Source organism: Lampetra planeri, chromosome 71 (genome assembly GCF_965212315.1).
Source record: "Lampetra planeri chromosome 71, kcLamPlan1.2.h2, whole genome shotgun sequence".
NCBI classification, from domain to species: Eukaryota; Metazoa; Chordata; class Hyperoartia; order Petromyzontiformes; family Petromyzontidae; genus Lampetra; species Lampetra planeri.
In genome coordinates, this window is record NC_136176.1 from 2,268,659 (window position 1) to 2,412,837 (window position 144,179).

Below are 144,179 nucleotides of genomic sequence, written 5' to 3' on the forward strand. Positions count from 1 at the left end.
CGGGCGTGGTGCTGGCCACGCACCCCCTCGTTTGGCGTACCGGCCTTAATAGGTGCTCGCTAACAGCACTTGCCCCAACAGTCTGTTATGTCTATATACGGGTATCTTTGTATTTATGTAATTTTGGAATGCGTTGATGATGTCTGCCGGCCGAAACCCCCTTGAAAAATAACTGTTTAGCTTAACTTTCTGGTTCTTCTGAATAACATTGAGTAGCAGCCATCAGGTTTGGTTTAGCTGCCCAAAGATGCCTGTGCATCGCATGGAGGACACGTAGACAACAGCTGTACATGCGAATATGAAACAACGTGAAGATAAGAAGTGGGTCCGGCTGGGATTGGTTGGCAAGGGGATCGCCATTCTCGGACAAAGTGAGAATGAGAGACGGTGACATCGCCATCAGTAGGTGATGGAGGGAGGTGGAGTTGGTGATAGATTCAAACTGCTGGCAAGAGGCTCAAGATTCCAGGATGGGTCACGGAAGGCTACTGACATTATTTCTCAGATGCCACAATGACATTCAAGCAACTTGTCACGTTGGGTTAATTACACTGAGATGGAATTACATGACATCATGAGATATCTACAACGACACAAACTTTTTTGAATATTACCAGGTAAGGCTCACTGTGCTATGTGGCTTTTGTCAGAAGCAACCAGCCCATTACAAATGAGAGCGCAATAAAATGGCTCGTGTGGAAATTGATTGCAGCCAAATACTCTAAATGCGCGATGTTGATTCTAAATGTGGAGGGTAAACTGGAGGACCCAGATACAAATTCCCACGACCCAAGGGGAGAGAAAGACGCAAACTTTAAATACAAAGTAGCCGTAAGTCGAGCGAGATAACATCTCACAGCCACGGTCGGTGGCACCCAAATCCATTGCTCTGTCTTAACATAGACACCAACTTGTGCGCTGAGCTCTGCAAGGACGAGTTTATCTCTCGATACTCATCTCATGAATGAGCCACCGCAGCTGAGCCTCACCGATTTATATTAACACTCATTTTATTAAATGTATATATTTGTTAAAATATTAGATTACTTTGATGCATTTTGTTCATGTCAGGGTGAGTAGAGTAGCCTAGTTCATACTCTTAGCTTTTTCGGTAAAGTCACGTAGGTAAAAAAATGAAATTAAAATAAAATAATTAAAATCACGACGTTTCGGAGGCAACACAAGTCTCCGTTATTAGGTGGGACCGTCACAGCCTTGCTACGTGACTTTACCGAAAAATCTAAGAGTATGAATCCTTGCAGTCACGAAAGCTTCAAATCTATAATTAGCCTAGTTCACTCTAGATTTGAAGCTTTCGTGACTGCAAGGATTCATATTCTTAGGTTTTTTCGGTAAAGTCACGTAGGTAAAAATATTAAAATTTATAAAAGTAAATTAAAAATAAAATAAAAATCACGACGTTTCGGAGGCAACACAAGCTTCCGTCTTCAGGTGAAACTTTTATAAATTTTATTTTTATATTACTTTATGAATTTTAGTTTTTTTGCCTAGTTCACCTTGAGGCTGATGTTTGTGCACCTTGGGCACGGGTTCATTCCGGGCATTGTGTCTCGTGATGTCAGTGACGACAATGAAAATATTTAAAGTCTTTTACTTCCTTTTTCACCGTCGATATAAGAGAGAGAGGTCATGGTCCAGCGTCTCTCTGAGCCACACAGCGAGCGATCCCAGCAGAGCCCATGAGTCATGGCGAGCGCGACTCCCAGTGAGAGTGTGGACAGTGAGCTGCTTTGCTCCATCTGCCTGGGCACGTTCGTCTGCCCCTCCACGCTGAGCTGCGGACACTCGTTCTGCCTGCGGTGCCTGGAGGCCGCCTGGGAGACGGCGAGCAGCTTCAACTGCCCGCAGTGCCGAGCGACCTTCCCTGTGCGACCCCAGCTGAGGAGGAACGTGGCCCTCGCCAACCTGGCGGAGCAGCTCCGAGTTGGATTTGGGATGGTCGCGGCCGTCGTGTGTGACAACTGCAGTGATGGCCACACTCCTGCAGTGAAGACCTGCCTGAAATGCGAGATGTCCTTCTGTGCAACGCACTTGAGGCCTCACTTGGAGAATCCCAGGTTGAGAGGCCACGCTGTGGTGGAGCCCAGTGCGAGATTGGACAAGAGAAGATGCCCTAATCACAGCAGGGAGCTGGAGTTCTACTGCACAGTAGACAGCGGCCTGGTCTGCTCAGCTTGCACTATCGCAGGTGAACACACAGGGCACAAGGTTCTGACGCTGAAGGACGAGCACGAGACACGGAAGGTGAGGCCCTCAGAGCGAGAAACCGTAACACGATCTCACCAATTCTCTCACTCAGCTGCACATCTGATAACAAAAAAAAACTATCGTGTGTTCATGCTCTCCCTTTTGAATCTCACTCTGCCGTTGCATTTCAGGAAAGTGCCTCAAAATGTATTGAATCCTAGGGTTTCATTAAACACTAGCAGGAAGTACCCGGCGTTGTCCGGGTCATAAAAATATTTCAAAACGACTCTTAAAAATGTAACAGCAGTGCGTACTGACTGTGGTGGTACTTGCTATGATTACAGCAGTACATACTGACTGTGGTGGTACCTGCTATGATTACAGCAGTGCATACCGACTATGGTGGTAGCTGCTATCACTACAGTAGTACATGCTGACTCTATAGCAGTATTTATAGCACAAAGTACTCACCTGACAGAGTGGCGTGGTGAGGCCTAGTCCCCTGCAGAGCCTCCGGCCTCGCCTAGATTGTCCAGCCGGCCGAGGTGGCACCTTGGCAGTCTGGGGCTGGGCTGCTACCCCTGCCCCCCCCAGGCACGATGTCCCCGGCCACTCTGCATCAATATCTACGGCCTATAGTGGTAGCATCTACCGCCTGTATAGTAGTAGTAACTGCATGCATCGTGGTGGGGGGGACATGAGACAGTGAAGAATTTACCTTAGCATTTAGTGTATTTTTATAGGATTTGTAAGGCGACCCTCACTCGCACCGAAGGCGTGTGACTTGGCATGGGCCATCCTCCCCACCAAAGGCGCGAGAGTTGGTATAGTCGTGCATGCGTCATAAATAAATAAAATAAAAGCGAAGCGCACAAAATCGCAGTGAGTCGCTAATTAAAATAATTTTAAGTTGACGGATGTGAAAAAGGAATAGCGCTTGCTGACCGCGGGGCTTACGGTGTGGTGCCTGGCTATTTTTTGTACGTTAACCCCACATTCTGTCTTCAGGTGGAACCGTTACAGCCAAACTTTGGCTGTAACGGTTCCACCTGAAGACGGAAGCTTGTTTTGCCTCCGAAACGTCGTGATTTAATTTAGTTGTTTTCATTTATTTTATTTTTTTACCTACGTGACTTTACCGAAAAAACAGAGTATGTTAACCCCACCGTTGGAGAGCCAAGCGCGTGACCACACACAAACACACAATTTTTGACTTTTATATAGATATAAGATAAGATATAAGATAAGATAAGATAGGAGATAGATAATTGCCATATGAAGTAATTAAGTGGACAGAAATTTGAGACTGATATCACAGCCACCTGAGAAACAATTCTAGTAGATTTATCTTCTAAACGAGACAGCTGTGGTCACACGGATCCCACTGGCTGCTGCTACAACGAGGCATCAGCTTGCCCACTCCCCGTGCCCACCGCCTGAGTCGCCGCACAGAGGCAGCATGGCGATGAGGGCCTTCACTTTGGAGGGGTCCATCTTCTTGGTTCTTTCGGTAAAGTCATCACGTAGAAGGGAAATAATAAAATAATGAAAATAAAGCATAATAAAATACAATTCTCACGACGTTTCGGCCACAACGCAAGCAGCCGTCCTCAGGTGAAGAACAGGTCTGTCGGGGAGACAGCATCTGAATGAGCACCACCAGGCTTGGCAGCGTATATTTAAGCTGGGTTGGAGGGGGAAGAGCGCCTTGACAAAATAATTTACATATCAAGAGGAATTTAGCATATTTATGGGAAATGTGGAGGGGTCGTTGTGGAGGGAAGGGCGGTGTGAGGTGTGGCTCAGGGGGCTGGAGTCTCCCCCTGGTGATGTCTCGTCTCTCACGACAGACGCGCGTAGGGGAGGAGACGCGAGCGGTGGAGGAGAAGAGGAAGATGGCGGAGGAGTCCGTGAAGCGGATGGAGGCCACTCGCAAGGAGGCGCAGGTACCGTGTCCGGGTCTCACTCTTTGGCCCCCGTGACCTCCACCCAGCACGGAAGTCGTGAAGGTCAAAATGTTATTCAAGCGAACTTTTGTGCAGCAGCTTCATAACTTTGATGCCTCTTCTTGGTTCGTTCGGTAAAGTCACGTATAAGGGAAGTAATAAAATAATAAAAATAAAACCTAATAAAATACTTGTCCTGAGGACGGCTGCTTGCGTTGTGGCCGAAACGTCGGGAGAATTGTATTTTATTATGTTTTATTTTTATTATTTTATTACTTCCCTTCTACGTGACTTTACCGAAAGAACCAAGAAGATGAATCCCTGCAGTCACGAAAGCTTTAAATCGAAACTGTGATGCCTCTTAACTATATCATTTACTTTCGAACTCAACATTCACTACAAGGGGGATTGCACATTTACGATAACCGCATTGGCGCGTCTGCCACGAGGTCGGCTTACTCAGCATTACGTCTTCCACTCCTGTAGCAAACAAACACGTTCCTTCGGAGTGGGCAGGTAGGAACTTGGTTGGACAGCGCATTCGTGCACGACAGACAGACAAATAATCCCTGGTGGGCAAGTGTGGAACCTGTTGTTCCTACCTGTATGAAAGATAAATTGACTTTAGGTAGTCAAGCAGCCAGCCAGGTAGCCAGCCCCCTTAACTATCGGCCCCTCCTCCTTGCTTAGGCACCTCCCCTTACCCCCCCTCCCCTAGGCCCCTCCCCCCTTAGGCCCCTCTCCTGACTCTCCCCTTCCTTAGGCCCCTCCCCTCTCCGTACCCGGCAGTAGGTCTCCACCAATCAAAGAGCTGTTTATATTATATATTTATTTATGCACGACAGACAGTCAGACAGACAAATAATCCCTGGTGGGCAGTGTGGAACATTGTTCCTACCTGTAAAACAAATGTAGAGAGTGCCACGGATTGTCGGGGTGGATCTGTGGTGCAGCTGTTGCGATAAATGGGAGGTCGCGCACCGGCACGGACGCAGAGGCACGAACACCACACAGCTGCACCTCACGCCGTCCATAATCGCGTCACCGGAGTTGATTTAAACTACAACTATTTTGAAATCCTTTATATTAAGTTCACTTGCTTGCGCGCTTGCGTGCGTGCTTGCTTGCTTGCTTACGACCGTGCAAATCTTTGAGTCGTTTTTTAACCCACTTCCCGTGATCCAATCGAGCGGACATTTTCCACACAGACTCGTTGTGCGTGACAATGCATTTTCGTGAAAAAAATTTTCCAAAATTTTACACTTGTTAGGACAAAAATATTATATTTAATTACCAATTGCTTAATGGTGGCAGCCATTCATCTGACCCATAGGTGGCAGCCATTTCAAGCCAGAGGACGAGAGGACTCTAGCCGCCACGCATATAAAGGATTTAGAGTGAAAAACTTTGTTTTTACGGGTTAATTTTTAAATCCTTTATATTAAGTTCACTTGCTTGCGTGCTTGCGTGCTTGCTTGCTTACGACCGTGCAAATCTTTTGGTCGTTTTTTAACCCACTTCCCGTGATCCAATCGAGCTGACATTTTCCACACAAACTCGTTGTGCGTGACAATTAATTTTCGTGAAAAATGTTTTCCAAAATTTTACACTTTTTAGGACAAAAATATTATATTTAATTACCAATTGCTTAATGGTGGCATGCAATCATCTGACCCATAGGTGGCAGCCATCTCAAGCCAGAGGACGAGAGGACTCTAGCCGCCACGCATATAAAGGATTTATAGTGAAAACTTTGTTTTTACGGGTTTTATTTTTACACTATGAGACCTCCTTTACCAGTGGCAAAATATAGTAGTAGGTTTTTACCCTTTAAACTGGTACAAAAACGGACACCTTTATACAAGGCATCATGTTTGCAATAACCACAACACACACAGTCAAAATGCAAACAAAAAGAAACAACTCTGATGATAATGATATGCACTGTCCTTCAAGTTGATTGGTCCACACCCGAGACAGCTTTTCTTAGAGCCTAGTCTCCATTGGTGTTGGACCAGATGAAGTCGTGAAGGTCAAAATTGATTCAACGCTTTTTGGCGTCATCTGGTCCAACACCATGTGAGACTAGGCTCTAAGAAAAACTGTCTCGGGTGTGGACCAATCAACTTCAAGGACAGTGCATATCATTATCAGAGTTGTTTCTTTTTGTTTGCATTTTGACTGCTTGTGTTGTGGTTATTGCAAACATGATACCTTGTATAAAGGTGTCAGTTTTTGTACCAGTTGAAAGGGTAAAAACCTACTACTACAACTATTTTTATTTGACCAGGTAAGGCTCCACTGAGCTGTGTAGATTTATTCAGAAGCGACCCTGGCTGTCGCAAACCATAGCAGCTCAACAAAGTGTCTGACATCATCATCACGTGGAAATATATAGCCGCAGGCCCATACAGATACATAGAGACCCATACAGATATATAGAGACCCATAGGGATACATAGAGACCCATAGAGATACATAGAGACCCATACAGATACACAGAGACCCATACAGATACATAGAGACCCATAGAGATACATAGAGACCCATAGAGAACCATAGAGACCCATATAGATACACAGAAACCCATAGAGATACATAGAGATACACAGAAACCCATATAGATACATAGAGACCCATAGAGACCCATAGAGACCTATAGAGACCCATATAGATACACAGAACCCCATAGAGATACATAGAGATACACAGAAACCCATAGAGATACATAGAGACCCATAGAGACCCAAAGACTAAACGAATTATTTTACAAGGCAAGGCCCCTCTGAACCATGTAGCTCTTTTGCAGAAGGAAGCTGAACATCACAAATCATAGCTCAATGAAATGGCTCATCAGGTGGGAATTGATAGCAGCCAAATACTCTAAATAGTGCACTCTAAACTCTGGCTTGAACCAAGAGACGCCCTTGGGCTCTGAGGGTTGTTCACAGCAGATGACGAATGCCTTGGACTCTAAATTCGAGTTGGATGCGTGGAAAAGCCCGACCTGGATTACGGCAATTCTAAATCAGTTTTTCAGTTTTTCAGTTTCATTTATTCGGTATAGCCCTGTGAGCCATTCGGCTCTTGAATCGGGTGCAACCGCAACAAACAAAAACATGAACAAGAAAACATCTTAAAGTGACTATGCGCAAACAGAAAAATCCAGGAAAAAACTGCAAAGTCTTCCAGAAAAAGCACCGTACACCAACGCTGTGTGCAAAAATCCCAGTGGGATGCAAGTCAAACAACAACAACAATCACTAGACAACTTAGATTAAAGCTATCATTCTAACTCCGTACTACTATGGTCCTATGGAAACATCCATTGGCCCATAGGGAGAGAGATGCAGATTTCAAATTTACAGCAGGAATCAGGGTCGTGATCGAACCCACGACCCCCTGTACACCAGGCGAGGTAGTTAACATCTCGCCAAATACATCATTGGACCTCCTTTGCCAGTACCAAAGGAGGTCCAATGATGTAGATGCTCACCCCGAGCTCTCATTACTTTGATAGTGCAGCGTTGTCTTTGAGCTGTACGCCTTTTGGCGTCCTCTGGTCGAGCACCAATTGGGTCGAGGCTCAAAGAAAGCCGTCCCTTAGTGTGGACCAATCAGTTTCAAGGACAATGCATTATATATTATCATAGTGTGATTTTTTTGTTTGCATTTGACTGCAGGTATTGTGGTTAATGCAGATATGAATCCTCGTAAAAAAAGGTTTCAGTTTTGTTGCCAGAAAAAAAAGGGGAAAGACCCTATTATTATCTCGCCAAATCTCGTCGCATCCACGAGAGGGCTCCCATCGGACTCCGCGTGCCCGAGTCTCAACAACCACGACCCCAGCGCCCTCTAGGGGAGAAACTAGAGAAGAGCGACACCGCTCGTGCCCGCTTGGCATGGATCGACTCAGTTGGGTACGGGTACCCGTTTGCGACCCTGGTGCGGCCGGGTACGGGTAGGCCGTGAGTCACTGGTGAGTCACCGTTTGTCATTCATTTCCCAACGTCTTGTCTCTTCTCACAATTCAAGTTCCTAGAATCAACCCACCCGCGCCTGCAACGTGGCTTCATCTCCCAGAGGTCGCAATCAGGTACCCGATACCCGTACCCTACCCGTACCCGGGTAGGGTACGGGTACGGCCGGGTACGGGTACCCGTTTGCGACCCTGGTGCGGCCGGGTAAGGGTAAGGGTAAGGAATCAAAACCCGTTTGCGACCTCTGACTCAGTTCCATGGGCGCCTCGTCACTGGGGCATAATTCACCACTCGGGAATATTGTTTTATTATAATTCACTGGTCAACACACTTTTTCTGGCATAAGGTATTCAGACGGTTACAAGGTAATTTTGGGGTGCTGATTCCAAATCTGGCATCAGTTTTTGTCTATCCCATTTTACAATATATAAGAACGGGAGACAGAGCAAAGCCTCACCATTCTGGCGAATTGCCCGATGATGCTGGATGCAATTACCAGCGAAACGTCGTGCTCAAAAATTGTAAATGTTGTGGTTTCACACTTCAACACACCGGTGGGCTAAAGCAGTGAACTGTTTGTCTTTTGTCAACGTGACACTTTTTTACTGATTGGCCGTGTCGGGTGGTGGAGGGTTACGACACATTTATAAATAACGCGATCTAACACCCAAAACAACGTTGATTATGAAATGTTGAAATCGATAAATATGGAGTGAAAAAACGAGGGAACGCAGAGAAAAATCCACACAACTGTGGAGGCTGCTCGCCTCTGTCTCCATCGTCCCCTCCGTATCATTACCCCCTTGCTGTCTGGTGGGGTCCGGACTTTCGTCCCCCATCTGCTCCCTATCCTGTACCCCCGTGAGTGCTGCGGATCGTGTGTGCATGCTCCCCCTGCGCTGATGTTGGCCGCGGAGCGCAAGTTGCCGCCGCCGTGCGCGCGAGATAAACAGCACAACAATGCGCAGCCGATTACGCGCTCGAGCCGCGGGGTTGGGGGTCAGGGGCCCACCACCGCGCCGCACTTACGCAAGTAACGAGCACACGCACGATCGCACAAAGCTAACAGCTTCAATGCGCACAGCGATTTCGCACACGCGAGCGGGGCACACGCCGACACAACGACTCGTCCCCTCCCGCACTCGCACGTGTACGTCAACACAAGTATCGTACAAGGACAATTCTCCTCTCACACGGCTGCGTAGGCACGCAAACACACAAAAGCGCTCTCCCTCCTCCTCCTCTCGCTCCCCCCAGCCGTGCGATCACATCGCGCTCCGGCGCCGCGGCTCGCGGGTTCACCGTGTGCGGCTTGCGGGTTTTACCGTGCGCGGCTTGCACACACGCGAGCGACGCCCACGCTCGAGCGAGAGCACGTAAAACCCCCCTCTTGCGCGGCCGCGCGTTTATACAAATAAACTGTGCGCTCCCCGGGCGTCAACAGACACACCTCCGTACCCGCACAATCGTACAGAGACCGCGGCCTTTACGCATACAACGACCACACACCCGCGAATGCAGCGCACGCTAATACCACGTGCAAAAATACCCAACAACACGGTTTTATTACTACGCTCGAGAGTTTATTAGCGCTTGTTAACCAACCGAGCCACCCGTGTGTGTGTGCGGGCCAGCAAGGCGCTTCTAACCCACACTCTGGTGGCGTGCAGCCCTATTCTATGCTGCGCTCTCTGTTAAACTGCTTTCCTCTCGTCCTTACCCCGAACTAACCCTTCTCCCACGGATCCTACTCTCCGCTCTGAGGTGTTGTAAGGCGCGTAATACGATACCGTCTGTAGTCCTTGGTGGCCTTGCGGCGCTCAGATCGTCCTGCAGACAATCTAGCGGCTCGCCCGATGACTCCTTCGTCGCTGACTCCGTGTCAAAACTCCAGAAGAAGAGGCCCTCCCCTACTCTGCCCTCCCTCTTTTATACTATTCACATCAAAGGCTAGGCGCCCCCGTCCCGACCGCCTTGGTCTCTCGACCAATCCTGAGCCTAGGATTTCTCGCCCTTTTGCGATCCCGCCGGCTTTTGATCTTTCGACTAATCAGTAGCCCCGGGTCCGTCGCTCTCCTTGTCCTCGGTTACATCAATGGCTCGGCGCCTTCGCCCCCGACCGCATTGTTCTCCCGACCAACCAGGAGCCCCAAACCCGTGGCGCCCTCCGCCAACGCTGCTTTTTTTGGCCCTGATCCCAGCTATCCGCCTTGCTGACCCGTGTTTGTGTTTGTATGCGTTTCTAACGCATACAAACACAAACACCCGAGGGGGCCCTCGGGTGAAAACTCAGGGTAGGTGACCCGACCACGAGGCCCTACGTGGGTGCGGGTGCGTGCTTATGTGGGGGGGGGTGATGGGGGGAAGTGCGGTGGGGGAAGCCGGGCGGCTCCCTGGCTCGGCAGAGCGGCCCCGTCGCTGTGGCACCACACAACCACAGAGCAAACGCAAGAACCCCAAAGATGGAGCACGCGTCGGGGGTCAGGATCGAACCCCGCCCGACCAGCTGTATACCAGGCGAGGGAGTCAACATCTCTTAGCCCCCACACGCACACACGGAGTGGCTCACGGCTCAGGGAGCCAACCGTGGTCCCCGCAGGAATCGTTGGCCGTGATCAGAGGTCGCATCGTGGGCAAGTTCGCCCGCCTAAGGAGGGCTCTGGACGAGGACGAGAGGGAGGCTCTACGTCACGTGGCCCTGAAGGAGCGTGAGCTGCTGCCCCGGATCGACGAGGACATCGCTCGTCACAAGCGCGAGATCGTCGAGCTCCAAGCGGCGGCCGCTCGCCTGAGCGCCCTGCAGCACGAGAGGGACTCGCTCGCCTTCCTGCAGGTGGGGAGAGACCCTGTGGAGACGCCATTTTGTGTGTCAAGATCAACGGAGCGGGCAGGGGGACACGTGGTGCAAGGGTAGAGACGTCATCTTCTTGGTTCTTTCGGTAAAGTCACGTAGAAGGGAAGTAATAAAATAATAAAAATAAAACATAATAAAATAATTCTCACGACGTTTACGTGACTTTACCGAAAGAACCAAGAAGATGAATTCCTGCAGTCACGAAAGCTTTAAATCGAAAGGTAGAGACGTCATTCATGATCTCTCTGTTTCTCTCTCTCTTCCATAGGGGCACCTGGAGGAGACGCGCAGGTACAGAGCCTTAACGTCTCACGGTTGAACACTCAACACGGGGCTGTGTGTGTTAGACACATGAGCTGTGTGTGTGTGTGTTAGACACATGGGGATGTGTGTGTGTTAGACACAGGCTGTGTGTGTGTTAGACACATGGGGATGTGTGTGTGTGTTAGACAGAGGCTGTGTGTGTGTGTTAGACACATGGGGATGTGTGTGTGTGTGTTAGACAGAGGCTGTGTGTGTGTGTGTTAGACACATGGGGATGTGTGTGTGTGTGTGTTAGACACATGGGGATGTGTGTGTGTGTTAGACAGAGGCTGTGTGTGTGTGTTAGACACATGGGGATGTGTGTGTGTGTGTTAGACACATGGGGATGTGTGTGTGTGTGTTAGACACATGGGGATGTGTGTGTGTTAGACACAGGCTGTGTGTGTGTGTATTAGACACATGGAGATGTGTGTGTGTTAGACAGAGGCTGTGTGTGTGTGTTAGACACATGAGCTGTGTGTGTGTGTGTTAGACACACGATTTGTCTGTGAGAGATGTCCTAAATGTGAGACGCAGGCTGTGTATGAGACACGGCATGTGCGATGGATCCCATTTGTTCTGCTGCTGTGGTTGAACGAGGCTGTGTGTGATGCTGTTGCTGGTTGTCCCAGAAGAGACATCCCAAAGGGATCTGCACTCCCACCTCCCACTTCATTGGACGTCACCACGATCCGCTCCCTTGAAAGTGCCATGTGCAGACTCCTGCCTCTCGTCTGTGAGTTGTTCCTCAGTCTTGCACCCGCGCGTTTTGCTGTGTTGCACTGCACTTCTGTGCTCCCCATCTTCATCAACTTTTCAGTTAATTTTACCAGCTAAGGAACTCACTGAACCACCATGTCGCTGTTTTCAACAAGCGACCAGATTATCACAAATGATAGATCAACGACGAGGACTATCACGTGGATATTTATAACAGCAACCAAATCCTGATAAGTGTTTTTTTACCCTTTTATCTGGCAACAAAACTGACACCTTTTTTTACAAGGAGTCATGTTTGCATAGACCACAATACCTGCAGTCATAATGCAAACAAACCTGCAGTCATAATGCAAACAAAAAACACAACTCTGATAATATATGCACTGTCCTTGAAGTTGATTGGTCCACACCCGAGACAGCTTTCCTTAGTGCCTAGTCTCACATGGTGTTGGACCAGATGACGCCAAAAGGCGCACAACTCAAAGACAATGCACCATCAGAGTATGAGAGCTTGGGGTGAAGCATTTACACCATTGGTACCTCATTTGCCAGAATAAAAATATGATAATTGTTTTTTTACCCATTTATCTGGCAACAAAACTGACACATTTTTTACGAGGAGTCATGTTTGCATAGACCACAATACCTGCAGTCATAAGCGCAAACAAAAAAACATAACTCTGATAATGTGTGTGCACTGTCCTTGAAGTTGATTGGTCCACACCCGAGACAGCTTTCCTTAGAGCCTAGTCTCTTAATGCAAATATATTTTTGCGGATGGAAAAACGCGAGGAACCAGAGAAAGACTCTGAAAGAGAGTGACATGGAACAGTGGGCTCGACCTGGTGAAACGAAATTAGTTTAACAGCTTAAATATTTCGATTTAAAGCTTTCGTGACTGCAGGGATTCATCTTCTTGGTTCTTTCGGTAAAGTCACGTAGAATGGAAATAATAAAATAATAAAAATAAAACATAATAAAATAATTCTCACGACGTTTCGGCCACAACGCAAGCAGCCGTCTGCTTGCGTTGTGGCATGCCTACACTAATACTAACGAATATTAGCATGTGTCCAAAGATACTGATTAATATTTGTATGTGTCCAAAGATACTGATGAATATTAGTATGTGCACAATAATACTAACGAAAACCAGTATTGTATGCATTTGTGATACAAGTGCTAATGTATCCCATGACCACAACAACACAACAGACAACACAACTCTCCGTCATCAGGTGGGACCGTCAAAGCCAGATTTGCTGCATCACTTGATGCAGCAAATCTGGCTGTGATGGTCCCACCTGATGGAGACTTGTGTTGCCTCCGAAACGTCGTGATTTTTATTATTTTATTTTTATTAATTTTAATTAAATTGTTTACCTACGTGACTTTACCAAAAGAACTAAGCGTATGAATCCTTGCAGTCACGAACGCTTCAAATCTAGAATTAGACAACACAACACCAGCGTGCGTGTGTGTGTGTACACGCCACGTGCACGTGTCGCCGTGACTGCTATGCGAGCATCATCGCTGTCCTCACCACAGATGGACGCTCACCGACTCTGGACACAAACTCAGCCCACAACCGCCTCCAGATTTCCTCGGATCTCAGGACGGTGACGCTGAGCGGTGTCTCCCAGGGTCGCCCCCATCACCCACACCGCTTTGACGTGTGGGGACAAGCCCTGTGCTCTGAGAGCTTCTCATCGGGTCAGCACTACTGGGAGGTGGACGTGGGGAGCGCGGAATTGTGTCGGGTTGGAGTCGCGTACGGGACGATCACACGGAGAGGGAGTGGTGCTGAGTGCTGCCTGGGAGTGAGTGACGTCTCCTGGTGTCTACAGAAACTTGGCGACAGCTTCTCAGTGCATCATGGCGGGGTAGAGACCTCACTGTCCGTGCCGGAGCCTCAGCGGAGAGTCGGGGTTCATCTGGACTGGGACGCGGGGCTGCTGTCGTTTTACAGCGCCGATTCCATGGCGCCGTTGCACTCGTTTCACCAAAGCTTCGCTCAGCCTCTACATGCTGGGCTTTTGGTTGGGTGGGGTAAAGTTGGTGACTCAGTGACGATTGTGGATGTGAGTGGTGCGTTCTCAGAGCGGTGAACGTGAACAGCGTCGAGGGCAGACACCACGATGCACAGCGCTCGCCACCATCATCGCCGTCACGCGCAATGCCACGCCCGTGACTGGCTGGTGGCCGTCGGTGGCGAGGGGCTGCGTGGCTCTCTAACACAAAGGGGGGCTGAGCGTAAACAATCCTCGCAGCATTTCTAAGGGGGTGATAAAATAAGTACTGCTCTGTGTGTGAAGCCAAAGTGGATATATTCCATTTTCCGATTTAAAGCTTTCGTGACTGCAGGGATTCATCTTCTTGGTTCTTTCGGTAAAGTCACGTAGAAGGGAAGTAATAAAATAATAAAAATAAAACATAATGTTCCAAGCTCCGTGATAAGAAGGCTCAGCTAATCGAGTCTCTCACCTTTCTGAAGAGATACCGCGACTCTAAGCTTCAATATACGCTCCAAGCTTGGTGGTGTTTCATTCTTCACCTGAGGACGGCTGCTTGCGTTGTGGCCGAAACGTCGTGAGAATTATTTTATTTTAATTATTTTATTACTTCCCTTCTACGTGACTTTACCGAAAGAACCAAGAAGATGAATCCTCGCAGCATTTCTAAGGGGGTGATAAAATAAGTGCTGCTCTGTGTGTGAAGCCAAAGTGGATATATTCACCCTGTCAGAGGAGTGTGGCTGTAGTGTAGGTGTGCAGTGATTGGCGATGGTGAACTGGGATGTGTTTATACAACAACAATAATGTTAATTTTAAAAATATATAAATGTACGCGTACGACAGTGGCATTGTAACGCTTGTATCGTCGATTCTACAATAAAAATATAGAACACTAGTGGTGAGTACTCGACTGACACACACACGTAGCGTTACACACACATATCGACTCACACATACATACACAGACTGAACAACAACAACTGCCATTCGCCAGTAAGTGGCGGTGACGTCACCACAACGCTTGTGCCAGGCTATGTGCACCTTGAGGCCACGTAAAGTGTCGAACGCCCGCTGGCAGGAGGTCACAGGACAGACCCAGATGGCACAGGTCGACTGACTGAGACGACTGGCTGATGCACCACCTGTGCCCCCTACTGTGGCAACTTGCTGTGCTTTAGCCACCCGGCGCTCCGCTCGTTGTTGTGAGCGTCGCTCCTCCGCCCTCCGTTGTTGTTGGAGGGCGACTGCCTCCAACTGCCCAGTAGCGTCCTTCACGAGCCTCCTCCACTGAGGCCGATCATGACACCGCTGATACCAGTCATCGGCAAGTCCACTCAGCTCCACGTCCTCCTGTACCACATCACTCCATCTCTTCTCTAGCCCGTGCCGCGCCCGTTTAGCCCCCTCGATCCGGCCGAACAAAAGCTGTTTAGGCATGCGGTGGCTGGGCATGCGGGCTACATGACCCAGCCAACGCAGCCTTGCCTGCCGGAGGAGCTCACCGATGGAATTTGCCCAGATCTTTCAAGGATTTGTGAGCTCCTCACACAATCCAGCCTGGTTAAACCTAGGATGAATCGTAGGCAGGCCAGCCTAAATGTTTCCAACTGGCGAAGATGCTCCGTTAGGGGGGTCCACGTTTCGCAAGCGTAGAGAAGGGAGGGAATGACCGTGGCCGAGAAGACCGGAAGCTTCGTGCGGAGCGACAGACCAGGTAGCTTCCACACAGCGTTACGCAACCGATGAAAAGATATTGCCGCTCGACTGATTCGGAGTGAGACCTCTGCTGATTAACTGGAGCCGGTCATAAGCACACTGCCCAGGTATGGGAAACTCTCCACTCTCTCCACAACTTCCCCATCACCGATTGGGAGTTGTGGGGGTGCAGTGTCCGATGGTACAAAATACCCAGGCAGGTGCTTAGTTTTGGTGGGGCTGATGGTAAGGCTGATGGTGTGGCAAAACAACCCCCTACCTCCTCGCGGTGCCGGACGGGCAACTCTGTCGTGGGCAGTGCTGTGGGGGGAGGGCCAATTCCGATTGGCCTTGCCCCTCATGGCGTCTGTGACCACCACAGTGGCTAAACGGGGGCTCTGGACGGGTGCGAGGGGCTTGTAACCCCTCCTCCCTTCAATTAATTACCACTAAACTACGATATAAACAGGTACACACACAGGTACACACACAGGTACACAAACAGGTACACACACAGGTACACAACAACAACCGCCATTCGCCACTAAGTGGCGGTGACGTCACCACGACGCTTGTGCCAGGCCATGTGCACCCTGAGGCCACGTGAAGTGTCGAACGCACGCTGGCAGGTCACGGGGCAGACCCAGCAGGTGCCACGGGTCGACTGACTGAGATGACCGAGACGACTGGTTGATGCACCACCTGTGCCCCCTACTGTGCCAACTTGCTGCGCTTTAGCCACCCGGCGCTCCGCTCGTTGTTGTGAGCGTCGCTCCTCCGCCCTCCGTTGTTGTTGGAGGGCGACTGCCTCCAACTGCCCAGTAGCGTCCTTCACGAGCCTCCTCCACTGAGGCCGATCTTGACACCGCTGGTACCGGTCATCGGCAACTCCACTCAGCTCCACATCCTCCTGTACCACATCACTCCATCTCTTCTCTAGCCCGTGCCACTCACTCACCCAATCACCCACCCACTAACCTCCCCACCCACTCACCCCTCCACTCACCCACCCACCCACTCACCCCCCCACCCACTCACCCACCCACTCACCCACCCACCCACTCACCCCCCCCACCCACTCACCCCCCCCACCCACCCACCCCCCCCCACCCACCCACCCACTCACCCCCCCACCCACTCAACCACCCCCCACCCACCCCCCCCCACTCACCCCCCCTCTCACTCACTCACACCCCCCCACCCACCCCCCCACTCACTCACCCCACACCCACCCCCCCACTCACCCCCCCTCTCACTCACTCACCCCCCCACCCACCCCCCACTCACTTACCCCACACCCACTGCTTGTTTTGATTGTTTAATGCAATTCACTGACGATACCAGAGCGAGAGACCCAGAGAGTACTAAACACGTAGCTATAGACGCCTTGCGCCAGTCGGCCCGTCACCCCCAGGTGCTTCGCCTCTACTGCAGGCGTATGGCTTAGACAGTGTCAGTGTGTGTGTGTCAGTGTGTGTCAGTGTGTGACTGCGTGTGTCAGTGTGTGACTGCGTATGTGTCAGTGTGTGACTACGTGTGTGTCAGTGTGTGACTGCGTGTGTGTGTGTCAGTGTGTGACTGCGTGTGTGTGTGTGTCAGTGTGTGTGTGTGTGTGTCTGTGTGTGACTGCGTGTGTGTGTGTGTCAGTGTGTGTGTGTGTGTCAGTGTGTGTCAGTGTGTGTGTGTGTCAGTGTGTGTGTCAGTGTGTGTGTGTCAGTGTGTGTGTCAGTGTGTGTCAGTGTGTGACTGCGTGTGTGTGTCAGTGTGTGACTGCGTGTGTGTGTGTCAGTGTGTGTGTGTGTCAGTGTGTGTCAGTGAGTGTGTCAGTGTGTGTCAGTCAGTGTGTGTGTCAGTGTGTGTGTGTCAGTGTGTGTGTATATGTGTATCTGTGTGTATGTGTGTATGTATCTGTGTGTATGTGTGTGTATGTGTGTATGTTTCTGTGTGTGTGTGTAGCTGTATCTGTGTGTGTGTCAGAGTGTGTGTGTGTATATGTGTGTATGTGTGTGTGTATCTGTGTGTGTATGTGTGTGTGTATCTGTGTGTGTGTGTATCTGTGTGTGTGTATGTGTATCTGTGTGTGTGTATCTGTATGTGTGTATCTATGTGTGTATCTGTGTGTGTGTATGTGTGCATCTGTATGTGTGTGTAGCTGTATCTGTGTGTCAGTGTGTGTGTCTGTGTGTGTGTGTGTATCTGTGTGTGTATCTGTGTGTGTGTATGTGTGTGTGTGTCTGTGTGTGTGTGTGTATCTGTGTGTGTATCTGTGTATGTGTGTGTGTGTATCTGTGTGTGTATCTGTGTGTGTGTATGTGTGTATCTGTGTGTATGTGTGTGTATCTGTGTGTGTGTATCTGTGTGTGTGTGTATCTGTGTGTGTATCTGTGTGTGTATATGTGTGTATGTGTGTGTGTATCTGTGTGTGTGTATCTGTGTGTATGTGTGTGTGTGTATCTGTGTGTGTGTATCTGTGTGTATGTGTGTGTATCTGTGTGTGTGTATCTGTGTGTGTGTCTATGTGTGTATCTGTGTAGCTGTGTGTATGTGTGTGTGTATCTGTGTGTGTATCTGTGTGCTGTAGAAGCATTTTCCCACTGCAGTGCACGCGACATTAAAGCGCCACGGATTTCCTCGTCACGGCCAGCACAGAAACCCCAGAAACCGGCCACGAAACCCCCAAAGGAATGAATACCGATTATGTTAGTAACCACATCAACATTAACATCATAAACATCATCATCATTAACATCATCATCATCAACAACATTAAAATCATAAACATTAACATCATCATTAACATCATCATTAACATCATCATCAACATCATCATTAACATCATCAACATCATCATTAACATCATCATCATCATTAACATCATCATCATCATTAACATCATCATTAACATCATCATTAACATCATCATCATCATCAACATCATCACCATCATCATTAACATCATCAACAACATTAACATTATCATTAACATCATTAACATCATCATCAACGGTAAACTTAATTGACCCTTAATTGACGAGTCGTTAGCAGTGCATAGTGAACCAATTTGCTATTTAGTTGACGTCATGAGCTGTGGTGTGTGTGGGGTGTGTGTGTGGTGTGTGTGTGGTTTGGGTGGAGTGGGTGGTGTGTGTGGTGTGTGAGTGGTGTGTATGGTGTGGTGTAAGTGTGGTGTATGTGTGTGGTGTGTGTGGTGTATGTGTGTGGTGTGTGTGCTGTGTGTGTAGTGTGGTGTGTGAGTGTGGTGTATGTGTGTGGTGTGTGTGGTGTATGTGTGTGTGGTGTGTGTAGTGTGGTTTGGGTGGAGTGGGTGGTGTGGTGTGTGTGGTGTGTGTGTTGTGTGTGTGTAGTGTGTGTGTAGTGTGTGTGTGGTGTGGAGTGTGTGGTGTGTGTGTGTGGTGTGTGTGTGGTGTATGTGTGTGTGGTGTGTGTGTGTGTGGTGTGTGTGTGGTGTGTGTGTTGTGGTGTGTGTGTAGTGTGGTGTGTGTAGTGAGTGTAGGGTGTGTGTGTGGTGTGTGTGTGGTGTGGTGTGTGTGTGGTGTGTGTGTGTTGTGTGTAGTGAGTGTAGTGTGTGTGGTGTGTGTAGTGTAGTGAGTGTAGTGTGTGTGTGTGGTGTATGTGGTGTGTGTGGTGTGTGTGTTGTGGTGTGTGTGTAGTGTGGTGTGTGTGGTGTGTGTAGTGTGTGTGGTGTGTGTGTGGTGTGTGTAGTGTAGTGAGTGTAGTGTGTGTGTGTGGTGTATGTGGTGTGGTGTGTGTGTGGTGTGTGTGTTGTGGTGTGTGTGTAGTGTGGTGTGTGTGGTGTGTGTGGTGTGTGTGGTGTGTGTGGTGTGTGTGTAGTGTGGTGTGTGTGTTGTGTGGTGAGTGTGGTGTGTTGTGGTGTGTGTGTAGTGTGGTGTGTGTAGTGAGTGTAGTGAGTGTAGTGTGTGTAGTGTGTGTGTAGTGTGGTGTGTGTGTGGTGTGTGTGTGTAGTGAATGTAGGGTGTGGTGTGTGTGTGTTGTGGTGTGTGTGTAGTGTGGTGTGTGTGTTGTGGTGTGTGTGTGGTTTGTGTGTTGTAGTGTGTGTGTAATGTGGTGTGTGTAGTGAGTGTAGTGTGTGTGGTGTGTGTGTAGTGTGGTGTGTAGTGTGGTGTGTGTGGTGTGTGTGTCAGAGGTGGGGCAAAGTCATTGTTATGCAAGTCCAAGTCGAGTCGCAAGTCATCAAATTCATGACTCGAGTCTGACTCGAGTCCAAGTCACATGACTCGAGTCCACACCTCTGGTGTGTGTGTGTATAGGTGCTGATGCTGCTGCTACTGGCGATTAACAGCACTTGCCCCTACAGCCCTGTGGGGGCTACCCGGGGGAGCTTTGATTGTTGTTAGATTACTTTGATCTCTTGCGGCGAAAGCGATCAGTGTCATAATCTCATTTGCATAATCGGGCATCACCACGCCCCCTTGGTGGTGATGGTGGTGGTGATGGTGGTGATGATAGTGGTGGTGATGGTGGTGATGATGGTGGTGATGGTGGTGGTGATGGTGATGTTAAGAGGGTGGTGATGATGGTGGTGATGATGGTGGTGGTGGTGATGGTGGTGGTGATGGTGGTGGTGGTGGTGATGATGATGGTGGTGGTGGTGATGATGGTGGTGATGTTAAGAGGGTGGTGATGATGGTGGTGGTGATGATCATGGTGGTGGTCGTGGTGGTGATGATGATACTGGTGGTCGTGGTGGTGATGATGGTGGTGATGATGGTGGTGGTGATGGTGGTGGTGATGTTAGGATGGTGAGTAGGTAAGCAGAGTTGGTGCAGTCAACCCATGGCACCTGCTGGGTCTGTCACGTGACCTCCTCCTCCTGCACCTAGCCTGGCACAGCAGTCAACCCATGGCACCTGCTGGGTCTGTCACGTGACCTCCTCCTCCTGCACCTAGCCTGGCACAGCAGTCAACCCATGGCACCTGCTGGGTCTGTCATGTGACCTATCAGCGAGCTCTCGACACTTCCCATGGCTTCAAAGTGCACCTAGCCTGGCACAAGCACAGTTGTTCTCGTTGTAAAGTGGGTGAGTGGGTGGGTGAGTGGGTGAGTGAGTGGGTGGATGGGTGGATGGGTGGATGGGTGGGTGGGCGGATGGGCAGATGGGTGAGTGGGTGGATGGATGGGTGAGTGGGTGGGTGTGTGTGTGCATGATCATCACCACCGTCACCACCGTCACCACCATCACCACCATGACCATCACCACCATCACCACCATCACCACCATCACCGTCATCACCACCATCATCATCACCACCATCACCACCATCACCACCATCACGACCACCACGACCACCACGTGGTATATCCACTACTGGATGTATCGGCAACCTCCCTAACCCGACCTCTCCTCGTCCACCATCCAACGTCACTCCGACTCCCACCGCTCCATCTCCCACCGCTCCATCTCCTACCAAGTCGCCCTTTAAAGATTGCAGCGAGCGACAGCAGCCACCACCGCAATGCCGCTACTCACTCACTCACCCACCCACACACTCACCCACTCACTCGCTCACTCACCCACTCACTCACACACTCACACACTTACTCACTCACTCGCCCACTCGCTCACTCACCCACTCACTCACTCGCTCACCCATACAGCCACTCACTCACTCACTCACCCACTCACTCACTCACTCACCCGCCCACTCACCCGCCCACTCACTCATCCGCCCACTCACCCACGCACTCGCTCGCCCACTCACTCACTCACTCACCCACTTACTCACCCACTCACCCACTTACTCACCCACTCACTCGCTCACCTGCTCACTCACCACTCAAACACTCACCCACTCACATTCTCACTCATCCACTCACCCACTCACTCACTCACCCACACACTCACACACTCACCCACCCACTCACCTACTCACCCACTCACTCACTCACTCACTCTATCACTCACCCACTCGCTCACTCACCCACTCACTCACTCACGCACCCACCCACCCACTCACTCACTCCCATACTTACTCACCCACTCAACCATCAGCTCGCTCGCTCGCTTGCCCGCTCGCTCACTAACCCACTCACTAACCCACTCGCTCACCCACTCACTCACTTGCTCACTCACCCGCTCACCCGCTAACCCGCTCAGCCACTCACCCACTCAACCATCAGCTCACTCACTTACTCACCCACTCGCTCATTCACTCACCCGCTCACTCACTCACCCGCTCACTCACTCACTCGCTCACCCACTCACTCACCGGCTCACCCACCCACCGGCTCAGCCACTCACTCACTCACCCACTCACCCACCCGCTCAGCCACACACACCACTCCCCCAGGGCACTGTAAGTGAGTTTTTTGCCCCCAGGGCACTGCGAGTGACATTCTGCCCCCAGGGCACTGCGAGTGACATTCTGCCCCCGGGGCATTGTCGCTTGGCGTTACTGAGGCGGCTTCCTCTGCTTCGCCTTGAGCTCTCGCAGCCAATCAGGACTCGGGCCGCTGTGGGGGAGAAGGGGGAGAGGGGGGGGGGGGGGGAGAGGGGGGAGAGGGGGGGAGGGGGGAAGGGGGGAGAGGGGGGGAGATAAATTAATGGGCTAATGAGTGAGTGAATGAGTGAGTGAATGAGTGAGTGAATGAGCGAGTGAGTGAATGAGTGAGTGAAAGAGTGAATGAATAACTAAGTGAATGAGTGAATGAATGAGTGAATGAGTGAGTAAATGAGTGAGTGAATGATTGAGTGAGTAAATGAGTGAGTGAATGAGTGAGTGAGCAAATGAGTGAGTGAATGAATGAGTGAATGATTGAGTGAGTAAATGAGTGTGTGAATGATTGAGTGAGTAAATGAGTGAGTGAATGAGTGAGTGAGTGAGTGAATGAGTGAGTGAGTAAATGAGTGAGTGAGTAAATGATTGAGTGAGTGAATGAGTGAGTGAGAGAATGAGTGAGTGAACGAGTGAGTGAATGAATAAGTGAGCGAGTGAATGAGTCAGTGAATGAGTGAGTGAATGAGTGAGTGAATGAGCGAGTGAGTGAGTGAAAGAGTGAATGAATAACTAAGTGAATGAGTGAATGAATGAGTGAATTAGTGAGTGAGTAAATGAGTGAGTGAGTAAATGAGTGAGTGAATGAGTGAGTGAATGAATGAGTGAATGAGTGAATGAGTGAATGAGTAAATGAGTGAGTGAATGAGTGAGTGAGTAAATGAGTGAGTGAGTGAGTAAATGAGTGAGTGAATGAGTGAGTGAATGAGTGAGTGAGAGAATGAGTGAGTGAACGAGTGAGTGAATGAATCAGTGAGCGAGTGAATGAGTGAGTGAATGAGTGAGTGAATGAGTGAGTGAGTAAATAAGTGAGTAAATGAGTGAGTGAGTAAATGATTGAGTGAGTGAATGAATAAGTGAGCGAGTGAATGAGTGAGTGAGTGAGTGAATGAGTGAGTGAATAACTGAATGAGGGAGCGAATGAGTGAATGAGTGAGTGAATGAATGCGTGAATGAGTGAGTGAATGAGTGAGTGAATGTGTGAGTGAATGCGTGAATGAATGAGTGAGTGAATGAGTGAGTGAATGAGTGAACGAGTGAGTGAATGAATGAGTGAAAGAGTGAGTGAATGAATGAGTGAATGAGTGAGTGAATGAGTGACTGAATGAGTGACTGAATGAGTGAGTGAATGAGTGAGTGAACGAGTGAGTGAATGAATGAGTGACTGAATGCGTGACTGAATGAGTGACTGAATGAGTGACTGAATGAGTGAGTGAATTAATCAGTGAATGAATGAGTGAGTGAATGAGTGACTGAATGAGTGACTGAATGAATGAGTGAATGAGTGAATGAATGAGTGAAGGAGGTCACCTGGCGGAGGCTCCCCCGGGGCCCTTGAGGGAGCGAGTGAATGAGTGAGTGAATGAGTGAATGAATGAGTGAGTGAACGAGTGAGTGAACGAATGAGTGAGTGAATGAATGAGTGAATAAGTGAGTGAATGAGTGACTGAATGAGTGAATGAATGAGTGAGTGAATGAGTGAATGAGTGACTGAATGAGTGAGTGAACGAGTGAGTGAACAAATGAGCGAGTGAGTGAACGAGTGAGTGAACGAATGAGTGAATGAGTGACGGAATGAGTGACTGAATGAGTGAATGAGTGAGTGAATGAGTGAGTGAATGAGTGAGTGAACGAGTGAGTGAACAAATGAGCGAGTGAGTGAACGAGTGAGTGAACGAGTGAGTGAACGAATGAGTGAATGAATGAGTGACTGAATGAGTGAATGAATGAGCGAATGAGTGAGTGAATGAGTGAGTGAATGAGTGACTGAATGAGTGAATGAATGAGTGAGTGAACGAGTGAGTGAACGAATGAGGGAGTGAGTGAACGAGTGAGTGAATGAATGAGTGACTGAATGAGTGAATGAGTGAGTGAATGAGTGAGTGAATGAGTGAATGAATTAGTGAGTGAATGAGTGACTGAATGAATGAGTGAATGAATGAGTGAATGAATGAGTGACTGAATGAGTGAATGAGTGAAGGAGGTCACCTGGCGGAGGCTCCCCCGGGGCCCTTGAGGGAGCGAGTGAATGAGCGAGTGAATGACTGAATGAGTGAATGAATGAGTAAGTGTATGAATGAGTGAATGAGTGACTGAATGAGTGAGTGAACGAGTGAGTGAACGAATGAGCGAGTGAGTGAACGAGTGAGTGAACGAATGAGTGAATGAGTGACTGAATGAGTGAACGAGTGAGTGAATGAGTGAGTGAGTGAACGAGTGAGTGAACAAATGAGCGAGTGAGTGAACGAGTGAGTAAACGAGTGAGTGAACGAATGAGTGAATGAGTGACTGAGTGAGTGAATTAATGAGTGAATGAGTGAGTGAATGAGTGAGTGAATGAGTGACTGAATGAGTGAATGAATGAGTGAGTGAACGAGTGAGTGAACGAATGAGCGAGTGAGTGAACGAGTGAGTGAACGAGTGAGTGAATGAATGAGTGACTGAATGAGTGAATGAATGAGTGAATGAGTGAGTGAATGAGTGAGTGAATGAGTGAGTGAATTAGTGAGTGAATGAGTGACTGAATGAGTGAATGAGTGAAGGAGGTCACCTGGCGGAGGCTCCCCGGGGCCCTTGAGGGAGCGAGTGAATGAGTGAGTGAACGAGTGAGTGAACGAATGAGTGACTGGATGAATGAGTGAATGAATGAGTGAATGAATGAGTGAACGAATGAGTGAATGAATGAGTGAAGGAGGTCACCTGTTGGAGGCTCCCCCGGGGCCCTTGAGGGAGCGAGTGAATGAGCGAGTGAATGACTGAATGAGTGAATGAATGAGTGAACCAATGAGTGAGTGAATGAATGAGTGAATGAATGAGTGAATGAATGAGTGAAGGAGGTCACCTGTTGGAGGCTCCCCCGGGGCCCTTGAGGGAGCGAGTTCGCGTGATGGGGGTCGTGGGGTCGGCCCCTCCCCTCGGCCCCTCCCCTCTCCCCACCCTCATCAGCACCCTCTGTGCCATCACCAACAACATCATCATCAACATCAACATTAACATCACCACCACCACCATCATCAACAACATCATCATCATCATCAACAACAACAACATCATCATCATCAACATTAACATCACCACCACCACCACCATCATCATCATCAACATCACCATCATCATCAACATCACCAGAAACATCACCACCACCACCACCATCATCAACAACATCACCATCATCAACAACATCATCATCATCAACAACATCATCAACATTAACATCACCACCACCACCACCATCATCATCAACAACATCACCATCATCAACAACATCACCATCATCATCAACATCACCAGAAACATCACCACCACCATCATCATCAACATCAACAACATCACCACCATCATCAACAACATCATCATAAACATCATCAACATCATCAACATCATCAACATCATCAACAACATCAACATCATCACTAACATCATCATCATCATCACCACCACCACCATCATCAACATCATCAACATTAACATCACCATCACCACCACCACCATCATCATCATCACCAACAACATCAACATGATCAACATCATCATCAACAACAACATCATCAACATTAACATCATCAACATTAACATCACCACCACCACCATCATCATCAACAACATCATCATCATCATCATCAACATCATCATCATCAACATTAACATCACCACCACCACTACCATCATCATCATCAACATTAACATCACCACCACTACCATCATCATCAACATCACCATCATCATCAACATCACCAGAAACATCACCACCACCACCACCATCAACAACAACATCACCATCATCAACAACATCATCATCATCATCATCATCAACAACATCATCAACATTAACATCACTACCACCACCACCATCATCATCAACAACATCACCATCATCAACAACATCACCATCATCATCAACATCACCAGAAACATCACCACCACCATCATCATCAACATCAACAACATCACCACCATCATCAACAACATCATCATAAACATCATCAACATCATCAACATCATCAACATCATCAACAACATCAACATCATCACTAACATCAACATCATCATCATCATCACCACCACCACCATCATCAACATCATCAACATTAACATCACCATCACCACCACCACCATCATCATCATCACCAACAACATCAACATGATCAACATCATCATCAACAACAACATCATCAACATTAACATCATCAACATTAACATCACCACCACCACCATCATCATCATCATCAACAACATCATCATCATCATCATCATCAACATCATCATCATCAACATTAACATCACCACCACCACTACCATCATCATCATCAACATTAACATCACCACCACTACCATCATCATCAACATCATCAACATTAACATCACCAACAACATCAACATCATCAACATCATCAACATCATCATCAACATCACCAAAAATATCACCATCAACATCATCATCAACATCATCATCATCTTCAACATCGCCATTAACATCATCAACATCATCAACATCATCAACAACATCACCATCATCATCAACATCACCACCATCATCATCAACATCACCATTAACATTAACACCACCACCACCATCATCATGAACATCATCAACATCACCACCACCATCACCATCATCATCAACATCATCAACATCACCACCACCATCACCAACAACATCACCACCACCATCACCATCAACATCACCATCATCATCACCACCATCATCAATATCATCAACATCATCAACGTCGCCGATAACATCAAAATATTATCATTAACATCATCAATATCAACATCATCATCAACATCATCAACATCGCCATTAACATCAACAATATCATTAACATCATCATCAATATCATCAACATTAACATCACCACCACCATCATCATCATCATCACCACCACCACCATCATTAACATCACCACCATCACCACCACCACCATCACCACCACCACCATCACCACCACCACCATTATCACCACCACCATTATCACCACCACCCTCACCATCACCACCACCATCACCACCATCACCACCACCACCATCACCACCATCACCACCATCACCACCATCACCATCACCACCACCACCACCATTATCACCACCACCACCATTATCACCACCACCCTCACCATCACCACCACCATCACCACCACCATCACCACCATCACCACCATCACCACCATCACCACCATCACCACCATCACCACCATCACCTGTGAGGGAGTGAGTCTGGTCTGTTTTTCCTCCTCTTCTGGCTCAACTGCAACAACATCAACACATCAACATCAACACATCAACATCAACACATCAACGTCAACATCAACACATCAACACCGTCAACACCGTCACATCAACACCCTCACGTCAACATCTGCCGGAATTTGGATCAGTACCAGGTAGACCTCTATGGAATACTGGAGGTGCGGTGGACTGATTCTGGTGTCTGTGTGTGAGTGAGAGGCTGCCACTCCTCTGTCAGGAGCTGGACCGGTACCACGTGGATCTCTGTGTGATACAGAGAGTCTAGCGGACTGGTTCTGGCGTCTGTGTGTGTGTGAGAGGCTGCCGCTCCTCTGTCAGGAGCTGGACCGGTTCCGCGTGGATCTCTGTGTGATACAGAGAGTCTAGGGGACTGATTCTGGTGTCTGTGTGTGAGTGAGAGGCTGCCGCTCCTCTGTCAGGAGCTGGACCGGTTCCGCGTGGATCTCTGTGTGATACAGAGAGTCTAGGGGACTGATTCTGGTGTCTGTGTGTGAGTGAGAGGCTGCCGCTCCTCTGTCAGGAGCTGGACCGGTACCACGTGGATCTCTGTGTGATACAGAGAGTCTAGGGAACTGATTCTGGTGTCTGTGTGTGAGTGAGAGGCTGCCGCTCCTCTGTCAGGAGCTGGACCGGTACCATGTGCACCTCAGTGGAATACAGGATGTGCGGTGGACCGGTTCTGGCTCCAGCCACCCATGAGGAGTGGACAGTCCTCTTCTCGCAGGAGGAAACTAGCAAACAACAGGGAGTGGATCTTCTTCTGAACAAAATAATGAAGGGGGTGCGGGAGCGTGGTGGTGGTGGGTGTACACCCAGGACTGCATTCAAACCCACAGTGGCCTGGTCTCAGCTCGCTGATGAAAGTTGCGAGCGAGAATTTCATTGTCGCTTGCCGCTGAGGTTAGCATCGTCCCCCACTCCTCCTGATGTCGAGGGGAAATGGGCGAGGTTTAGGACTATGGATCATGCAGCTGCAATGGCTGCTTTGGGTACGCGGTCCAGACCTCGCCAGAGACCCTGGCTGACAGAGGAGGTGTTCTGGCTGGTTGAGAAAAAGCGACAGGCCCACTCTCATCGTCTACAGCATCCCACGTCGGAGAATGAGGAGGCTTACCGCAGCCTTTGCTCGGAGGTTTGGAGAGCCGTGAGGCGCTGCAAGGATGGGTGGTGGTCGTGGGTTGCTGAGCAGATGGATTAATAACACTGGTCAACAAAAAAAAAACATGTTTTTGTGGCCTGGACTTTTGCAGCTGTTTTAGACTAATTTCAGGGTGCTGATTCCAAATCTGATCTCAGATTTTCCCTATCACATCTCATTTGTATGCTATCGGCATACCCCATTTTCATTGATTTTACCTGAAATTAACTCTGTCACTTATGATTGCAAGTTGTTGCGAGTCAGTGACTGATTTAGTGTTAAAAATATGGTGGTGTATTTTTAGGATAGTGTGTTTATAATATCATCATTTTATGTAGATTTCGACATTTATTTAATATTTTTCTTTTGCAGTTTTTATTGAAAATGCAATATTTGATATCTCAAAAACCATTAAAACCGTTGGAATACCTTATGCCAGAAAAAGTGTGTTGACCAGTGTAATCAACGTTTCTGGGTTAGATGGCGTTATTTTTAAATGTGTCGTAACCCTCCAACCATCCGACATGGCCAATCAGTTAAAAAAAAAGTGTCGCGTTGACAAAATACTAAATACACCATTGGAACCTCATTTGCCAGTAAAAAATATGATAATTGTTTTTTTACCCTTCTATCTGGCAACAAAACTGACACCTTTTTTTACAAGGAGTCATGTTTGCATAGACCACAATACCTGCAGTCATAATGCAAACAAAAAACACAACTCTGATAATGTATGCACTGTCCTTGAAGTTGATTGGTCCACACCCGAGACAGCTTTTCTTAGAGCCTAGTCTCACATGGTGTTGGACCAGATGACGCCAAAAGGCGCACAACTCAAAGACAATGTACCATCAGAGTATGAGAGCTCGGGGTAAGCATTTATACCATTGGAACCTTATTTGCCAGTAAAAAAATATGATAATTGCTTTTTTACCCTTTTATCTGGCAACAAAACTGACACCTTTTTTACAAGGAGTCATGTTGTGCGCCTTTTGGCGTCATCTGGTCCAACCCATGTGAGACTAGGCTCTAAGGAAAGCTGTCTCGGGTGAGGACCAATCAACTTCAAGGACAGTGCATATATTATCAGAGTTGTGTTTTTTTTGCTTGCATTACGACTGCAGGTATTGTGGTCAATGCAAACATGACTCCTTGTAAAAAAGGTGTCAGTTTTGTTGCCAGAGAGAAGGGTAAAAAAACAATTATCAAAAGACAAAATAGTTCACTTCTGTAGCCCAACGGTGCGTTGAAGAGTGAATCCACAGCATTTACAATGTTTGAGTACTGTTGGCGTTTCGCTGGTAATTACATCCATAATGAAGCCCTTCACCTGAACTCGTGACGTCGATTCTTAAACGTGGTGGGGGGAAAACCGGTGGACCCAGAGAGAAATCCGCGCGACCACAGGCAGAGAGAGAGAGACATGCAAGCTGCAAATATACAGCAGCAGGGAATGTCAGGGTCCCGGATCCAACCCACGACCTCCTGCATACCAGGCGAGGTAGTTAACATCTCGCTGGGTCCGGGATCGAACCCATGACCTCCTGCATACCAGGCGAGGTAGTCAACATCTCGCTGGGTTTGGGATTGAACCCACGACCTCCTGTAGACCAGGTGAGGTAGTCAACATCTCGCAGGGCCCAGGATTGAATCCACGACCTCCTGTAGACCAGGCGAGGTAGTCAACATCTCGCTGGGTTTGGGATTGAACCCACGACCTCCTGTAGACCAGGTGAGGTAGTCAACATCTCGCAGGGTCCGGGATTGAACCCACGACCTCCTGCATTCCAGGCAAGGTAGTTAACATCTCGTTGGGTTCGGGATCGAACCCACGACCTCCTGTATACCAGGTGAGGTAGTCAACATCTCGCAGGGTCCGGGATTGAACCCACGACCTCCTGTAAACCAGGCGAAGTAGTCAACATCTCGCAGGGTCCGGGATTGAATCCACGACCTCCTGTATACCAGGCGAGGTAGTTAACATCTCACTGGGTCCGGGATCGAACCCACGACCTCCTGCATACCAGGCGAGGTAGTTAACATCTCGCAGGGTCCGGGATCGAACCCACAACCTCCTGTAGACCAGGCGAGGTAGTCAACATCTCTCAGGGTCCGCGATCGAACCCACGACCTCCCGCGCACCAGGCGAGGTAGTCAAAATCTCGCAGGGTCTGGGATCGAACCCGCGTCCTCCTGTAGACCAGGCGAGGTAGTCAACATCTCGCAGGGTCCGGGATTGAACCCACGACCTCCTGCATACCAGGCGAGGTAGTCAACATCTCTCAGGGTCCGGGATTGAACCCATGACCTCCTGTAGACCAGGCGAGGTAGTCAACATCTCTCAGGGTCCGGGATTGAATCCACGACCTCCTGTAGACCAGGCGAGGTAGTCAACATCTCGCAGGGTCCGGGATCGAACCCACGACCTCATGTAGACCAGGCGAGGTAGTAAACATCTCACAGGGTCCGGGATTGAACCCACGACCTCCTGTAGACCAGGCGAGGTAGTCAACATCTCACAGGGTCCGGGATTGAACCCACGACCTCCTGTAGACCAGGCGAGGTAGTCAACATCTCTCAGGGTCCGGGATCGAACCCACGACCTCCTGTAGCTCAGGCGAGGTAGCCAACATCCCGCGCGTTACCTGCGGCGTCCATGTCGACGTGCATCCACGCGTCGGCCGTGGGGGCTTGAGGGGAGGGGGCCCCCCCCCCCCCCGCGTAGGACGCCGCGGGGGGGAGGGGCCCTGCGGGGGACAGCCCCCCGCTTGGAGAGGTCCACGCGCTCCTTGAGCAGACGGGAGTCCAGGAGGTCGCCCTGACGCTGCGCACCAGGGGAGAGAGACAGTGAGAGAGAGACAGAGAGAGACAGAGAGAGACAGAGAGACAGGGAGAGACAGGGAGAGACAGGGAGAGACAGAGAGAGACTGGGAAAGACACACAGAGAGAGACAGAGAGAGACACAGAGAGAGACACAGAGAGAGACACAGAGAGAGACAGGGAGAGACACACAGAGAGAGACAGAGAGAGACAGAGAGAGACACAGAGAGAGAAACAGAAAGACAGAGAGACACAGAGACAATGAGAGACAGAGAGAGACACAGAGAGAGACAGAGAGAGACAGAGAGAGACACACAGAGAGAGACACAGAGAGACACAGAGAGAGACAGGGAGAGACAGAGAGACACAGAGAGACACAGAGAGAGACACAGAGAGAGACAGAGAGAGACACACAGAGAGAGAAACACAGAGACAATGAGAAAGTGAGAGATGTCGACCGATAAGCAGAATGTGAGTATTATCACGGTTGTTCCACCAGCAGTAATAACCATGGCGGCCATTGGATTCAGAGCGGAACCTGTGCAAAAAGCGGCGAATGCGCCACCCTTTGACCACCTGTGCAACTAATTTATTGTTTTTTTCTTCTTGGTTCTTTCGGTAAAGTCGTCACGTAGAATGGAAATAATAAAATAATAAAAATAAAACATAATAAAATGCAATTCTCACGACGTTTCGGCCACAACGCAAGCAACCGTCCTCAGGTGAAGAACAGGTCTGTTGGAAAGACACACTCAGTTCCATGTCCTCCTGTACCACATCACTCCATCTCTTCTCGTTTCGCAAGCGTAGAGAAGGGAGGTAATGACTGTAGCCGAGAAGACCTGAAGCTTCGTGCGGAGCGACAGACCAGGTAGTTTCCACACAGCGTTACGCAGCCGATGAAAAGATAATGCTGCCCAAATGATTCGAAGTGAGACCTCTGCTGTCAAACCAGAGCTGGTCATGAGCACACTGCCCAGCAGGGGCGGTTTCTTCATTAGGGCGATTGGGCGACGCACCACCAATGTCATTCAACCACAGAGTCACGCTAGTCGTCACTGTGCCTCTGGATATAGTCCAATCAGCGTCATGTCACGTTCTGTGGAGTACCGCCTCTTTTTGGGCGATTTCACTCTGGCTGAGAATCGCCCCGAGTGTTCCCATAGACTTACATTCAAAGATGTTTTTTTTCGAACGGGGGGCGCTGCAATGCATTCTCTATGGCTTCCGGGAGGGCTCGCCCTAACGTGCTTACGTCATCATACGTGCTTACGTCATCATACGTAAGCACGTTTCATTCAACAATATTATTTGTCGCCACCTAGTGGAATCTTTAATAAAATAAACTTGAGTGGATTGTATTAATAGTGAGTATAGAAACAAACAAGATGTATTGTAAGAGTCACTTTATTTTTCATTAATATTAAAGAAGTGAAGTTGCCTTTACATGCTTAAGCTGTTAATTTATCCTTTGCATGGGTGGACCTTATCCTTATAAATCATCCAGACATTTGCCCCCCCTGAGAGATTTTGCAGGAGCCGCCAGTGCTGCCCAGGTATGGGAAACTCTCCACTCTCTCCACAACTACCCCATTAATGCAGGGTTGAGGGGGTGGAGTATTTGATGGCACAAAGTACCCAGGGCAGGTGCTTAGTTTTGATGGGGCTGATGGTAAGGCCCCACCTCTTTGTGACAAGCTCCAGGTTCAGCAGCAGCGCCTCCAACTCCTCTGAGTGAGCAGCAATCACCAGATCATCGGCATACATAATGTGGTTGACCAATAGGGAGCCATCCCTTGATCGCACCCGGGCATCGATCAGCCTCCCATTATATCTGTACCAAATAGAAATTCCCCCGGTACAGCTATTGAAGGCTTCACGAACTACGCGGTCAAAATAGATGTTAATAATGTGGGAGCCAGAGGACATCCCTGCCGCACCCCAAGGTGTACAGGGAAAGGCTCTGACTCCCGGCCATGTAGTTTTACCCGGGCCCGCTCACCATCATGAAGGTCCTTAATGAGCGTGAGCAGAGGGTCAGGGACTCCGAAAGCACGAAGAACAACCCAGAGCCCTGGCCTACTGATGGTATCATAGGCCTTGACCAGGTCAATAAAGCAGAGATGTAGGTCTTGTTGGAATTCCCTACACCCCTGCAGTAGCAGACGGACAGAAAATATGGCATCTGTGCAGGACCGCCCTTTCCTGAAACCGCATTGGGGCTCCGCAAGCCTCTTCTCAGCGTGCCTGGCAAGGCGATGTTGAATAATCCTGGCAAGGCGATGTTAAATAATCCTGGCCAGGACCATTCCCGGAATACGCTGAGGGATTTCCCCTCCCCCAAGACCTCACAGAAATGCTCAGCAAATCTGTGAACCTGTTCCTGGGGATTGGAGATTGGATCATCTTTGTATCCCCTACAGATGGCAATAGGTGTAGTGCTACAGGTTACTTGTTTGATGGAGTTAAAGAGTGATTTGTGATCGCGGGCCACTGAGGCAGACTCCATCTCCTCAGCAACCCGCGACCACCACCCATCCTTGCAGCGCCTCACGGCTCTCCGAACCTCCGAGCGAAGGCTGCGGTAAGCCTCCTCATTCTCTCACGTGGGATGCTGTAGCCAATGAGAGTGGGCCTGTCGCTTTTTCTCAACCATCCTGAACACCTCCTCTGTCAGACAGGGTCTCTGAGGAGGTCTGGACCACGTACCCAAAGCAGCCATTGCAGCTGCATGAGTCACAGTCCTAAACCTTGGCCATTTACCCTCGACATGTGGAGGAGTGGGGGATGATGCCAACCTCTGCGGCAAGCGATGATGAAATTCTCGCTCGCAACTTTCATCAGCTAGCTGAGACCAGGCCACCGTGGGTTGGAATGGGGTCCTGGGTGTACACCCACCACCACCGGAGTGGAAGAATGGCAGGCGCATCTTACAGATGACAAGTCGATGGTCAGTGGGCAGATCAGCTCCACGGTAGGTCCTGGTGTCAAGGAAATGGGCCCGCTGGTCCGTCACTATGTGGTCCAGCAGATGTTCTTGCTTGGACCCAGCATGCATCCATGATGTTGTGTGGATGCGCCGATGCGTGTTGGTAATTACAAGCCCATGGGCTGCACAAAAATCTAGCAGCTTCCTACCGTTGTTATTGAGCTGATCTGGCCCATGCCTTCCAATCACTACAGACCAGGTGCCAGCATCATGACCAATTCGGGCATTGACGTCACCCAACAGGATGACTCTATCCCGAAGGGCCACTTTAGCAAGCACCTGTGACAGGAGGTCATAGAAGGCATCTGACTCATCGGCTTTGCCTGCATCCCTCCACAGATGTTCATCTTCAGTGGGGCATAAGTAACCACGACCACCACTCCTCGCCTCTGGTTGATGGGAAGGCGAGCCCAAAGTAGACTGGGGCTTACAGCTTCCCACACCTCACCGCCACGCTCCCACGCCCCCTTCATTCTTTTGTTCAGAAGAAGAGCCACACCCTGTTGTTTGGCAGTCTCCTGCCCCGAGTAGAGGACTGTCAACCCCTCATGGTGGCAGGAGCCAGAGCCGGTCCACCGGACCTCCTGAATACCGCAGAGATCCAGACGGTACCGGTCCAGCTCCCGACAGAGGAGTGGCAGCCTCTCCTCGGCAACGAAAGTTTTGAACATTCCACGTGGCCAATCGCAGTGCGTCTCCTGTTCCTGGATGAACCCCGAGAGGGGGGGGGGGAGTTTGGCTCATCACACTCAACGCGTCGCACACACGCGTGCACCCAGCCTGGCACGCACCTCCAGTTGCGGGGAGTCAAAGTCGGAGGAGGTGAGATGAGGTTGACCCTGGCTCCATGATCGACCTCTGAACCCTGAACCCTTGGCGGAGGTCGTGGGGGCGGAGGGCGGAGAGGTGGGGGCCGCCCCCCGCTGGCCTGGCCAATCGGAGGCCTCCGCTGGTACGGCATTCTGGGAAGAGAAAAAACAAAACCCATGGAGGCATTACACAAAGACCCATAGACTGAGCACACAGAGAGCCATAGACTCACCACACAGAGAGCCATAGACTCACCACACAGAGACCCACAGACTCACCACACACACCCACAGACTCACCACACAGAGACCCACAGACTCACCACACAGAGACCCACACTCACCCCACAGAGACCCACAAACTCACCACACAGAGACCCATAGACTGAGCACACAGAAAGCCATAGACTCACCACACAGAGAGCCACAGACTCACCACACAGAGAGCCACAGACTCACCCCACAGAGACCCACAGACTCACCACACACACCCACAGACTCACCACACAGAGACCCACAGACTCACCACACACACCCACAGACTCACCACACAGAGACCCACAGACTCACCACACAGAGACCCACACTCACCCCACAGAGACCCACAAACTCACCACACAGAGACCCACAGACTCACCACACAGATACCCACAGACTCACCACACAGAGACCCACAGACTCACCACACAGAGACCCACAGACTCACCCCACAGAGACCCACAGACTCACCACACAGAGACCCACAGACTCACCACACAGAGACCCATAGATTCACCCATAATCGCCCCCATCGCCCCCATCGCCACCATGACCCCCATCACCACCATCACCACCATCGCCACCATTGTCACCATCACCCCCATCACCACCATCACCCCCATCACCACCACCACCATCACCCCCTCACCCCCATCACCATCACCACCATCACCCTCATCACCCCCTCACCCCCATCACCACTACCACCATCACCCCCATCACCACCATCACCCCCTCACCATCACCACCATCACCCCCTCACCCCCATCACCATCACCCCACCCCTCACTACGCACGTAAACTCGCCTCCAAGCTGAAGGAGCTAACCGCGATGTATTTGGCAGGCTCCAAATTTGGCATCGCTTCTTCGACCGCCGGAAGCGGCCACGTGGATGGGGCTGGCGAGCTCCGTGCCAAATGCGGACCCCCGTCAACATTCCCCCCGCCGTGAACTCTCTGCCTGTATTGAGATGCCATTGATGGTGGTGATGGTGGTGGCTGTGATGAATGTGATGGTGTTGATGGTGGTGGCTTTGATGATGAATGTGATGATGGTGGTGATGGTGTTTGTGATGTTGATGGTGTTCGTGATGGCGGTGGTGATGGTGTTTGTGATGTTGATGGTGTTTGTGATGGTGTTCCTGATGGTGTTTGTGATGTTGACGGTGTTTCTAATGGTGTTCGTGATGGTTGTGGTGATGGTGTTTGTGATGTTGATGGTGTTCGTGATGGTCGTGGTGATGCTGTTTGTGATGTTGATGGTGTTTGTGATTGTGATGGTGGTGATGGTGTTTGTGATGGTGATGGTGTTTGTGATGTTGATGGTGTTCGTGATGATGTTGATGATATTGTTGATGGTGATGTTGATAATATTGATGGTGTTTGTGATGGTGATGGTGTTTGTGATTGTGATGGTGGTGATGGTGTTTGTGATGGTGATGGTGTTTGTGATGTTGATGGTGTTCGTGATGATGTTGATGATATTGTTGATGGTGATGATGTTGATAATATTGATGGTGTTTGTGATGGTGATGGTGTTTGTGATTGTGATGGTGGTGATGGTGTTTGTGATGTTGATGGTGTTCGTGATGATGTTGATGATGTTGATGATATTGTTGATGGTGATGATGTTGATGATGTTGATGTTGATGATGTTGTTGATGTTGATGATGGTGTTGTTGATGTTGATGGTGATGATGATGGTGTTCGTGATGATGATGTTGATGATGTTGATAATATTGATGGTGTTGATGATGTTGATGGTGTTCGTGATGATGATGATGATGATGGTGATGTTCTTGATAATGTTGATGATAATGTTGATGTTGATGATGTTGTAGATGTTGATGATGTTGATGGTGATGATCTTGATGGTGATGTTCTTGATAATGTTGATGGTGTTGATGATGTTGTAGATGTTGTAGATGTTGATGATGTTGATGGTGATGATCTTGATGGTGATGTTCTTGATAATGTTGATGGTGTTGATGATGTTGTAGATGTTGATGTTGATGATGTTGATGGTGTTCGTGATGATGATGGTGATGTTGTTGATGATGATGTTGATGGTGTTGTTGATGATGATGATGTTGTTCGTGATGATGATGATGTTGTTGATGTTTGTGTTGATGTTGATGATGGTGATGTTGTTGATGATGATGTTGATGGTGTTTGTGATGATGATGATGATGATGTTGTTGATGTTTGTGTTGATGATGTTGATGATGTTGTTGATGATGATGTTGTTCGTGATGATGATGATGTTGTTGATGTTTGTGTTGATGTTGATGATGGTGATGTTGTTGTTAATGATGTTGATGGTGTTGTTGATGATGTTGATGGTGTTGTTGATGATGATGATGTTGTTCGTGATGATGATGATGTTGTTGATGATGATGTTGATGGTGTTCGTGATGGTGTTGATGGTGTTGGTATTGATGGTGTTCGTGATGATGTTGATGGTGTTGGTATTGATGATGATGTTGTTGATGTTGATGGTGAATCTGTGTCCACCAGGCGTCGCTGCTGCACCACGAAGGCGTCCACCATGCACTCGAGCTCCACCAGCGACAACGGAATCCACGACTCCAGGGACGGCCGCGTGGGCCCCTGCTGGAGGTCACTCCACGTGTCCCCCTGGTGGAGGTTACTCCACGCGTCCCCCTGGTGGAGGTTGCTCCCCTTGTCCCCCTGGTGGAGGTTACTCCACGCGTCCCCCTGGTGGAGGTTGCTCCCCTTGTCCCCCTGGTGGAGGTTACTCCACGCGTCCCCCCGGTGGAGGTTGCTCCACGTGTCGCCCTGGTGGAGGTTACTCCTCGCGTCCCCCTGGTGGAGGTTGCTGCACATGGCCCCCTGGTGGAGGTTGCTCTTCGTGTCCCCCTGGTGGAGGTTGCTCCCCTTGTCCCCCTGGTGGAGGTTACTCCTCGTGTCCCCCTGGTGGAGGTTGCTCCTCGTGTCCCCCTGGTGGAGGTTGCTCTTCGTGTCTCCCTGGTGGAGGACACTCCCCTTGTCCCCCTGGTGGAGGGTGCTCCTCACGTCTCCCTGGTGGAGGTTGCTCCTCACGTCCCCCTGGTGGAGCTTACTCCTCGTGTCCCCCTGGTGGAGGTTACTCCTCACGTCCCCCTGGTGGAGGTTGCTGCACGTGGCCCCCTGGTGGAGGTTGCTCCTCGTGTCCCCCTGGTGGAGGTTGCTCCCCTTGTCCCCCTGGTGGAGGTTGCTCCACGTGTCCCCCTGGTGGAGGTTACTCCTCGTGTCCCCCTGGTGAAGGTTACTCCTCACGTCCCCCTGGTGGAGGTTGCTCCTCACGTCCCCCTGGTGGAGGTTGCTCCTCGTGTCCCCCTGGTGGAGGCCACTCCCCTTGTCCCCCTGGTGGAGGTTACTCCACGTGTCCATTTGGTGGAACTGAGCCCCATGGTGGAGCTTCTTCACGTCTCCCTGGTGGGCGTGAGCTCCCTGCTGGAGCTTCCGTACATGCCCCCGTTGGTCCTCCTGATGGAGGCTACTCAGCGCCTCCTCGTGGAGGCCCTCAGTGTCCCCCCCGCGGAGATGGGCTCCACAGCGGAGGCCGCTTCCGACGTCCCCAGGACGGAGGAGCGACTCGCAGAGCTCGCCCAGCTCCGTGAGCTGCGTGATGACGTCGCTGAATGCATCCGACTCCTCCATCATGAGCCCCTCCCGTTACCACGGTAACAACCATCAGCTGAGCACCGCTCCCAACCACAGAGCCCCTCCCATTACACACACACAGGTACACACACACACACAGGTACACACACACACAGGTACACACACACAGGTACACACACACACAGTGTACACACAGGTACACACAGGTACACACAGGTACACACACAGCTACACACACAGGTACACACACACAGTGTACACACACACACAGTGTACACACACACACAGGTACACACACACACACAGGTACACACAGGTACACACACACACAGGTACACACACACACAGGTACACACACAGGTACACACAGGTACACACACACACACACACAGGTACACACACAGCTACACACACAGGTACACACACACACAGGTACACACACACAGTGTACACACACACACAGTGTACACGCACACACAGTGTACACACACACACAGGTACACACACACACACACAGGTACACACAGGTACACACAGTGTACACACACACACACAGGTACACACAGGTACACACACACAGGTACACAGACACACAGGTACACACAGGTACACACACACACAGTGTACACACACACAGTGTACACACACACAGGTACACACACACAGGTACACACAGGTACACACACACACACAGGTACACACACACACAGGTACACACAGGTACACACACACAGTGTACACACACACACACACAGGTACACACACACACACACAGTGTACACACAGGTACACACACACAGTGTAAACACACACGCAGGTACACACACACACACAGGTACACACACACAGTGTACACACACACACAGTGTACACACACACACAGGTACACACACACACACAGGCACACACACAGGTACACACACACACAGGTACACACACACAGGTACACACACAGGTACACACACAGGTACACACACACACAGGTACACACACACAGGTACACACACACACAGGTACACACACACCTACACACAGGTACACACACACACAGGTACACACACACACAGGTACACACAGGTACACACACACACAGGTACACAGGTACACACACACAGGTACACACACACACAGCTACACACAGCTATACACACACACACAGCTACACACACAGCTACACAGGGACAGGCAGAGCCGCAGAGGCTCACGCTCGCACGCAGACTCACAGCCCGCTGTGCGCACACACGGACACACACACACACAGAGGCAACTGCGTCACGCATTACTGCCGGAGGGCGGAGCCTGATCTCATTAGCATACCACGCCCCGCCCCCTCGCCAAAACCAGGACAGGCCACGCCCATAAACACGCTCAGACCACGCCCACTGCCCCTCCCCTCCACCCCCCACCCACCAGATGACACCGCCCAATCACAAAGTGGTGGTCGAGGTGGTGGTCGAGGTGGTGGTGGAGGTGGTGGTGGAGGTGGTGGTGGTGGTGGTCGAGGTGGTGGTGGTGGTCGAGGTGGTGGAGGTGGTGGTGGAGGTGGTGATGGTGGATGTGGTGGTGGTGGTCGAGGTGGTGGAGGTGGTGGTGGAGGTGGTGGTTGAGGTGGTGGAGGTGGTGGAGGAGGTGGCGTTGGAGGTGGTGGTGGTTGAGGTGGTGGTGGTTGAGGTGGTGATTGAGGTGGTGGAGGTCAAGGTGGGGGAGGTGGTGGTGGTGGAGGTGGTGGTGGTGGAGGTGGTGGTCGAGGTGGTAGAGGTGGTGGTGGTTGAGGTGGTGGAGGTGGTGGTGGAGGTGGTGGTCGAGGTGGGGGAGGTGGTAGTAGTAGAGGTGGTGGTGGAAGGTGGAGGTGGTGGAAGTGGTGGTGGTGGAGGTGGTGGAGGAGGTTGTGGTGGTGGCGGTGGTGGTGGAGGTGGCGGTGGTGGTGGTGGTGCTAATGGAAGGTGGAGGAGGTGGTGGTGGTGGTGATGGCGGTGATGTATGAGAATGTTTTCTCTCGCTAAGAGTTTTATCGCGAGGCTTATTGCAGGAATGTCAACACCGTGCACAAGTGTGAGTGTGGAATGTGTGACAAGTCAACCCATGGCACCACCTGGGTCTGTCACGTGACCACCTCCTCATGCACCTAGCCTGACACAGCAGCAGACAACCCGTGGCATCTGCAGGGTCTGTCCCGTGACCTCCTCCTCCTGCACCTAGCTTGGCACAGCAGCAGCAGTCAACCCATGGCACCTGCTGGGTCTGTCCCGTGACCTCCTCCTCATGCACCTAGCCTGGCACAAGCGCCGTGGTGACGTCACCCCAACTTCGTGGCAAATGGGAGATGTTGTGTGTAGTGCGTGTGAGTCTGTGTGTGAGTGGGGAGTGGTGGTGCAGTGGTTAGCGCACTGTGTGTGAGTGGGGAGTGGTGGTGCAGTGGTTAGCGCACTGTGTGTTTGTGGGGAGTGGTGGTGCAGTGCTTAGCGCACTGTGTGTGGGGGGAGTGGTGGTGCAGTGGTTAGCGCACTGTGTGTGTGTGGGGAGCGGTGGTGCTGTGGATAGCGCACTGTGTGTGTGTGTGTGGGGAGTGGTGGTGCAGCGGTTAGCGCACTGTGTGTGTGTGGGGAGCGGTGGTGCTGTGGATAGCGTACTGTGTGTGTGTGTGTGGGGAGTGGTGGTGCAGCGGTTAGCGCTACGCTGCACTACGAAGTTCGATTCCCGCTCACGGCCACCACCAACACCACCAGCGGTGAAGATTATCTGAACCGGTCCTGGGCCTCCCCTCGGTCGACTCAGCCTCAAATGAGTAGCTGGTGTAGCGATGTGTAGTGAACATCGCTAGCACTGGGGAGACAAAGGCGGCCGGGCGTGGTGCTGGCCACCCACCCCCTCAGGTGCCACAGTGCCAGCCTTCGTAGGTGCTCGCTAAACAGCACTTGCCCCTACGGCCTGTTAAGGCTACACGGGGATCTTTGTCTTTGTGTGCAGGCGCTGCTGCTGCTGCTTGCTACCCACAGCACTTGCCCCTACAGCGCTGTGGGAGGCTACCTGGGGGAGCTTTGCCTTGTTCTGGTGCGAGGGTGACGTAGCGTGGGGCTACAGGGGGTGAGGGATGGGAGACCACACACAGCCCCTGCAGAGAGATGGGGAGAGAGATGGAGAGAGAGATGGGGAGAGAGAGATGGGGAGAGAGATGGGGAGAGAGATGGGGAGAGAGATGGGGAGAGAGAGATGGGGAGAGAGATGGGGAGAGGTGAGACAGGGATGCCCATTGTCGAGGCCCACTTCATGCCCTGGCTTTAGAGCAGAGGTCGCAAACGGGTTTTGATTCCGTACCCGTACCCGGCCGCACCAGGGTCGCAAATGGGTACCTGTACCCGTACCCGGCCGTACCCGTACCCGGCGGCCGGGTACGGGTAGGGTACGGGTATCGGGTACCTGATTGCGACCTCTGGGATGAAGCCACGTTGCAGGCGCGGGTGGGTTGATTCTAGGAACTTGAATCGTGAGAAGAGACAAGACGTTGGGAAATGAGTGACAAACGGTGACTCACCAGTGACTCACGGCCTACGCGTACCCGTACCCGGCCGCACCAGGGTCGTACCCGGCCGGGTACGGGTAGCCGGGTACCGGGTAGGGTACGGGTATCGGGTACCCGGTTGCGACCTCTGCTTTAGAGCCTTTCCTGAGTCTCACAAGGTGGAGACTCAGCGGGGCCTGGTGCTCAGGGAACCAAGCGTCAAGTCGGTCCTGACGGCAAACGCCGACGACGTCCTCCTCCTCATCCTGCAGGATGATGTCGCCCTGCTGCACGAGAGTGCCAGGAGGTCTTTTCGAAGGCCTCCTCATCCATCCAAAATGAACTGGCAAAAGTGCAGCGGCCTGCTGGTTTGTAGCGTGGGACCATGACCCAGTGTCCCGAGAAGGCAAAGGCTTCAATTGGAGCACAACATCATCGCTGCACCACCTGGGGGTGTTCCTGGGACCAGAGGAAGAACCACCGCAGAAGAACTGGCTCGAGCTGGAGGAGAAGGTGGAGGAGCGTTTGGCCACCTGGAGTCGCCAGTGCAAGTTCCTCACCTTCAGGACAAAGACGTCGGTGGTGAACCAGCCGGTGTCGTCCATGCCGTGACACCGACTCTACTCCCTGCACCCCCCCCCCCGACTTCTTCTGGTCGGGCGGAGGTCACCGGGTCGCGGCTGGGGTCATGGCCCTGCCACTGGGGGACAAGGGCGGTCACGGGCTGGTGTGCGTGCGGAGTCAGCTGGCCACCTTCCGGCTGCAGGCCGCGTGAAAGTTCCTGCATTGCCGTCCCCTGCAGTGGCCTGGAGCATCACGGCCTCCTTCCTACTCAAACAGCTGGGGGGTCTGCAGTGCTCCCAACAAACTATTCTTCGTGGACCTGCAGGGCCTCCCACTGGGACAGCTTCTGCCACCTTTCTACAGGAGCGTCCTGCAGACGTGGAGGCTGAACCTACTGGAGGTGGCCTGTTCATGTTCATGTTTTTGTTTGTTTGTTTGTTGCGGTTGCACCCGATTCAAGAGCCGAATGGCTCACAGGGCTACACCTAATACATGAAACTTGAACTTGAACCAGCCGCGATCGGCCGAGGATCTGGTCCTTCGAACCGATCCTCAGGAACCCGCAGACAAAGCTGACATCCACCACCGCCGCCGCCGCCACCCCCGGCACGGAGAGGCGCCTCGCCAACACGCGGCTCACCGGGACGGGAGATCTGGTGGAGATCTGGTGGAGATCTGGTGGAGATCTGGTGGAGATCTGGTGGAGATCTGGTGGAAATCTGGTGGAGATCTGGTGGAAATCTGGTGGAGATCTGGTGGAGCCTGGAACACGGGGGCCGGTGGATCGGACCGGCAGACACGGCCGCAAAGACAGGGGGCCTTCTCAGCGGCAGCAGCGGGGAGAACGCCCCCCCCCCCCCCCATCGGCGTTGGGGATGACGAGGCCCCTCTCGGTCCCCCTCCACCGGAGCTCCCCGTCGTGCCACTGCGTCGCCAATGCCGACAAGCGAAGGCGGATCACAACCCATGCCGGCTGGAAGACCTACCAGAGGTGGCCTTCGTGAACGTCAAGAGGAAGGTGCTCTACTCCTACATGGTCCGGTGTCACCAACAGGACACCCTGAGGAGCCACAAGGAGCAGGCCTGGAGGAAAGCCCTGACGCCCTGCGTCTCTCCGGAGAGGCCTCGCTGGAGGCAACTCTACTCCAGCCCGACGTACAACCGCATCGGCGACCTCGGCTGGAGCATCGCCCACGGCACCGTCACCGCCAACGCCTCCCCGGCACGCTTCACCGACACGTCCCCGGAGTGCCGGTTCTGCGGTGAAGTGGAGACGGTGGCGCACCGATACGTGGAGTGCAAGAGCCTGGACTTGTTGTTCAAGGTCCTGAGAAACATCCTCCTAAAGTTCACCGCTCTCCCATTGACATGTTTCGTGGCTTCTACATTCTATTAACATTCCCTCCCTTTGTTAATGCTACCCCCTACCCCCTCCCTTTGATGCTGCTAATCCTGCATAATGCACGGGCATAATATGACTTTGAAACCCCCCCGCCCACCTCCTACGCATTTGCCATAAATATGTTAAATTCCTCTTGATATGCAAATTATTTTGTCAAGGTGCTCTTCTTCCACCTCCAACCCAGCTTAAATATACGCTCCAAGCTTAGCAGTGTTTCATTCTTCACCTGAAGACGGCTACTTGCGTTGTGGCCGAAACGTCGTGAGAATTATTTTATTATGTTTTATTTTTTATTATTTTATTATTTCCCTTCTACGTGACTTTACCGAAAGAAACAAGAAGATCCTCCTAAGGTTCAGCCTCCACTTCTCCCTGACGGTCGTCATCTTTGGATACCCGAAGGGCGACGGACCCCAACATCTTCAGGGGCCGGTCAACGTGCTCGTCGGCTACGCCAAGCTCGCCGTATACACAGGGCGAGGAAGGTGGCCCTGGAGGGGAAACGTCCGGCCAGCAGCCTGGGCATCTTCCGCGCTCTGGTCGGAGTGCTGATTCCAAATCTGGCATCAGTTTTTGTCTATCACATCAGGTTTCTGAGATATCAAATATTGCATTTTCAATAAAAACTGCAGAAGAAAACGATTAGATAAATGTGGATATCTACATAAAATGATATTATAAACACACTATCCTAAAAATACAGCGCCGTGTTTTAACACTAAAGCAGTCACTGACTCGCAACAACTTGCAATCATAATTGACAGAGTTAATTTCGGGTAAAATCAATGAAAATGGGGTATGCCAATAGCATAAGAATGAGATGTGCAAATCTGAGATCAGATTTCTGAGATCAGCTCTCATACTCTGATGGTGCATTGTCTTTGAGTTGTGCGCCTTTTGGCGTCATCTGGTCCAACACCATGTGAGACTGGGCTCTAAGGAAAGCTGTCTCGGGTGTGGACCAATCAACTTCAAGGACAGTGCACATACATTATCAGAGTTGTGTATTTTGTTTGCATTACGACTGCAGGTATTGTGGTCTATGCAAACATGACTCCTTGTAAAAAAAAAAAGGTGTCAGTTTTGCTTGCCAGATAAAAGGGTAAAAAACCAATTATCATATTTTTTCTTCTGGCAAATGAGGTTCCAATGGTGTAAATGCTTACCCCGAGCTCTCATACTCTGATGGTGCATTGTCTTTGAGTTGTGCGCCTTTTGGCGTCATCTGGTCCAACACCATGTGAGACTAGGCTCTAAGAAAAGCTGTCTCGGGTGTGGACCAATCAACTTCAAGGACAGTGCACATACATTATCAGAGTTATGTTTTTTGTTTGCATTATGACTGCAGGTATTGTGGTCTATGCAAACATGACTCCATGTAAAAAAAAAAGTGTCCGTTTTGCTGCCAGATAGAAGGGTAAAAAAACAATTATCATACACCGAGCATCTTCTTGTTTCCTCTGATCGTAAACAAAAAAGATGGAGAGAGATGAGGAGTGGAGATATGGTGGCTGGCTGACTGAGGTTTTTTCTCCGCCCAACGGGAGATGAATCACGGATCTTCCACGACCACGCTGGACTGGATGGATGGGTTTTTGCGAGTTGAGAAGATTTAGAAACGCGTCCAGTGGACCTCTGCAGTGTGGCCAGACCACCAATGTGTCATCCACATACCTGAGCTGAGCAGAGGGGCTCTGAGTGTGTTTAAAGCCACCAACATCTTCCACGTGTCGCTCTGTGATGAGTCTATGGCTCTCTCTGTGTGAGTCTCTCTGTGTGTGATGAGTCTATGGTTCTCTGTGTGTGTCTCTCTCTGTGTGTGTCTCTCTGTGTGTGAGTCTCTCTCTGTGTGTGTCTCTCTCTGTGTGTGTCTCTCTCTGTGTGTGTCTCTCTCTGTGTGTGTCTCTCTCTGTGTGTGTGTCTCTCTCTGTGTGTGAGTCTCTCTCTGTGTGTGTCTCTCTCTGTGTGTGTCTCTCTGTGTGTGAGTCTCTCTCTGTGTGTGAGTCTCTCTCTGTGTGTGTCTCTCTCTGTGTGTGTCTCTCTCTGTGTGTGTGTCTCTCTCTGTGTGTGAGTCTCTCTCTGTGTGAGTCTCTCTCTGTGTGTGTCTCTCTCTGTGTGAGTCTCTCTCTGTGTGTGTCTCTCTGTGTGTGAGTCTCTCTCTGTGTGTGAGTCTCTCTCTGTGTGAGTCTCTCTCTGTGTGTGTCTCTCTCTGTGTGTGTGTCTCTCTCTGTGTGTGAGTCTCTCTCTGTGTGAGTCTCTCTGTGTGTGATGAGTCTATGGTTCTCTGTGTGTGTCTCTCTCTGTGTGTGTCTCTCTGTGTGTGAGTCTCTCTCTGTGTGTGTCTCTCTCTGTGTGTGTCTCTCTCTCTGTGTGAGTCTCTCTCTGTGTGTGTCTCTCTCTGTGTGTGTGTCTCTCTCTGTGTGTGAGTCTCTCTCTGTGTGTGTCTCTCTCTGTGTGTGTCTCTCTGTGTGTGAGTCTCTCTCTGTGTGTGAGTCTCTCTCTGTGTGTGTCTCTCTCTGTGTGTGTCTCTCTCTGTGTGTGTGTCTCTCTCTGTGTGTGAGTCTCTCTCTGTGTGAGTCTCTCTCTGTGTGTGTCTCTCTCTGTGTGAGTCTCTCTCTGTGTGTGTCTCTCTGTGTGTGAGTCTCTCTCTGTGTGTGAGTCTCTCTCTGTGTGCGAGTCTCTCTCTGTGTGTGTCTCTCTCTGTGTGTGTCTCTCTCTCTGTGTGTGTCTCTCTCTGTGTGTGTCTCTCTCTGTGTGTCTCTCTCTCTGTGTGTGTCTCTCTCTGTGTGTGTCTCTCTCTGTGTGTGTCTCTCTCTCTGTGTGTCTCTCTCTGTGTGTCTCTCTCTCTGTGTGTGTGTCTCTCTCTGTGTGTCTCTCTCTCTGTGTGTGAGTCTCTCTCTGTGTGTGAGTCTCTCTCTGTGTGAGTCTCTCTCTGTGTGTGAGTCTCTCTCTGTGTGAGTCTCTCTCTGTGTGTGAGTCTCTCTCTGTGTGTGTCTCTCTCTGTGTGTGAGTCTCTCTCTGTGTGTGTCTCTCTCTGTGTGTGAGTCTCTCTGTGTGTGTGTCTCTCTCTGTGTGTGTCTCTCTCTGTGTGTGTCTCTCTCTGTGTGTGTCTCTCTCTGTGTGTGTCTCTCTCTGTGTGTGAGTCTCTCTCCGTGTGTGTCTCTCTCTGTGTGTGTCTCTCTCTGTGTGTGAGTCTCTCTCTGTGTGTGTCTCTCTCTGTGTGTGTCTCTCTCTCTGTGTGAGTCTCTCTCTGTGTGTGTCTCTCTCTGTGTGTGAGTCTCTCTGTGTGTGAGTCTCTCTGTGTGTGTGTCTCTCTCTGTGTGTGAGTCTCTCTCTGTGTGAGTCTCTCTCTGTGTGTGTCTCTCTCTGTGTGTGAGTCTCTCTGTGTGTGAGTCTCTCTCTGTGTGTGTCTCTCTCTGTGTGTGTCTCTCTCTCTATGTGTGTCTCTCTCTGTGTGAGTGTCTCTCTGTGTGTGATGAGTCTATGGCTCTCTGTGTGAGTCTCTCTGTGTGTGATGAGTCTATGGCTCTCTCTCTGTGTGTCTCTCTCTCTGTGTCTCTCTGTTTGAGTCTCTCTCTGTATGATGAGTCTATGGCTCTCTGTGTGTGTCTCTCTGTGTGTGATGAGTCTATGGCTCTCTGTGTGTGTCGCTCTGTGATGAGTCTATGGCTCTGTGTAAGTGTCTCTCTCTGTGTGAGTCTCTCTCTGTGTGAGTCTCTCTGTGTGTGATGAGTCTACGGCTCTCTGTGTGTGTGTCTCTGTGTGTGATGAGTCTATGGCTCTCCGTGTGTGTCTCTCTCTGTGTGTGATGCGTCTATGGCTCTCTGTGTGTGAGTGTCTCTCTGTGTGTGATGAGTCTATGGCTCTCTGTGTCTCTCTCTGTGTGTGATGAGTCTATGGCTCTCTGTGTGTGTGTCTCTCTGTGTGTGATGAGTCTACGGCTCTCTGTGTGTGTGTCTCTGTGTGTGATGAGTTTATGGCTCTCCGTGTGTGATGAGTCTATGGCTCTCTGTGTGTGTCTCTGTGAGATGAGTCTATGGCTCTCTGTGTGTGTGTGTCTCTCTGTGTGATGAGTCTATGGCTCTCTGTGTGTGTGTGTCTCTCTGTGTGTGATGAGTCTATGGCTCTCTGTGTGTGTCTCTCTGTGTGTGATGAGTCTATGGCTCTCTCACTGTGTGTCTCTCTGTGTGTGATGAGTCTATGGCTCTCTCTGTGTGTGTGTCTCTGTGTGTGATGAGTCTATGGCTCTCTCACTGTGTGTCTCTCTGTGTGTGATGAGTCTATGGCTCTCTGTGTGTGTCTCTCTGTGTGTGTGAGTTTCTCTGTGTGTGTCTCTCTGTGTGTGATGAGTCTATGTCTCTCTGTGTGTGTCTCTCTGTGTGTGATGAGTCTATGGCTCTCTGTGTGTGTGTCTCTCTGTGTGTGATGAGTCTATGGCTCTCTCTGTGTGTGTCTCTATGAGTGTGATGAGTCTATGGCTCTCTGTGTGTGTGTGTGTCTCTCTGTGTGTGATGAGTCTATGGCTCTGTGTGTGTGTGTCTCTGTGTGTGATGAGTCTATGGCTCTCTCTGTGTGTGTCTCTCTGTGTGTGATGAGTCTATGGCTCTCTGTGTGTGAGTCTCTCTGTGTGTGATGATGAGTCTATGGCTCTCTCTGTGTGAGTCTCTGTGTGTGATGAGTCTATGGCTCTCTGTGTGTGTCTCTCTGTGTGTGATGAGTCTATGGCTCTCTGTGTGTGTGTGTCTCTGTGTGTGATGAGTCTATGGCTCTCTGTGTGTGTCTCTGTGTGTGATGAGTCTATGGCTCTCTGTGTGTGTCTCTGTGTGTGATGAGTCTATGGCTCTCTGTGTGTGTCTCTCTGTGTGTGATGAGTCTATGGCTCTCTGTGTGTGTGTGTCTCTCTGTGTGTGATGAGTCTATGGCTCTCTGTGTGTGTCTCTCTCTCTGTGTGATGAGTCTATGGCTCTGTGTGTGTGTCTCTCTCTCTGTGTGATGAGTCTATGGCTCTCTGTGTGTGTCTCTCTGTGTGTGATGAGTCTATGGCTCTCTGTGTGTGTCTCTCTGTGTGTGATGAGTCTATGGCTCTCTGTGTGTGTCTCTCTGTGTGTGATGAGTCTATGGCTCTGTGTGTGTGTCTCTCTCTCTGTGTGATGAGTCTATGGCTCTCTGTGTGTGTCTCTCTGTGTGTGATGAGTCTATGGCTCTCTGTGTGTGTGAGTCTCTCTCTGTGTGTGTGTCTCTCTGTGTGTGTCTCTCTCTGTGTGTGAGTCTCTCTGTGTGTGATGAGTCTATGGCTCTCTGTGTGTGAGTCTCTCTGTGTGTGATGAGTCTATGGCTCTCTGTGTGTGTCGCTCTGTGATGAGTCTATGGCTCTCTCTCTGTGTGTGTGTCTCTGTCTCTGTGTGTGTGTCTCTCTCTCTGTGTGTGTCTCTGTCTCTGTGTGTGTGTCTCTCTCTGTGTGTGTCTCTGTGTGTGTGTCTCTGTGTGATGAGTCTACGGCTCTCTGTGTGGTCGAACTGGGGCGTCTCTGTCGGCTCTCCCTCGGACCCACGACGCCCAGACTTGTCCCGCGCGACCCCAAACATTCTAGTCCAGACTCACGACCACAGTCAGCGCACACACAGACAAAGCTCCCCCGCGTAGCCTCCTTCAACACAACTGCATGGTGATGGGGGGGGGGGTAGGGGCAAGTGCTATTCATAACCACCGCTCCCCACACACACAGTGTGCTAACCACTGCACCACCAATCCCCATACACACACAGTGAGCTAACCACTGCACCACCACTCCCCACACACACACACAGTGCGCTAACCACTGCACCACCACTCCCCCCCCCCCCCACACACAGTGCGCTAACCACTGCACCACCACTCCCCACACACACACAGTGCGCTAACCACTGCACCACCACTCCACACACACAGTGCGCTAAGCACTGCACCACCACTCCCCACACACACACAGTGCGCTAACCACTGCACCACCACTCCCCACACAAAAACAAAGATCCCCGTGTAGCCTGTAACAGGCTGTACAGGCAAGTGCTGTTCGCGAGTAGCAGCGCCTATGAAGGCTACCGGCACTGTGGCACACACACAGGGTGGGTGGGTGGGTGAGTGAGTGGGTGAGTGAGTGAGAGGGTGGGTGGGTGGGTGAGTGAGTGGGTGAGTGAGTGAGTGGGTGGGTGGGTGAGTGGGTGAGTGGGTGAGTGAGTGAGTGGGTGGGTGGGTGGGTGAGTGGGTGGGTGGGTGGGTGGGTGAGTGGGTGAGTGAGTGAGTGAGTGGGTGGGCGGGTGGGTGGGCGGATGGGCGAGTGGGCGGGTGAGCGGGTGGGCGGGTGAGTGGGTGAGTGGGTGGGTGGGTGAGTGGGTGGGTGGGTGGGTGAGTGGGTGGGTGGGTGGATGGGTGGGTGGGTGGGTGAGTGAGTGGGTGGGTGGGTGGGGTGGGTGGGTGGGTGGGTGGGTGGGTGGGTGGGTGAGTGAGTGGGTGGGTGGGTGGGTGGGTGAGTGAGTGAGTGAGTGGTTGGGTGGGTGAGTGGGTGAGCGGGTGGGCGGGTGGGTGAGTGGGTGGGTGAGTGGGTGAGTGGGTGAGTGGGTGGGTGGGTGGGTGGGTGAGTGGGTGGGTGGGTGCGTGAGTGAGTGGGTGGGTGGGTGAGTGAGTGGGTGGGTGGGTGGGTGAGTGGGTGGGTCTGAGGGTGAGTGAGTGAGTGAGTGGGTGGGTGAGTGAGAGGGTGAGTGGGTGGGTGGATGAGTGAGTGAGTGAGTGGGTGGGTGAGTGGGTGAGTGGGTGGGTGAGTGGGTGGGTGCGTGAGTGAGTGGGTGAGTGGGTTGGTCAGTGAGTGAGTGGGTGAGTGGGTGGGTGAGTGGGTGGGTGGGTGGGTGGGTGAGTGGGTGGGTGCGTGAGTGAGTGGGTGGGTGGGTGAGTGGGTGGGTCTGAGGGTGAGTGAGTGAGTGAGTGGGTGGGTGAGTGAGAGGGTGAGTGGGTGGGTGGGTGAGTGAGTGAGTGAGTGGGTGGGTGAGTGGGTGAGTGGGTGGGGTGGGTGAGTGGGTGGGTGGGTGAGTGGGTGGGTGCGTGGGTGAGTGGGTGGGTGGGTGAGTGAGTGAGTGGGTGGGTGGGTGAGTGGGTGGGTGAGTGGGTGGGTCTGAGGGTGGGTGAGTGAGTAAGTGGGTGGGTGAGTGAGAGGGTGAGTGGGTGGGTGGGTGAGTGAGTGGGTGGGTGAGTGGGTGGGGTGAGTGGGTGAATGAGTTGGTGAGTGGGTGGGGTGAGTGGGTGAGTGAGTGGGTGGGTGGGTGAGTGAGTGGGTGGGGTGAGTGAGTGAGTGAGTTGGTGAGTGGGTGGGGTGAGTGGGTGGGTGGGTGGGTGAGTGGGTGAGTGAGTGGGTGGGTGGGTCTGAGGGTGAGTGAGTGAGTGGGTGAGTGAGTGGGTGAGTTGGTGAGTGGGTGAGTGGGTGGGGTGAGTGGGTGGGTGGGTGCGTGAGTGAGTGGGTGGGTGGGTGGGTGAGTGAGTGGGTGGGTGGGTGGGTGAGTGGGTGAGTGAGCGGGTGCGTGGGTGGGTGGGTGAGTGGGTGAGTGGATGGGGTGGGTGAGTGGGTGGGTGAGTGGGTGGGTCTGAGGGTGAGTGAGTGAGTGGGTGGGTGAGTGAGAGGGTGAGTTGGTGAGTGGGTGAGTGAGTGGGTGAGGTGAGTGGGTGGGTGAGTGAGTGGGTGGTGTGGCCAGCACCACCACACCCGGCCGCCTTTGTCTCCCCCAGTGCTTTGCTACACCACCACCACAGCAGCTGTAGTCATTTATGGCTGAGTTGACCTAGGGCAGTCCCAGGAACTGGTTGTTCAGATAAGCGCTGCTGCTGTAATACGGAGTGGTCGTGGTGGTGATGGTGATGAGGGTGGTGGTGGTGGTGATGGTGGTTCTGATGGTGATGGTGGTTGTGATGATGATGGTGATGATGGTGATGATGGTGGTTGCGTTGGTGATGATGGTGATGATGATATTGGTGATGGTGGTTGTGATGGTGGTTGTGATGATGATATTGGTGATGGTGGTTGTGATGGTGGTGATGATGGTGATGATGATATTGGTGATGGTGGTTGTGATGGTGATGATGATGGTGATGATGATATTGGTGATGGTGGTTGTGATGGTGGTTGTGATGGTGATGATGATATTGGTGATGGTGGTTGTGATGGTGGTTGTGATGATGATATTGGTGATGGTGGTTGTGATGGTGGTGATGATGGTGATGATGATATTGGTGATGGTGGTGATGATGGTGGTTGTGATGGTGATGATGATGATGGTGATGATAATATTGGTGATGGAGGTTGTGATGGTGGTTGTGATGGTGATGATGATATTGGTGATGGTGGTTGTGATGGTGGTTGTGATGATGATATTGGTGATGGTGGTTGTGATGGTGGTGATGATGGTGATGATGATATTGGTGATGGTGGTGATGATGGTGGTTGTGATGGTGATGATGATGATGGTGATGATAATATTGGTGATGGAGGTTGTGATGGTGGTTGTGATGGTGATGATGATGATGATATTGGTGATGTTGGTTGTGATGGTGGTTGTGATGGTGATGATGATGGTGATGATGATGATATTGGTGATGGTGGTGATGATGGTGATGATGATATTGGTGATGTTGGTTGTGATGGTGGTTGTGATGGTGATGATGGCGGGGGTTCGTAGCGTAGCGCACTAACCACTACCCACAAACACACACGCTGACACACGTACACACACGTACACACACGTACACACACACACCTACACACACACACCTACACACACACGTACACACACACACGTACACACACACACGTACACACACGTGCACACAAAGACACGGATCTCTGGTGTGGAGCTGTTTGGGATTCCTGGAGGCTGACTCATGATGGGAGATCTGCACTGAGGTCCACTACTCGGAGTGCGTGTGTCAGTGTGTGTGTGTGTCAGTGTGTGTGTGTCAGTGTGTGTGTGTCAGTGTGTGTGTGTGTCAGTGTGTGTGTGTGTGTGTGTCAGTGTGTGTGTGTCAGTGTGTGTCAGTGTGTGTGTGTGTCAGTGGTGGGGAGCGGTAGTGTAGCGGTTAGCGCGCTGCGCTATGAACCTGGCGACACGAGTTCAATTCCCGCTCACGGCCAACACCAGTGACGATTATCTGAACCGGTCCCGGGCTTCCCCTAGGTCGACTCAGCCTCAAATGAGTACCTGGTGCGGTGTGTAAACATCGCCACTGGGGAGACAAAGGCGGTCGGGCGTGGTGCTGGCCACCCACCCCCTCGTGTACCGTTCCGCCTTCATAGGTGCTCGCTAACAGCACTTGCCCCATACAGTCTGTTAAGGCTATACGGGGGATCTTTGTCTTTGTGTGTCAGTGTGTGTGTGTGTCAGTGTGTGTGTGTCAGTGTGTGTGTGTCAGTGTGTGTGTCAGTGTGTGTGTATCGAGAGAGACTCCAAATATACAGCAGCAGGCATCGTCAGGGTCGGGATCGAACCCACGACCTCCTATAGACCAGGAGAGAGAGATGACATCACCCCCCACACCCCACCCCACCCCCCACACCCACCCATACTGGTGTTATGATGTCATATAGGGCAGTCTGCGCACAAACGCCACCCTCCCTCAGCATTTCGCTTGGGAGATCATCTCTGCCCGGTGCCTTTCCTGGTCTCAGACTTCCTCAACAGATGGCACCTCAGACAGCCACTCACAGGGGGTGACTTCCTCCTCCAATATTTGAGGCACCACAGCCTCAGCAGGGTCATCCCCACTTTGTTCCACGTTGTTTTCCTGGCTGAAGGATTTCCCCTCCCCCAGGACCTCACAGAAATGATCAGCAAATCTGCAAAACTGTTCCTGGGGGTCGGAGATTGGATCACCGTTTTTTCCCCTAATGATGGTAATAGGTGTGGCGCTGCAGGTTACTTTTTTGATGGAATTTAATAGTGATTTGTGATCGCGGGCCACAGAGGCAGACTCCATCTCCACAGCAACCCGCGACCACCACCCATCCTTGCAGCGCCTCACGGCTCTCCGAACCTCCGAGCGAAGGCTGCGGTAAACCTCCTCATTCTCTGACGTGGGATGCTGTAGCCGATGAGAGTGGGGGCCTGTCACTTTCTCTCAACCATCCTGAACACCTCCTCTGTCAGCCAGGGTCTCTGGAGAGGTCTGGACCATGCACCCAAAGCAGTCATTGCAGTTGCATGAGTCACAGTCCTAAACCTCGCCCATTTCCCCTCGACATCAGGAGGAGTGGGGGACGATGCCAACCCCAGCTGCAAGCGACGATGAAATTCTCGCTCGCAAACTTTCATCAGCTAACTGACACCAGGCCACTTTAGGTTGGAATGGGATCCTGGGTGTACACCCACCACCGGAGTGGAAGAATGGCAGGCGCATCTTACAGATGACAAGTCGATGGTCAGAGGGCAGATCAGCTCCACGGTAGGTCCTGGTGTCAAGGACATGGGCCCACATCCCCCCACACCCCTCACCCCTCACCCCCTCACCCTCCCCCCACCCCTCCCCCCCACAACCTCCCCCCACACCCCTCCCCCCTCACCCCTCCCCCCTCCCCCTCCCCCCCACCCCTCCCCCCTCACCCTCTCACCCTCCCCCCTCCCCCCACACCATCCCCCCCCTCCCCCCACCCCTCCCCCACGGCTCTGCACCCACCTCCACGTGACCGGCTGCCACCTCCCCCTGCTGCTGCTGCTGCTGCTCCGGCTGCTGTTGCCGCCGTCGCTTTGACGACGACGCCGACGATGACGACGACGCCGACGATGACGACGTCGCCGTGGCGATGGTCGCAGCCCCGGCAACCGCCCTTGACGACGGCGGTGACGACGGCGATGACGACGACGAGGCGGCGGTAGTCACGGCGACCGCCCTTGACGACGACGACGAGGCGATGGTCGTCACGGCGACCGCCCTTGACGACGCCGATGACGACGGCGATGACGACGACGAGGCGGCGGTAGTCACGGCGACCGCCCTGGACGACAAGGCGGCGGTAGTCACGGCGACCGCCCTTGACGACGACGACGAGGCGATGGTCGTCACGGCGACCCTGGACGAGGATGACGCCCACGACGAGGTGGCGATGGTGGACGAGGTGGACGAGGTGGAGGAGGTGGATGAGGAGGAGGTGGTGATGATGGCGGCGGGCGCTGGAGAAGTGGCCGCCCGAGGTCGCGCCGGGCGGCGATCGCCGGAGGAGCGCCACCGCTGGGCCTCGTCGTCGTGGCGATGGTCGTCGTGGCGATGGTCGTCGTGGCGATGGTCGTCGTGGCGATGGTCGTCGTGGTGCCCCGTCGCCTCCCCGCGGCGGGAGGGTGGTGGAGGCGACGATGGCTTAGAGGTGGTGGAGGTGGTGGAGGTTGTGGTGGAGGTGGTGGTTGAGGTGTTGGAGGAGGATGTGTTGGTGGAGATGGTGGAGGAGGTGGAGTGTCCCTCTCGGGAGCTCAACTCCCTCCTCCGCTCCCGCGAGGAGCTGCCCCCTCCCCACGACGTCATCCCAAAGTCTCGCGACGATGACGATGATGAGGTGGTGAGGGTCGTGGTGGTCGTGGTGGGGGTGGTGGTGCTGGTGGGGGTGCTGGTGGGGGTGCTGGTGGGGGACGTCGTCGCCGTTGACGACGTCGAAGTCGTTGCCGTTGACGACGCCGTCGACCTGTCCTCGCCCGCCCCCGGGGTCACCCGCCACGACCTCCGCGACCTCCCTTCCATGGCCGCCACCGCCGCTCCCCTCCCGTCCGCCCCCGGCAATGTACCGCCGTGGGCCGGGGGCCCGATCCGCGAAACGTCGGAGCGGTCGTCCGTCGCCGTTGACCTGTCCGCCCCCGGGGTCACCCGCCACGACCTCGGCGGCATCCCCCCCCCCCCCCTCCGTCGCTGGGGCAGCCCCAGGCCCCAGCGTGTCGTGGGCCCGGCGGGCCGTCTCCCCGCCGGCCGCAGCGTCCCCTGGGCCCCGGTGAGCCGTCGCGACGCTCCGGAGACCCCCGGAGCGTCCGGACGACGACGGCGACGACGACGAGGTCGGTGGTGACGACGGTTGTTGTTGTTGTTGTGACGACGGTTGTTGTTGTTGTGACGACGGTTGTTGTTGTTGTGACGACGGTTGTTGTTGTTGTTGTGACGACGGTTGTTGTTGTTGTTGTGACGACGGTTGTTGTTGTTGTTGTTGTGACGACGGTTGTTGTTGTTGTTGTGGCGGAGGCGCCGCCGGTGAATTTGACCGGGGAGCGTGGGGGGCGGCACGGATCTCCACGAGGGCCGCCACCGGCTCGGCAACTCGCCAGGGTCCCCCCGACGCCGCCGCCGACGACGGGGACCCGGGAGCCGTCCCACATTTGCCGGCTCTCCCTTCGGCCGACGCCGACGCCGCTGGGCAAGGCCGGATCTCCACGAGGGCCGCCACCGGCTCCCCCGACCGCCCCGAGTGTCCCACGCCCCCCCCCGGTGACGCCCAGCGGACGGGCGCCGGTTGGGAGCGGGCCGATCGGTGCGAGCGTCGGCGCTGGTCGGGGCTCGCCGCGTCGGCCTCCGGGAGGACACGGATCTCGGCGATGGCCGCAACCGGTTCGGCCAGCGGACGCGTCGCCGCTGGTGACGTCGTCGAAGTCGAAGTCGTCGAACGATCGGTGGAGCCTCCTCCACCACCACCAGCTCCTCCACCACCACCACCACCTTCTCCTCCTACTCCACCACCACCACCTTCTCCACCACCACCACCTACTCCACCACTACCACCACCTTCTCCACGACCACCACTACCTCCTCCTCCTCCTACTCCACCACCACCACCACCTACTCCACCACCACCACCACCTTCTCTTCCTACTCCACCACCACTACCACGACCTTCTCCACCACCACCACCACCACCACCACCTTCTCCACCACCACCACCACCTCCACCACTACCACCACCTTCTCCACGACCACCACCTCCACCACCACCACCACCATCACCACCTCCACCACCACCACCACCGCCGCCCCCCTCGTAGAAACTCCTCGACCTCGTGATCGATGTCGCCGTGCCCGGCGGCTTGATCCAGCGAATCGTGGGCGGCAGGCGCGGCTGCTGCTGCTGATGATGATGCTGATGCGGCTGCAGCTGCGGCTGCTGCTGATGCTGCTGCTGCTGATGCTGCTGCTGCTGCTGCGGCTGCTGTCGTTGTTGTTGTTGATGCTGCTGCTGCTCATCCCGTAGCCTCCCCCTCCTGACCTCCTCCTCCTTCCCCTCCTTCCCCTCCTTCCCCTCCTTCTCCTCCTTCTCCTCCTTCCCCTCCTTCCCCTCCTTCCCCTCCTTCCCCTCCGCGTGGCCCTCGGCCTTCGTCGTCGTCTCATCGGCCGCCGAGCGTTTGTAGTCACGGATCCGCCGCTTCAGGTCGTCGCCCGACCTCGACGACGACGACGACGATGACGACGACAACGGCGGTGACCCCCGGGCCTTGCCGGAGGCCTCGCCCTCCGAGGAGCTCGACGGCTCGGCCACGCGGCCGCCCCTCGCCTCACGGAGCCTCCGTCGGCGGGCCTCGCTCCGGGCCTCCACCTTCTCGTCTCGTCCGCCGTCGTGACAACCGTCCCGTCCACCGTCCCGTCCACCCACCCGTCCACCCTCCCGTCCACCGTCCCGTCCACCCTCCCGTCCACCCTCCCGTCCACCCTCCCGTCCACCCTCCCGTCCACCATCCCGTCCACCCTCCCGTCCACCCTCCCGTCCACCGTCCCGTCCACCCTCCCGTCCACCCTCCCGTCCACCCACCCGTCCACCCTCCCGTCCACCCTCCCATCCACCCTCCCGTCCACCGTCCCGTCCACCCTCCCGTCCACCCTCCCGTCCACCGTCCCATCCACCCTCCCGTCCACCCTCCCGTCCACCCTCCCGTCCACCCTCCCGTCCACCCTCCCGTCCCGCCTGCTCCCACGTGGGTCCGGCGGGACGCTCCGCGTTGGGGCTGCTCCCTTGCAGGTAGAACGCCGTCATCAATCCCCCTCCACCGCTCTCCCCAGCGCCGCCCTCCACTCCCTGCCAGCGCCTCTCGGCCGCCCCCGGCTTCCCGCCGTCCCGCCACCGCGGTGGGAGCGGGAGGTCCGCCGGGGGGGGCGGCCCTCCGCCCCGGCGGTGGCCACCCGTGGCCGCGGCGGTCGTGGCCGCGGCCCCCGCTAAGGCCTCCTCAGAGGGCCTCTTCGTCTGCGTCTCCGGCGGGACGTTCCTGGCCGCCGGGGCGACCGGCTGCCACTCGATGAGCGTCACGGTGCGCAGGCCGGGAACGCCGGAGGGCGTCGACGCCTCCTCCTTCTCCTCCTTCTCTTCCTTCTTCTCTTCCTTCATTTCCTTCGTTTCCTTCGTTTCCTTCTCCCCAACCGCCGCCGAGCGGAGCGACTTGCGCACGTGCAGCCCGCCCCGCCAGATGTCGTCGGGGACGCGCGTCTCCCTCGCCGTGGCGCTGCAAGGCCGAGCGGGGCCCGCTAGAGGCCCACGCCTCCCCGGCAAGCCCCCCGCCCCCCCCCTCCTCCTCCTCCTCGTCGGCCGTTCCCGCGGCGCCGTTGCCGGCGGTTGACGCCGAGGGTCCCGTCGGCAACGTCGGCGCGTCGCCACGGGCTCTCACGCTGACGGCTACGAGCTCGTCGGCCGTCGGCGTCGTAGCCGCCACCGCCGGCGGGAGATCCAGCGACGCGAACATCGAGCGGGGCCTCTGGCGCACCACCGTGGCTCCTCTCTCCTCCTCCTCCTCATCATCACCATTGCGGCTGGCGTCTCCGCGTCTCCCACCACCACCACCACCACCTCCTCCTCCTCCTTGTCGCTGCGGCTGCGGCTGCCACTGGAGTGCAGGAGCGGCCGCCTCGAACATCGCGGCCAGGCCGGCGACGGACTTGAGCCGCGGGCGGCCCCCCCCTGCCGCCGCCAGGTGGGCCTTGTCCCTGAGCCGCACGGCGTCGGGCGGAGGCAGCGGCGGCGTCAACGCCTCGTCCGTGCCGGGAGCCACGGGGGAGCCGGGGCTGGGCGTGGCGGCGGTTTTGCCGGGAGGTTTCGCCTCCGTTTGGGGGGTGGAGAAAGGCTTGAGGCCTGCGGGAGGAGGGGGATGGAGGAGAAATGGGGTGAAGGGAAGTGTCCCATCAGCTGCTCTTCTATACACACTTCTATACACTACACTATACACTACACTACTATACACTACACTATACACTACACTATACACTACACTATACACTACACTACTATACACTACACTACTATACACTACACCAGGGGTCGGCAACCTGCGGCTCCGGAGCCGCATGCGGCTCTTTTGAACCTTGACCGCGGCTCCGGGGCGGATGCTAGCGAGGGGAGGAGGCGCACTGTGACACCTGCTCTGGCGTTGCCGCTGCTGACAGGTCGCCGCTCCGCTCCACACTGCCCGCCCGGTGACAGGCAATAACGTTGCCGTTGCTTTGTCACATGTTTGGAAGAAGTAAAAACCTTCCTGGGCAGCAAAGAGCTCACCTTTGCTGAGCTGGAACAGCCAGAGTGGCTGGAAAAATTACATTTTATGGTAGACATGACAGCACATCTAAACACGCTAAATACAACCCTTCAGGGGAAAGGAGGCACAGCCCTGCACATGCTGGAGGAGGTTTTGGCATTCGAGCGCAAGTTGACAGTGTTTGTCAAAGATTTACAGAGAGGTACACTGTCTCACTTTCCCTCTTTGAGAGAGTTCAAACAAAGTCATGATACGATAAATTTGGAATATTTCAAGTCTGCAATCACCACAATGCAAAGTTCGTTTGGGAAACGATTCTGTGAGTTCAGAGAGGAAAAAACGACATTATCCTTCCCTGTCACTCCCCTGGCGATCGATCCATCCCTATTGAATATGACTGCATTTGCAGGTGTAAGTCAACCTGATCTTGAGATGGAACTGGCCGATATAGCCGACAAAGATATATGGGTGTCCAAGTTCAAATGCTTGACCGCTACTCTTGAGGATGTTGCCCGTCAGAAGGCCATTCTGGCTCAGAATCATAAATGGAGTGATATTGAAAACCTTCCCAAACAGGACAAACTTGTATTCGAAACATGGAATGCCATCCCCAACACTTATATAAACATGAAAAAGTATGCATTTGGAGTCCTGTCGATCTTCGGCTCCACATATGTATGTGAGCAGGTCTTCTCCAACATGAACTATATTAAAAACAAACATCGATCACGCCTCACAGATGACAGCTTGCAAGCCTGTGTGAAAATGAAGGTGACGTCTTACAGCCCTGATGTGCAGACACTGTGCACTGAGGTTCAGGAGCAAAAATCCCATTAACCAGGTAATTTAGCTATTAATTTGCAAAAATATATTTTACATTGTTAAGTGAAAAAGTCCTTTTTTTATTCAGATTGACAGCTGACTCCTATATATATAGCAATAAGGTAAGAAACAATATATGCAGTGTTATATTTGTTTTAAATGTTGCAATGGTTTTGCGGCTCCCAGTTTATTTTTTCCTTCGGAAACGGGTCCAAGTGGCTCTTTATGTCTTAAAGGTTGCAGACCCCTGCACTACACTATACACTACACTACTATACACTACACGACTATACACTATACACTACACTATACACTACACTATACACTACACTATACACTACACTATACACTACACTACTATACACTACACTACTATACACTACACGACTATACACTATACACTACACGACTATACACTATACACTACACGACTATACACTACACTATACACTACACTATACACTACTATACACTACACTGTACATTACACTACTATACACTACACTATAAACTACTACACACTACACTATAACACTACAGACTACACCACTACACACTACTACACTATACACTACACTATAAACTACTATACAATACACTATACACTACTTTACACTACACTACTATAAACTACACTACACTATAAACAACTATACACTACACTATAAACTACACTACACTATAAACTACTATACACTACACTACTATAAACTACACTACACTACCACACTACTATACACTACACAACTATAAACTACACTACACTACACACTACACCACTACACCACTACACACACACACACAAGCTCTGTCCGTTCACCGTTACCTGTCGCCAACGCCGGCAGCGGCCGCCCCAACAGCTCCAGGACGGTGCCCCTCACCGGCATGTCGGCCGAGGTCAAGGCCCTCTGATGGCCGCCACCACCACCACCGCCGCCATCGTCGTTACGAGGGGCGGCCATTTTGTTTGTGGTCGCCACGGCGACAGCAGCCCCACCCCCCCCACCCCCCGGGGGCCGTCACCGCTGCGAGGCGGCGGCCATTTTTTTTCTCCCGCCCCGTGCTCGTCACCGATTGGAGCTCGCGGCCTCTGAGGGTTGGAGGGGGGGGTCGTTGAATCAATAACTATAAACCGGGTAAACAGCAACAATAAACAACGGGAAGAAACTAAAACACACAATATCCACAACAACCACAATAGCCACAACAACCACAACAACCACAACAATAACCACAACAACCACAACCACAACAACCACAACCACAACAACAACCACAACAACCACAACAACCACAATAGCCACAACAACCACAACCACAACAACCACAACAATAACCACAACAACCACAACAATAACCACAACAACCACAATAACCACAACAACCACAACAATAACCACCACAATAACCACGATAACCACCAAAATAACCACAACAACCACGATAACAACCACAGTAACCACCACAACCATAACAATCACAACAACAACAACCGCTATTCGTCACTAAGTGGCGGTGACATCACCACGACGCTTGTGCCAGGCCATGTGCACCTTGAGGCCACGTGAAGTGTCGAACGCCCGCTGGCAGGAGGTCACGGGGCAGACCCAGCAGGTGCCACGGGTCGACTGACTGAGATGACCGAGATGACTGGCTGATGCACCACCTGTGCCCCCTACTGTGCCAACTTGCTGTGCTTTAGCCACCCGGCGCTCCGCTCGTTGTTGTGAGCATCGCTCCTCCGCCCTCCGTTGTTGTTGGAGGGCGACTGCCTCCAACTGCCCAGTAGCGTCCTTCACGAGCCTCCTCCACAGAGGCCGATCTTGACACCGCTGGTACCAGTCATCGGCAAGTCCACTCAGCTCCACATCCTCCTGGACAATATCACTCCATCTCTTCTCTAGCCCGTGCCGCGCCCATTTAGCCTTCTCCATCAGGCCGAACAAAAGCTGTTTAGGCATGCGGTGGCTGGGCATGCGGGCTACATGACCCAGCCAGCGCAGCCTTGCCTGCCGGAGGAGCTCACCGATGGGACTTTGTCCAGATCTTTCAAGGATTTGTGAGCTCCTCACACAATCCAGCCTGCGTGTGGATCAGCCTAAATGTTTCTAACCGGGGAAGATGCTCCATTAGGGAGGTCCACGTTTCACAAGCATAGAGAAGGGAGGGCATGACCGTGGCCGAGAAGACCCGATGCTTCGTGAGGAGCGACAGACCAGGTAGCTTCCACACAGCGTTACGCAGCCTATGAAAATATAATGCCGCTCGACTAATTGGGAGACCTCTGCTGTCAAACCGGAGCTGGTCATAGGCACACTGCCCAGGTATGGAAAACTGTCCACTCTCTCCACAACTGCCCCATCATCAATGGGGACTTGTGGGAGTGGTGTGTCCGATAGCTCAAAAAACCCAGGCAAGTGCTCAGTTTTGGTGGGGCTGATGGTAAGGTCCCACCTCTTAGTGGCAAGCTCCAGGTTCAGCAGCAGCGCCTCCAATCCCTGAGCAGCAATCACCAGATGATCAGCATACGTAACATGGTTGACCAATAGGGAGCCATCCCTGGACCGCACCCGGGAATCGATCAGCCTCCCATTGTATCTGCCGCAGATGGAAATTCCTCCGGTACAGTCATCGAAGGCTTCACGAACTACGTGGTCAAAGAAGATGTTGAATAATGTGGGAGCCAGAGGACATCCCTGTACAGGGAATGGCTCTGACTCCCAGCCATGTAGGTTTACAGTAGCCTGAGACTTACAGCTTCCGACACCTCACTGCCACGCTCCCATTCCCCGTTCATTCTTTTGTTCAGAAGAAGAGCCACTCCCTGTTGTTTGGCAGTCTCCTGCACCGAGTAGAGGACTGTCCACCCCTCATGGTGGCAGGAGCCAGAGCCGGTCCACCGGACCTCCTGAATACCACAGAGATCCAGGCGGTACTGGTCCATCTCCCAACAGAGGAGTGGCAGCCTCTCCTCCGCAGTGAGCGTTCGAACATTCCACGTGGCCATCCGCAGTGGCTTTTTGCTGCTTGTGGACGAACCCCGAGGGGAAGGATTCAGTCTCCTGGCTCCGCCAAATGGGGTTTGGCCAGGAGATGTCATAGACGCCTGTACCCCCCGGGGCCTCTGGCACAAGCTTCCAACAACAACCACAATAACCAACCCACAACCACAACTACCACAATCGCCACCACAACCATAACAAGCACACAACATAGCAACAGCAATAATAACCACCACAACAATAACAACGGCCGAGACAACCAAAGACAAAGGTACCCCGTATAACCTGTCACAGACTGTTGGGGCAAGTGCTGTTAGCAAGTGTCTATGAAGGCGCCCGGCACTGTGGTGCACACACAGGGCGGGTGAGGGACCAACACCAGTCCCGACCGCCTTTGTCTCTCCAGTGGCGATGGTTACACACGGCACCAGGTACACATTTGAGGCAGAGTCGACCTAAGGGAGGCACATGTCCAGTTCGGATAATCGTCACCGGTGTTGGCCGTGAGCGGGAATCGAACTCGGGTCGCTGGGTATTCAGGAGACCCATAGACTCACCACACAGAGACCCATAGACTCACTCACTCAGAGACCCAAAGACTCACCACACAGAGACCCATAGACTCACTCAAAGACCCACAGACTCACCACACAGAGACCCACAGACTCACTCACTCAGAGACCCACAGACTCACCACTGAGACCCATAGACTCACCACACAGAGACCCATAGAGTCACCACACAGAGACCCATAGAGTCACCACACAGAGACCCATAGACTCACTCACTCAGAGACCCACAGACTCACCACACAGAGACCCATAGACTCACTCAGAGACCCACAGACTCACCACACAGAGACCCACAGACTCACTCACTCAGAGACCCACAGACTCACCACTGAGACCCATAGACTCACCACACAGAGACCCATAGAGTCACCACACAGAGACCCATAGAGTCACCACACAGAGACCCATAGACTCACTCACTCAGAGACCCACAGACTCACCACACAGAGACCCATAGACTCACTCAAAAACCCACAGACTCACCACACAGAGACCCACAGACTCACTCACTCAGAGACCCACAGACTCACCACTGAGACCCATAGACTCACCACACAGAGACCCATAGAGTCACCACACAGAGACCCATAGAGTCACCACACAGAGACCCATAGACTCACTCACTCAGAGACCCACAGACTCACCACACAGAAACACACAGACTCACCACACAGAGACCCACAGACTCACCACACAGAGACCCACAGACTCACCACACAGAGACCCATAGACTCACTCAGAGACCCACAGACTCACCACACAGAGACCCACAGACTCACCACACAGAGACACACAGACTCACCACACAGAGACCCACAGACTCACCACACAGAGACCCATAGACTCACCACACAGAGACCCATAGACTCACCACTGAGACCCATAGACTCACCACACAGAGACCCATAGACTCACCACACAGAGACCCACAGACTCACTCACTCAGAGACCCACAGACTCACCACACAGACACCCACAGACTCACCAGACAGAGACCCATAGACTCACCACACAGAGACCCATATACTCGTCACACAGAGACCGACAGACTCACCACACAGAGTCCCACAGACTCACCACACAGAGACCCACAGACTAACCAAACAGAGACCCATAGACTCACCGCACAGAGACCCAAAGACTCACCACGCAGAGACCCACAGACTCACCACACAGAGACACACAAACTCACCACACAGAGACCCCCAGACTCACCACACAGAGAGACCCACACACTCACCACACAGAGACCCACAGACTCACCACACAGAGACCCATAGACTCACTCAGAGACCCACAGACTCACCACACAGAGACCCACACACTCACTCACTCAGAGACCCACAGACTCACCACACAGAGACACACAGACTCACCACACAGAGACCCATAGACTCACCACACAAAGACCCACAGACTCACCACACACACCCATAGACTCACCACACAGAGACCCACAGAATCACCACACAGAGACCCACAGACTCACCACACAGAGACCCACAGACTCACCACACAGAGACCCACAGACTCACCCACACAGAAACCCATAGACTCGCCACTAAGACCCATAGACTCACCACACAGAGACCCATAGACTCACCACACAGAGACCCACAGACTCACCACACAGAGACCCACAGACTCACCACAGAGAGACCCATAGACTCACCACACAGAGACCCATAGACTCACCAAACAGAGACTCACCACACAGAGACCCACAGACTCACCACACAGAGACCCACAGACTCACCACAGAGACCCACAGACTCATCACACAGAGACCCACAGACTCACCCACACAGACACCCACAGACTCACCACGCGGTATTCTTGCAATGTCCAGCAATCAACGCAAGAGGGCACTCTAACACCCTGTTAGCGAGCTGTGTGTGTGTCTGTGTGTGTCTGTGTGTGTGTCTGTGTGTGTCTGTGCGTGTGTCTGTGTGTGTGTGGGGAGCGGTGGGTGTAGTGGTTAGCGCTACGCTGCGCTACAAACCCCGCGACCCGAGTTCGATTCCCGCTCACGGCCACCACCACCACTCAGCGGTGACGAGTATCTGAACCGGTCCTGGGCCTCCCCTAGGTCGACTCAGCCTCAAATGAGTAGCTGGTGCCGTGGTGGTGGTGGTGGTGGTGGTGTAGTAAACATGGCCACTGGGGGGAGACAAAGGCGGCCGGGAGTGGTGCTGACCACACACGCGTAGCCTTCATAGGCGCTCGCTAACAGCACTTGCCCCGACAGCCTACTAGAGGCTACACGGGGGAGCTTTGTCCCTGTGTGTTGTCAACAGAGGACCATGTGTGCCGTCACTTCCTCACGCACCCTCACATTACACACACACACATACACGCAAAGACAAAGGTCCCCCGTGTAGCCTAACAGACTGTAGGAGCAAGTGCTGTTAGCGAGCAGCACCTATGAAGGCTACCGGCACAGTGGCACACGAGGCCGCCTTTGTCTCCCCAGTGGAGATGTTTACTGCTACACACCAACACACCAGCTACTCAGTTGAGGCTGAGTCGACCTAGGGGAGGCCCAGGACCGGTTCAGATAATCGTCACTGGGTGTTGGCCATGAGCAGGAATCGAACTCGGGTCGCCGGGTTCGTAGCGTTAACTACTGCACTACCGCTCCCCACACACACACACAGGTACACACACACGCATTCACACACACACACGTACACTCACACACAGGTACACACACACACAGACACACACACACATTCACACACACACAGGTACACACACACACAGACACACACACAGACACACACATTCACACACACACACAGGTACACACACACACAGACACACACACACAGACACACACATAGACACATAGGCACACAGACACACAGACACACACACACACATAGACACACAGGTCCACACACAGGCACACACACAGGTACGCACACACACGCACACACACGCACACACACACAGACACACACACAGTCACACACACAGTCACACACACACACAGACACACAGTCACACACACACAGTCACACACAGACACACACACAGACACACACAGACACACACACACACACGCACACACAGACACACACACACACAGACACACACACAGACACACACACACACGTACACACACACACACAGACACACACACACAGTCACACACACACACACACAGACACACACACACGCGCATTCACACACCGATATTTCGTAAATACGAACACATATCCAACACACGTACCAAAGACAAAGCTGCACCCTATAGCCTCTAACATGATGTTGGGGCAAGTGCTGTAAGCAGCGAGTAGCAGCAGCGCCTATGAAGGCTGCCACTGTGACACACACAGAGGGGGTGGGTGGCCAGCATCACGCCCGGCCGCCTTTGTCTCTCCTCTATACACATACACTCACATACTCACTCACCCACTCACTCACCCACACAACCACTCACTCACCCACTCACCCACACACTCACTCACCCACACTCACCGACTCACTCACACAACCACTCACTCACCCACTCACCCACACACTCACATACTCACTCACCCACACACCCACACACTCACCCACTCACTCACCCACACACCCACCCACTCACACACACACACACCCACCCACCCACTCACCAACACACTCATTCACCCACCCACTCACTCACACAGACACTTTCTCACCACACACCCACACAGACACACACTCACCCACAAACCTACCCACACACCCACACACTTACTCACACACCCACCCACTCACCCAGACACTCACCCACACACCTACCCACTCACTCACCCACACACCCACACACTCACTCACACACACACCCACCCACCCACTCACCAACACACTCATTCACCCACCCACTCACTCACACAGACACTTTCTCACCACACACCCACACAGACACACACTCACCCACAAACCTACCCACACACCCACACACTTACTCACACACCCACCCACTCACCCAGACACTCACCCACACACCTACCCACTCACTCACCCACACACCCACACACTCACTCACACACCCACTCACCCACACACTCACCCACCCACTCATCCACACACCCACACACTCACTCACACACCCACTCACCCACACACCCACACACACACCCACACACCCACTCACCCACTCACCCACACATTCACCCACACACACACCCACACACTCACTCACACACCCACTCACCCACACACTCACCCACACACACACCCACACACTCACTCACACACCCACTCACCCACACACTCACCCACCCACTCATCCACACACTCACCCACCCACTCACCCACACACACACCCACACACTCACTCACACACCCACTCACCCACACACTCACCCACCCACTCATCCACACACCCACACACTCACTCACACACCCACTCACCCACACACACACCCACACACTCACTCACACACCCACTCACCCACACACTCACCCACCCACTCATCCACACACCCACACACTCACCCACACACTCACCCACACACCCACTCACCCACTCACCCACACATTCACCCACACACACACCCACACACTCACTCACACACCCACTCACCCACACACTCACCCACACACACACCCACACACTCACCCACACACCCACTCACCCACACACTCACCCACCCACTCATCCACACACCCACACACTCACTCACACACCCACTCACCCACACACCCACACACACACCCACACACTCACCCACACACCCACTCACCCACACACCCACACACACACCCACACACTCACCCACACACCCACACACTCACTCACCCACTCACCCACACATTCACCCACACACACACCCACACACTCACTCACACACCCACTCACCCACACACCCACACACACACCCACACACTCACTCACACACCCACTCACCCACACACCCACACACACACCCACACACTCACCCACACACTCACCCACACACCCACTCACCCACTCACCCACACATTCACCCACACACACACCCACACACTCACTCACACACCCACTCACTCACCCAGACACTCACCCACACACCTACCCACTCACTCACCCACACACCCACACACTCACTCACACACCCACTCACCCACACACTCACCCACCCACTCATCCACACACCCACACACTCACTCACACACCCACTCACCCACACACCCACACACACACCCACACACTCACCCACACACCCACTCACCCACACACCCACACACACACCCACACACTCACCCACACACCCACACACTCACTCACCCACTCACCCACACATTCACCCACACACACACCCACACACTCACTCACACACCCACTCACCCACACACCCACACACACACCCACACACTCACTCACACACCCACTCACCCACACACCCACACACACACCCACACACTCACCCACACACTCACCCACACACCCACTCACCCACTCACCCACACATTCACCCACACACACACCCACACACTCACTCACACACCCACTCACTCACCCAGACACTCACCCACACACCTACCCACTCACTCACCCACACACCCACACACTCACTCACACACCCACTCACCCACACACTCACCCACCCACTCATCCACACACCCACACACTCACTCACACACCCACTCACCCACACACCCACACACACACCCACACACTCACCCACACACCCACTCACCCACTCACCCACACATTCACCCACACACACACCCACACACACACCCACACACTCACTCACACACTCACTCACACACCCACCCACTCACTCACCCACACACCCACACACTCACTCACACACCCACTCACCCACACACTCACCCACCCACTCATCCACACACCCACACACTCACTCACACACCCACTCACCCACACACCCACACACACACCCACACACTCACCCACACACTCACCCACACACTCACCCACACACCCACCCCAATCTAGATTTGAAGTTTTCGTGACTGCAGGGATCCATACTCTTAGGTTATTTCGGTAAAGTCACGTGGGTAGAAAATAAAGTAAATTAAATCGCAACACACTCACTCACCAATACCAACAACCGCCATTCGCCACTAAGTGGCGGTGACGTCACCACGACGCTTGTGCCAGGCCATGTGCACCTTGAGGCTACCACGTGAAGTGTCGAACGCCCGCTGGCAGGAGGTCACGGGGCAGACCCAGCAGGTGCCATGGGTTGTACTGCTGTGCCAGGCTAGGTGCATGAGCAGGAGGTCACGGGGCAGACCCAGCAGGTGCCACGGGTCGACTGACCGAGATGACCGAGATGACTGGCTGATGCACCACCTGTGCCCCCTACTGTGCCAACTTGCTGTGCTTTAGCCACCCGGCGCTCTGCTCGTTGTTGTGACCATCGCTCCTCCGCCCTCCGTTGTTGCTGGAGGGCGACTGCCTCCAACTGCCCAGTAGCGTCCTTCCCGAGCCTCCTCCACAGAGGTCGATCTTGACACCGCTGGTACCAGTCATCGGCAAGTCCACTCAGCTCCACGTCCTCCTGTACCACATCACTCCATCTCTTCTCTAGCCCGTGCCGCGCCCGCTTAGCCCCCTCGATCCGGCCGAACAAAAGCTGTTTAGGCATGCGGTGGCTGGGCATGCGGGCTACATGACCCAGCCAACGCAGCCTTGCCTGCCAGAGGAGCTCACCGAAGGGACTTTGTCCAGATCTTTCGAGGATTTGTGAGCTCCTCACACAATCCAGCCTGGTTAAACCCAGGATGGATCGTAGGCAGGCCAGCCTAAATGTTTCTAACCGGCGAAGATGTTTCATTAGGGGGGGGTCCACGTTTCGCAAGCGTAGAGAAGGGAGGGAATGACCGTGGCCGAGAAGACCCGAAGCTTCGTGCAGAGCGACAGACCAGGTAGCTTCCACACAGCATTACACAGCTCATGAAAAGATAATGCCGCTCGACTGATTCGGAGTGAGACCTCTGCTGTCAAACCGGAGCTGGTCATGAGCACACTGCCAAAGTATGGGAAACTCTCCACTCTCTCCACAACTGCCCCATCACCAATTGGGAACTGTGGGGGTGGAGTGTCTGATTGTACAAACAAAGACACACACACGGAGACAAACACACAGATAGACACACACACAGACAGACACGAAGACACACACAGGCACACACACACAGACAAACAAAGACGCACACGGACACACACAGACAGGCACACACACAGACACACGTACTCAAGGTCACCACCAACAGGAAATCCTTACCACACACACACATGTACACACACATATTTCGCAAATGCACACACACACATATTTCGCAAACGCACACACACACACCTCCACCACGCATATAACAACAGCAGCCGTTCGCCATTTGTGGCGGTGACGTCCACACAGCGCTTGTGCCAGGCTAGGTGCATGAGGAGGAGGTCACGTGACAGACCCAGCATGTGCCATGGGTTGACTGCTGCTGCTGTGCCAGGCTAGGTGCATGAGGAGGAGGTCACGTGACAGACCCAGCAGGTGCCGTGGGTTGACTGCTGCCGTGCCAGGCTAGGTGCATGTGGAGGAGGTCGCGTGACAGACCCAGCAGGTGCCATGGGTTGACTGCTGCTGTGCCAGGCTAGGTGCATGAGGAGGAGGTCACGTGACAGACCCAGCATGTGCCGTGGGTTGACTGCTGCCGTGCCAGGCTAGGTGCATGAGGAGGAGGTCACGTGACAGACCCAGCAGGTGCCGTGGGTTGACTGCTGCTGTGCCAGGCTAGGTGCATGAGGAGGTCACGGGACAGACCCAGCAGGTGCCATGGGTTGACTGCTGCTGTGCCAGGCTAGGTGCATGAGGAGGAGGTCACGTGACAGACCCAGCAGGTGCCAAGTGCTGTTAGTCGCGAGTAGCAGCACTGCCAATGATAAACACAAAGACAAAGATCCCCCGTGTAGCCTCTAGCAGGATACAGGGGCAAGTGCTGTTAGCAAGTAGTAGCAGCGCCTATGAAGGTTACCGGCACTGTGACTACACACAGAGGGGGTGGTGTGGCCACCACCACCACCACCACGCCCGGCCGCCTTTGTCTCTCCCCATTGCTAGCAATGCCCACTTCACACCACCATCACTACAGCTACAACAGGTTACTCATTTGAGGCTGAGTCGACCTAGGGGAGGCCCAGAACCGGTTCAGATAATTGTCACCAGTACACACCCACCTACACCACACACACACTTCTAATACTGGTAGGAACCTCCTGGTTACACCAGCCCACAGGGGATTATTGTGTCCGTCCGTCCGTCGTGCAGGGAGGGGCTGGGTGGGGAGGGAGGGGCTGGGTGGGGAGGGGAGGGAGGGGCTGGGTGGGAAGGGGAGGGTGGGGAGGGGATGTGTGGGGAGGGTGGGGAGGGGCTGGGTGGGAAGGGGAGGGTGGGGAGGGGCTAGGTGGGGAGGGGAGGGAGGGGCTGGGTAGGGAGGGGTGGGGCTGGGTGGGGAGGGGCTGGGTGGGGTGGGGAGGGGCTGGGTGGGGAGGTTGGGGCTGGGTGGGGCTGGGAGGGGTAGGGCTGGGTGGGGAGGGGCTGGTCACCCCGTGGTGCCCTTATAAAACTCAACGTTTCACCTACTCACGCCGGCTTGTGCCCGCCCTCACAGTCGGCCAGATTTGCGGAATACACCACGCCCTGGCCGTTGACCCTGGTGGCCATTGACCGAGCAACCCAACAACGTTCCTACCAGCTCCCTCCGCAGGACAACGTGTTTGTAAACACTTCGTACGGCCTTTTGTTAATCCACGACTTAATATCGCTGTGGTGGTGATGATGGTGCTGATGTCTCTTTGAAATCCAGACTGACGAACTATTTATTTATAGAACTGCTCGTCGTTGTTGTTGTTGTCGTTGTTGTTGTTGTGATTAGTTTGTTGTTCTTACCCTGCACGTCCGGTTCGCACGGTTGGCTACGTACGGTGCAAAAGAAGTTAAACATACATACACTGCACTATACACTACACTATACACTACACTATACACTACACTATACACTACACTATACACTACTATACACTACACTACTACACACTACACTATACACTACACTATACACTACACTATACACTACACTATACACTACACACTACACTATACACTACACTATACACTACACCAGAGGTGTGGACTCGAGTCATGTGACTTGGACTCGAGTCAGACTCGAGTCATGAATTTGATGACTTGCGACTCGACTTGGACTTGCATAACAATGACTTTGTCCCACCTATGAGATGTGGACTCGAGTTATTTGACTTGGACTCGTGTCAGACTCGAGTCATGAATTTGATGACTTGCGACTCGACTTGGACTTGCATAACAATGACTTTGTCCCACCTCTGCACTACACTATACACTACACTATACACTACTATACACTACACTATACACTACACTATACACTACACTATACACTACTATACACTACACTATACACTGCACTATACACTACACTATACACTACACTATACACTATACTATACACTACACTATACACTACACTATACACTACTATACACTACACTATACACTACACTATACACTACACTATACACTACTATACACTACACTATACACTACAATACACTACACACTACACTACACACTACACTATACACTACACTATACACTACTATACACTACACTATACACTACACTATACACTACTATACACTACACTATACACTACACTATACACTACACTATACACTACACTATACACTACACTATACACTACTATACACTACACTATACACTACACTATACACTACACTATACACTACACTATAAACTACACTATAAACTACACTACACTATACACTACACTATACACTACACTATAAACTACACTATACACTGCACTATACACTACACTACACACTACACTATACACTACACTATACACTACTCTATACACTAGACTATACACTACACTATACACTACACTACTATACACTACACTATACACTACACTATACACTACACTATACACTACACTATACACTACACACACTACACTATGTACACTACTATACACTACACCATATACTACATTACACACACTACACTATACACTACACTCTACACCATACACTACACTATACACTACACTATGTACACTACTACACACTACACCATACACTACACTACACACTACACCATACATTACACTATACACTACACTACACACTACACCATACACTACACCATACACTACACTATACACCATTCTGGCGAATTGCCCGATGATGCTGGATGCAATTACCAGCGAAACGTCGTACTCAAATTGTAAATGTTGTGGCTTCAACACACTGGTGGGCTAAAGCAGTGAACTATTTGTCTTTTGTCAACGTGACACATTTTTACTGATTGGCCGTGTCGGGTGGTGGAGGGTTACGACACATTTATAAATAACGCGATCTAAACCCTAAAACGTTGATTATGAATAACATTGGTCGCGAAAGCCTACGTGTTAAACTGACCATACACTACACTATACACTACACTATGTCCACTACTACACACTACCCCATACACTACACTACACACTACACCATACACTACACTATACACTACACTATGTACACTACTACACACTACACCATACACTACACTACACACTACACCATACACTACACTATACACTACACTACACACTACACCATACACTACACTACACCATACACTACACCATACACTACACCACACACTACACCATACACTACACTACACCATACACTACACTATACACTACACTATACACTATACTACACACTACACTACACACTACACCATACACTACACACTACACTACACTATACACTACACTATACACTACACTACACTATACACTACACCATACACTACACTACACACTACACCATACACTACACTACATACACTACACTATACACTACACCATGTCCACTGCTAGCGGGAAGTATCCGGCGTTGCCCGGGGGGGGAAACTATTTCAAAACGTCTCTTCAAAACGCAACATACACACAAACACAAATACGCAGCTATTGTCAATGACCGGCGATCCGTTTGTCTCTCTCCATGTGTCCGTCAGCAACATTCTAAGAGGCTCGGAGAAATCCCGAATGAAAGTGTCAGGCAAATATTTGTCTAAAAGGTTTCCGAAAATTGTCGAAAAATATTTGTACCCCCCCCCCCTCCGTAGGCATATACACCTACACACCCTACATACAACAGTGAGTAGCATCTACTGACTCTACAGTAGCATATACTGACTCTACTGTAGTATCTGACACTACAGTAGTATCTACTGACTCTACAGTAGTATCTGACACTACAGTAGTATCTACTGACTCTACAGTAGTATCTACTGACACTACAGTAGTATCTACAGACTCTACAGTAGTATCTACTGACTCTACAGTAGTATCTACTGACTCTGACTCTACAGTAGTATCTACTGACACTACAGTAGTATCTACTGACTCTACAGTAGTATCTACTGACTCTACAGTAGTATCTACTGACACTACAGTAGTATCTACTGACACTACACTAGTATCTACTGACTCTACAGTGGTATCTACTGACTCTACACTAGTATCTACTGACACTACACTAGTATCTACTGACTCTGCAGTAGTATCTACTGACTCTACACTAGTATCTACTGACACTACAGTAGTATCTACTGACTCTACAGTAGTATCTACTGACTCTACGGTAGTATCTACTGACTCTACAGTAATATCTACCGACTCTACAGTAGTATCTACTGACACTATAGTAGTATCTACCGACTCTACAGTAGTATCTACCGACTCTACAGTAGTATCTACTGACTCTATAGTAGTATCTACTGACTCTACAGTAGTATCTACTGACTCTACAGTAGTATCTACTGACTCTGTAGTAGTATCTACTGACTCTATAGTAGTATCTACTGACTCTACAGTAGTATCTACTGACTCTACACTAGTATCTACTGACTCTACAGTAGTATCTACTGACTCTACAGTAGTATCTACTGACACTACAGTAGTATCTACTGACTCTACAGTAGTATCTACTGACTCTACAGTAGTATCTACTGACTCTACAGTAGTATCCACTGACTCTACAGTAGTATCTACTGACACTACAGTAGTATCTACCGACTCTACAGTAGTATCTACTGACTCTACAGTAGTATCTACTGACTCTACAGTAGTATCTACTGACTCTACACTAGTATCTACTGACTCTACAGTAGTATCTACTGACTCTACAGTAGTATCTACTGACACTACAGTAGTATCTACTGACTCTACAGTAGTATCTACTGACTCTACAGTAGTATCTACTGACTCTACAGTAGTATCTACTGACTCTACAGTAGTATCTACTGACACTACAGTAGTATCTACTGACTCTACAGTAGTATCTACTGACTCTACACTAGTATCTACTGACTCTACACTAGTATCTACTGACTCTACAGTAGTATCTACTGACTCTACAGTAGCATATACTGACTCTACAGTAGTATCTACTGACTCTACACTAGTATCTACTGACTCTACAGTAGTATCTACTGACTCTACAGTAGCATATACTGACTCTACTGTAGTATCTGACACTACAGTAGTATCTACTGACTCTACAGTAGTATCTACTGACTCTACAGTAGTATCTACCGACTCTACAGTAGTATCTACTGACTCTACAGTAGTATCTACTGACTCTACAGTAGTATCTACTGACACTACAGTAGTAACTACTGACACTACAGTAGTATCTACTGACTCTACAGTAGTATCTACTGACTCTACAGTGGTATCTACTGACTCTACAGTGGTATCTACTGACTCTACAGTAGTATCTACTGACTCTACAGTAGTATCTACTGACTCTACAGTAGTATCTACTGACTCTACAGTAGTAACTACTGACTCTACAGTAGTATCTACTGACTCTACAGTGGTATCTACTGACTCTACAGTAGTATCTACTGACTCTACAGTAGTATCTACTGACTCTACAGTAGTATCTACTGACACTACAGTAGTAACTACTGACACTACAGTAGTATCTACTGACTCTACAGTAGTATCTACCGACTCTACTGTAGTATCTACTGACTCTGCAGTAGTATCTACTGACTCTGTAGTAGTATCTACTGACTCTGCAGTAGTATCTACTGACTCTGTAGTAGTATCTACTGACACTACAGTAGTATCTACTGACTCTACAGTAGTATCTACTGACTCTACAGTAGTATCTACTGACTCTATAGTAGTATCTACTGACTCTATAGTAGTATCTACTGACACTGCAGTAGTATCTACTGACTCTGTAGTAGTATCTACTGACACTACAGTAGTATCTACTGACTCTACAGTAGTATCTACTGACTCTACAGTAGTATCTACTGACTCTACAGTAGTATCTACTGACACTACAGTAGTATCTACTGACTCTACAGTAGTATCTACCGACTCTACTGTAGTATCTACTGACTCTGCAGTAGTATCTACTGACTCTGTAGTAGTATCTACTGACTCTGCAGTAGTATCTACTGACACTGCAGTAGTATCTACTGACTCTGTAGTAGTATCTACTGACACTACAGTAGTATCTACTGACTCTACAGTAGTATCTACTGACTCTACAGTAGTATCTACTGACTCTACAGTAGTATCTACTGACTCTACAGTAGTATCTACTGACTCTACAGTAGTATCTACTGACTCTACAGTAGTATCTACTGACACTACAGTAGTATCTACTGACTCTACAGTGGTATCTACTGACTCTACAGTGGTATCTACAGACTCTACAGTGGTATCTACTGACTCTACAGTAGTATCTACTGACTCTACAGTAGTATCTACTGACTCTACAGTAGTATCTACTGACACTACAGTAGTATCAACTGACTCTACAGTAGTATCTACTGACTCTACAGTAGTATCTACTGACACTACAGTAGTATCTACTGACTCTACTGTAGTATCTACTGACTCTACAGTAGTATCTACTGACTCTACAGTAGTATCTACCTTCTCTACAGTAGTATCTACCGACTCTACAGTAGTATCTACCGACTCTACAGTAGTATCTACCGACTCTACAGTAGTATCTACCGACTCTACAGTAGTATCTACCGACTCTACAGTAGTATCTACCGACTCTACAGTAGTATCTACCGACTCTACAGTAGTATCTACCGACTCTACAGTAGTATCTACTGACTCTACAGTAGTATCTACTGACTCTACAGTAGTATCTACCGACTCTATAGTAGTATCTACTGACTCTACAGTAGTATCTACCGACTCTACAGTAGTATCTACCGACTCTACAGTAGTATCTACTGACTCTACAGTAGTATCTACTGACTCTACAGTAGTATCTACTGACTCTACAGTAGTATCTACTGACTATACAGTAGCATCTACTGACTCTACAGTAGTATCTACTGACTCTACAGTAGTATCTACCGACTCTACAGTAGCATCTACTGACTCTACAGTAGTATCTACTGACTCTACAGTAGTATCTACTGACTCTACAGTAGTATCTACCGACTCTACAGTGGTATCTACTGACTATACAGTGGTATCTACTGACTCTACAGTGGTATCTACTGACTCTACAGTAGTATCTACTGACACTACAGTAGTAACTACTGACACTACAGTAGTATCTACTGACTCTACAGTAGTATCTACCGACTCTACTGTAGTATCTACTGACTCTGCAGTAGTATCTACTGACTCTGTAGTAGTATCTACTGACTCTGCAGTAGTATCTACTGACTCTGTAGTAGTATCTACTGACACTACAGTAGTATCTACTGACTCTACAGTAGTATCTACTGACTCTATAGTAGTATCTACTGACACTGCAGTAGTATCTACTGACTCTGTAGTAGTATCTACTGACACTACAGTAGTATCTACTGACTCTACAGTAGTATCTACTGACTCTACAGTAGAATCTACTGACTCTACAGTAGTATCTACTGATACTACAGTAGTATCTACTGACTCTACAGTAGTATCTACCGACTCTACTGTAGTATCTACTGACTCTGCAGTAGTATCTACTGACTCTACAGTAGTATCTACTGACTCTACAGTAGTATCTACTGACTCTACAGTAGTATCTACTGACACTACAGTAGTATCTACTGACTCTACAGTGGTATCTACTGACTCTACAGTGGTATCTACTGACTCTACAGTGGTATCTACTGACTCTACAGTAGTATCTACTGACTCTACAGTAGTATCTACTGACACTACAGTAGTATCTACTGACTCTACAGTAGTATCTACTGACTCTACAGTAGTATCTACTGACTCTACTGTAGTATCTACTGACTCTACAGTAGTATCTACCGACTCTACAGTAGTATCTACCGACTCTACAGTAGTATCTACCGACTCTACAGTAGTATCTACCGACTCTACAGTAGTATCTACCGACTCTACAGTAGTATCTACTGACTCTACAGTAGTATCTACCGACTCTACAGTAGTATCTACTGACTCTACAGTAGTATCTACTGACTCTACAGTAGTATCTACCGACTCTATAGTAGTATCTACCGACTCTACAGTAGTATCTACCGACTCTACAGTAGTATCTACCGACTCTACAGTAGTATCTACTGACTCTGTAGTAGTATCTACTGACTCTGCAGTAGTATCTACTGACTCTGTAGTAGTATCTACTGACACTACAGTAGTATCTACTGACTCTACAGTAGTATCTACTGACTCTACAGTAGTATCTACTGACTCTATAGTAGTATCTACTGACACTGCAGTAGTATCTACTGACTCTGTAGTAGTATCTACTGACACTACAGTAGTATCTACTGACTCTACAGTAGTATCTACTGACTCTACAGTAGAATCTACTGACTCTACAGTAGTATCTACTGATACTACAGTAGTATCTACTGACTCTACAGTAGTATCTACCGACTCTACTGTAGTATCTACTGACTCTGCAGTAGTATCTACTGACTCTGTAGTAGTATCTACTGACTCTGTAGTAGTATCTACTGACTCTACAGTAGTATCTACTGACTCTACAGTAGTATCTACTGACTCTACAGTAGTATCTACTGACACTACAGTAGTATCTACTGACTCTACAGTGGTATCTACTGACTCTACAGTGGTATCTACTGACTCTACAGTGGTATCTACTGACTCTACAGTAGTATCTACTGACTCTACAGTAGTATCTACTGACACTACAGTAGTATCTACTGACTCTACAGTAGTATCTACTGACTCTACAGTAGTATCTACTGACACTACAGTAGTATCTACTGACTCTACTGTAGTATCTACTGACTCTACAGTAGTATCTACCGACTCTACAGTAGTATCTACCGACTCTACAGTAGTATCTACCGACTCTACAGTAGTATCTACCGACTCTACAGTAGTATCTACCGACTCTACAGTAGTATCTACTGACTCTACAGTAGTATCTACCGACTCTACAGTAGTATCTACTGACTCTACAGTAGTATCTACCGACTCTATAGTAGTATCTACCGACTCTACAGTAGTATCTACCGACTCTACAGTAGTATCTACTGACTCTACAGTAGTATCTACTGACTCTACAGTAGTATCTACTGACTCTACAGTAGTATCTACTGACTCTACAGTAGCATCTACTGACTCTACAGTAGTATCTACTGACTCTACAGTAGTATCTACCGACTCTACAGTAGCATCTACTGACTCTACAGTAGTATCTACTGACTCTACAGTAGTATCTACTGACTCTACAGTAGTATCTACCGACTCTACAGTAGTATCTACCGACTCTACAGTAGTATCTACCGACTCTATAGTAGTATCTACCGACTCTACAGTAGCATCTACTGACTCTACAGTAGCATCTACTGACTCTACAGTAGTATCTACTGACTCTACAGTAGTATCTACCGACTCTACAGTAGTATCTACCGACTCTACAGTAGTATCTACCGACTCTACAGTAGTATCTACCGACTCTACAGTAGTATCTACCGACTCTACAGTAGTATCTACTGACTCTACAGTAGTATCTACCGACTCTACAGTAGCATCTACTGACTCTACAGTAGCATCTACTGACTCTACAGTAGTATCTACTGACTCTACAGTAGTATCTACTGACTCTACTGTAGTATCTACTGACTCTACAGTAGTATCTACTGACACTACAGTAGTATCTACTGACTCTACAGTAGTATCTACTGACTCTACAGTAGTATCCACTGACTCAACAGTAGTATCCTCTGACTCTACAGTAGCATCCACTGACTCTACAGTAGCATCTACAGACTCTACAGTAGTATCTACTGACTCTACAGTAGTATCTAATGACTCTATAGTAGTATCTACTGACTCTACAGTAGTATCTACTGACTCTACAGTAGTATCCACTGACTCTACAGTAGTATCCACTGACTCTACAGTAGTATCTACTGACACTACAGTAGTATCTACTGACTCTACAGTAGTATCTACTGACTCTACAGTAGTATCTACTGACACTACAGTAGTATCTACTGACTCTACAGTAGTATCTACTGACTCTACAGTAGTATCTACTGACTCTACAGTAGTATCTACTGACTCTACAGTAGTATCTACTGACTCTACAGTAGCATCTACTGACTCTACAGTAGTATCTACTGACTCTACAGTAGCATCTACTGACTCTACAGTAGTATCTACTGACTCTACAGTAGTATCTACTGACTCTACAGTAGTATCTACTGACACTACAGTAGTATCTACTGACTCTACAGTAGTATCTACTGACTCTACAGTAGTATCTACTGACTCTACAGTAGTATCTACTGACTCTACAGTAGTATCTACTGACACTACAGTAGTATCTACTGACTCTACAGTAGTATCTACTGACACTACAGTAGTATCTACTGACTCTACAGTAGAATCTACTGACTCTACAGTAGTATCTACTGACACTACAGTAGTATCTACTGACTCTACTGTAGTATCTACTGACTCTACTGTAGTATCTACTGACTCTACAGTAGTATCTACCGACTCTACAGTAGTATCTACCGACTCTACAGTAGTATCTACCGACTCTACAGTAGTATCTACTGACTCTACAGTAGTATCTACCGACTCTACAGTAGTATCTACTGACTCTACAGTAGTATCTACCGACTCTACAGTAGTATCTACCGACTCTACAGTAGTATCTACCGACTCTACAGTAGTATCTACCGACTCTACAGTAGTATCTACCGACTCTACAGTAGTATCTACTGACTCTACAGTAGCATCTACTGACTCTACAGTAGCATCTACTGACTCTACAGTAGTATCTACCGACTCTACAGTAGTATCTACCGACTCTACAGTAGTATCTACTGACTCTACAGTAGTATCTACTGACTCTACAGTAGTATCTACCGACTCTATAGTAGTATCTACCGACTCTACAGTAGTATCTACCGACTCTATAGTAGTATCTACCGACTCTACAGTAGTATCTACTGACTCTACAGTAGCATCTACTGACTCTACAGTAGCATCTACTGACTCTACAGTAGTATCTACCGACTCTACAGTAGTATCTACCGACTCTACAGTAGTATCTACCGACTCTACAGTAGTATCTACCGACTCTACAGTAGTATCTACCGACTCTACAGTAGTATCTACCGACTCTACAGTAGTATCTACCGACTCTACAGTAGTATCTACCGACTCTACAGTAGTATCTACCGACTCTACAGTAGCATCTACCGACTCTACAGTAGTATCTACTGACTCTACAGTAGTATCTACTGACTCTACTGTAGTATCTACTGACTCTACAGTAGTATCCACTGACTCTACAGTAGTATCCACTGACTCTACAGTAGTATCCACTGACTCTACAGTAGTATCTACTGACACTACAGTAGTATCTACTGACTCTACAGTAGTATTCACTGACTCTACAGTAGTATCCACTGACTCTACAGTAGTATCTACTGACTCTACAGTAGTATCTAATGACTCTACAGTAGTATCTACTGACTCTACAGTAGTATCCACTGACTCTACAGTAGTATCCACTGACTCTACAGTAGTATCTACTGACTCTACAGTAGTATCTACTGACTCTACAGTAGTATCTACTGACACTACAGTAGTATCTACTGACTCTACAGTAGTATCTACTGACTCTACAGTAGTATCTACTGACTCTACAGTAGTATCTACTGACTCTACAGTAGCATCTACTGACTCTACAGTAGTATCTACTGACTCTACAGTAGTATCTACTGACTCTACAGTAGTATCTACTGACTCTACAGTAGTATCTACTGACTCTACAGTAGTATCTACTGACACTACAGTAGTATCTACTGACTCTACAGTAGTATCTACTGACTCTACAGTAGTATCTACTGACACTACAGTAGTATCTACTGACACTACAGTAGTATCTACTGACTCTACAGTAGTATCTACTGACTCTACAGTAGTATCTACTGACTCTACAGTAGTAACTACTGACTCTACAGTAGTATCTACTGACTCTACAGTAGTATCTACTGACTCTACAGTAGTATCTACTGACACTACAGTAGTATCTACTGACTCTACAGTAGTATCTACTGACTCTACAGTAGTATCTACTGACTCTACAGTAGTATCTACTGACACTACAGTAGTATCTACTGACACTACAGTAGTATCTACTGACTCTACGGTAGTATCTACTGACTCTACGGTAGTATCTACTGACTCTACGGTAGTATCTACTGACACTACAGTAGTATCTACTGACTCTATAGTAGTATCTACTGACTCTACACTAGTATCTACTGACTCTACAGTAGTATCTACTGACTCTACACTAGTATCTACTGACTCTACAGTAGTATCTACTGACTCTACAGTAGTATCTACTGACACTACAGTAGTATCTACTGACTCTACAGTAGTATCTACTGACACTACAGTAGTATCTACTGACTCTACAGTAGTATCTACTGACTCTACACTAGTATCTACTGACTCTACAGTAGTATCTACTGACTCTACAGTAGTATCTACTGACTCTACAGTAGTATCTACTGACACTACAGTAGTATCTACTGACTCTACAGTAGTATCTACTGACTCTACAGTAGTATCTACCGACTCTACAGTAGTATCTACTGACTCTACTGTAGTATCTACCGACTCTACAGTGGTATCTACTGACTCTACAGTAGTATCTACTGACTCTACAGTAGTATCTACTGACTCTACAGTGGTATCTACTGACTCTACAGTAGCATCTACTGACTCTACAGTAGTATCTACTGACTCTACAGTGGTATCTACTGACTCTACAGTAGTATCTACTGACTCTACAGTAGTATCTACTGACACTACAGTAGTATCTACTGACTCTACAGTAGTATCTACTGACACTACAGTAGTATCTACTGACACTACAGTAGTATCTACTGACTCTACAGTAGTATCTACTGACTCTACAGTAGCATCTACTGACTCTACAGTAGTATCTACTGACTCTACAGTGGTATCTACTGACTCTACAGTAGTATCTACTGACTCTACAGTAGTATCTACTGACACTACAGTAGTATCTACTGACTCTACAGTAGTATCTACTGACACTACAGTAGTATCTACTGACACTACAGTAGTATCTACTGACTCTACAGTAGTATCTACTGACTCTACAGTAGCATCTACTGACTCTACACACACAGACAAAGACCCCCCGTGTAGGCTGTAGCAGGGCCGTAGGGGCAAGTGCTGTTACACACACACAGACAAAGATCACCCAGGTAGCCTGTAGAGGGCTGTAGGGGCAAGTGCTGTTACACACACACAGACAAAGATCACCCCAGTAGCCTCTAGCAGGGCCGTAGGGGCAAGTGCTGTTACACACACACAGACAAAGATCCCCCGTGTAGCCTCTAGTAGGGCTGTAGGGGCAAGTGCTGTTACACACACACAGACAAAGATCACCCCAGTAGCCTCTAGCAGGGCCGTAGGGGCAAGTGCTGTTACACACACACAGACAAAGACCCCCCGTGTAGCCTCTAGCAGGGCCGTAGGGGCAAGTGCTGTTACACACACAGACAAAGATCCCCCGTGTAGCCTGTAGCAGGGCTGTAGGGGCAAGTGATGTTGCACACACACAGACAAAGATCCCCCATGTAGCCTCTAGTAGGGCTGTAGGGGCAAGTGATGTTACCCAAACACAGACAAAGATCCCCCATGTAGCCTCTAGCAAGGCTGTAGGGGCAAGTGCTGTTACACACACACAGACAAAGATCCCCCATGTAGCCTGTAGCAGGGCTGCAGGGGCAAGTGCTGTTACACACACACACAGACAAAGACCCCCCGTGTAGCCTCTAGCAGGGCCGTAGGGGCAAGTGCTGTTACACACACACAGACAAAGATCCCCCGTATAGCCTCTAGCAGGGCTGTAGGGGCAAGTGCTGTTACAACTCCTACGATATAGACACAGACAAAGATTCCCCGTGTAGCCTCTAGCAGGGCCGTAGGGGCAAGTGCTGTTACACACACACAAAGCTCCCCCGTGTAGCCTCTAGCAGGGCTGTAGGGGCAAGTGCTGTTACAGCTCCTACGATATAGACACAGACAAAGCTCCCCCGTGTAGCCTCTAGCAGGGCTGTAGGGGCAAGTGCTGTTACAGCTCATACGATATAGACACAGACAAAGCTCCCCCGTGTAGCCTCTAGCAGGGCTGTAGGGGCAAGTGCTGTAACAGCTCATACGATAAAGACACAGACAAAGATCCCACGTGTAGCCTCTAGCAGGGCTGCAGGGGCAAGTGCTGTTACAGCTCCTACGTTATAGACACAGACAAAGCTCCCCCGTGTAGCCTCTAGCAAGGCTGTAGGGGCAAGTGCTGTTACAGCTCCTACGTTATAGACACAGACAAAGCTCCCCGTGTAGCCTCTAGCAAGGCTGTAGGGGCAAGTGCTGTTACAGCTCCTACGATATACGATATAAACACAGACAAAGCTCCCCCGTGTAGCCTCTAGCAAGGCTGTAGGGGCAAGTGCTGTTACAGCTCCTACGTTATAGACACAGACAAAGCTCCCCCGTGTAGCCTCTAGCAAGGCTGTAGGGGCAAGTGCTGTAGCACAGCTCCTACGTTATAGACACAGACAAAGCTCCCCCGTGTAGCCTCTAGCAGGGCTGCAGGGGCAAGTGCTGTTCAACACACACAGACAAAGATCCCCGTGTAGCCTCTAACAAGGATGAGGAGGTCACGTGACAGACCCAGCAGGTGCCATGGGTTGTCTGCTGCTGTGCCAGGCTAGGTGCATGAGGAAAAGGTCACGTGACAGACCCAGCAGGTGCCATGGGTTGACTGCTGTGCCAGGCTAGGTGCATGAGGAGGAGGTCACGTGACAGACCCTGCAGGTGCCATAGGTTGTCTGCTGCTGCTGTGCCAGGCTAGGTGCATGAGGAGGTCACGGGACAGACCCTGCAGGTGCCATAGGTTGTACTGCTGTGCCAGGCTAGGTGCAGGAGGAGGTGGTCACGTGACAGACCCTCCAGGGGCCATGGGGTGTACTGCTGTGCCAGGCTAGGTGCATGAGGAGGTCACGTGACAGACCCAGCAGGTGCCATGGGTTGACTGCTGCTGCTGTGCCAGGCTAGGTGCATGAAGAGGTCACGTGACAGACCCAGCAGGTGCCATGAGTTGACTGCTGCTGCTGTGCCAGGCTAGGTGCATGAGGAGGAGGTCACGTGACAGACCCAGCAGGTGCCATGGGTTGACTGCTGTGCCAGGCTAGGTGGATGAGGAGGAGGTCACGTGACAGACCCTGCAGGTGCCATGGGTTGACTGCTGCTGCTGTGCCAGGCTAGGTGCATGAGGAGGTCACGGGACAGACCCTGCAGGTGCCAAAGGTTGTACTGCTGTGCCAGGCTAGGTGCAGGAGGAGGTGGTCACGTGACAGGCCCTCCAGGGGCCATAGGTTGACTGCTGTGCCAGGCTAGGTGCATGAGGAGGAGGTCACGTGGCAGACCCTGCAGGTGCCATGGGTTGACTGCTGCTGCTGTGCCAGGCTAGGTGCATGAGGAGGAGGAGGTCACGTGACAGACCCTGCAGCTGCTATAGGTTGACTGCTGCTGCTGCTGTGTGAGGCTACCTGGTGGACCGTCGCCTTTGCCTGTGTAGAGAAAGTAGCTCCCGTGCAGCGCGGAGGGATACGCAGCCTCAGGGTGGGTGGGGGGGATGTGAGGGTGGGGTGAGGGGGGGTGAGGGTGGGGGTGAGGGGGGTGATATGGTGGGGGTGAAGGGGGGGTGAAGGGGGGGGGTATCCCCCAGGAATGTGACCCCTACCACTCGATCCCCCCCCACCCACCCCTGCCAAGGGGGCCATGACCTTTGAACCTCACCACGCCCCAATCGGCTAGAGGCGCAGCCCTGCAAGTGCCGCCCTCCTCCACAGAGACTCACAGACTCACCACACAGAGACCCACAGACTCACCACACAGCGACCCACAGACTCACCGCACAGAGACCCACAGACTCACCACACAGAGATCCACAGACTCACCACACAGAGACCCACAGACTCACCACACAGAGACCCACAGACTCACCACACAGAGACCCACAGACTCACCACACAGAGACCCACAGACTCACCGCACAGAGACCCACAGACTCACCACACAGAGACCCACAGACTCACCACACAAAGACCCACAGACTCACCACACAGAGACCCACAGACTCACCACACAGAGACCCACAGACTCACCACACAGAGACCCACAGACTCACCACACAGAGACCCACAGACTCACCACACAGAGACCCATAGACTCACCACACAGAGACCCACAGACTCACCATGCAGACACCCACAGACTCACCACACAGAGACACACAGACTCACCACACAGAGACTCATAGACTCACCACACAGAGACCCACAGACTCACCACACAGAGACCCACAGACTCACCACACAGAGATCCACAGACTCACCACACAGAGAGCCACGGACTCACCACACAGAGACCCACAGACTCACCACACAGAGACCCACAGACTCACCACACAGAGACCCACAGACTCACCACACAGAGATCCACAGACTCACCACACAGAGAGCCACGGACTCACCACACAGAGACCCACAGACTCACCACACAGAGACCCTGATACGACCATCATGAACCCGCTGTAAGAGAGAAACAACCAGAGCCAGGACTCGAACCCAGACATTCAGTGTCTCCAACACGGCCAATGTGAGCCTCATCAGGACCCTGACCTCTGAGTCAGAGTGAAAGTCCAACTGGCATCAGCCGGTATGTGCGGTGTGTCCAAGGCTGATTGTACCCCAATATACACTCCAGAGTTCAGGCTTATAGCTCACTCACCTCGCGTGTGACATTGTAGACTCACACGGAGAGCCACAGACTCACCACACAGAGAGCCATAGACTCACCACACAGAGAGCCACAGACTCACCACACAGAGACCCACAGACTCACCACACAGATACCCATAGACTCATCACACAGAGAGCTATAGACTCATCACACAGAGAGCCATAGACTCATTACACGGAGAGACATAGACTCATCACACAGAGAGCCATAGACTCATCACACGGAGAGCCATAGACTCATCACACAGAGACCCATAGACTCATCACACAGAGAGCCATAGACTCACCACACAGAGAGCCATAGACTCATCGCACAGAGACCCATAGACTCGTCACACGGACACCCACAGACTCACCACACAGAGACTCACAGATTCACCACACATATACCCATAGACTCATCACACAGAGACCCACAGACTCACCACACAGAGACCCACAGACTCACCACACAGAGACCTACAGACTCACCACACAGAGACCCACAGACTCACCACACAGAGACCCATAGACTCACCACACAGAGACCCACAGACTCACCACACAGACACCCACAGTCTCATCACACAGAGACCCACAGACTCACCCCACAGACACCCACAGACTCACCACACAAAGACCCACAGACTCACCACACAGAGAGCCATAGACTCACCACACACAAAGACTCATTGACTCACCACACAGAGACTCACAGATTCACCACAAAGAGACCCACAAACTCACCACACAGAGACCCACAGACTCACCACACAGAGACCCACAGACTCACCACACAGAGACCCATAGACTCACCACACAGAGACCCACAGACTCACCCCACAGAGACCCACAGACTCACCACACAGAGACCCACAGACTCACCACACAGAGACCCACAGACTCACCACACAGAGACCCACAGACTCACCACACAGAGACCCACAGACTCACCGCACAGAGACCCACAGACTCACCCCACAGAGACCCACAGACTCACCACACAGAGACCCACAGACTCACCACACAGATACCCACAGACTCACCACACAGAGACCCACAGACTCACCACACAGAGACCCACAGACTCACCGCACAGAGACCCACAGACGCACCCCACAGAGACCCACAGACTCACCACACAGAGATCCACAGACTCACCACACAGAGACCCACAGACTCACCACACAGAGACCCACAGACTCACCCCACAGAGACCCACAGACTCACCACACAGAGACCCACAGACTCACCACACAGAGACACACAGACTCACCACACAGAGACCCACAGACTCACCACACAGAGACCCATAGACTCACCACACAGAGACCCACAGACTCACCACACAGAGACCCACAGACTCACCACACAGAGACCCACAGACTTACCCCACTGACACCCACAGATTCACCACACAGAGACCCACAGACTCACCACACAGAGCCCACAGACTCACCACACAGAGACCCACAGACTCACCACACAGAGACCCACAGACTCACCACACAGAGACCCACAGACTCACCACACAGAGACCCACAGACTTACCCCACTGACACCCACAGACTCACCACACAGAGACCCACAGACTCACCAAACAGACTCACCACACAGAGACCCACAGACTCACCCCACAGACTCACCACACAGAGACCCACAGACTCACCACACAGAGACCCACAGACTCACCACACAGACTCACCACACAGAGACCCACAGACTCACCACACAGAGACCCACAGACTTACCCCACTGACACCCACAGACTCACCACACAGAGACCCACAGACTCACCACACAGAGACCCACAGACTCACCACACAGATACCCATAGACTCATCACACAGAGAGCTATAGACTAATCACACAGAGAGCCATAGACTCATTACACGGAGAGACATAGACTCATCACACAGAGAGCCATAGACTCATCACACGGAGAGCCATAGACTCATCACACAGAGACCCATAGACTCATCACACAGAGAGCCATAGACTCACCACACAGAGAGCCATAGACTCATCGCACAGAGACCCATAGACTCGTCACACGGACACCCACAGACTCACCACACAGAGACTCACAGATTCACCACACATATACCCATAGACTCATCACACAGAGACCCACAGACTCACCACACAGAGACCCACAGACTCACCACACAGAGACCTACAGACTCACCACACAAAGACCCACAGACTCACCACACAGAGACCCACAGACTCACCACACAGAGACCCACAGACTCACCGCACAGAGACCCACAGACTCACCCCACAGAGACCCACAGACTCACCACACAGAGACCCACAGACTCACCACACAGATACCCACAGACTCACCACACAGAGACCCACAGACTCACCACACAGAGACCCACAGACTCACCGCACAGAGACCCACAGACGCACCCCACAGAGACCCACAGACTCACCACACAGAGATCCACAGACTCACCACACAGAGACCCACAGACTCACCACACAGAGACCCACAGACTCACCCCACAGAGACCCACAGACTCACCACACAGAGACCCACAGACTCACCACACAGAGACACACAGACTCACCACACAGAGACCCACAGACTCACCACACAGAGACCCATAGACTCACCACACAGAGACCCACAGACTCACCACACAGAGACCCACAGACTCACCACACAGAGACCCACAGACTTACCCCACTGACACCCACAGATTCACCACACAGAGACCCACAGACTCACCACACAGAGCCCACAGACTCACCACACAGAGACCCACAGACTCACCACACAGAGACCCACAGACTCACCACACAGAGACCCACAGACTCACCACACAGAGACCCACAGACTTACCCCACTGACACCCACAGACTCACCACACAGAGACCCACAGACTCACCAAACAGACTCACCACACAGAGACCCACAGACTCACCCCACAGACTCACCACACAGAGACCCACAGACTCACCACACAGAGACCCACAGACTCACCACACAGACTCACCACACAGAGACCCACAGACTCACCACACATAGACCCACAGACTTACCCCACTGACACCCACAGACTCACCACACAGAGACCCACAGACTCACCACACAGAGACCCACAGACTCACCACACAGATACCCATAGACTCATCACACAGAGAGCTATAGACTAATCACACAGAGAGCCATAGACTCATTACACGGAGAGACATAGACTCATCACACAGAGAGCCATAGACTCATCACACGGAGAGCCATAGACTCATCACACAGAGACCCATAGACTCATCACACAGAGAGCCATAGACTCACCACACAGAGAGCCATAGACTCATCGCACAGAGACCCATAGACTCGTCACACGGACACCCACAGACTCACCACACAGAGACTCACAGATTCACCACACATATACCCATAGACTCATCACACAGAGACCCACAGACTCACCACACAGAGACCCACAGACTCACCACACAGAGACCTACAGACTCACCACACAGAGACCCACAGACTCACCACACAGAGACCCATAGACTCACCACACAGAGACCCACAGACTCACCACACAGACACCCACAGTCTCATCACACAGAGACCCACAGACTCACCCCACAGACACCCACAGACTCACCACACAAAGACCCACAGACTCACCACGCAGAGAGCCATAGACTCACCACACACAAAGACTCATTGACTCACCACACAGAGACTCACAGATTCACCACAAAGAGACCCACAAACTCACCACACAGAGACCCACAGACTCACCACACAGAGACCCACAGACTCACCACACAGAGACCCATAGACTCACCACACAGAAACCCACAGACTCACCCCACAGAGACCCACAGACTCACCACACAGAGACCCACAGACTCACCACACAGAGACCCACAGACTCACCACACAGAGACCCACAGACTCACCACACAGAGACCCACAGACTCACCGCACAGAGACCCACAGACTCACCCCACAGAGACCCACAGACTCACCACACAGAGACCCACAGACTCACCACACAGATACCCACAGACTCACCACACAGAGACCCACAGACTCACCACACAGAGACCCACAGACTCACCGCACAGAGACCCACAGACGCACCCCACAGAGACCCACAGACTCACCACACAGAGATCCACAGACTCACCACACAGAGACCCACAGACTCACCACACAGAGACCCACAGACTCACCCCACAGAGACCCACAGACTCACCACACAAAGACCCACAGACTCACCACACAGAGACACACAGACTCACCACACAGAGACCCACAGACTCACCACACAGAGACCCATAGACTCACCACACAGAGACCCACAGACTCACCACACAGAGACCCACAGACTCACCACACAGAGACCCACAGACTTACCCCACTGACACCCACAGATTCACCACACAGAGACCCACAGACTCACCACACAGAGCCCACAGACTCACCACACAGAGACCCACAGACTCACCACACAGAGACCCACAGACTCACCACACAGAGACCCACAGACTCACCACACAGAGACCCACAGACTTACCCCACTGACACCCACAGACTCACCACACAGAGACCCACAGACTCACCACACAGACTCACCACACAGAGACCCACAGACTCACCCCACAGACTCACCACACAGAGACCCACAGACTCACCACACAGAGACCCACAGACTCACCACACAGACTCACCACACAGAGACCCACAGACTCACCACACAGAGACCCACAGACTTACCCCACTGACACCCACAGACTCACCACACAGAGACCCACAGACTCACCACACAGACACCCACAGACTCACCCCACAGACACCCACAGACTCACCACACAAAGACCCACAGACTCACCACACAGAGAGCCATAGACTCACCACACACAGAGACTCATTGACTCACCACACAGAGACTCACAGATTCACCACACAGAGACCCACAAACTCACCACACAGAGACCCACAGACTCACCACACAGAGAGCCATAGACTCAGCACACAGAGACCCACAGACTCACCACACAGAGAGCCATAGACTCACCACACAGAGACCCACAGACTCACCCCACAGAGACCCACAGACTCACCACACAGAGAGCCATAGACTCACCACACACAGAGACTCATTGACTCACCAAACAGAGACTCACAGATTCACCACACAGAGACCCACAGACTCACCACACAGAGACCCACAGACTCACCACACAGAGACCCACAGACTCACCACACAGAGACCCACAGACTCACCACACAGAGACCCACAGACTCACCACACAGAGACCCACAGACTCACCGCACAGAGACCCACAGACTCACCACACAGAGACCCACAGACTCACCACACAGAGACTCACAGATTCAACACACAGAGACCCACAAACTCACCACACAGAGACCCACAGACTCACCACACAGAGACCCACAGACCCACCACACAGAGACCCACAGACTCACCACACAGAGACCCACAGACTCACCACACAGAGACCCATAGACTCACCACACAGAGACCCACAGACTCACCCCACAGAGACCCACAGACTCACCACACAGAGACACACAGACTCACCACACAGAGACCCACAGACTCACCGCACAGAGACCCACAGACGCACCCCACAGAGACCCACAGACTCACCACACAGAGACCCACAGACTCACCACACAGAGACCCACAGACTCACCACACAGAGACCCACAGACTCACCACACAGAGACCCACAGACTCACCACACAGAGACCCATAGACTCACCACACAGAGACCCACAGACTCACCACACAGAGACCCACAGACTCACCACACAGAGACCCACAAACCTACCCCACTGACACCCACAGAATCACCACACAGAGACCCACAGACTCACCACACAGTGACCCACAGACTCACCACACAGAGACCCACAGACTCACCACACAGAGACCCACAGACTCACCACACAGAGACCCACAGACTCACCACACAGACTCACCACACAGAGACCCACAGACTCACCCCATAGACTCACCACACAGACTCACCACACAGAGACCCACAGACTCACCCCATAGACTCACCACACAGAGACCCACAGACTCACCACACAGAGACCCAGACTTACCCCACTGACACCAACAGACTCACCACACAGAGACCCACAGACTCACCACACAGACACCCACAGACTCACCACACAGAGACCCACAGACTCACCACACAGAGACCCAGACTCACCCCACAGACACCCACAGACTCACCACACAAAGACCCACAGACTCACCACACAGAGAGCCATAGACTCACCACACACAGAGACTCATTGACTCACCACACAGAGACTCACAGATTCACCACACAGAGACCCACAAACTCACCACACAGAGACCCACAGACTCACCACACATAGACCCACAGACTCACCACACAGAGACCCACAGACTCACCACACAGAGACCCACAGACTCACCACACAGAGACCCATAGACTCACCACACAGAGACCCACAGACTCACCTCACAGAGACCCACAGACTCGCCACACAGAGACACACAGACTCACCACACAGAGACCCACAGACTCACCACACAGAGACCCACAGACTCACCACACAGAGACCAACAGACTCACCGCACAGACACCCACAGACTCACCACACAGAGACCCACAGACTCACCACACAGAGACCCACAGACTCACCACACAGAGACCCACAGACTCACCTCACAGAGACCCACAGACTCACCACACAGAGACCCACAGACTCACCGCACAGAGACCCACAGACGCATCCCACAGAGACCCACAGACTCACCACACAGAGACCCACAGACTCACCACACAAAGACCCACAGACTCACCACACAGAGAGCCATAGACTCACCACACACAGAGACTCATTGACTCACCACACAGAGCCTCACAGATTCACCACACAGAGACCCACAAACTCACCACACAGAGACCCACAGACTCACCACACAGAGACCCACAGACTCACCACACAGAGACCCACAGACTCACCACACAGAGACCCACAGACTCACCACACAGAGACCCACAGACTCACCACACAGAGACCCACAGACTCACCTCACAGAGACCCACAGACTCACCACACAGAGACCCACAGACTCACCACACAGAGACCCACAGACTCACCACACAGAGACCCACAGACTCACCACACAGAGATCCACAGACTCACCGCACAGAGACCCACAGACTCACCCCACAGAGACCCACAGACTCACCACACAGAGACCCACAGACTCACCACACAGAGACCCACAGACTCACCACACAGAGACCCACAGACTCACCACACAGAGACCCACAGACTCACCACACAGAGACCCACAGACTCACCACACAGAGACCCATAGACTCACCACACAGAGACCCACAGACTCACCACACAGAGACCCACAGACTCACCACACAGAGACCCACAGACTTACCCCACTGACACCCACAGATTCACCACACAGAGACCCACAGACTCACCACACAGATGCCCACAGACTCACCACACAGAGACCCACAGACTCACCACACAGAGACCCACAGACTCACCACACAGAGACCCACAGACTCACCACACAGAGACCCACAGACTTACCCCACTGACACCCACAGACTCACCACAACAGAGACCCACAGACTCACCACACAGACTCACCACACAGAGACCCACAGACTCACCCCACAGACTCACCACACAGAGACCCACAGACTCACCACACAGAGACCCACAGACTTACCCCACTGACACCCACAGACTCACCACACAGAGACCCACAGACTCACCACACAGACTCACCATACAGAGACCCACAGACTCACCACACAGAGACCCACAGACTTACCCCACTGACACCCACAGACTCACCACACAGAGACCCACAGACTCACCACACAGACACCCACAGTCTCATCACACAGAGACCCACAGACTCACCCCACAGACACCCACAGACTCACCACACAAAGACCCACAGACTCACCACAGAGAGCCATAGACTCACCACACACAGAGACTCATTGACTCACCACACAGAGACTCACAGATTCACCACACAGAGACCCACAAACTCACCACACAGAGACCCACAGACTCACCACACAGAGACCCACAGACTCACCACACAGAGACACACAGACTCACCGCACAGAGACCCACAGACTCACCCCACAGAGACCCACAGACTCACCACACAGAGACCCACAGACTCACCACACAGAGACCCACAGACTCACCACACAGAGACCCACAGACTCACCGCACAGAGACCCACAGACGCACCCCACAGAGACCCACAGACTCACCACACATAGACCCACAGACTCACCACACAGAGACCCACAGACTCACCACACAGAGACCCACAGACTCACCACACAGAGACCCACAGACTCACCACACAAAGACCCACAGACTCACCACACAGAGACCCACAGACTCACCCCACAGACACCCTCAGACTCACCACACAGAGACCCACAGACTTACTCACACAGAGACCCACAGACTCACCGCACAGAGACCCACAGACTCACCCCACAGAGACCCACAGACTCACCACACAGAGACCCACAGACTCACCACACAGAGACCCACAGACTCACCGCGCAGAGACCCACAGACGCACCCCACAGAGACCCACAGACTCACCACACAGAGACCCACAGACTCACCACACAGAGACCCACAGACTCACCACATAGAGACCCACAGACTCACCACACAGAGACCCACAGACTCACCACACAGAGACCCACAGACTCACCACACAGAGACCCACAGACTCACCACACAGAGACCCACAGACTTACCCCACTGACACCCACAGACTCACCACACAGAGACCCACAGACTCACCACACAGACTCACCACACAGAGACCTACAGACTCACCCCACAGACTCACCACACAGAGACCCACAGACTCACCACACAGAGACCCACAGACTTACCCCACTGACACCCACAGACTCACCACACAGAGACCCACAGACTCACCACACAGACTCACCACACAGAGACCCACAGACTCACCACACAGAGACCCACAGACTTACCCAACTGACACCCACAGACTCACCACACAGAGATCCACAGACTCACCACACAGACTCACCACACAGAGACCCACAGACTCACCACACAGAGACCCACAGACTCACCACACAGAGACCCACAGACTCACCACACAGAGACCCACAGACTCACCACACAGAGACCCACAGACTCACCCCACAGACACCCTCAGACTCACCACACAGAGACCCACAGACTTACTCACACAGAGACCCACAGACTCACCACACAGAGACCCACAGACTCACCACACAAAGACCCACAGACTCACCCCACAAAGACCCACAGACTCACCCCACTGACACCCATAGACTCATCAGCGATATTTCTCACCTGATGACGATTGCTTGTGTTGCGATCGAAACGTCGTGAAAATGTTATTATTTTTATCTTAATTATTTTTCATTATTCGATCAATCTACGTGGCTTTACCGAAAGACTCAAAGAATATGAATTTTAATCTGACCAGATACAGGCTCACTGAGATACAAGGCCTCTTTGTATTTTTACTACACACTTTTCATTAACTCACTCTGTCTGTTGTTGTATCCTCAAATCTTGTAACTCAATTTTAACCGACTTCCCAATGTGGTATCGACTGCAAACTTGGTATACTTATGTCTTACTGGTGACAATACTATATTCTATCATAAAAAATGAACAAAAATATTTTAAACTATATTTGTTACACGCTTTCATTAACTCACTCCGTATGTTGTCGTTGTTGTATCCTCAAATCTTGTAACTCAATTTTAACCCACTTCCCAATGTGGCACTGCGACTTTTGGCGTCATCTGGTCCAACACCATGTGAGACTGGGCTCTAAGGAAAGCTGTCTCGGGTGTGGACCAATCAGCTTCAAGGACAGTGCACATACATTATCAGAGTTATGTTTTTTGTTTGCATTATGGCTGCAGGTATTGTGGTCTATGCAAACATGACTCCTTGTAAAAAAAGGTGTCAGTTTTGTTGCTAGATAAAAGGCTAAAAAAACAATTATCATATTTTTTACTGGCAAATGAGGTTCCAAAGTTGTAAATGCTTACCTCGAGCTCTCATACTCTGATGGTGCATTGTCTTTGAGTTGTGCGCCTTTTGGCGTCATCTGGTCCAACACCATGTGAGACTAGGCTCTAAGGAAAGCTGTCTCGGGTGGGGACCAATCAACTTCAAGGACAGTGCACATACATTATCAGAGTTGTGTTTTTTTGCATTACGACTGCAGGTATTGTGGTCTATGCAAACATGACTCTTCGTAAAAAGGTGTCAGTTTTGTTGCCAGATAAAAGGGTAAAAAAACTATTATCATATTTTTACTACTGGCAAATGAGGTTCCAATGGTGTAAAATTGAAACTATATTTTTCGATTTAAAGCTTTCGTGACTGCAGGGATTCATCTTCTTGGTTCTTTCGGTAAAGTCACGTAGAAGGGAAGTAATAAAATAATAAAAATAAAACATAATAAAACAATTCTCACGACGTTTCGGCCACAACGCAAGCAGCCGTCCTCAGGCGAAGAATGAGAACATTATCAAGCTAGGAGCTTATATAGGTGTTGCGAGGAGGAGCGCCTTAACAAAAGAATGTGCATATGAAGAGGAATTTAGCATACCAATGGACAATGCGTAGGAGGTGGGCGGAGGGGTTTCAAAGTCCCATTATGCCCATGCATTATGCAGGATCAACAGCACCACGGGGGGGGGCGCAAGGAACAGCGTTAATAAAGGAAAGGAATGTTAGTGATATGTAGCTGCATTTACCAAACAACCACGTAGAAAACCAAAGTAAAAACTACATAAAAAACTAAAATATAAACTGAAACTTACTATACTCTACAATAAGCTGAGTTACTAACAACAAATAATAAATTACAATTCTACGTCGTAAGAAGTATATAATATACTTCCATCTAAACTTTATTCTCTTAGCATATACAGTACTATATACTGCCATAGATAAACCCAACATTAAATTATATACTGTATTGCTGTAAACCACCCTATACTTTATACATTTTAATATAACACTATGTATTATTCAACTCACCCTAATGTGTATCGAAATGGTTTATTACGTCCTTCCAATGATTGCTAAGCCTGAATCCATCTTCTCGGTTAAAATTGTCTCTGTGTTTGTATATGTGAATCGCCTCATGAACGAATCTCTCATGATAGCCAGATGGCTTGCAGAGAACCTCCGTCTTGGAGAAGTCAATGTCATGTGAGCCCACTGAGTTGTAACAGTGGTCTGCCACGGCTGAGGTGTTTGTCCTACCGTGTTTTAGATCAGCTTTATGTTCACGAATGCGGTCTGAGACGTGTCGTTTGGTTTCCCCAATGTAACTGCTTCCACAGAGGCAACTTAGTTTGTAGACGCCAGGGTACTGTATGTCTGGAATCACATCTTTTACAGATGGTACCAGATCACGGACTTTATGTACTGTGTTGAATCGGACCTGGATCTTGTGTTTAATCAGGATTTTGGAGATCTTTTTTGTGACCCCAGCAATGTAGGGTAAGGTGATGGTCTTGAAAGGCTCCTCAACAGGATCTTTCTTGATGGTTGGAGTGATGGCTTTGCGGATTGTGTAGTCGGAGTAACCATTAGCCTTAAGAGCTTGGCGTACGTGTTTGAGTTCACTGGAAATGTGTTCATGGTCGGAGATGCATTGGGCTCTATGATATAGAGTCTTGATGAGGGAATTCTTCTGGGATGGATGGTGGTGGGAATCCGGTTTTAGATAAGCATCCGTGTGGGTGGCTTTCCTGTAGACAGAGTGGCTCATTGAACCATCAGGTCTCCTTTTGATTAGGACATCCAAAAAGGGTAGCTTGCCATCATTTTCGACGTCCATGGTGAATCTGATGGCTGGGTGTATGGAATTGATGTGGTCGAGAAATTGGTCTAGAGCAGGCCGGCCATGTGGCCAGATGACAAAAGTGTCGTCTACGTACCTCTTCCATAAGGTCGGGCGTAGAGTGGCAGTCTGGATGGCGTCCGTCTCAAATTTCTCCATGAAGATGTTGGCTACAACCGGAGATAGGGGGGAGCCCATTGGGGTGCCCTCAATTTGCTTGTAGAAGGTTCCATTCCAGGTGAAGTATGTATTGGTTAAGCAGTGTCTCACCAGGGGGGGTACCCCAGCATTTAGTCCTTGATGAACCAAGTCTTCAATGATTGTGATGGTGTCAGGCACAGGCACCTTGGTGAACAAGGAAACCACATCAAAACTGACAAGCAGGTCGTCTGGGGACAGGGCAATCCCCTTGATTGTCGATACCAGGTCAGTAGAGTTTAGTACTGCAGAGGTGGTTTTTCCAGTGAAAGGCCGTAGGATTTCAGACAAAAAACGAGCCAGTTTGTAAGTGGGGGAGTTGATAGTAGAGACAATGGGACGAAGAGGTGTATCTTCTTTATGTATCTTTGGCAAGCCGTACAATCTTGGTGGCCTGGCTGCAGAAGGTTTCAACGAGAACTGTTTGGTCTGATCAATTAATGCGGTTGAAGCAGAAATGATGTTGTTGGTTTTGGAGACGAGGCTGTTGGTGGGGTCTCTTTTTATTTTTGTATAGCTGCCATCGTTGAGTAGTTCTTGAATTTTGTTGTTGTATTCTATTTTGTCCATGATGACAGTGGCATTACCTTTGTCGGCTGAGAGGATGACAATGTCATCCCTCTTTTTTAATTGAGCTAATTCAAAACGCTCATCTTTGCTGATGTTGCTAGCTGGCATCTTAGCGTTTTTGAGGGTTACAGAGATTTCAGATCTTGCTACGTCTGCAGCGATGTGACTCAAGCCCTTGAGAGCTACATCTACTCGAGCAATTATATCATTAACTGGTATGTGTCTAGGTGTGACTGCAAAGTTTAGTCCTTTAGCTAAAACGGATTTCAAACCTTCAGAAATAGGACTGTTACTGCGATTAATTACGACTTTGTTAACATCTAGTTTTTCAATGTGTGGGTCCGGTTTCTTGTTTGAGAGGCGGTTGAATTTGGAAATCAAGTTGTCCTTACATTTAGTCGACATAGCGGCAGCTGAAGAGGCAGTCATTTTTTCCACGTGTTCCCAATCCGATGTCGACATTGTTGCACTCAAAGATAAGTGTGATTTGTAGAGTGTCTTGTCTAACTGATCTAGTTCGGTGCGCGTAAGTCTGATTTTCTCTGAGATAAGAGCTAAGCTAGTTCTAGACAGAATTCGTTTCGCATTAGAAGAAGTTACAGCTGCAGATGTTAGTGTAAATGCGTTTGGTATTACCTTAGAGTCGCGGCATCTCTTCAGAAAGGTGAGAGACTCGATTAGCTGAGCCTTCTTATCCCGGAGCTTGTTGAAGGATCTCAAAGTTATGTGGAAACCCTCCCCGTAGAGGCGGTTAAATTTCGATTTAAAGCTTTCGTGACTGCAGGGATTCATCTTCTTGGTTCTTTCGGTAAAGTCACGTAGAAGGGAAGTAATAAAATAATAAAAATAAAACATAATAAAACAATTCTCACGACGTTTCGGCCACAACGCAAGCAGCCGTCCTCAGGCGAAGAATGAGAACATTATCAAGCTAGGAGCTTATATAGGTGTTGCGAGGAGGAGCGCCTTAACAAAAGAATGTGCATATGAAGAGGAATTTAGCATACCAATGGACAATGCGTAGGAGGTGGGCGGAGGGGTTTCAAAGTCCCATTATGCCCATGCATTATGCAGGATCAACAGCACCACGGGGGGGGCGCAAGGAACAGCGTTAATAAAGGAAAGGAATGTTAGTGATATGTAGCTGCATTTACCAAACAACCACGTAGAAAACCAAAGTAAAAACTACATAAAAAACTAAAATATAAACTGAAACTTACTATACTCTACAATAAGCTGAGTTACTAACAACAAATAATAAATTACAATTCTACGTCGTAAGAAGTATATAATATACTTCCATCTAAACTTTATTCTCTTAGCATATACAGTACTATATACTGCCATAGATAAACCCAACATTAAATTATATACTGTATTGCTGTAAACCACCCTATACTTTATACATTTTAATATAACACTATGTATTATTCAACTCACCCTAATGTGTATCGAAATGGTTTATTACGTCCTTCCAATGATTGCTAAGCCTGAATCCATCTTCTCGGTTAAAATTGTCTCTGTGTTTGTATATGTGAATCGCCTCATGAACGAATCTCTCATGATAGCCAGATGGCTTGCAGAGAACCTCCGTCTTGGAGAAGTCAATGTCATGTGAGCCCACTGAGTTGTAACAGTGGTCTGCCACGGCTGAGGTGTTTGTCCTACCGTGTTTTAGATCAGCTTTATGTTCACGAATGCGGTCTGAAACGTGTCGTTTGGTTTCCCCAATGTAACTGCTTCCACAGAGGCAACTTAGTTTGTAGACGCCAGGGTACTGTATGTCTGGAATCACATCTTTTACAGATGGTACCAGATCACGGACTTTATGTACTGTGTTGAATCGGACCTGGATCTTGTGTTTAATCAGGATTTTGGAGATCTTTTTTGTGACCCCAGCAATGTAGGGTAAGGTGATGGTCTTGAAAGGCTCCTCAACAGGATCTTTCTTGATGGTTGGAGTGATGGCTTTGCGGATTGTGTAGTCGGAGTAACCATTAGCCTTAAGAGCTTGGCGTACGTGTTTGAGTTCACTGGAAATGTGTTCATGGTCGGAGATGCATTGGGCTCTATGATATAGAGTCTTGATGAGGGAATTCTTCTGGGATGGATGGTGGTGGGAATCCGGTTTTAGATAAGCATCCGTGTGGGTGGCTTTCCTGTAGACAGAGTGGCTCATTGAACCATCAGGTCTCCTTTTGATTAGGACATCCAAAAAGGGTAGCTTGCCATCATTTTCGACGTCCATGGTGAATCTGATGGCTGGGTGTATGGAATTGATGTGGTCGAGAAATTGGTCTAGAGCAGGCCGGCCATGTGGCCAGATGACAAAAGTGTCGTCTACGTACCTCTTCCATAAGGTCGGGCGTAGAGTGGCAGTCTGGATGGCGTCCGTCTCAAATTTCTCCATGAAGATGTTGGCTACAACCGGAGATAGGGGGGAGCCCATTGGGGTGCCCTCAATTTGCTTGTAGAAGGTTCCATTCCAGGTGAAGTATGTATTGGTTAAGCAGTGTCTCACCAGGGGGGGGTACCCCAGCATTTAGTCCTTGATGAACCAAGTCTTCAATGATTGTGATGGTGTCAGGCACAGGCACCTTGGTGAACAAGGAAACCACATCAAAACTGACAAGCAGGTCGTCTGGGGACAGGGCAATCCCCTTGATTGTCGATACCAGGTCAGTAGAGTTTAGTACTGCAGAGGTGGTTTTTCCAGTGAAAGGCCGTAGGATTTCAGACAAAAAACGAGCCAGTTTGTAAGTGGGGGAGTTGATAGTAGAGACAATGGGACGTAGAGGTGTATCTTCTTTATGTATCTTTGGCAAGCCGTACAATCTTGGTGGCCTGGCTGCAGAAGGTTTCAACGAGAACTGTTTGGTCTGATCAATTAATGCGGTTGAAGCAGAAATGATGTTGTTGGTTGTGGAGACGAGGCTGTTGGTGGGGTCTCTTTTTATTTTTGTATAGCTGCCATCGTTGAGTAGTTCTTGAATTTTGTTGTTGTATTCTATTTTGTCCATGATGACAGTGGCATTACCTTTGTCGGCTGAGAGGATGACAATGTCATCCCTCTTTTTTAATTGAGCTAATTCAAAACGCTCATCTTTGCTGATGTTGCTAGCTGGCATCTTAGCGTTTTTGAGGGTTACAGAGATTTCAGATCTTGCTACGTCTGCAGCGATGTGACTCAAGCCCTTGAGAGCTACATCTACTCGAGCAATTATATCATTAACTGGTATGTGTCTAGGTGTGACTGCAAAGTTTAGTCCTTTAGCTAAAACGGATTTCAAACCTTCAGAAATAGGACTGTTACTGCGATTAATTACGACTTTGTTAACATCTAGTTTTTCAATGTGTGGGTCCGGTTTCTTGTTTGAGAGGCGGTTGAATTTGGAAATCAAGTTGTCCTTACATTTAGTCGACATAGCGGCAGCTGAAGAGGCAGTCATTTTTTCCACGTGTTCCCAATCCGATGTCGACATTGTTGCACTCAAAAAAAAAAAAAGAGACCCCACCAACAGCCTCGTCTCCAAAACCAACAACATCATTTCTGCTTCAACCGCATTAATTGATCAGACCAAACAGTTCTCGTTGAAACCTTCTGCAGCCAGGCCACCAAGATTGTACGGCTTGCCAAAGATACATAAAGAAGATACACCTCTTCGTCCCATTGTCTCTACTATCAACTCCCCCACTTACAAACTGGCTCGTTTTTTGTCTGAAATCCTACGGCCTTTCACTGGAAAAACCACCTCTGCAGTACTAAACTCTACTGACCTGGTATCGACAATCAAGGGGATTGCCCTGTCCCCAGACGACCTGCTTGTCAGTTTTGATGTGGTTTCCTTGTTCACCAAGGTGCCTGTGCCTGACACCATCACAATCATTGAAGACTTGGTTCATCAAGGACTAAATGCTGGGGTACCCCCCCTGGTGAGAGACTGCTTAACCAATACATACTTCACCTGGAATGGAACCTTCTACAAGCAAATTGAGGGCACCCCAATGGGCTCCCCCCTATCTCCGGTTGTAGCCAACATCTTCATGGAGAAATTTGAGACGGACGCCATCCAGACTGCCACTCTACGCCCGACCTTATGGAAGAGGTACGTAGACGACACTTTTGTCATCTGGCCACATGGCCGGCCTGCTCTAGACCAATTTCTCGATCACATCAATTCCATACACCCAGCCATCAGATTCACCATGGACGTCGAAAATGATGGCAAGCTACCCTTTTTGGATGTCCTAATCAAAAGGAGACCTGATGGTTCAATGAGCCACTCTGTCTACAGGAAAGCCACCCACACGGATGCTTATCTAAAACCGGATTCCCACCACCATCCATCCCAGAAGAATTCCCTCATCAAGACTCTATATCATAGAGCCCAATGCATCTCCGACCATGAACACATTTCCAGTGAACTCAAACACGTACGCCAAGCTCTTAAGGCTAATGGTTACTCCGACTACACAATCCGCAAAGCCATCACTCCAACCATCAAGAAAGATCCTGTTGAGGAGCCTTTCAAGACCATCACCTTACCCTACATTGCTGGGGTCACAAAAAAGATCTCCAAAATCCTGATTAAACACAAGATCCAGGTCCGATTCAACACAGTACATAAATCTTCTTGGTTCTTTCGGTAAAGTCACGTAGAAGGGAAGTAATAAAATAATAAAAATAAAACATAATAAAACAATTCTCACGACGTTTCAGCCACAACGCAAGCAGCCGTCCTCACCTGAGGACGGCTGCTTGCGTTGTGGCTTGCGTTGTGGCCGAAACGTCGTGAGAATTGTTTTATTATGTTTTATTTTTATTATTTTATTACTTCCCTTCTACGTGACTTTACCGAAAGAACCAAGAAGATGAATCCCTGCAGTCATGAAAGCTTTAAATCGAAACAGTACATAAAGTCCGTGATCTGGTACCATCTGTAAAAGATGTGATTCCAGACATACAGTACCCTGGCGTCTACAAACTAAGTTGCCTCTGTGGAAGCAGTTACATTGGGGAAACCAAACGACACGTCTCAGACCGCATTCGTGAACATAAAGCTGATCTAAAACACGGTAGGACAAACACCTCAGCCGTGGCAGACCACTGTTACAACTCAGTGGGCTCACATGACATTGACTTCTCCAAGACGGAGGTTCTCTGCAAGCCATCTGGCTATCATGAGAGATTCGTTCATGAGGCGATTCACATATACAAACACAGAGACAATTTTAACCGAGAAGATGGATTCAGGCTTAGCAATCATTGGAAGGACGTAATAAACCATTTCGATACACATTAGGGTGAGTTGAATAATACATAGTGTTATATTAAAATGTATAAAGTATAGGGTGGTTTACAGCAATACAGTATATAATTTAATGTTGGGTTTATCTATGGCAGTATATAGTACTGTATATGCTAAGAGAATAAAGTTTAGATGGAAGTATATTATATACTTCTTACGACGTAGAATTGTAATTTATTATTTGTTGTTAGTAACTCAGCTTATTGTAGAGTATAGTAAGTTTCAGTTTATATTTTAGTTTTTTATGTAGTTTTTACTTTGGTTTTCTACGTGGTTGTTTGGTAAATGCAGCTACATATCACTAACATTCCTTTCCTTTATTAACGCTGTTCCTTGCGCCCCCCCCCGTGGTGCTGTTGATCCTGCATAATGCATGGGCATAATGCGACTTTGAAACCCCTCCGCCCACCTCCTACGCATTGTCCATTGGTATGCTAAATTCCTCTTCATATGCACATTCTTTTGTTAAGGCGCTCCTCCTCGCAACACCTATATAAGCTCCTAGCTTGATAATGTTCTCATTCTTCGCCTGAGGACGGCTGCTTGCGTTGTGGCCGAAACGTCGTGAGAATTGTTTTATTATGTTTTATTTTTATTATTTTATTACTTCCCTTCTACGTGACTTTACCGAAAGAACCAAGAAGATGAAACTATATTTGTTACACGCTTTCTATTAACTCACTCTGTCTGTTGTCGTTGTTGTATCCTCAAATCTTGTAACTCAATTTTAACCCACTTCCCAATGTGGTATTGACTGCAAACTTGGAGACACAGCAGAGCCTCACCATTCTGGCGAATTGCCCGATGATGCTGGATGCAATTACCAGCGAAACGTCGTACTCAAAAATTGTAAATGTTGTGGTTTCACGCTTCAACACACCGGTGGGCTAAAGCAGTGATCTATTTGTCTTTTGTCAACGTGACACTTTTTTACTGATTGGCCGTGTCGGGTGGTGGAGGGTTACGACACATTTATAAATAACGCGATCTAAACCCAAAAACGTTGATCATGAATACTTATGTCTTACTGACGACAACACTATATTCTATCATTAAAACAATTTAAAATATTTTTTTTAAACAATCTTGTTTACACGTTATGTTTCGGCTTGGGTATATAATTGTCCACGCTCAACTCACGTTGGCTGTAAATCACCACGGCCCCTCACGTTGTGGCAAGCTTCGGGGACATTTCCTGGAGTCGTGGAGTTCTGCCATTGCGAGTTACGCTACATTTCATGAAAGCGTGTTTTCAAAAAGAGTTTAAAAAAAAAATATTACTTATTCAGAAGCGATCTGGTGAGCTTCAAACGATGGCTCAACAAAAGTGTCCCCCATGATCGCGTCGTCAACTGATGGCGGTCAAAATACTCCTGAAATACTCTGAAATGATGTCCATTCCAAATGTGGAGCGGTGGGGAAAGAAATGAAAGATATCACGCAGTGACCACTGCGGGGATAGAGACCGAGAGAGACGTGGCCTCTAAAAATATACAGCAGCAGCAGCAGGCGTCGTCAGGGTCGGGATCGAACCCACGACCTCCTGTAGACCAGGCGAGGTAGTCAACATCTCTTGGGTGAAAAATATACAACAGGCATCGTCATGGTCGGGATCGAACCCACGACCTCCTGTGGACCAGGCGAGGTAGTCAACATCTCTTGGTGCCAAATATACAGCAGCAGGCATCATCAAGGTCGGGATCGAACAAACGACCTCCTGTGGACCAGGCGAGGTAGTTAACATCTCTTGGTTACCAACTATACAGCAGCAGGCGTCGTCAGGGTCTGATATGGAACACACGACCTCCTGCGTACCAGGCGAGGTAGTCAACATCTCTTGGTGCCAAATATACAGCAGCAGGCATCGTCAGGGTCGGGATCGAACCCACGACCTCCTGTGGACCAGGCGAGGTAGTTAACATCTCTTGGTTACCAACTATACAGCAGCAGGCGTCGTCAGGGTCTGATATGGAACACACGACCTCCTGCGTACCAGGCGAGGTAGTCAACATCTCTTAGTGCCAAATATACAGCAGCAGGCATCGTCAGGGTCGGGATCGAACCCACGACCTCCTGTGGACCAGGCGAGGTAGTTAACATCTCTTGGTTACCAACTATACAGCAGCAGGCGTCGTCAGGGTCTGATATGGAACACACGACCTCCTGCGTACCAGGCGAGGTAGTCAACATCTCTTGGTGCCAAATATACAGCAGCAGGCATCGTCAGGGTCGGGATCGAACCCACGACCTCCTGTAGACCAGGCGAGGTAGTCAACATCTCTTGGTGCCAAATATACAGCAGCAGGCGTCGTCAGGGTCGGGATCGAACCCACGACCTCCTGTAGACCAGGCGAGGTAGTCAACATCTCTTGGTGCCAAATATACAGCAGCAGGCGTCGTCAGGGTCTGATATGGGCCCCACGACCTCCTGCGTACCAGGCGTGTGAACCTTCGGGTCCAGTCACTGGTGACACCCCTTAGAGCAGCGGTGACTGCAACTCAGCGTTCGGTCAGTCTCATTCCTCGCGCCGAATTCGAGATAATTTTGGAACCATTCATCCTCGCAAGAACCCCTTCAGCTCGGTGACATTTGAGGGGGTTGCATTGCCTCAGACTCTCAGGTGTTTTCGGTAAAGTCACGTAGAAGGGAAATAATAAAAATAAAACATAAAATAATTCTCACGACGTTTCGGCCACAACGCAAGCAGCCGTCCTCAGGTGAAGAACAGGTCTGTCGGAAAGACAGCGTCTGAATGAGCACCACCAAGCTTGGCAGCTTATATTTACATTCATCCCCCTCTAACCAGCTTAAATATACGCTCCAAGCCTGGTGGTGTTTCATTCAGACGCTGCCTTCCCGACAGACCTGTTCTTCACCTGAGGACAGCTGCTTGCGTTGTGGCCGAAACGTCATGAGAATTGTATTTTATCGTGTTTTATTTTTATTATTTTATTATTTCCCTTCTACGTGATGACTTTACCGAAAGAACCAAGAAGAATAATTATAATTGCGTGTTTAAAATAGTCAGGTGGATCCTCAGGGAGGCCCCCACACCCTACACGAAGATCCGAAATCTTGTGAGTTTGGTCTTCGCCGTAGCGGCGTGTGTGTGGAAGAAAGTCACGGCACGATCAAAGGAAATCTGTTGAGGACCTCAGACAAAAGAGTTAGTGGTGCTCTTCAGTCCGGAGAGGGGATATAAGACAGTTTCTAAGGAGTTGGGGCTCCACCAATGAAGAGTCTACGGAACTATGTTCAAGCCAGGTAGGAATAAGCGGTTCCTAATACGTAGCATCATCATCATCATCGTCGTCATCACACGCAGGGCATTGGGATGCTGCTGGATCATTCCAGATGCTACCCGCACACCTCCTCTCAGTCTTTGTCACAATACAAGAACTTTGATTTAAAGTTTTCGTGACTGCAGGGATTCATCTTCTTGGTTCTTTCGGTAAAGTCATCACGTAGAAGGAAAATAATAAAATAATAAAAATGAAACATAATAAAATAATTTTCACGTTTCGGCCACAACGCAAGCAGCCGTCCTCAGGTGGAGAACAGGTCTGTCAAGTAGACATTCAGACTCTGTCTACTTGACAGACCTGTTCTCCACCTGAAGACGGCTTCTTGCGTTGTGGCCGAAACGTCGCGAGAATTATTTTATTATGTTTCATTTTTATTATTTTATTATTTTCCTTCTACGTGATGACTTTACCGAAAGAACCAAGAAGAATACAAGAACTGTTTTCACCCCTTCTGGCAAATAAATCAGGAGTTGCGTTAAGGCGTCGAAACCCCAAACGGAAACCTTTTTGCAAGAAAATCACGACACGCAAACTCGTGGCGAGAGCGTGCAAACCAACTAAAACAACGACACGCGCTCCGATAATGTTCGATGGCACTGTCTTTCAAACTGATTGGTCCTCACCAGAGAGACACGCCGGCTTTCATCGAGAGACCGGCTCTCAAATGGCGCCAGAAATCTAGAGGAGGAGGCCGCCGAAAGGCAAACGGCACAAAGGCGACGGACTATCGGAGCAGCCTTCGTTAGGCCGCCGTTACGCATCTCACGCACCGCTGCTGAGCTTCAAACACCCCACATGGTAGAGACTGCCACACGTGCTAGTGTATAGTGTGTAGTGTAGTGTGTAGTGTAGTGTATAGTGTAGTGTGTAGTGTAGTGTGTAGTGTAGTGTGTAGTGTAGTGTATAGTGTAGTGTGTAGTGTAGTGTGTAGTGTAGTGTGCAGTGTAGTGTATAGTGTAGTGTGCAGTGTAGTGTATAGTGTAGTGTATAGTGTAGTGTATAGTGTAGTGTATAATGTAGTGTGTAGTGTAGTGTATAGTGTAGTGTATAGTGTAGTGTAGTGTATAGTGTAGTGTGTAGTGTGTAGTGTAGTGTAGTGTATAGTGTAGTGTGTAGTGTATAGTGTAGTGTAGTGTATAGTGTAGTGTGTAGTGTAGTGTGCAGTGTAGTGTGTAGTGTGTAGTGTAGTGTGTAGTGTAGTGTGTAGTGTAGTGTGTAGTGTGTAGTGTGTAGTGTAGTGTGTAGTGTAGTGTGTAGTGTAGTGTATAGTGTAGTGTGTAGTGTAGTGTGCAGTGTAGTGTATAGTGTAGTGTGCAGTGTAGTGTATAGTGTAGTGTATAGTGTAGTGTATAGTGTAGTGTATAATGTAGTGTGTAGTGTAGTGTATAGTGTAGTGTATAGTGTAGTGTAGTGTATAGTGTAGTGTGTAGTGTGTAGTGTAGCGTAGTGTATAGTGTAGTGTGTAGTGTATAGTGTAGTGTATAGTGTAGTGTGTAGTGTAGTGTGCAGTGTAGTGTGTAGTGTGTAGTGTAGTGTGTAGTGTAGTGTGTAGTGTAGTGTGTAGTGTGTAGTGTGTAGTGTAGTGTAGTGTGTAGTAGTGTAGTGTGTAGTGTAGTGTGTAGTGTAGTGTGTAGTGTAGTGTGTAGTGTAGTGTGCAGTGTAGTGTGTAGTGTGTAGTGTAGTGTGTAGTGTAGTGTATAGTGTAGTGTATAGTGTAGTGTATAGTGTAGTGTGTAGTGTAGTGTGTAGTGTAGTGTGTAGTGTAGTGTGTAGTGTAGTGTATAGTAGTGTAGTGTGTAGTGTAGTGTGTAGTGTAGTGTATAGTGTAGTGTGTAGTGTAGTGTGCAGTGTAGTGTATAGTGTAGTGTGCAGTGTAGTGTATAGTGTAGTGTATAGTGTAGTGTATAGTGTAGTGTATAATGTAGTGTGTAGTGTAGTGTATAGTGTAGTGTGTAGTGTAGTGTATAGTGTAGTGTATAGTGTAGTGTGCAGTGTAGTGTATAGTGTAGTGTATAGTGTAGTGTGCAGTGTAGTGTATAGTGCAGTGTATAGTGTAGTGTATAGTGTAGTGTGTAGTGTAGTGTGCAGTGTAGTGTATAGTGTAGTGTATAGTGTAGTGTATAGTGTAGTGTATAATGTAGTGTGTAGTGTAGTGTATAGTGTAGTGTGTAGTGTAGTGTGCAGTGTAGTGTATAGTGTAGTGTATAATGTAGTGTGTAGTGTAGTGTATAGTGTAGTGTATAGTAGTGTAGTGTGTAGTGTATAGTGTAGTGTATAGTGTAGTGTATAGTGTAGTGTGTAGTGTAGTGTATAGTGTAGTGTATAATGTAGTGTGTAGTGTAGTGTGTAGTGTAGTGTATAGTGTAGTGTATAATGTAGTGTGTAGTGTAGTGTGTAGTAGTGTAGTGTATAGTGTGTAGTAGTGTAGTGTGTAGTAGTGTAGTGTGTAGTGTAGTGTATAGTGTAGTGTATAATGTAGTGTGTAGTGTAGTGTGTAGTGTAGTGTATAGTGTAGTGTGTAGTGTAGTGTGCAGTGTAGTGTATAGTGTAGTGTATAATGTAGTGTGTAGTGTAGTGTGTAGTAGTGTAGTGTATAGTGTGTAGTAGTGTAGTGTGTAGTAGTGTAGTGTATAGTGTAGTGTATAGTGTAGTGTATAGTGTAGTGTATAGTAGTGTAGTGTGTAGTGTGTAGTGTAGTGTGCAGTGTAGTGTATAGTGTAGTGTATAATGTAGTGTGTAGTGTAGTGTGTAGTGTGTAGTAGTGTAGTGTGTAGTAGTGTAGTGTGCAGTGTAGTGTATAGTGTAGTGTATAATGTAGTGTGTAGTGTAGTGTGTAGTGTGTAGTAGTGTAGTGTGTAGTAGTGTAGTGTGCAGTGTAGTGTATAGTGTAGTGTATAATGTAGTGTGTAGTGTAGTGTGTAGTAGTGTAGTGTATAGTGTGTAGTAGTGTAGTGTGTAGTAGTGTAGTGTGTAGTGTAGTGTGCAGTGTAGTGTATAGTGTAGTGTATAATGTAGTGTATAGTAGTGTAGTGTGTAGTAGTGTAGTGTATAGTAGTGTATAGTGTAGTGTATAGTGTGTAGTAGTGTAGTGTGTAGTAGTGTAGTGTATAGTGTAGTGTATAGTGTAGTGTATAGTGTAGTGTATAGTAGTGTAGTGTGTAGTGTGTAGTGTATAGTGTAGTGTATAGTGTAGTGTATAATGTATAGTAGTGTATAGTAGTGTAGTGTATAGTGTAGTGTATAGTGTAGTGTATAGTAGTGTAGTGTATAGTGTAGTGTATAGTGTATAATGTATAGTGTAGTGTATAGTCCACTACTATACTTCAAACACGCTACATTGTAGAGCCTGCAGCACGTCATTGTGGTTGGTGATCGCGTTTAGGAACGCAATCACCACAACCACCACAACCACCACCACCACAACCACCACCATCACAACCACCACCACAACCACAACAACCACGACCACCACAACCACCACAACCACCACCACAACCACCACAACCACCACCACAACCACCACCACCACAACCACCACAACCACCACAACCACAACCACCACCACAACAACCACAACCACCACAACCACCACCACAACCACAACAACCACGACCACCACAACCACCACAACCACCACCACAACCACCACCACCACAACCACAACCACCACAACAACCACGATCACCACAACCATCACAACCACCACCACCACAACCACCACGTTATCGGAAGGATTATTTTTGTTGTTGTTACGGATGAACAATGTCGCACCCAGCGTAGATGCCACCTTGCACCGAGTGACGCGAAATCGGTGGTGAGTCCTATACGGCACATCCAGCGCAGATCGCGGGAGCGATGGAGCCAGTTCCGTCTGCCTCGTGACTCGCGAATGCACAGCGACAGCTGCCACTGGGGATAAGCGGGCACGGCACGGGCTAGAGAAGAGATGGAGTGGTGGGTGAGTGGGTGGGTGAGTGGGTGGGTGGGTGAGTGAGTGGGTGGGTGGGTGAGTGAGTGGGTGGGTGAGTGGGTGGGTGAGTGGGTGGGTGAGTGAGTGAGTGGGTGGGTGGGTGGGTGAGTGGGTGGGTGAGTGGTTGAGTGGGTGGGTGGGTGGGTGAGTGGGTGAGTGAGTGGGTGGGTGAGTGGGTGGGTGAGTGGGTGGGTGGGTGGGTGAGTGGGTGGGTGAGTGGTTGGGTGAGTGGGTGGGTGTGTGGGTGGGTGAGTGGGTGAGTGGGTGAGTGAGTGGGTGGGTGAGTGACACGGGCTGGAGAAGAGATGGAGTGATGGGTGAGTGGGTGGGTGAGTGACATGGGCTGGAGAAGAGATGGAGTGATGGGTGAGTGGGTGGGTGAGTGGGTGGGTGAGTGGGTGGGTGAGTGGCACGGGCTGGAGAAGAGATGGAGTGATGGGTGAGTGGGTGGGTGAGTGGGTGAGTGAGTGGGTGAGTAGGTGGGTGAATGAGTGAGTGGGTGGGTGAGTGACACGGGCTAGAGAAGAGATGGAGTGACGTGGTACAGGAGGACGTGGAGCTGAGTGGACTTGCCGATGACTGGTACCAGCAGTGTCAAGATCGGCCTCTGTGGAGGAGGCTCGTGAAGGACGCTACTGGGCAGTTGGAGGGCGGAGGAGCGACGCTCACAACAACGAGCGGAGCACCGGGTGGCTAAAGCACAGCAAGTTGGCACAGTAGGGGGCACAGGTGGTGCATCAGCCAGTCATCTCGGTCATCTCGGTCAGTCGACCCGTGGCACCTGCTGGGTCTGCCCCGTGACCTCCTGCCAGCGGGCGTTCGACACTTCAGGTGGTAGCCTCAAGGTGCACATGGCCTGGCACAAGCGTCGTGGTGACGTCACCGCCACTTAGTGGCGAATGGCGGTGTGGTGAGTGGTGGTGCAGCGGTTAGCGCTACGAACCTGGCCGACCCGAGTTCGATTCCCGCTCACGGCCAACACCACCAGTGATGATTATCTGAACCGGTCCTGGGCCTCCCCTAGGCAGACTCAGCCTCAAATTAGTAACCTGGTGTAGCGGTGGTGGTGTAGTGAACATCGCCACTAGGGAGACAAAGGCGGCCGGGCGTGGTGCTGGCCACCCACCCCCTCGCCTTAATAGGTGCTCGCTAACAGCACTTGCTCCTGCAGTCTCTGTGAGGTCTATACGAGTGAAATTTGCCTGTGTGTGTGCACTTAGCCTGGCACCGGTGGTGTGTGTGAATGTGAATGCGATTGGTGACTAATTTTTCCTTCATGATTCGTCAATTTTATCCACAAAGCTACAGCAGCAGTCACAGTATCACCACACACACAGGTACACACACACAGTGTACACACACACACAGGTACACACACACACACACAGGTACACACACACACAGGTACACACACACACACAGGTACACACACACAGGTACACACACACAGGTACACACACACAGGTACACACACACAGTGTACACACACACACAGGTACACACACACAGGTACACACACACAGGTACACACACACACACACACAGGTACACACACACAGGTACACACACACACAGGTACACACACACAGTGTACACACACACAGTGTACACACACACAGGTACACACACACACACAGTGTACACACACACAGGTACACACACACACACAGGGTACACACACACAATGTACACACACAGGTACACACACACACAGGTACACACACACACACAGGTACACACACACACACAGGTACACACACACAGGTACACACACACAGGTGCACACACACACACAGGTACACACACATTGTACACACACACAGGTACACACACACAGGTACACACACACATTGTACACACACACACACACAGGTACACACACACACACACAGGTACACACACAGGTACACACACACACACAGACACACACACACAGACACACACAGGTACACACACACACGTACACACACACAGGTACACACACACACAGGTACACACACACACACACACAGGGTACACACACACAATGTACACACACAGGTACACACACACACAGGTACACACACACACACAGGTACACACACAGGTACACACACACAGGTACACACACACAGGTGCACACACACACACAGGTACACACACACACACATTGTACACACACACAGGTACACACACACAGGTACACACACACATTGTACACACACACACACACAGGTACACACACACACACACAGGTACACACACAGGTACACACACACACACAGACACACACACACAGACACACACAGGTACACACACACACGTACACACACACAGGTACACACACACACAGGTACACACACACACACAGGTACACACACACACAGTGTACACACACACAGTGTACAAACACACACACAGTGTACACACACACAGTGTACACACACACACAGGTACACACACACACAGGTACACACACACACAGGTACACACACACACAGGTACACACACACACACAGTGTACACACACACAGGTACACACACATAGGTACACACACAGGTACACACACACACAGTGTACACACACACAGTGTACACACACACAGGTACACACACACACAGGTACACACACACACAGTGTACACACACACAGGTACACACACACACAGTGTACACACACACAGGTACACACACACACAGGTACACACACACACAGGTACACACACACACACAGGTACACACACACAGGTACACACACACACAGGTACACACACACACAGTGTACACACACACAGTGTACACACACACAGGTACACACACACACAGGTACACACACACAGTGTACACACACACAGTGTACACACACACAGGTACACACACACAGGTACACACACACAGGTACACACACACAGGTGCACACACACACAGGTACACACACACATTCTACACACACACAGGTAGACACACACATTGTACACACACACACACAGGTACACACACACACACAGTGTACACACACACAGGTACACACACACATTGTACACACACACACAGGTACACACACACACACACACAGGTAGACACACACAGGTACACACACACAGACACACACAGGTACACACACACAGATACACACACACACACAGCTACACACACACACACGTACACACACACACAGGTACACACACACACAGGTACACACACACACAGGTACACACAAACACAGTGTACACACACACAGTGTACAAACACACACACAGTGTACACACACACACACAGTGTACACACACACAGGTACACACACACACAGGTACACACACACACACAGGTACACACAAACACAGTGTACACACACACAGTGTACAAACACACACACAGGTACACACACACAGGCACACACACACAGGCACACACACACACACAGGTACACACACACAGTGTACACACACACAGGTACACACACACACAGTGTACACACACACAGGTACACACACACACGTACACACACACAGTGTACACACACACAGTGCACACACACACACAGTGTACACACACACAGGTACACACACAAACACAGTGTACACACACACAGGTACACACACACACACAGGTACACACACACACACACAGGTACACACACACAGACACACACACACACACAGGCACACACACAGGTACACACACACAGGCACACACACACAGGCACACACACACACACACAGGTACACACACACAGGTACACACACACACACACAGACACACACACACAGACACACACACAGAGACGCTCCCTGCTACACACAATCACAGACGTGAAGTGCGGCATACCTCACAGGGTACACGAACACACCCATCGCTTACACAATCACAACACGCACACACACTGACATACATACACACACACTCACTCACACACACACACTCACACTGACATACATACACACACACTCACACACACACTCACACTGACATACATACACACTCACACACTGACATACATACACACACCCATCGCTTACACAATCACAACACGCACACTGACACACTCACACACACATACACACACACATACAGAGACTCACACATACTCACACAATCACAACACACACACACTTACACACACACACACATACACACACACATACAGACACTCACACATACTCACACAATCACACACACATACACACTGACACACTCACATACATACATACACACACAATCACAACACGCACACTGACACACTCACACTGACATACATACACACTCACACTTACATACATACACCTAGACACTCACACATACACTGACATACATACACACACCCATCGCTTACACAATCACACACACACACTCACACACACACTTACATACATACACACACTCACACTGACATACATACACACTCACACACTGACATACATACATACACACACCCATCGCTTACACAATCACACACTCACACTCACATACACACTTACATACATACACACACGCAATCACAACACACACACACACACTGACACACTCACACACTGACATACATACACACACCCATCGCTTACACAATCACAACACGCACACACACACTCACACACATACACACACACACATACAGACACTCACACATACTCACACAATCACAACACGCACACACTGACATACATACACACACACTGACATACATACACACACACACTCACCCATACAGACACTCACACACACTCACACACACTCACACACACACTCACACACACACGCTGACACACTCACACACTGACATACATACAGACACCAAGACACTCACACACACACTCACTCACACATACATACACACTCACATACATACACACTCACACACATACTCACCCACTCACTCACTTACACACATACACACAGACTCACTCACACACACAAACACACTCACACACTGACACACACACACACGTACCAACACACTCACACACCCATACAGCCACTCACACACACTCACACACACTCACACACATGTACCAACACACTCACACACACACGTACATACACGCCCACACACACACACTCACTCACACACACACTCACACACACACTCACATACTCACAAACACACTCATACACTCACTCACACACTCACTCACACACTCACTCACCCACACACTCACTCACACACACACACTCACACACACACACATACACACTCACACACACTCACACACACTCACATACATGCATACACTCACTCACACACTCACTCACACACTCACTCACCCACACACTCACTCACACACTCACACACACATACTCACACACTCACACACACACACTCACACACTCACATACTCACACACACACACTCACATACACACACACACATACTCACATACTCACACACACTCACACACTCACACACACATACTCACACACTCACACACACACACTCACACACTCACACACACACTCACACACTCACACACACACACACTCACACACACACTCACACACACACACTCACACACACACACTCACATACTCACACACACACACTCACATACTCTCACACACACTCACACACACACTCACACACACACTGACACCCTCACACACCCATACAGACACCTAGACACTCACATACATACACACACACTCACATACTCACACGCACACTCACATACATACACACTCACACACTGACACACTCACACACACACACACTCACACACACACTCACATACATACACACTCACACACTGACACACTCACACACACACTCACACACACACGCACACACACACTCACAGACTCACACACTCACACACATACTCACCCACTCACTCACTCAGTCACTCACTCAGTCAGATACTCACTCACTCACACACTCACATACTCACACACACACTCACATACATACACACTCACACACTGACACACTCACACACACTCACACACATACTCACATACTCACACACACATACACACTCACACACTGACACACTCACACATACTTACACACACACACTCACATACTCACACACACACTCACATACATACATACATACACACTCACACACTGACACACTCACACACACACTCATACACACACTCACACTCACTCACTCACACACTCATACACTGACACACTCACACACACACTCATACACACACTCACATACTCACACACTCACTCACTCACACACTCATACACTCACCCACTCATCCACACACTCACTCGCCCACTCACACACCCACTCACTCACACACTCACACACTCACTCACACACTCACATACTCACTCACACACTCACCCACTCACTCACTCAGTCACTCACTTAGTCACTCACTCACACACTCACTCAGTCACACACTCACTCACACACTCACATACTCACTCACACACTCACCCACTCACTCACTCAGTCACTCACTTAGTCACTCACTCACACACTCACTCAGTCACTCACTCACACACACACGTACCAACACACTCACACACCCACCCACTCACACACTCACTCACTCACACGCTCACACACTCACTCACACACTCACTCACAGACTCACTCACACACGCACAAACACACTCAAACACACACTCACACACTCACACACTCACTCACACACACACTCACACTCTCACACATTCACTCACTGACACACTCACTCACACATACTCACCAACTCACACACTCACACGCACCCTCACACATTCACTCACTGACACACTCACTCACACTCACTCACACTCACTCACGCACTCACTCACACGCACTCACTCACTCACACACTCACCCACTCACACTCTCACACACTCACTCACTGACACACTCACACTCACTCACGCACTCACACTCACCCACTCACACACTCACACTCTCACACACTCAATCACTGACACACTCACACACCACCCACTCACACTCTCACACACTCACTCACGCACTCACGCACTCACTCACTCACGCACTCACTGACACACTCACTCACACTCACGCACTCACACACTCACTCACACTCACCAACTCACACACTCACTCACTCTCACACTCACACACTCACACTCTCACACACTCACTCACTGACACACTCACGCACTCACACTCACGCACTCGTTCACACACTCACTCACACACTCACTCACACACTCACACCCACTCACCACCACTCACCACCCTCACCACTAACTCACCACTCACTCACCACCCTCACTCACCACTCACTCGCCACTCACTCGCTCACCACCCTCACCACTCACTCACTCACCATCCACCACTCACTCACCACTCACCACCCTCACCACTCACTCACTCACCACCCTCACCACTCTCTCACTCACCACCCACCACTCACCCACCACTCACTCACCACTCACTCACCACTCACCCACCACTCACTCACCACTTACTCACCACCACTTACTCACCACTCACTCACCACTCACCCACCACTCACTCACCACTCACTCACCACTCACTCACTCACCACTCACTCACCACCCTCACCACTCACTCACTCACCACTCACTCACCACCCTCACCACTCACTCACTCACCACCCTCACCACTCACACACACACTCACCCACTCACCCACCACCCCCACCACTCACTCACCACTCACTCACCACCCTCACCACTCACCCACCACCCCCACCACTCACTCACCACTCACTCACCACCCTCACCACTCACCCACCACTCACTCACCACTCACTCTGCTCACCTTACTCGCAGCGCGGTGACGTCACGAGTTCCTGGACTCTGCCGACTTCCGCTTCCGAATTCCGCAACCACAGCGGGAGGGGGCGGGGCTAGTGGGAGAGGGGCGTGGCCAGGAGGAAGGGGGGGGCAAGCTGTAAGAGGGGCGTGGTTAAGAGGAATGTGGGCGTGGCTAAAGGGGGATTGGCGTGGCTAAAGAGAGAGGCGGGGCTAACGTAAGAGGAGGGGCGTGGATAGGAATGAGGGGCGTGGCTCCGGGGGTGGAGGGGAGGGGCTAGTGGGGGCGGGGCTAGTGGGGGAGGGGAGGGGCTACTGGGGGAGGGGCTAGTGGGGGAGGGGCTAGTGGGGGAGGGGCTAGTGGGGGAGGGGAGGGGCTAGTGGGGGAGAAGAGGGGCTAGTGGGGGAGGGGCTGGTGGGGGAGGGGATGGGCTAGTGGGGGAGGGGAGGGGCTAGTGGAGGAGGGGCTAGTGGGGGAGGGGCTAGTGGAGGAGGGGATAGTGGGGGAGGGGCTAGTGGGGGAGGGGCTAGTGGAGGAGGGGATAGTGGGGGAGGGGCTAGTGGAGGAGGGGATAGTGGGGGAGGGGCTAGTGGGGGAGGGGCTAGTGGGGGAGGGGAGGGGCTAGTGGGGGAGAAGAGGGGCTAGTGGGGGAGGGGCTGGTGGGGGAGGGGATGGGCTAGTGGGGGAGGGGAGGGGCTAGTGGAGGAGGGGCTAGTGGGGGAGGGGCTAGTGGAGGAGGGGATAGTGGGGGAGGGGCTAGTGGGGGAGGGGCTAGTGGAGGAGGGGCTAGTGGGGGAGGGGCTAGTGGAGGAGGGGATAGTGGGGGAGGGGCTAGTGGGGGAGGGGCTAGTGGGGGAGGGGCTAGTGGGGGAGGGGCTAGTGGGGGAGGGGCTAGTGGGGGAGGGGCTAGTGGGGGAGGGTCATGACGTTGTCCAACGTTCTAGGCAGGCACCAATTGGCAAGTAGCAGGCCACCGTCTCTCTCCAGCTGCCTGAGGCGGCACTTGCAGGGCTGCTCCTCTAGCTGCTGTGTGCAGGGGGCAGAGAGTCACGTGGGGGTGGGGGATACAAAGACGGCCGGGCGGGCGTGGTGCTGTGAGTGAGTGGGTGTGAGTGTATGTATGTGTGTGTATGTGTGTGTGTGAGTGTGTGTGTGAGTATGGGTGTCAAGATCGGCCTCAGTGGAGGAGGCTCGTGAAGGACGCTACTGGGCAGTTGGAGGCAGTCGCCCTCCAACAACAACGGAGGGCGGAGGAGCGACGCTCACAACAACGAGCGGAGCGCCGGGTGGCTAAAGCACAGCAAGTTGGCACAGTAGGGGGCACAGGTGGTGCATCAGCCAGTCATCTCGGTCATCTCGGTCAGTCGACCCGTGGCACCTGGGTCTGCCCCGTGACCTCCTGCCAGCGGGCGTTCGACACTTCACGTGGCCTCAGGGTGCACATGGCCTGGCACAAGCGTCGTGGTGACGTCACCGCCACTTAGTGGCGAATGGCGGTTGTTGTTGTTGTTGTGAGTATGGGTGTGAGTGTGGGTGTGAGTGAGTGTGTGTGAGTGTGTGTGAGTGTATGTATGTGTGTGTATGTATGTGTGTGAGTGTATGTGTGAGTGTGGGTGTGAGTGTGGGTGTGAGTGAGTGTGTGAGTGAGTGTGTGTGAGTGTGTGTGAGTGTATGTATGTGTGTGAGTGTGTATGTGTGAGTGTATGTATGTGAGTGTATGCATGTATGTGAGTGTGTGTGAGTGTGTGTGAGTGTGTATGTGTGTGAGTGTGTGTATGTGTGTATGTATGTATGTGAGTGTGTGTGAGTGTGTATGTGTGCATGTATGTGAAGTATTGGAAATGACGGCAGGAAACTCCTTGACGGGTAACACACTTTTTATTAAATCTTGACTTGTCACGATACAACGTGTGGTCTCTATTCTTCTGACTACTGTCACGATACAACGATACAACGTGTGACCTCTATTCTTCTGACTACTGTCACGATACAACGATACAACGTGTGGTCTCTATTCTTCTGACTACTGTCACGATACAACGATACAACGTGTGACCTCTATTCTTCTGACTGCACACTTCACTTAGCTCGTGTAGACTCTATGCCTCTGGCTACACACACTGCATGCTCACCCTACACTCCGCCTCTGGGTTACACAGAGTCCCGGTCCCCACAGGACAGCGGGACTGGGTACCACAGGGCCCTATCTCTTCCTCTCCGTCTTCAGTCTTCGCTGGTTACACTCTTTTTGTGCGCCTGTGTGCATCACCTTATATAGTCTCTGCTCACGGGAGACGGAGCGGATGCGGACCTCGACGTCAGCATCGCTCCTTAGTTAACCAATCACGACGCGCTATTTCTACGATCCGTTTTCCCCCAGCGCGTGTTTCCACTACACAACCAATCACGCCGCGCTGCCACCCGATCACTCCCTCTCAAGCGCGTCACCGGCACACAGCCAATCACCACCACACAACCCATGACCCCGCGCTGACCCTTGATCCCCCACCGTCAGCGCGCGTCACCAACACACACAGCCAATCACTACGCGCTGACACACGATCCCTACCTCAGCGCGTATCACCACTACATCACCCCCTCACACATAGCTCGCAGCCGGCCCGGCTGCTAAACAACAACACAACACACGTCAACACAAGAAAAACCCCACCCCCCAGTGTGCCCCGTAACGCAACAACAACAACACAACAACAACTTATGTACAAATCGACAACCAACGCAATAAAAGTCAACAACAACACGCACAACACCTAGATAAGAAGCTATGTACAGCCCGACGAACAACACAATAAAAGCGAATTCCAGAAAATGAACGCGTCCAGTGTCTCTGCGACTACATGCAGTGGCGAGGCGCTCCGGCCGCCTCGACTCCTCAATCGGTAGATCATAACAAGTAGCGCGACCTAGCGCGAGTCCGCCTGGCCGGTCCGTCGTATGGGACGGGACGCTGACGACCGTCCGGTGGCTCCAGCTGCTCTGGACGGCGCGGATCGGGCCTGGAAGGACCGGTCGCGCCGCGAAGATCCGGCCGCCGGTGGTCGGCAGCTGTCAGTTCCGAGACACCTGGGAGCGGATCAGGCGGAGACACGTGAGGATCAGGCAGAGACATTTCCTCCCTTGGGTCGTCGGTCACGTCACATGCTCGGCCCTCACGACACAAAGGGAGGCCATATGGAGGCGAGAACGGTTTCAGTCGGGAGGGGTGGACGTACCAACGACGCTTTCCCCATTTTATCTGAACGCACTGGGGGCGTGCAACCCGCACGACCTCCACGGGTCCCCGCCATGGCTTCAATAATTTAGGCGACGTAGCCAAAGGTGCCTGAGGGCAATGCAGCCAGGCCCTATCACCAGGTTTCCAGTCGTGCACGGGTACCTTCCGTGCACGCAACAGCTCGTTTGCAATTTGGCGAGCCCGCGAATTAAGCCGTGCGGCCTCCCTTGCCTCTGTCAGCTTATGGATATTAAATTTAATATGTTCTGCCAATTTCGAATTTGTTCGTGGTGCGGACAGGCCCAGCTGCGTTTCCATGGGCGGGTCGGCTTCCCGACCGTACATCAGATAGAATGGGGAAAATCCCGTTGCTGAATGGGGACGAGGACCCCCTGGACCTGCAGGTCCCAATCAACATGTGCCTCACACACCTGCTGGCACAGCATAGAAGTCAAAGTCCTGTGGAGTCTCTCCACCATCCCGACCGTCTGTGGGTGGTACGGGGAGGTACGCACCTTCTTAGTACCCAATAGGTCGCACACCTCTTGCAGCAACTTAATTGAAAAATTTTTCCCTTGGTCGGTCAGCAAGCGTTCGGGAGCCCCCTTGTCCAGGACGTAGCCCTGGACAAAGGCGTCCATCACAGCCGCCGCCGACTGGTTGGCGAGTGGCCACGCCATAGGCCACCGGGTAAAATATTCGACACCCACCAACAGGTACCTATTACCCCTAGGCGTGACTGGAAAAGGCCCCAAAATATCGAGCGCAACGAGCTCGTTAGTGCGCGAGACCTGAATAGATTGCAGCGGTGGATTAGATGCCACGGGCGGTGGTTTCCGTCTGGCGCAATCAACACATCCCTTTAGAATATTTACCACGTCACTCCCCATCCCCGGCCAATAATAGTCACGCTGAAGCAGAGCAAGCGTTTTGTTTACTCCCAAATGCAAGAGGCGTTCATGTGCGGCCAGGACAACTTTCCCCCTCACAGCGGAAGGCACCACAAGTGCGTGCCGCCGGGACAAACTATCCCATCTCATTAACATGCCTTGCTTAAGTACCCAGGAGCCAGTTCGCTCCCGGCCCTCCTCGGGACCCCCCACCCTGCGGCGCAATGCTAGCAGGGAGCTGTCTTCCATTTGGAGACGGCCCCACTCAATCAGCGACAGTGAGAGTAGCGAGTCCTCTCCCTCAGGGGTAGCGGGAACATCCCCGATTGGTGCACCCGCGGTCGCAGCCAACGCCCCCATACCTTCCCCAACTGTCGGTTTACAGCGCGACGATCCCGATAAGCATGCACATTTGTGACAAGGCGACAATCGCGACAGGGCATCGGCGTTTGTGTGGCGCAACCCCTTACGGTATGTAGTCGTGAACTGATAGTCCTGGAGGACTTCCAACCACCGTGACAATTGGCCCGAGGGTTGGGCGACCCTCAATGAATACTGAAGCGCCGCGTGGTCCGTCCGGACCGTAAAGTGACGGCCATATAGATACGGTCTAAACTGTTGTACAAAAAAAACAATAGCAAGCAGCTCGCGACGGGTGACGCAGTAGCGCTGCTCCGCCGGTGACAATACCCTGCTACCATAGGTGACCACCCTTTCGACTCCTCCAACGACTTGCGAGAGCACCCCCCCAATGCCCGTGTTGCTAGCATCCGTGTCTAGCAAGAAGGGACTCGCAAAGTCAGGATAACGCAAGGGTGGGGCACCCACCAAGGCGTCCCGGAGGGAGCAGAACGCAGCCTCCTCCTCCGGTCCCCATCGGAACTTTATTCCTTTTGCCGTTAGAGCGTGCAAGGGTTTTGCAATGGTGGCGAAATGCTCAACGAATCGGCGGTAATAAGAAGCAAACCCGATGAAACTGCGCACGTCAGAAACTGACGTGGGCGTCGGCCATGAACTGACACAGTCCGTCTTCGCGGGATCGGTAGAGATCCCCGAAGAGTCGACAATGTGGCCCAAGTATCTAACGGACTTACGAAGAAGGTGGCATTTGGCCGGTTTAAACTTTAAATTAGCCGATCGCATTCTCAAGAACACCCCTCTCAATCGCTGGAGGTGTTCCTCAAACGTCTTACTGAAAACAATGACATCGTCAAGGTAAATCAAGCACGTATCCCATTGCAAGCCCGACAAAACCAACTCCATAAGGCGCTGTTGAAATATGAAGGCGTCCTCTGCCTCGTGGTTCCTCTCCGCCGCTCCGTCGGTGTGCGAGATGGCGGCCCCAATGGCGGGTGTCTGATGGCGGTCCGCAGCGCGCGTCGATAACGTAAGCGAGCGCGCTTGGAGAACCGCCGCCACGTGGTGCTCGCCGTTCCCGCCAAAAGATGGCCGCGCAGTAGAAAGGGCGGGAATCCCCCAGTCATTTTGGTGGGAATCCCCGGGGCGACCCTGTTGAAAGTCCGCCGACGTCCCCGCTCCTCCCGACGTGCTGATCTCCGCCAGGATGGACGCGGCGGCGAGCAGCAGCTCCGCCAGACGGGAGTGCGCCTCGCGGAGCACGGCTTCGGTCCCCAATCGCTCGTCCGGCGCCCTCGGCGGATCCTGCGGCGTCGGCATTTCTTCGTTTTCTCCCCCCGATGCCAGCTGGCCCGAGTCGTCAAGGTTATCCTCGCGGTCAATCCCGTGAGTCCGACGGGTCTTCCTTGTATCCGTGCCTGGAAGACTGTTTCACTTCTGACGCCAGTTGAAGTATTGGAATGACGGCAGGAAACCACTTGACGGGTAGCACACTTTTTATTAAACCTTGACTTGTCACGATACAACGTGTGGTCACTATTCCTCTGACTACACACACTTCACTTGACACGTGTGGTCACTATTCCTCTGACTACACACACTTCACTTGACACGTGTAGTTACTATGCCTCTGACTACACACACTTCACTTGACACGTGTAGTTACTATGCCTCTGACTACACACACTTCACTTGACACGTGTAGTTACTATGCCTCTGACTACACACACTGCATGCTCACACTGCACTCCGCCCCGTAACGTCCGTGGAGCCTACAGGCCCACCCCAGCTTGGGCGTGGGCCACAACTTCTGAGTCCCAAGGGCCGGCCCTCTCACGGACGCTCGGCCCCGGGTCCCAGGGTTCCGCCTCTGGGTCACACAGAGCTCCGGCCCCTACAGGACAGCGGGACTAGGTACCGCAGGGCCCTATCTCTTCCTCCTCCGTCTTCAGTCTTCGCTGATCACTCGCTCCCCGTGCGCCTGTGCGCACCACCTTATATAGCCCCCGCTCACGGGAGACGGAGCGTATGCGGACCTCGACGTGAGCATCCCCCTTAGTTGACCAATCCCCGCGCGCTTGCCCCAGGATCCCATCGCTGTCAGCGCGCGTCACTGATACCCAACCAATCACTGCCTCATAACCCCCGACCCCGCGCTGACCCCTGATCCTTCACCGTCAGCGCGCGTCACCAACACACACAGCCAATCACTACGCGCTGACACACGATCCCTACCCCAGCGCGTATCACCACTACACATACACCTACACAACGAGACACACACACACACTGATACATACACCTACACCACGAGACACACACACACACTGATACATACACCTACACAACGAGAGACACACACACACACTGATACATACACCTACACCACGAGACACACACACACACTGATACATACACCTACACAACGAGACACACACACACACACACTGATACATACACCTACACCACGAGACACACACACACACTGATACATACACCTACACCACGACACACACACTCACTGATACATACACCTACACCACGACACACACACACACTCACTGTTACATACACCTACACAACGAGACACACACACACTCACTGTTACATACACCTACACCACGAGACACACACACACACTGATACATACACCTACACAACGAGACACACTGATACATACACCTACACCACGACACACACTGATACATACACCTACACCACGACACACACACTCACTGATACATACACCTACACCACGAGACACACACACACACTGATACATACACCTACACAACGAGATCACAAACACACACACACACTGATACATACACCTACACAACACACACACTGACACATACCCTACACCACGAGACACACACACACTGATGCATACACCTACACAACGAGACACACACACTCACTGACACATACACCTACACCACGACACACACACACACACACTGACACATACACCTACACCACGAGATCACACACACACTGACACATACACCTACACAACGAGACACACACACACTCACTGTTACATACACCTACACAACGAGACACACACACACACTCACTGTTACATACACCTACACAACGAGACATACACACACACACTCACTGACACATACATCTACACACCGAGATCACACACACACACACACACTCACTGACACATACACCTACACCACGACACATACACACACACACTGATACATACACCCAGACAACGCGATCACACACACACTCACTGATACATACACCTACACCACGAGACACCCACACACACTGAGACATACACCTACACACCGAGACACACACACACTGATACATACACCTACACCACGAGACACCCACACACACACTGAGACATACACCTACACACCGAGACACACACACACTGATACATACACCTACACCACGAGACACCCACACACACTGAGACATACACCTACACACCGAGACACACACACACTGATACATACAAGTACACCACGAGACACCCACACACACTGAGACATACACCTACACACCGAGACACACACACACTGATACATACACCTACACCACGAGACACACACACTCACTGATACATACACCTACACAACGAGACACACACACTCACTGATACATACACCTACACAACGAGACACACACACACACACACCTTTACATACACCTACACCACGAGACACACACACACACACTGATACATACACCTACACAACGAGACACACACACACTGATACATACACCTACACCACGAGACACACACACACACTGATACATACAACAACAACCGCCATTCGCCACTAAGTGGCGGTGACGTCACCACGACGCTTGTGCCAGGCCATGTGCACCCTGAGGCCACGTGAAGTGTCGAACGCCCGCTGGCAGGAGGTCACGGGGCAGACCCAGCAGGTGCCACGGGTCGACTGACCGAGATGACCGAGATGACTGGCTGATGCACCCACCTGTGCCCCCTACTGTGCCGACTTGCTGTGCTTTAGCCACCCGGCGCTCCGCTCGTTGTTGTGAGCGTCGCTCCTCCGCCCTCCGTTGTTGTTGGAGGGCGACTGCCTCCAACTGCCCAGTAGCGTCCTTCACGAGCCTCCTCCACTGAGGCCGATCTTGACACCGCTGGTACCAGTCATAGGCAAGTCCACTCAGCTCCACGTCCTCCTGTACCACATCACTCCATCTCTTCTCTAGCCCGTGCCGCGCCCGTTTAGCCCCCTGGATCCGGCCGAACAAAAGCTGTTTAGGCATGCGGTGGCTGGGCATGCGGGCTACATGACCTAGCCAACGCAGCCTTGCCTGCCGGAGGAGGCTCACTGATGGGACTTTGCCCAGATCTTTCAAGGACTTGTGAGCTCCTCACACAATCCAGCCTGGTTAAACCCAGGATGGATCGTAGGCAGGCCAGCCTAAATGTTTCCAACCGGCGAAGATGCTCCACTAGGGGGGTCCACGTTTCGCAAGCGTAGAGAAGGGAGGGAATGACCGTGGCCGAGAAGACCTGAAGCTTCGTGCGGAGCGACAGACCAGGTAGCTTCCACACAGCGTTACGCAACCGATGAAAAGATATTGCCGCTCGACTGATTCGGAGTGAGACCTCTGCTGATAAACTGGAGCCGGTCATGAGCACACTGCCCAGGTATGGGAAACTCTCCACTCTCTCCACTACTGCCCCATTACCGATTGGGAGTTGTGGGGGTGGAGTGTCCGATGGTACAAAATACCCAGGCAGGTGCTTAGTTTTGGTGGGGCTGATGGTAAGGCCCCACCTCTTAGTGGCACACTCCAGTCTCAGCAGCAGCGTCTCCAACTCCTCTTCTGAATGAGCAGCTATTACCAAATCATCGGCATACATAACGTGGTTGACCAATAGGGAGCCATCCCTTGATCGCACCCGGGCGTCGATCAGCCTCCCATTATATCTGTACCAAATGGTAATTCCCCCGGTACAGCTATTGAAGGCTTCACGAACTACGCAGTCGAAATAGATGTTAAATAATGTGGGAGCCAGAGGACATCCCTGTCGCACCCCAAGGTGTACAGGGAAAGGCTCCGACTCCCGGCCACGTAGTTTTACCCGGGCCCGCTCACCATCATGAAGGTCCTTAATGATCGTGAGCAGAGGGTCAGGGACTCCGAAAGCACGAAGAACAACCCAGAGCCCAGTCCTACTGATGGTATCATAGGCCTTGACCAGGTCAATAAAGCAGAGATGTAGGTCTTTTTGGAATTCCCTACACCTCTGCTGTAGCAAACGGACAGAAAATATGGCATCTGTACAGGACCGCCCTTTCCTGAAACCGCATTGGGGCTCCGCAAGCCTCTCCTCAGCGTGCCTAGCAAGGCGATGTTGAATAATCCTTGCCAGGACCTTACCCGGCACACTGAGGAGTGAGATGCCCCTGTAGTTGTTACAGTCGGTACAGTCCCCCTTCTTAAAGAGGGGGACCACCAGGGCATCCTTCCAGTCCTGCGGAACCCGTCCAGTGGTCCAGACTGTTGTTATGATGTCATATAGGGCAGTCTGTGCACAAACGCCACCCTCCCTCAGCATTTCGCTTGGGAGATCATCTCTGCCCGGTGCCTTCCCTGGTCTCAGACTCCGGATCGCCCTCAGTACTTCCTCAACAGCTGGTACCTCAGCCAGCCACTCACAGGGGGTGACCTCTTCCAATATTTGAGGCACCGCAGCCTCAGCAGGGTTATCCCCACTTTGTGCCATGATGTTTTCCTGGCTGAGAGATTTTCCCTCCCCCAGGACCTCACAGAAATGCTCAGCAAATCTGCAAACCTGTTCCTGGGGGTCGGAGATTGGATCACCGTTTTTTCCTCTAATGATGGTAATAGGTGTGGCGCTACAGGTTACTTTTTTGATGGAGTTAAATAGTGATTTGTGATCGCGGGCTACTGAGGCAGACTCCATCTCCTCAGCAACCCGCGACCACCACCCATCCTTGCAGCGCCTCACGGCTCTCCGAACCTCCGAGCGAAGACTGCGGTAAACCTCCTCATTCTCTGACGATGGATGCTGTAGGCGATGAGAGTGGGCCTGTCGCTTTTTCTCAATTAACCTGAACACCTCCTCCGTCAGCCAGGGTTCCCGGGGAGGTCTGGACCGCGTACCCAAAGCAGCCATTGCAGCTGCATGAGTCACAGTCTTAAACCTCGCCCATTTACCCTCGACATCAGGGGGAGTGGGGGACGATGCCAACCCCAGCTGCAAGCGATGATGAAATTCTCGCTTGCAACTTTCATCAGCTAACTTAGACCAGGCCACTTTTGGTTGGAATGGGATCCTGGGTGTACACCCACCACCGGAGTGGAAGAATGGCAGGCGCATCTTACAGATGACTAGTCGATGGTCAGAGGGCAGATCAGCAGAGGTGGGACAAAGTCATTGTTATGCAAGTCCAAGTCGAGTCGCAAGTCATCAAATTCATGACTCGAGTCTGACTCGAGTCCAAGTCACATGACTCGAGTCCACATCTCATAGGTGGGACAAAGTCATTGTTATGCAAGTCCAAGTCGAGTCGCAAGTCATCAAATTCATGACTCGAGTCTGACTCGAGTCCAAGTCACATGACTCGAGTCCACACCTCTGCAGATCAGCTCCACGGTAGGTCCTGGTGTCAAGGACATGGGCTCGCATCCGCTGGTCCGTCACTACGTAGTCCAGCAGATGTTCTTGCTTGGACCCGGCATGCATCCATGATGTTGTGTGGATGCGCCGATGCCGGAAGAGCGTGTTGGTAATTACAAGCCCATGGGCTGCACAAAAATCTAGCAGCCTCCTACCGTTATTATTGAGCTGATCTGGCCCATGCCTTCCAATCACTCCAGACCAGGTGCCAGCATCATGACGAACTCGGGCATTGAAGTCACCCAACAAGATGACTCTGTCCCGAGTGGCCACTTTAGCCAGCACCTGTGACAGGAGGTCATAGAAAGCGTCCGACTCATCGGCTTTGCCTGCATCCCTCCACGGATGTTCGTCTTCGGTGGGGGCATAAGTAACCACGACCACCACTCCTCGCCTCTGGTTGATGGGAAGGCGAGCCCAAAGTGATACATACACCTACACAACGAGACACACACACACACTGATACATACACCTACACCACGAGACACACACACACACTGATACATACACCTACACAACGAGACACACACACACTGATACATACACCTACACCACGAGACACACACACACACTGATACATACACCTACACCACGACACACACACACACTCACTGATACATACACCTACACCACGAGACACACACACACACTGATACATACACTTACACCACGACACACACACTCACTGATACATACACCTACACCACGACACACACACACACTCACGGTTACATACACCTACACCACGAGACACACACACACACACACACACTGATACATACACCTACACCACGACACACACACTCACTGATACATACACCTACACCACGACACACACACACTCACGGTTACATACACCTACACAACGAGACACACACACACACTCACTGTTACATACACCTACACAACGAGACATACACACACACACACTGATACATACACCTACACAACGAGATCACACACACACTCACGGACATATACACCTACACCACGACACACACACTCACTGATACATACACCTACACCACGACACACACACACACACTCACGGTTACATACACCTACACCACGAGAGACACACACACACACACTGATACATACACCTACACCACGACACACACACTCACTGATACATACACCTACACCACGACACACACACACTGATACATACACCTACACCACGAGATCACACACACACACACCCTGGATTACACCGCGTGGAGCCGCTGCATCAAACGTGCGGCCGAAGACGTCATCCAGATAAATGAGGCGCGATTCCCACTACAATCCCGCTAGAACTAACTCCATCAGCCTTTGAAACGGAGCAGGCGCTGTTTGAAGTCCCATCGGCAGGCAGTCAAAGTGGTACGGTCCTTGAGGTGCACGTAACGCAGAGGTCGCAAACGGGTTTCGATTCCTTACCCGTACCCGTACCCGGCCGCACCAGGGTCGCAAACGGGTACCCGTACCCTACCCAATACCCGGCTACCCGTACCCGGCCGGGTACGGGTAGGGTACGGGTATCGGGTACCTGATTGCGACCTCTGGGATGAAGCCACGTTGCAGGCGCGGGTGGGTTGATTCTAGGCACTTGAATTGTGAGAAGAGACAAGACGTTGGGAAATGAGTGACACACGGTGACTCGCCAGTGACTCACGGCCTACCCGTACCCGTACCCGGCCGCACCAGGGTCACAAACGGGTACCCGGCCAGGTATGGGTAGCCGGGTATCGGGTACCCGGTTGCGACCTCTGACGTAACGCCGTTTGGGGCTTTGACGATTTGTGTTAGGGCAGTTGCCAAAATCCCGGCAGCAAGTCCAATGGAGAGAAAAGAAATGTTGGTGGCAGAAAGGGCTCGTGAGGGAATGGTCAACGCGTGGGAGCGGGTTCGCGTCAGACGGCGGTCACCTCGTTACGGCGGCGAAAATTGGCGCGAAAGCGTAAAGTGCCGTCCGGCTTTTTAACGAGCACAACAGGAGCTCCCCTAAGGGCTAGTGGATGGGGACATGATAATGTAGAGTAGTGTATAGTGTAGTGTATAGTAGTGTAGTGTATAGTAGTGTAGTGTATAGTGTAGTGTATAGTAGTGTAGTGTATAGTAGTGTATAGTGTAGTGTATAGCGTAGTGTGTAGTGTAGTGTATAGTAGTGTATAGTAGTGTATAGTGTAGTGTATAGTGTAGTGTATAGTAGTGTAGTGTATAGTAGTGTAGTGTATAGTGCAGTGTTTAGTGTAGTGTATAGCGAAGTGTATAGTAGTGTAGTGTGTATAGTAGTGTAGTGTGTAGTAGTGTATAGTGTAGTGTATAGTAGTGTAGTGTATAGTAGTGTATAGTAGTGTATTGTATAGTAGTGTAGTGTATAGTGCAGTGTTTAGTGTAGTGTATAGCGAAGTGTATAGTAGTGTAGTGTGTATAGTAGTGTAGTGTATAGTAGTGTAGTGTGTATAGTAGTGTAGTGTATAGTGTAGTGTGTATAGTAGTGTAGTGTATAGTAGTGTAGTGTGTATAGTAGTGTAGTGTATAGTAGTGTAGTGTATAGTGTAGTGTATATTGTAGTGTATAGTGTAGTGTATAGTAGTGTATAGTAGTGTATAGTGTATAGTAGTGTATTGTATAGTAGTGTAGTGTATAGTGTAGTGTATAGCGAAGTGTATAGTGTAGTGTATAGTAGTGTAATGTAGTGTATAGTGTAGTGTATAGTAGTGTAGTGTATAGTAGTGTATAGTGTAGTGTATAGTGTAGTGTATAGTAGTGTAGTGTGTATAGTAGTGTAGTGTATAGCGTAGTGTATAGTAGTGTAGTGTATAGTGTAGTGTATAGTAGTGTAGTGTATAGTGTAGTGTATAGTGTAGTGTATAGTGTAGTGTATAGTAGTGTATAGTGTAGTGTATAGTAGTGTATAGTAGTGTATAGTAGTGTAGTGTATAGTAGTGTATAGTAGTGTATAGTAGTGTAGTGTATAGTGTAGTGTATAGTGTAGTGTATAGTGTAGTGTATAGTGTAGTGTATAGTGTAGTGTATAGTAGTTTAGTGTATAGTGTAGTGTATAGTGTAGTATATAGTGTAGTGTGTAGTGTATAGTGTATTGTATAGTAGTGTAGTTTATAGTAGTGTAGTGTATAGTAGTGTAGTGTATAGTAGTGTAGTGTATAGTAGTGTATAGTGTAGTGTATAGTGTAGTGTATAGTGTAGTGTATAGTGTAGTGTATAGTAGTGTAGTGTATAGTGTAGTGTATAGTGTAGTGTATAGTGTAGTGTATAGTGTAGTGTGTAGTGTATAGTGTATTGTATAGTAGTGTAGTTTATAGTAGTGTAGTGTATAGTAGTGTAGTGTATAGTAGTGTATAGTGTAGTGTATAGTGTAGTGTATAGTGTAGTGTATAGTGTAGTGTATAGTAGTGTAGTGTATAGTGTAGTGTGTAGTGTATAGTAGTGTAGTGTATAGCGAAGTGTATGCACGTTGAACTTCTTTCGCACCGTACGTAGCCAACCGTGCTGGTGTCGTGGCTAAGGACAACAAACTAGTCTCGCCTGGACATCGCTGGACATCTGTGATGACAAAAACAACAAGATTCTAAGCTCATAAGATGCCCTCCCCCCCCCCCAAATGTCTTGCAGTCTCAATATAAACATTCAGATTCTGGGTCAGAGGGTGGGGGGGGGGGTCAGTTCTCCCATGGGGTTGAGGGGAGGGGCGCGGGGGGGACCCCACCCCCCCCCACCCCCCCCCCACTTCCTACTTCCCCCCACCCACTGCTACTTCCTCTTCCTGCCATTCAACCGCTGCTGCTGAGGGTGTGATGGTGGTGGTGGGGGTGGTGGTGGTGGTGGTGGGGGTGGTGGTGGGGGTGGGGGTGGTGGTGGGGGTGGTGGTGGTGGGGGTGGTGGTGGTGATGGTGGTGGTGGGGGTGGTGGTGGGGGTGGTGGTGGTGGGGGTGGGGATGGTGGGGGTGGTGGTGGTGATGGTGGTGGGGGTGGTGGTGGTGATGGTGGTGGTGGGGGTGATGGTGGTGGTGGGGTGGTGGTGGTGATGGTGGTGGTGATGGTGATGGTGGTGGTGATGGTGGTGATGGTGGTGGTGATGGTAGTGGTGGTGGTGGTGATGGTAGTGGAGTGGTGGTGGTGGTGGTGGTGATGATGGTAGTGGGGTTGGTGGTGGTGGTGATGATGGTAGTGGGGTTGGTGGTGGTGGTGATGGTGATGGTGGTGATGGTGGTGATGGTGGTGATGGTGGTGGTGGTGGTGGTGTTGGTGGTAGTGGGGTGGTGGTGGTGATGGTGGTGGGGGTGGTGATGGTGGTGGTGGTGATGGTGGTGGTGATGGTGGTGGTAGTGATGGTGGTGATGGTGGTGATGATGGTAGTGGGGTTGGTGGTAGTGATGGTGGTGGTGATGGTGGTGGTGGTGGTGGTGATGGTGGTGGTGGTGGTGATGGTGATGGTGGTGGTGATGGTGATGGTGGTGCTGATGGTGATGGTGGTGGTGATGGTGATGGTGGTGATGATGGTGGTGGTGATGGTGGTGATGGTGGTGGTGGTGATGGTGGTGATGGTGGTGGTGGTGGTGATGGTGGTGGTGATGGTGATGGTGGTGGTGGTGATGGTGGTGGTGGTGGTGATGGTGGTGGTGATGGTGATGGTGGTGGTGATGGCGGTGGTGGTGATGGTGGTGGTGGTGATGGTGATGGTGGTGGTGGTGGTGGTGATGGTGGTGGTGGTGGTGATGGTGGTGGTGGTAGTGATGGTGGTGATGGTGGTGGTGTTCGTGATAGTGGTGGTGGTGGTGGGTGACTGCCTTTTTGTACAAACACCGAGCCTGTCCTTGCTATATGTACACATATATTTATTCAAGAACATTATTTTGGTTACAAATTTTTGAAAGTCATACAAACAAATACACGGTCAACATTTTCTTTTTGTGAGGCCCTTTTTATTTTACACGCTTTTATTATTGAACTCACTCTGTCTGTTGTATCCTCAAATCCTGTAACTCAATTTCAACCGTCTTCCCAATGTGGTATCGACTGCAAACTTGGTAAACTTACGTCTTACCGATGACAATACTATATTGCAGAGGTGTGGACTCGAGTCATGTGACTTGGACTCGAGTCAGACTCGAGTCATGAATTTGATGACTTGCGACTCGACTTGGACTTGCATAACAATGACTTTGTCCCACCTATGAGATGTGGACTCGAGTCATGTGACTTGGACTCGAGTCAGACTCGAGTCATGAATTTGATGACTTGCGACTCGACTTGGACTTGCATAACAATGACTTTGTCCCACCTCTGCTATATTGTATCATTACATTTTATATTCCACAATCTTTTTACGGGTCTAATTGTCCACGCTCAACTGACGTTGGCTGTATGGCAACCTTCGGGGCCACTTCTTGGAGTCGTGGAGTTCTTCCATTACTAGTACGGTACATTTCATTAAAGCGTGTTTCAAAAAAAAGTATTTTTAAATATTACTTATTTCTAGTTCTCGTAGGCCATAAGCGCATTTTATCATTTTATTATTTCCCTTCTACGTGATGACTTTACCGAAAGAACCGTGTAACAAATAGTTTAGTTTGTTAGAATCCCCACGTGATTAGTCATTTGGTTGAACTGCTATCACACTGGTCAACACTTTTTTTGGCATCAGGTATTCCAATGGTATTAAGGTAATTTTGAGGTGCTGATTCCAAATCTGGCATCAGTTTTTGTCCATCACGTCAGGTTTTTAAGATGTCAAATATTGCATTTTCAATAAAAACTGCAGAAGAAAAATATTAAATAAATGTGGATATCTACATAAAATGATGATATTATAAACACACTATCCTAAAAATACAGCACCATATTTTAACACTAAAGCAGTCACTGACTCGCAACAACTTGCAATCATAAGTGACAGAGTTAATTTCGGGTAAAATCAATGGGCCACATGAGATCTCCAGTGTGTATCTATACTGATCGTATAGTAGTAGGTTTTTACCCTTTTAAACTGGTACAAAACTGGCACCTTTATTCAAGGCATCATGTTTACAATGACCACAACACAAGTAGTCAAAAAAGCAAACAAAAAGAAGCAACTCTGATAATGAAAATAATATGCACTGTCATTGAAGTTGATTGGTCCACACCCGAGACGGCTTTCTTTAGAGCCTAGTCCCCATTGGTGTTGGACCAGATGACACCAGAAGGCGTACAACTACTTGTGTTGTGGTTATTGTAAACATGATGCCTTGAATAAAGGTGTCAGTTTTGTACCAGTTTAAAAGGGTAAAACCTACTACTATATTTTGCCACTGGTAAAAGAGATCTCATAGTATACTGATCGTACTTCTAGATGTGAAGTTTCCGTGACTGCGAGTGTGCTTTCACTAAGTTGTCCTCACCTGAAGACGGATGCTTGTATTGCGTCCGAAACGTTGTGATTTTATTTACTTTAATTTTCTTACCTACGTGACCTTACCAAAAAAACCTAAGAGTACTGATCGTGCGTGAGAAATATCACTGATGGGGGAACGTATCCTCCATGTACACGATGCTATAGCGACAGAAATCCTCAAATTGGAGCACAATGAGAATCCTTACATTCAACAGCGGGAGGAATCAGGCGGAACCATGAGAATCATGTTTTTTTCACAGATCTACGGTGTATATATGTGTAATAAAGCTCGTTGAGGCGACTTCTGGAATCCGTCTTTTATTCAACTTGCATTACAGCTTTCCTTCACACTGCTGACAGGCAGCGTGAGAGGGACAGAGAGACAGAGAGAGACGCACTGCCACGTGGCAGCCTGGACCACGTGGGCAGCCTGGACCACGTGGGCAGCCTGGACCACGTGGGCAGCCTGGACCACGTGGGCAGCCTGGACCACGTGGCAGCCTGGACCACGTGGGCAGCCTGGACCACGTGGCAGCCTGGACCACGTGATAGCCTGGACCACGTGGCAACCCGGAGCCCCGCTCCCGCGTGGCCCCCTTCCTCTGTTCGTTCCCGTTCTGACCACGTGTCGTTCGTCTCCACCCCTATTTAATGCCCGGGTCACGTGGTACGTTTCCACCAATCCTGGTTAGCCTCTATGGAATCTTCCAGACTCCACCGTAGGCTCTCGGGACCACGCCCCTGACTCGTCTCCCCATTGGCTGTGGCCAAAGCCAGCAGAACCAATCCTCTACTTGCAGCTGTCACCTTTCCATTACGTCAGGGCCACGCCTCTAGGCTTCCCCCCATTGGCTATAAACCAGGACCGGCAGAGCCAATCATCATGACGAGTTGTGATCCGTCAGTGAGCCGGACATATCCTCACATTACATATGTACTGATCGTACGTAAGAAATATCGCTGATGGTGGAACGCATCCGCCATGTACACAATGGTAGAGAGACCTTCTTATTTCAGCACCGATGCCATCAGCGCTTGGGAGCGACGCATTGGCAGCGACGCATTTCAAGCGAAAAGCGACGTCTGCCTGCCTCGGAAACGCAGAAATCGTCACTGAAATCCTCCAATCGGATCAGAATGAAAATCTTTATTTTAGATTGCAGGAGGATGACCTATCGGAATCGGAATCGTGATGAGCCACATGAGAAGCATCTCGTTTCCCAGATGTCCGTTATATTTATCGTGCGTAAGAAATAACGCTGATGGTGGAACGCATCCGCCATGTACACGGGTAGGCCTCGGCAAGGTAAGGTAAAAGTGTAAAAACAACGAGCCTACCTTTACCCTACCTTTTACATTAGCACAATACAATCACTCTACCCTACCTTTTACCCTTCAGTAGGTAAGGTAAAAGGTAAAAGGTAAAAGTGTAAAAACAACGAGCCTACTTTTACCCTACCTTTTACCTTACCACAATACAATCACTCTACCCTACCTTTTACCCTTTAGCAGGTAAGGTAAAAGGTAAAAAGCAACGAGCCTACCTTTACCCTACCTTTTACCTTTCCACAATAAAATCACTCTACCCTACCTTTTACCCTTTAGCAGGTAAGGTAAAAAGAAACGAGACTACCTTTACCCTACCTTTAACCTTACCACAATACAATCACTCTACCCTACCTTTTACCCTTTAGCAGGTAAGGTAAAAGGTAAAAGTGTAAAAACAACGAGCCTACCTTTACCCTACCTTTTACCTTTCCACAATACAATCACTCTACCCTACCTTTTACCCTTTAGCAGGTAAGGTAAAAGGTAAAAAGCAACGAGCCTACCTTTAACCTACCCTTTACCTTACCCCTTGACATGCCGACACCTTTACCCTTTACCTTAACCCTTTTACCCGGGTAAAAAGGGTAAATTACCTTACCTTGCCGGGGCATATACACAAGGGTATAGAGATCTCCTTTTTTTCAGCACCGATGCCATTAGCGTTCACTTATCCTGGGCAACAACGACGCATCGGGAGCAGCGCTAAAGCGACGTCTGCTGCATCGGAACAAAAAAAAAAGATGAATCGTTACGGAAAAACACCGCCCCAACAACGGAGACTGACATCCTCCACCATCGGATCGGGATGATCTTTATTTTAGACGAAAGGAAGGGGCCACGTGAAAAGCATCTTTTTCTCCAGATGCCTGATAGATATATATTGATCATTCTAGATGTGAAGCTTTCGTGACTGCAAGGATTCATATTGTTAGGTTTTTTTCGGTAAAGTCAGGTAGGTAGAAAATTAAAGCCTATTCCTATTCAGAATGTGAATCTTAATTTTACACTACAGCAGCAGGTGGAATCAGGCTGAGCAAGGAGAAGCATACTCTTAGTTTTTTCGGTAAAGTCACGTAGGTAAAAAATTAAATGAATAAAAAATAAAATAATAAAAAATAAAAAAATTTTATTTTATTTTCATTAACTTTAATTTCATTTTTTACTTACGTGACTTTACCGAAAAAACTAAGAGTATGAATCCTTGCAGTCACGAAAGCTTCAAAACGAGAAGCATATTTTCCCCCACAGATGTCCGGTTTTTTGTGAGCCCCGCGGGGTTCCGGGGACTGCCGTTAGACCTTCCCTTCACTCCCCCCCCCTCCTTCTCCCTCGCCTCGCACGCCGCGCCCTTCGACCTCGCCTCCGATTGGCTGGCTCTCCTCACCATCTCACCGATGGCGGCCAGGCTCGGCCTGCGCCTGTGCTTGGCCCTGGGGGAACGCCCGTCGCTTGCTTCCGCGCCGTCCGCGGGCCTCGAGGTGCCCCGTGGCAGGGGCTTTGGAGAGGCCTGTTCAGCCTTCGGCCTAGGCGAAGCCTGTTCAGCCTTCGGCCTGGGCGAGGCCTGTTCAGCCTTCGGCCTAGACGAAGCCTGCTTGAGCGACGGCCTGGGTGAGGCCTGCTCAGCCTTCAGCCTAGGCGAAGCATGCTGGAGCGACGGCCTGGGAGAGGCCTGTTCGGCCTTCGGCCTGGGCGAAGAGGCCCGTTCGATCGCCGCCGGCCTAGGAGAGGGCCTGGAGATGCGCCGCCGCGGCTCTCCTCTCGTACTGCGCCGCGATCGCCGCCACGTTCCTGCGCGCCGGCGACTGGGGGCTCGTTTGGGATGTCGTCGTCGGCATCGGCCTCCTCCTCCGTCCTCCGCCTCCTCCTCCGCCGCCCTCGGCGTCTTTCCCCGCCGCGCGGGCCCTTCTCTCCCGCCGCCACCGCCACCACGGCGGTCACGCTGTACGGCACCACCACCGCCATCGCCACCGCCTGCTGCTGCTGCTGCTGGTGGTGGTGGTGCAGCTGCTGCTGCTGGTGCAGCTGCTGCTGCTGCTGCTGGGAACGCCTCGGGCGGGTAGCGGCGAGCCGTGGGGCCGGACGACGCCGAAGGGGCCGCTGGGCCCGGCGGGCGGCTCCCGACGCTCAGCGTCCGCGGGAAGGCGGCGAGGCCCAGGCGGAGGCGGTCCTCCTCCGAGAGGCCCGACGTGGGGAGGGACTTGCGGCCACCCCTCGCTCCGAACCGCGGCGAGGAACCCCCCTCGGCGCCGGCGGCCGTCGGAGGGCTTCCGGCCGTTGCGCCGCCGCCACCGCCGCTCTTGCCGACGCGGCTGCTGCCGTAGCGGAGGCGGCGCAGGGCGGTCTGGACGGCCTCGTAGACGTTGCCGCTCGCCGTCCTCGCCACGTTGACGCCACCGCCGCCTGTTCGGTACAAGGGGGGGGGGGGAGATGTAGTGAGCCGCTATCGTTGGGTTCGTGTTGGTGTTGTTGATGGTGATGTTGGTGGTGATGGTGGTGATGTTGGTGGTGGTGGTGATGGTGGTGGTGATGTTGTTGATGGTGGTGATGGTGATGTTGGTGGTGATGGTGATGTTGGTGGTGATGTTGGTGGTGATGTTGTTGTTGATGGTGGTGATGGTGATGTTGGTGGTGATGGTGGTGGTGATGTTGTTGTTGATGGTGGTGATGGTGATGTTGGTGGTGATGGTGGTGGTGATGTTGTTGTTGATGGTGGTGATGGTGATGTTGGTGGTGATGTTGGTGGTGATGCTGTTGTTGATGGTGGTGATGGTGATGGTGATGTTGGTGGTGATGTTGGTGGTGATGTTGGTGGTGATGGTGGTGATGTTGTTGATGATGATGCTGATGATGATGATGTTGGTGGTGATCTTGTAAAGAAGGGGGGGGGTGATGACAGTGTGCCATCTAGCGGCCATTAGCGCTAACTACGGGTGTGGGTGCAGCATAGGATGACACACATGCAAGCGACCACAAGGGGCACATTACTGGGCCAAGGGTCAACGAGGGGGTGGAACCGGAGGCTCCTGGAACCCGCGGGAGAGTTCAAGAAGAGGGGGCGCGGCCACGCTGGGTGAATATAAGGGAGAGGCAAACGGGGGGTTTGGGGCTGTCGTGGGGGTTCGGGTCCTGGCTGTCATCACTGTCATATCTTCGTCGCCATCTTCGCTGCATAGTCAGCCAGCTATATAGTTGTATGTCGCCATCGTCGCTATGCGGTTGGCTAAGCTATGAGTCATTTAGCCCCCTCCCCCTTCCAATACGTCATCACGTGCACCAACAGGGGCTTGCGCACAAACACGTCCACGTCTACGTACACCTCGTGTTCTCTTGTAGCCCCCCCGCCTCCCGATACGTTCCATTCATTGGCGACCACATTCTGATAAGCTCCTCCCCCCCCCCCTCCTCTCCCTTAACTTGTATTTAAGAACTTGCATCTTGGAATTTTTGCCTCACTTAATAC

The 144,179-nt window shown here is 50.8% G+C and overlaps 4 protein-coding genes across 4 annotated transcripts in view; 1 reads left to right on the forward strand and 3 right to left on the reverse strand.

The window, feature by feature from the left end:
• Positions 1-1,647: 1,647 nt before the first annotated feature.
• Positions 1,648-14,921, forward strand: LOC144737557 (E3 ubiquitin-protein ligase TRIM11-like). Its single transcript, XM_078620306.1, has 6 exons — positions 1,648-2,265; positions 4,059-4,154; positions 10,734-10,967; positions 11,257-11,279; positions 11,924-12,027; positions 13,560-14,921. Exons 1-6 carry the CDS (start codon positions 1,708-1,710, stop codon positions 14,117-14,119), a joined length of 1,575 nt encoding a protein of 524 aa, XP_078476432.1. The 5' UTR covers positions 1,648-1,707; the 3' UTR covers positions 14,120-14,921.
• Positions 14,922-17,026: 2,105 nt separating this feature from the next.
• On the reverse strand, positions 17,027-58,619 carry LOC144737528 (uncharacterized). Its single transcript, XM_078620255.1, has 10 exons — positions 58,603-58,619; positions 58,185-58,550; positions 57,956-58,137; positions 56,885-57,229; positions 55,301-56,613; positions 35,244-35,414; positions 31,289-31,467; positions 27,457-27,503; positions 25,098-25,207; positions 17,027-22,214 (listed from the first exon to the last, which is right to left on the reverse strand). Exons 1-8 carry the CDS (start codon positions 58,617-58,619, stop codon positions 27,500-27,502), a joined length of 2,577 nt encoding a protein of 858 aa, XP_078476381.1. The 3' UTR covers positions 17,027-22,214; positions 25,098-25,207; positions 27,457-27,499.
• Positions 58,620-58,712: 93 nt separating this feature from the next.
• Positions 58,713-62,015, reverse strand: LOC144737515 (uncharacterized). Its single transcript, XM_078620240.1, has 2 exons — positions 61,754-62,015; positions 58,713-59,705 (listed from the first exon to the last, which is right to left on the reverse strand). Exons 1-2 carry the CDS (start codon positions 61,887-61,889, stop codon positions 58,810-58,812), a joined length of 1,032 nt encoding a protein of 343 aa, XP_078476366.1. The 5' UTR covers positions 61,890-62,015; the 3' UTR covers positions 58,713-58,809.
• A 77,677-nt stretch (positions 62,016-139,692) lies between these two features.
• LOC144737529 (uncharacterized) overlaps positions 139,693-144,179 on the reverse strand; it is a gene marked incomplete at its 5' end in the record, with an annotated part of 6,176 nt that continues 1,689 nt past the window's right edge. The window contains one exon of the mRNA XM_078620257.1: positions 139,693-143,119. Coding sequence (XP_078476383.1) covers positions 141,927-143,119 — 1,193 coding nt within the window. The remainder of the gene's footprint in view (positions 143,120-144,179) is intronic.

Excerpts from the sequence above, each read along its gene's own strand:
- LOC144737557 (XM_078620306.1), top strand. The coding sequence starts at position 1,708 with ATGGCGAGCGCGACTCCCAGTGAGAGTGTGGACAGTGAGCTGCTTTGC. Across the intron at positions 4,155-10,733 it reads CCACTCGCAAGGAGGCGCAG|GAATCGTTGGCCGTGATCAG; the intron begins GTACCGTGTCCG and ends TGGTCCCCGCAG. Across the intron at positions 10,968-11,256 it reads ACTCGCTCGCCTTCCTGCAG|GGGCACCTGGAGGAGACGCG; the intron begins GTGGGGAGAGAC and ends TCTCTTCCATAG.
- LOC144737528 (XM_078620255.1), bottom strand. Across the intron at positions 58,138-58,184 it reads ACGGCGGACGAGACGAGAAG|GGGCGGCCGCGTGGCCGAGC; the intron begins GTGGAGGCCCGG and ends CCGTGAGGCGAG. Across the intron at positions 31,468-35,243 it reads TTGACTCCCCGCAACTGGAG|CGTCAGGGCGACCTCCTGGA; the intron begins GTGCGTGCCAGG and ends CCTGGTGCGCAG.
- LOC144737515 (XM_078620240.1), bottom strand. The coding sequence starts at position 61,889 with ATGGCCGCCCCTCGTAACGACGATGGCGGCGGTGGTGGTGGTGGCGGC. Across the intron at positions 59,706-61,753 it reads GCTGCCGGCGTTGGCGACAG|GCCTCAAGCCTTTCTCCACC; the intron begins GTAACGGTGAAC and ends CTCCTCCCGCAG.